At 37.8% G+C, this 125,478-nt stretch overlaps 2 protein-coding genes across 3 annotated transcripts; both read right to left on the bottom strand.

Moving 5' to 3' along the window:
• Positions 1-5,613: 5,613 nt before the first annotated feature.
• Positions 5,614-62,252, bottom strand: LOC141370180 (pregnancy zone protein-like). The gene is made up of 23 exons (XM_073878017.1): positions 62,149-62,252; positions 45,586-45,769; positions 44,682-44,774; positions 42,687-42,855; positions 42,169-42,253; positions 38,085-38,196; positions 37,387-37,494; positions 35,966-36,127; positions 34,373-34,600; positions 34,058-34,121; positions 29,793-29,929; positions 25,368-25,470; positions 18,147-18,332; positions 16,509-16,592; positions 15,862-16,038; positions 13,171-13,338; positions 11,701-11,924; positions 9,718-9,936; positions 9,434-9,561; positions 7,788-7,878; positions 7,037-7,105; positions 5,997-6,099; positions 5,614-5,633 (listed from the first exon to the last, which is right to left on the bottom strand). Exons 1-23 carry the CDS (start codon positions 62,250-62,252, stop codon positions 5,614-5,616), a joined length of 3,018 nt encoding a protein of 1,005 aa, XP_073734118.1.
• An 865-nt stretch (positions 62,253-63,117) lies between these two features.
• On the bottom strand, positions 63,118-108,777 carry LOC112830045 (pregnancy zone protein-like). 2 transcript variants are annotated; one of them, XM_073878002.1, is made up of 36 exons: positions 108,653-108,777; positions 106,273-106,456; positions 105,373-105,526; positions 105,162-105,214; positions 104,601-104,621; positions 103,978-104,146; positions 102,633-102,717; positions 100,428-100,551; positions 98,628-98,742; positions 96,998-97,107; positions 94,551-94,712; positions 93,713-93,940; positions 92,016-92,079; positions 88,186-88,328; positions 84,683-84,832; positions 81,738-81,902; positions 79,163-79,265; positions 76,199-76,334; positions 75,585-75,813; positions 74,955-75,081; positions 74,632-74,753; positions 74,367-74,418; positions 72,352-72,435; positions 71,378-71,554; positions 71,003-71,090; positions 70,209-70,365; positions 69,743-69,817; positions 69,276-69,453; positions 68,752-68,975; positions 67,646-67,864; positions 67,362-67,492; positions 66,897-66,987; positions 66,192-66,260; positions 65,732-65,834; positions 64,734-64,775; positions 63,118-64,102 (listed from the first exon to the last, which is right to left on the bottom strand). In XM_073878002.1, exons 1-36 carry the CDS (start codon positions 108,733-108,735, stop codon positions 64,080-64,082), a joined length of 4,440 nt encoding a protein of 1,479 aa, XP_073734103.1. In that variant the 5' UTR covers positions 108,736-108,777; the 3' UTR covers positions 63,118-64,079. The 2 variants fall into 2 exon arrangements, with proteins under 2 accessions (XP_073734103.1, XP_073734104.1); XM_073878003.1 differs by lacking the exons at positions 63,118-64,102; positions 64,734-64,775; positions 65,732-65,834; ... (2 more) ...; positions 67,362-67,492; positions 67,646-67,864 and having other exon boundaries at positions 68,792-68,973.
• Positions 108,778-125,478: the final 16,701 nt, after the last annotated feature.

Below are 125,478 nucleotides of genomic sequence, written 5' to 3'. Positions count from 1 at the left end.
ATATATAAAGAAGACGTGATATATATATATATCACGTCTTCTTTATCCATTCATCTGTTCTGTTGATGGACATCTGGGCCCTTTCCATAGTTTGGCTATTGTGGACATTGCTGCTATAAACATTGGGGTGCAGGTGCCCCTTCGGATCACTCCATTTGTATCTTTGAGGTAAATTCCTAGTAGTGTTATAGTAGCTCTGCTTTTAATTTTTTGAGGAACCTCCATGCTGTTTTCCAGAGTAGCTGCACCAACTTGCATTCCTACCAACAGTGCAAGAGGGTCCCCCTTTCTCTGAATCCTCACCAACACCTGTCGTTTTCTGACTTGTTAATTTGAGCCATTCTGACTGGTGTGAGGTGGTATCTCATCATGCTATTGATTTGTACTTCCCTGATGCCAAGTGATGTTGAGCACTTTGTCATGTGTCTGCTGGCCTTTTGGATGTCTTCTTTGCAGAAATGTCTGTTCATGTCTTCTGCCCATTTCTTGATGGATTATTTGTTCTTTGGGTGTTGAGTTTGATAAGTTCTTTATAAATTTTGGATAATAACCCTTTATCTGATATGTTATTTGCAGAAATCTTCTCCCATTCTGTCGGTTGTCTTTTGGTTTTGCCGACTGTTTCCTTTGCTGTGCAGAAGCTTTTTATCTTGATGAAGTCCCAATAGTTCATTTTTGCCTTTGTTTCCCTTGCCTTGGGAGATATGTTTAACAAGAATTTGCTGTGGCTGAGTTCGAAGGGATTGCTGCCTGTGTTTTCCTCTGGGATTTTGATGGATTCTGTCTCACATTTAGGTCTTCCATCCATTTTGAGTTTATCTTTGTGTTGGGTGTAAGAAAATGGTCCAGTTTCATTCTTCTACATGTGGCTGTCCATAAAAAGTTTCTTAAAAGAGTACATCTTATGTTAAATGTTCTTATCAAAAAAGAGGGAAGAAACTGATGATGGTTACCTTTATGGCATTGTATATGGTGATGGTTTCATAAGTATATGCTTATCTTCAAACTCTTCAAGATGTAGACATGAAATAAGTGTGGTTTTTTTGTATGTCAGTCATACCTCAAGAAAAATAACTACTTAGAAATAAAGGGAAGGAAGGAAGGAAAGCAAGAAGGAAGGAAGGAAGGAGGGAGGGAGGGAGGGAAGGAAGGAAGGAAGGCAGGAAGGAAGGAAGGAAGGGAATTGACTACTTTTTGCTATACCCTGAATTAGTCACAGTGGTTTCACAATAATGGTAAATAAGAATAAGAATTTTCAACTTTCGGGGTAAGAAAATAGAAGTGTTGGCATAGTTTTAAGAATACTTATTGCTGTAGCAGATATGAATTAGGAACCACAAACTGTGGCATTCAAGAAATATTTTTAACATTCTTTTTTTTATGTTGAATTAAATCCAATTCTGCTTCCATTCTTCCAAATTGCTGAGTGAGAATTAATCTTAGTTTTTATGAGAGCTTTTCTCACACTGGGATTTGTAAAGCAAAGTGGGAAGATTGTTTAGTGTTTGCTTGAAATGGCTACTCCTGATATGACCATGTCATTGTCCAACCCCTTAGCCACCTTGGAAGCCTGACTGCTTGGCTGCTTCTGTGCTAGATTTGGGCGTGAGAATGTTTGCTGACACTGAGAACTCTGTGGCTCAGAGTGGGCCTCATATAGCCATTTAACTCAGAGGCCTTGTCTTTTCTCTTGAGTGCAATGAGGGAGGGGACCGCAGATGTCCACTATCTTGGGTCACACAAACCTCCACCCAACTCCTGGTTTTGGATTCTCCCTGCCAACTGGGTTTCTACTCTTCCCTCCCTGAAAAACTTCTCCTTTTCTTCAGGAGCACCTAGAGTAAGTAATTTGCTCAGTAGTCAGGGCTTTCACAAAGATCTTTAAGTAACCTCTGCTTCTAACCTTGAAAATTCCAAAGGCAAAAGAACACAAGGGCCTGGCTACACTTTTGAAATAGGGAAGGGAAAAACAAGAGATTAGGATCAGCACAGATCACATTCTTCCCAAATCCTTCTTAGAAGTGAAAACAAAACACCAGTTGATGTTTCAATAAGTTATCCTTCCATGCTATTCAGGGAAGGAAGCTGGGAAACTTGAGAAATATTTTCCAAAGTATAGTTTCAGTTCAGGTATGTGCATATATACATATATATATATATATATATTTTTTTTTCTTTTTGAAAAAAGAGAAAGGAAGGGAGAACAGCCTAGTTATCATTTTGGTAATTTCCATTTTTACATATACATCTCCATAACCTCACATTATTGGCTAAAAACATGCAAAGACTTCTGGTGCTAGGCTCCCATGTTATGATTTTCTTATACAGGAGTGGATAAAACTACCTCCCCCTCAATATCTTCTTTGGTCTCTATTTGATGATGCCATTACTGCCCACACATATATTCTTCCTGCTTGTGCAAGCAAAATTATGATTCTAGAAATATGGAATTTTAATCCCAGGATTTAATAAAGAGCACTTAGCATTAAGAGACTTACCTCTTTTTCTGGGAGTAGTGAAATGTTGGGAAAATGTGTTAATCTCCATTTCTTACTTCTCCCATTCCTTATGTGAAAATGGATCAGCAATGCTTGACCTCATAAGAAAGGGATCAAAATTCATAGTGATAAAATAGCACTACCTGCATCATCTGAATGAAGGGATTAGTGCACAGTTTACTCTTTTCTCTTTGGAAAACCTAAGGTGAAATCAAAAAGTGGTCTGGATTAAGGAGAGGATTTCTTAGACTCCTGGCTGACCCGCTCTTCTCTCCTCCCTCTCGTTGTCCCATCTGATCCCTGTGATTGAGAAACCTCTTGTTTCTTACCAAATTCTCACACTCAAAAGACTGAGTCAAAAGACTCAGATCTTTTGGGTCATCTTTAAAGACTTCTAAATTTTCCATTTTGAAACACTGTGCCTTTGATTCTGAGGAAGGCCAAAGAGAATGGTTTCATACTGTTTCTTAGCTTTTTCTCAGGAACAGAGAATGAGATTTAATTTTTTGGCAATGCTACTTCATAGGAAATATTATATTCATCCACCAGGATGCACAGAATGTCTATTTCTCTTTGTGATGTTAGCAACCGTTGGTGTTCAAGACCTAGATACATTATTTCATTATGAGTTGCAAAATGGTTTAGATAAAATGAAGTATTTAGAAAAGTCTCTGAGGTTTTTAAACTACTATGCTAATATAAAATTACATCAATATTTGATTTTCTGAAGAAGAAGAAGGAGGAGGAGATGGAGGAAGAGGAGGGGAGGGGGGTGGGGGGATGGAGAAGAGAAGAAGGGGGGAGAAGGAGGAGCAAGGGCAAGTGCAGGTGGCAGAGAAGGGGGGGGGGAGGAGAAGACCCGCATGAGTTAAATATAAAAAGTGAATAGACAAAATTCCTCCTCAAAAATATTTGGGAGCTGAGAATTCTTTCACTTAAGGGGACAGCAACTGAAAGATAATTTGGCTTCTGAATCAAATGCAGGTCCATATCCCTCCTTTCCTCTTCCCAATCACCCATTTAAAGAATGTTGAAGACAGGAAGAAACCCACGGTAGGGCTGAAAATGAGAGGAGACATCATCAGATAGGAGTTCGGCACCATCACCCCCCACAGAACATTGATTTTAGCAGTTATGGATGAGAGTACCCTGGGGGAGTTGGAGAGACCAGTGGGGAAGTCCCAACACACTCTGTGGGGGGGGGGGAATCCAAGAAAAGATGCACTGAAGAGAGTAAGAGGAATATTTTTACTTTGCCTTCATCACCCTCCCCCAAGGTGGCACAGTTTGGTGCCAGGAGAGACCCCCATGGCCTATGATTTTTCCCATGGAGGGAAGTGAGAACATACTGAATGAGTGCCCCATTAAAGTTTGGCTTGGTCATGTGATTTGCTTTAGCCAAAAGAATACAAATGTAAGTTATATACTTTTCATTTTAGCCAAAGCTTTAAGAGCCCTTGCTTGATTCAGCAATTTCTCTTTCCCCTCTCCCATGAGAATAGTTTATCCTCATACAGTACTTTGAGGGAGGGTCTGTTATTCCCATTTCATTGTGAGGAATCTGAAGCAGAGAGGTTAAGCAACTGCCCTCCTCACTCAGTTGGTGAGGCATGGATAGAGTCTGAATTTGTCTCTAGGCAATCTGGCCCCTGCGTCTAAACTTTAACCACTGCACAATACTGCCTGTCTCCAACACATTCTTTTACTCCAATCATTTTAGTCTCTTGTGAAGTCCATTTTTGATTACTTAGCTTAGGGACAAAGACTAATATTTCCCGTTTCCTCTCAAAAAATATTTATGCCTTCCTAGTTACTAATCAATACTACTTACTTATTTCTCTCTAAGCAAAGGCTTCCTAGACCAATGGATGAGGTTTTTCTTGAGGTCTCTCAAAACTATTGTCAGTTTTTCCCTGTTTGACTTTAAATCTAATATCCACAGCTGAACTATAAGTAGATTTGTTACACATCTGTAGTCTTCACATTATTTAAAATAACATAACTCTTTATGTGAACATGTAATTAATATTTGATAAGTAAGTGACTGAACAAATGACAGCTTGACCAGAAACATATGTTTATTCAACATGCTTCTTTGAAGTCTATTTCACAGAGACAAGCAACTCCATTTCTGGGTGCCTGGGTGGCTCAGTTGGTTAAGCGACTGCCTTCGGCTCAGGTCATGATCCTGGAGTCCCGGAATCGAGTCCCGCATCGGGCTCCCTGCTCAGCGGGGAGTCTGCTTCTCCCTCTGACCCTCTTCCCTCTCGTGCTCTCTATCTCTCATTCTCTCTTTCTCTCAAATAAATAAATAAAATCTTTAAAAAAAAAAAGCAACTCCATTTCTTTTAAATAGAAGTACAAGACAGGGAATCCAGCAACACATGTAGCTTAAATATGGTCCTCAAACATTGCTGTGTTCTGCATCTATGGAGAAAAGAGAAACATAGGACGGTTGTAGGGTTTCCTCAGGAATATTCCCTCAGTTGAGCCTGGGCAACAGAGTGGGTTAGAACAGAGGTTGGCACACTTTTGCTGTGAGGCCACATGGTAAATATTTTGGATGTTGCAGGCCACGTGGCTTACATCATAGCTCCTCAGCTTTTGAAAGCAGCTATTGAAAATAATGTAATGAGCATGGATCTGCTCCAATAAAAACTTCATTTACAAAAATAGATGTTGGGCTAGACTTTGTCTGAAGGAAACAAATTAGCTGTGATGTAAAATGTTGCCTATTAGCGATAGCTATCCTACTAACGAACAAGCAAACAACGCTTATTGACTTTACTGATAATGGTGTGAATATCTGCAATTGGAGTCTACCTACAGACTAAGTGCTCTTCTCCACAGTTTTCTCTTTGTGTGAGAATGTGCCCAATGGACTGTCTTGGGTCTAAGAGGAGACTTGTAGAGAATTTTAAATTTAGAAGAAAGTTTAGGGAGTGTAGTTAATGTGGAATGATGGTGGTCCTGGCGTGTGACCGCTTAGCTACACCGCAGGGGGCGATGTACTCAGCAATGGCCAACTCATCTGAAAGGAGAGAGAGAAGAAAAAGATATCTATAAACTGGAGCCCATATTAAGTCTGTTCACTTTACTTTTGAAGAAAAGTACATCATATCAGGATTGTCAAAACTGCATAAATACACAAGTGTTGAACAGGATAGTTAAAATATCTATATTCTAACACTCATTTGTCATAAACTGCTTTTTCTTGTTACATTATCTTTTTATGTGTATTACATTCTCTATGTCTCTAAACTATTTGAGAGCAGGGGCCAAATATTATCTTTCTTTTTAAATTTCGAAGTTTCTGACTCCATAGATATGGATAAATTTGTTCTGTTCATAGTTTCTACACTATGTATCTCAGAGCAAAGACACAAATAGGTGTACTACTGACTGAATGGACTAAAACTAGGATCTACTGTAACAACAGAATCCATTTCTTATCTCTGGGTTGAGATTCTTTAGTTGCTTCAGTTTCCCTTGACTTACCTGTCTCATAGTAATCATAGACTTTAACGGTCGCTGGCTTGAGGTCTCTTACTGGGATGTCTTGCAGAACCATGAAGGAAAAGCTGAGTGTCTGATTTGTTACCTAAAAGGAAAAGTGGGAGTAATGAACAGGCTAGAAAACCTCCTTCTCTCTTCCTTGAGTAAATTATATTCTTTATGGTTCTCAGATTCTTATGCACTAGTGTGTTTTAGGTGAGCAAACATTTATGGATGACAAGATGGGTTTTACTTTTTTATTTTAAAAATATTTATTCATTTATTTTAGAGAGAGAGAGAGAGAGAGCGTGAGCAGGGGGAGGGGCAGAGGGAGAGAGAGAGTCCCAAGCAGACTCCCCACTGAGCCTGAAGCGCAGTGCAGGGCTGGATCTCACGACCCTGAGATCACGACCATATTGAGCCACCCAGGTGCCCCCAAGATCTGCTTTAAACAAAACTTTGGAAACACTTTACCATGAACAAAATTCCCCTGATTTTCTCCTAAACAACTGAGACAATCCATATTCTCTTGTAGTCTTCTGTATGAGATTAACTCTCTGGGCACATGTGAATGGTTTCTAAGATGCCAGAGACTTGGCTTTGTACCATTTATAATTATTAAACTAGTCTTTTTGTGTGCTTGGATAAATCACTCCCTTTGCTTTATAGTCAGATTTGAAGATATTCATGAGGTCTACATTTTATATTCTCTTATATAGTGATATATTAGAATGTTTACACTATCATTGATCAACCACCATGTGGTATATTTATTCTTTTGCGGGAGGTCTTTAAAATAACAGACACAATAAACCTTTTGTTCTATTTCATAGAAATACTCATTTTCCAATTTTAACATAATAAAAGAGAACAAAGGACTCCATGGATCTAAAAGGAGATTTTTATTCTCTTAGAATAAAGGAACTTTCTGGAAGGGTGCTGTTAATTACCACTTTCCTCATACTACTTATTTTCTAGTGAAGAGATTCACTTAAAAAGATCACTAGTGTGTATAGTGTCAGCCAAAATGTCAGAGCTCTTACCTGTTCCACATAAATGAGGACATGGTTATTGCTTACTTCTGTCCTGCTCACATGGCTGGATCTTTCAAGCTGAGGAAAATTAGAAAATTTAAAAAGTTAGAAAATGAGAGCAGATTGTAGTAAGGGACAAATGTCCAAATGATGTCGGGAGTAGGATTCCTATAAATCATTTTCATGGTTAAATAGCCAGGGTACATTAAAGATATAAAAGATGGGTGAGGGGGAAGAATCAGATTTGGATGCAGGCTTCAACACTGTCATGTCTTGGCTGTGAAAAAATCTTCTGGCTTTCTATGAATAGACAGTAGCCAGGTATTTTCAGATCAGTTTTTCCACCATGCTTCAGTATCCAGGTAACACATTAGACCCTCTGACATCTGCGATGATTCTAGTTCATACCGACTTTATCATTGCCAAATTTTTTAGAGCATATCAGCCAATTTCGTACTTAATCATAGTCTGTCTTTCTAGCATTGTTATAGTAAATAAAGTTTCATGCCTATGTGCTTTAAATCCCTAACTAGACTGTGGATGGCTCAAGGACAGGGACTCTTCTCGTGTTTCTCTAATATCATACAAGTCCCTCAGCTTAGAAACAAATAAGCAATTATTGAATTGAATTTTCTGGGTTTGGGAAAAATATTTCGTGAGGCAGGTTGCTATTGATAAGGCTTTGATATTGGTATGGTCTTAGTTAGAAGATACAGAGCATCCTTTTGTATAAGATCTATTAGGCTTAAAATACACCTACCATTTTTACTGTTGGTTTCAAGGGGATAAAACCAGACACCATCTTCACATCAACAATCACCATATTGGAGACAGAACAGCTCCCTGTGTAACTGTAGTGTCAAAAGAAAAAGGAGTAAGGGCTTTGTACGTGAAAGAAAGCCAGAGTCCCTCCTTTAAGACCTACCATAAATGTGCCTATCATCATGAAGTTTTCTATATAACATTATAACTCCTAGAAATCTCTGTTCCCTGGACAGGTATGACACTGATGTTTGGAACCCTGAATGTACATCAGATCTATGGCTTACTAAAATCATAGATGTTTAGGTCCCAATCCAAAACTATCAAATCAGAGTCTTTGAGAATGGAGCTTGGTAATCTGCATTCATTAACACATTGCCAATTTTTGGACACTCCATTTATACTATACATTTGTTATTTAGTAGGTATTACTTTTCTATTTTTAGTTAACTTGAATGTAGCATGTTTCCAGAGAGGCTCCAAAGTGTTGTGAGATCAGATAGACTCTTATGCTTTATACTTTGAATAAATTGATGTTTACTAATTAGGTTGGTTGTCTGAAACATGATTTGTTTTACAATATCAATATCATTAGTTGTAGATACATAGTATTATATGCTGCTATGTTTTCTTAGGATTCCTATAAGTTGTTTTTTTTTTTCTTTTATGAAAGATTTTATTTATTTATTTATTTTAGAGACGGACCACTCACGAGCAGGGGGCAGGGGTACAGAGGGAGAGAGAATCTGAAGCAGACTCTGTGCTGAGTGCGGAGCCTGACACAAGGCTAGATCTCACAACCGCAAGAGAACGACTTGAACCAAGTGTCGGACGCTCATCTGACTGAGCCACCCAGGTGCCCCAAATTCCTCTAAGTTTTTGATGGGTTATTATAGGGTAATTTCTATATTTTATATTTAATTTATACCTCTATTTAATATTAGCATTTGCTATTTATATATATGATTAGAAAAATAATAAAATAGAATTTAATTATTTTTAAATTATATAAAAATAGAAAAATTATTTAAATAAATAGAATTTAATTATTCAAAAAGGTAAGGAAGACTTAATTCAACCTAAAATAAAAGTCATTGTGGAAAGTAATTTATTCTTCAGCGTTGAGTTGAACAAAAATTAGTGTAAAAGTAGAAATTTATTAGAACATTTGAAGAGTCTACATTTTTTTATTTGAAAGTTTAAGACCAAACTTTGCTTTTAAATACTTTTAAAGGATTACTGAGGGGTGCCTGGATGGCTCAGTCATTAAGCATCAGCCTTCGGCTCAGGTCATGATCCCAGGATCCTGGGATCAAGCCCAGCATCGAGCTCCCTGCTCAGCGGGAAGCCTGCTTCTCCCTCTCTTACTCCCCCTGCTTGTGTTCCCTCTCTTGCTGTCTCCCTCTCTGTCAAAAAATAAATAAAAAAAATCTTAAAAAAATAAAGTGTTACTGAAACGTTAAGACAAAAAAATTGCTAGAGAAAAGAATCACTCTGTAATGATACAAGGCTAACTTCATTAGTAGATACATCAATTTTAAATTATATTCACCTAATAGCATAGGTTCCAAATATATTCTTAATTACTGAAGGTTCCAGGTAGCTTTTAGACTCAGCATTAGGTGATTCGGTCAGAGGTCTTACCTGAAACTCAGTGAGATCTGGAAGTTGGTGTGAACTTTGGGTCCATCACAAGTATGGGGTACAGTCTGTACTTTCAAGGCAAATGAGGAGTCCTCCTTCTCTGGAAGAATATTGTATTTCACGGATGTCTGTGGAACGGCAAGCACACCATCGGTATCTCTCCTTACCTGGGACTCTTCACTTTTCCATCATTCAACTTCTCCCGATTTGCCCTTCATTTGTCGAGGAAAGAGAGATCAGAGCTCCCCTTTCATTTGATAAGGTTAAAATTTCAAGAGTCTCACCTGAAGATACACACATCTGTCTCCTGTCACTGTTACGGAATATTCCCCAGGCAGCTCTGGCAATGAGACCTGATGCAGCAACAGGAGGTTGCTGTCATCCACTTGGAAATTTGTGACAAAGGCCTGTGAATTCTGGATGGTCACCTGGGCAGTTTTCTCAGTCCTGGTGAAGGTGGCTGTTCCATATCTGGATAAAGCCTGGAGAGCCACCACCGTGTCCTGGAAAAGACGAGTGGAGAACCCACCCCCACAGAGTAAGTTTTTGGTAGCAGGGATTTTCCCCCAAAGTCTGTGTTGGTTACCACAAGGGGAGGCTGGCTTTTTCCCCCTGAAGTATACACCTACTCATTGTTTTTCCTTTTTCTCTACCTTCAGGCATCATCAAAGTTATGCTCTTGTTTCTGCAAATGAAATACAAGATTATTGATGCCAGTTAGCCTTGCCATTTATTTTCCCTTATATTGATTTTGTCCTAAGGGATTATTCTCTCTATCCGGAAGTTGCTGCCCGCTCTTTCTTTCTTTCTTTTTTAAAAAAAAATTTATTGTTATGTTAATCACCATACATTACATCATTAGTTGTGGCCTGCGTTTTCTTATCAACAGTCCTCTTGACTGTCTTTAAAAAAATTGGGTTGAGGGGCGCCTGGGTGGCTCAGTCTTAAGCGTCTGCCTTCCGCTCAGGTCGTGATCCCAGGGTCCTGGGATCGAGCCCCGCATCGGGCTCCCTGCTCCACGGGAAGCCTGCTTCTCCCTCTCCCACTCCCTCTGCTTGTGTTCCTGCTTTAGCTGTCTCTCTCTGTCAAATAAATAAAATTAAAATAAAAAAATTGGGTTGAAAATTAGCAAGTTAGGAAAAAGAATGACTGGTGTTAATGTAGATAGAAGAGTGAGACAAATTGGTGATGAGTGGTGATATGAGACAGATGAACTTTCCCAACTCTCTTTTCCTCTTTTATTACAGCTTATTTTCATTCCCTGCACCTAATTTCTCTGAAAAAGAAGTTTTACTATGTCCATCCTAAATATTGAAAGAGGATTGTGGGAGCAAAAACCCAGATTCTCTGGATGTTTAACACAAAAGGAAAATTCCAAGAACTTCAACTTTGAAAAAAAATCAGTTTAAAGGGGAAGTCAGAAGGGAGTTCACAAGGCGGGTAGAAAGGATTGGAGAGCCTGAACAGGACTTCTCAATCATTCTATGAAGATCAACGTGAACTCCACTTGGTCCATTTTCCTTTTAATCGTACAATTTTCCGGCTCACCTTAGAGGATTTCTTGTTGGAAGGATCCTACAGATGTAGTCTGGAGCCTAGAACACTGATTCTTTTTTTTTTTTTTTAGATTTATTTTATTTATTTGAGGTGGGGGAGGGGCATAGGGAGAGGGAGAGAGAATCCCAAGCAGACGTCCAGCTAAGTGTGGAGCCCGATATGGGTCTCGATCTCACGACCCTGAGATCATGACCTGAGCTGAAATCAAGCGTCGGAGGCTCAGGTGACTAGGCCACCCAGGTGCCCCTAGAACACTGATTCTTAACTAAGGGCGATTTTGCCTTGTCTCAACTGGGAGCAAGGTGCTACTGGCATCTAGTGGGGAGAGAACAGGGGTGCTGCTAAATATCTTAAGGATCCAGGACAGCCCCTCACAACAGTGATTATCTGACCCAAAATGTCAAGAGCACTGATACTCAAAAACCCTAGAGTGTGGCCAATGACCAATGTGTATAAGCTTTAGAGAGGAATGATGTTTAGGGTAAGTAGCCAAATCGATAGATGTCAACATAGTGCTTAGGGAAAAGTGTTTTTGGGGAATGTCTTAGATCTCTTTACTTCATATTCCCACTGTCTTCAAATATCCCTCAATAACTCTCCCAAGACGTAATGGTCTCTTCTCTTTTCCTTGTTAACTGATGTGTTTTTCAAACTTTCCCATGTGCCTTGTGAATCTAGAGTCTTGAGAAGACTATTTGGGAAACACAGACCTGAGTGGAGGAGAAGCCCCCCTGGGAATTCTGTTGCTTTGTGATCCACTTCACGATGCGTGAGGCGGAAGTCAGCTCCTCTGAGGTCGGGGCAGGCTGGGCCGTGAGGTAAGCCAGGAGCACATAGGATGTCATTTCCACCTCAGCTGAGGGAGCCGGGGGTTGGTAAAAATGCCCCACTGGTGCCCTGGGTTTCTGATGTCGCTCCCAGTGGACTGAGTTATCTTAACGGGTGAGAAAAAGGAGAGAATCCTAATTATCAGTACATGATATGTGAATACACATTTGTATCATATGGAGCTGAAGATAGTACAGAGAAGTAATGTTCTCTCTGTCGTAAGCCCTGCAAATTCACTAACTCACATTTCCATGCTAAAGTTGGTTCAGTCCTGTGGGGATAAGTTGAAGAATGTTGTTGAAGGAGGAAGTATAGAGCATCTTTATCAGTTTTTCAAATATTATTTTAATTGAGTCAGGGGAAGAGAAAAGTGACAGAGAGAGTTCTCTGGAGAGATACTTCCTGGAAACTGAAGGATAAATTGGAATATAAAACCTACCTATTGATCTCAGAGGACTTTTGTGATAATCTCTGGCAAATAGAGATAAAACACTTTGGAAAAGTTATTTCACTTCCTTTAGTATGGTTTTTGGTTGTGCCTCTTTTCATCCAAGTAGGGAGACAGATATCATCTGAAGTATATATAAATTAAATTAGAGAGAGCATGGGGGGAAGGGCAGAGGGAGAGGGAGAATCTCAAGTGTCGGGAGCCATGAGCAACAAAGGGGTTAATCGGGTAGAGCAAAGGCTCCCTGATCCCTTTGAATCATGGCCACCTGGCTGCCCCCATACAAGAACATGTGGTACTGGCTAGCCCGAGTTGTATTTAGGCTAAGAAACCACAGTGTTATTGATAAGCCCTGAAAAATAGCGCACCAGGCCCTTTGAAGGCATGGGAAGAAACTATGCGCTTGAGGAATCTGGCCTTGAATCAGAAACACGGGACGGAGCCAGGAGAAGGGCAGGGAGGAACCTGTGGAACTTGTTTATGTCTTATTGTTATGTAACCTAAGCCTATATAAAGTGTGTGAGAAAGAATAAAGTCGTTGCTCGCGGCATCCCCGTGGGCAACCCTCCTGTTCCCATACTTTTATGTTTCATTCTCTTACCCTCACCCCTGTTCGACCTTGCACGCGGGCCGTGGCACTCAAGCCGACTCCCTGCTGAGTGGGGTGCCTGACATGGGGTTCGACCCCACAAACCTGAGCTGAAATCAAGAGTCACAAGCTTAACTGACTGAGCCACCCAGACACTCAAGAAGACATTTTTACAAGAGGCGTTCTGATTTCACAATATACGAGCTGGCTAAGGAATTCCAGATGAAGCTTGTTACTTTCATTGGAAATATAACCCTCCTCTTTTCATAGTATCAGTGTAAATGAAAGGGGAAATTTTTTACCATTTTCTCTCACCTTCTTCCACAGCTTCCTCATCAAGAGAGTTCAGTATTTCCCTCTTCTTATCTTGATTTCCCACTAGAGCCAAAGCATAGGCCAACAATGCCTTGGTGTAGCTATGGCTCCCACGTGTCCCCTCCTTTGCAGTGTTCCAAAGAATAGGGCATTGCGAATAACAGGGTGCTGCAAAGACAAAGAGGTAATGATGTCAGATTAGGGTAGGTAGAGGATGGAGCAAACCCTGAGTTGGATATTGTTCGACAGAAGTCATTCGTGGTTGTCAGCCAGCCAGGTAGACAGCCAGATAGCCACGATATTGAAATTGAAAAAAATATTTTAAATCTCTTAGCTTTATAGTTAAGTCTTTTTTTTTTTAAAGATTTATTTATTTTTATTTTGAGAGAGTGAGAATGAGAGAGAGAGAGAGAGTGTACATGAGAGGTGGGAGGGTTAGAGGGAGAAGCAGGCTCCTCGCTGAGCAGGGAGCCCAATGCGGGACTCGATCCTGGACCTGAGCCGAAGGCAGTCGCTTAACCAACTGAGCCACCCAGGCGTCCCTATAGTTAAGTCTTAAAAGAATAAGGCTAGTGAGCCTGTGGTTTTTGGATTAGTATAAGTTCCCTTTAGTGGATTAACCAAAGAGCTTATCTAGCTGAGAAATGTCTCAGCATTGAGCAAAAGGAAAGTTGAGACTTGGCTTGTAATAGGCGGTGTTACAGACATCAGGCCTGTAGGTTCCATGGTAGGAAATGGGATTGAGGTGAACTTTACAGTGACTGGAAGAGGAATCTCCAGAAGAGCAATAGTAATGTAGGCTGAGAGGGTCACTTCATCTTCTACTCCTCCCTGTTGGGGGGAGGGGAGAGAGAGAGAGAGAGAGGGAATTTTTATTAATTCTACTCTCAAATTTTAGTATATTCTCTACTGCCGTTTCATGGGGACCCTTCTCAGGATCTGTCTCTATTAAGCAAAATAACATCTTCATGCAAAGCACCATTTCTTCCGCCTCTATAATTTTCAGGTTTAATATTATATTCCTACCCTGTTGCCCTCTCACACTGCTGGACTTCATCTTTGCAATTTCTCTGTGCCTTTCTTCTCCCCTCACCTTTGGAGGAATGTTAGTATTAGTGTATCATGAGGTTCAGGATAAGTACTCAGAACACCTTACCTTAATGGCATTGTTGAGCAGTGAGCCAGAGCTCCTGAAACAGCCATTGTCCTTCTGCCTTTGGGAGAGCCCCGTGAGGGCTTGGGTGATGTGTGCTTCATCGATAAAAATGTAGGTTTGAGCCTGGGAAAAAGTCTTCAGTACAAAGGCCGTGAGCCTGAAGGGTGAAGAAGAGTGGGGTGCTGTTTTCTGTACAGCACCCTAACACTCTGTTTCACACACATAGACTCCTTTTCCCCCCAGTGCACCCTCATGAGAGTCAGTGAGCTATCACTAAGAGTTTGGAGACTTTTTCTGTGAACCTGGCAGCTTCCATATTCTTTTTGCTTAGCTACAACATGTTGTTAAATGCATTACCAATCGGTCCCTGCTTCCTAAAGCATTTCTGTGTCACTTTAGAGATTCAGGTGTCTCCTAGTGTTCTTGGGTTGTTACGATATTTGCTCTCACATTCTGGGCTTTCTGTATTTATTTCTTTTTCACAGGTTTCTTCTCTTCTCTTCTGCAGCTAATACTCTAATGAACTAACTACTTTGAATGTCTTGCTTCAGTAAATATTTCCCTCCACATCACCCAGCCCCTCCACCACTTTCTGGGTCATTGATTTCCACTTGTTTTCCTGTGTGGTCAGACTTATTCAAGACAGATAGATATATAGAGATAGATGAGCAGATGGACAGACAGGTAGATAGATGGGGTGGGTGGATGGACAGACGGATGGATGAAGAGACAGAAGACAGACAGATGGATAAACAGACACACATACACACACACACACACACACACACACACATGCGTGCGTCATCTAGTTAGAAGGTAGTAAAGTACACTTAGTTTTTCTAGCCCATTTCTAGCATCTCTCAGTGCTGAGAAAAAACTTAAGAGGGAAAATCACTAACTTACAATGGTCCCTTAGGAACATGAGAAAGAAAAGATGCTTGGTGTATTAAATGTAAAAAGATTCAACTTCCAAGTGTTCTCAGTTCTGCCATTTGTTAGTTGTTTATACCAGAGACGTTTATTTATCCACGCTGAATGTCATTTCCTCCTTTGTAAAAAGAAGTGAATAGCTCTCACTTGACAGGATTGTTTTAAGAATTAAATAGGCTACTATATGTACATGCTGTGAACTCATAGTTGAAACTCAGAATAGATTTTCTTTTCTTACCAAGTGTTACCTTGGTTCCTTCCATACTGTTCCCCGAAGGTGCTATAGGAACCATCTTGGTGTTTGTAGTTCAGCTGTCTCTGGTAACCCGGGATGAAAGGTTCGAGTAGTTCAAGCAGTGTTATAAAAAGGCAGGCCACCCATAGGTGCAGGCTGATGCATCCAGAAGCCACAGACATTGTATGGTCTCTTATCTAACATAGTTTTAGGAATATTATGGATATGTCACAACACAACATCCTATTAAATGGTGGGAAAATTGTCATTTTCACAAAAATCACCATCATTAGCTTAATATCTGGTAATATAATTCAGGTTTAATCGGGAAAAGTCTCAGAGTAACAAAGTAAACTTTTCTTTGACTCACCACTGGTAAGATAGCCAAGGGCCTTGGACTTGATCTCTGGAGTCAACTGTTGGGTTTCATTCAGATAGTTCAAGACATAGATGTTAGGAGCAAACAGGAGCATGTTTTGTTCTCCACAGCCATAGGGCATCTGGAGGAGATTCTGTATATTTTGCATAGCAGAACCTAGTATGTCACCTAGGGGATGTGAAAGATTAGATGTCAGAGTAATTTCAGCCCTTAAGTAGACCAACATTATTAAAAACAAATTATTTTCATATTTAGCGTCATAGACACCATCATTTAGGCAAGAGGAAATTTATATTTAGAGAGTGAGATTTCCAGAATTCTAATAGAAATAGATGCTATTAATAAGTTGAGATTTAAAACACAACTATTGGGTCACCTGGGTGGCTCAGTCAGTTGAGCATCTGACTCTTGGTTTCAGCTCAGGTCATGATCTCAGGGTTGTAAGCTGCGCATCAGGCTCCACGCTCAGCGGGGAGTCTGCTTGAAGATTCTCTCCCTCTGCCCCTCCCCCTACTCTCTCTCTCTCTCTCTCTCTCTCTGTCTCAAATAGAGAAATAAATCTTAAAGAAAACCCTATAGATTCAGATGTATGATGGCTGCTCTTTTGTCCCGAGCTTCCCAGGTGCAAGATGACTCACCCAAAACTGAGAAAGAGGCTCTGGCAGATTCTTTGACCACATTTGGTGGGAGCTTCAGGGATAACTGCTCAGATATTTCAGTACCTTTGGAAACAGACAACCCATATCAAAGTATGACATCTCTTATAGCAATACAATGTAGTGGTTGGGAGGGGGGCTTCAGAGCCACACTTACTAGCTCTGTACCTTGGACACATAACTTAACCTCCTCATAGTCTAACTTGCTCATGTGATGATTCAGTGGAAGAATGCATGTAAAACATGTGTGCATTACAATAGCCTCTGCAACATGGGAAGTCTCCATACATGTGAGCAGTTATTATTATGGTTATTATTATATTTAGCGGTATTATTCTGTCTCCTTCAGGAACCCTGGGTCTGAGGAATAAGGACTTTGGCTTATGATGAGATCACCTTTAATTGTCCAGCTCTTCTTGGCACAGAATGACTTCCAGAGTCCTTTCCCCTCTCACTTTACTATGTACTGGGTAGCTGTGCATGGTGGCTCTCTCTAAAAGAAGCCTGGGAACTGGTGGGGCATATAGTTCTTTGATCTGATTGTCTTCATTGTCTGATTTTATTGTTCTCTGATTTTATACTTTAAATTGGTCCTTCTCGAAAGACAAGAACAGTGTCATATACACTACAGATGTAGAACTAATACTAATGTGGCAATGTAACTTAAAAGCTACAGTTGTTTCTTAATGATATGATGGTTGGGTTTTTTTGCCATGAAACATTTTTTCAGTAAGATGAATATAAAGTGCCCCCCATTTCATCATCAACTATTTTAGAGAATATCACTGTCATTCAATCTTATTATGATTTTGCTGTCTTTCTACCTAGATTATGACACTCTAAGCTACTACATCCTTATTGGTTCATGAGCAGCCCCTGGGCTATGGAGGTAAAGGCTAAATGTGAACTGAGCAAGTATTAGTCTTGTCTGCACCCCTAAGCTACGTTTACCCACTCTCTTGGGCTCAGTGTCCTCTTGTGTAAAATGCATATAAAGAAATACTTATTGCTGTGCCAAATTTAAGGGAACATTCTAAAGATAAGGGGAGATAAAATGTAGGGACACGCATTGTAACTTGACATACATATCCCTGTGGGGCATTATTCTCACTATGATTATGAAGATGGACTCTTAACAGAAGTGCAAGTCATAGAGTTGAAAGTCTTTTCTTGTTCAATACCTTCAGGCTCAAGTGGAAAAAAAAATGGAGAAAAGGATAAACGTCCAGGTTTTTGAAGGACAACCGCAGATTCATTGCTTTGAAGGGTAGGGTTTACACTAAACAATCTTAACATCGTACTTATTATCAAATTACTATAAATCCATAAAACTCTGAAGAACCATGGAGACCAGCAGAGGAGAAAATGAGGGGTAATAAGGAAAGAGAATCAAAGGTACAAAGTGTGAGAAATAAATGAATCTTAGAAGAGACGAAGAAGTCAGGAAAAGGGACTAGCTCTGAAATAATTCATGAGAAAAAGTATTTATGATAAGCTAACAAGGTTAGCTAAAAAATTTACTACAATACTTTTAGGACAGGAAATTCCATTAGTCTTATCAGGTGGATTGTGTGGGTACAGTATTGATTATTCTTTGTTAGCTCAAGAATATGGCCATACTGTTTCTCACTATTACTATTGTTAGGGTCTCAGAAAAATACTGAAGTGGTCCAGACCGACTTACCTCCACCAACAGGATTTTGATGACTGTGTCTTTTCTCCCAATCTCCGGGACCTCAGCAACCTCATTTCCACATAGCTCTGGGGACTGCACTGCCTCTGCACCCACTGAGAAGTTCACATTCCCTGAAACAAAGAATGTAGAAAAAAAAATGTGCATCCATCTTGATATCAGTCCAAGCCATCCCTAATAGCTGAAAATGACTTTGTGCTCTGTATCACCTTGAAGGGCTGCACTTTGAACTTACTACTGGCTGGAATAGGAAATAAAGCTGGAAAAAACTCAAGGCTAGCGGACATTGAGTGATCAGTGCCCAAGTACAGTGACTGTGGGGCCCAGGTGCTGTGGGAGTACTGGGAGGAGACCACTGTGGGTAGAAATCAAAAGAAGAAAAAAAAACTAACCTTATGGAATTATATTTGTGTGAAACAAAAAAAGCGAATGTGATGTAAGTAGTGTTCAGATACCCACCACCCCTGTTGATTGGAGAACCTTTTGGGGGCATGTCACTCACCCAGAGTTTTAGGAGTTACCGTCCAAGACAGGGTTTGCCGCTCATTTGCACAGATGCAATATAGGATTCTTTTCCCTTCTCATTTTGGGATTGTAGGAAGGCTGGAGAAGCTTTCAGTTCCACACTGACCTATCATTTGCAAGGGAGGCAGAGGGAGAGAAATTATCAGAATACGGAGAGACAATGAATGCACAGAATTGGGGCCACATATGAGATGTTGCTCTAAATCGTGATTTGGAAAAATGATGTCATGTAAGCTCATTCATGCTTTGAGAAGTATGAGAATGGCAATTATATAAATCAAGGATGATTACTTACTAGGAGGATCTGGCCTTTGCAATAGGGTAAATTGGAGAAATCTACAGATGTGGAAGCAGTGGGTAGGAGGGAAAAGCAGCAATGGTATATTGCCCATGGGAGCACTACCTACTGGTTTCTGCTTGTTGGTTCCTACCTCTCATGTAGATTTTTTCCCTGACTCCCTTCTTTCTTACCTTTTCCCACTTCCTGCAACATTCATCACATGTCTACTATGTACAAAGCATAGCAAATTATGAAGAGTATGTAAGAAGTTCCTGACCTCGAAGATATTGTGTTATGAAGGGGATAATCTATGTGCAAAACTGTGACAAAGTTTACAAAGAAATATTTGCTGTAAAAGAAGTTACAAGCAGGGCGCCTGGGTGGCTCAGTCGGTTAAGCGACTGCCTTCGGCTCAGGTCATGATCCTGGAGTCCTAGGATTGAGTCCCGCATCGGGCTCCCTGCTCGGCAGGGAGTCTGCTTCTCCCTCTGACCCTACCCCCTCTCATGAGCTCTCTCTCTCATTCTTTCTCTCAAATGAATAAATAAAATCTTTAAAAAAAAAGTTACAAGCATATTGTGGGAGTTTAGAGATGGGAGACCTTGAAAAATGACACTCATGGGATTAATAAAACTGAGTTTTGTGTCAGCAGCAAGAATTTTCCTGGCAACAAGCCTATCCCATGGTAGAGGATGCTGTAAGATTCAGGAAATTTTTCAAAAATGCATGTGATTTTATTTATTCATTTGACAGAGAGAGAGAGAGAGAGAGAGAGAGAGCGCACAAGCAGGGGGAGCGGCAGAGAGAGAGGGAGAAGCAGGTTCTCCCCTGAGCAGAGAGCCCCACACAGGGCTCAATCCCAGGGCCCTGGGATCATGACCTGAGCCGAAGGCAGACGCTTAACCGGCCACCCAAATAATACAATATATGTTAAAAAAAAAGAAGAAGATAGCAGGAGGGGAAGAATGAAGGGGGCGGAAATCGGAAGGGGAGATGAACCATGAGAGATGATGGACTCCAAAAAACAAACTGAGGGTTCTAGAGGGGAGGGGGGTAGGGGGATGGGTTAGCCTGGTGATGGGTATTAAAGAGGGCATGTTCTGCATGGAGCACTGGGTGTTATACGCAAACAATGAATCATGGAACACTACATCAAAAACTAATGATGTAATGTATGGTGATTAACATACCAATAAAAAATTTTAAAAAATGCATGTGATTTGGAGATCCATGATTTCAGTACCTGTAGCTCAAATGTCATTGTGTTGCTTTTCTGATCATGTCCTGCTTGCTTAGCACAAACAGTGCTTGTGCATAATTCCCAGAATTATCCACAGTCTTGGGAACAGAATCAGTCGCTGAGGGACCGAAGAAGTCTTTGATTCTCTCCACCCTTTCAATCCACTCTCATTTTCCTTACCCGGATACATTTGGGAAGGTAGTTGAGGACAGTGGCCTTGAGTGTGAAGGCCTCTCCTCAGATCACAGAGCAGGGCATTGTGAGCTCCACAAAGAAGGGCTGGAAGGCTTGGAGGGAGGCGGGAAGAGAGAGACCAAGTCCAGTGTCATTGGACAGGCAGAGGGCCCCTGCCTTCCACTCCGTGATGGTATCAGGGACTGTAACTCCCACTTCGGCCACCCCTGAGGAGCTGGGGAAGATAGAGATGTGAGGAACAGAAAGTGAGCAGGTGAAACATCTCTTCTTAAGTGAGAATCAATATGTTCACGTGTGTACACTAGGTTATGTATTGGGAAACTGAGTTGGGAAAACAAAAGGTACTAAATGCTGCCTCTTTCCCTTATCAACATGTCTGTACCTTAAAGAAAAATATTTGAATGTAATTCAGTTTGGTCCTTAAACTCCCCTCACTGTTGTGTGATCTCATAAACCAGCATACTTAAGAATCATGATCCAAAAAGCAAACCATTACATTTACATAGCTTGATGTGTTTATGTGCATGTTCTAATCTTGTTTATGGAAGGCTCCCCCAATGGCATTAGGCAATCTAGCATTTGGATACTTTTAGTACCCATGTCTGTTTTCTGGCAGTCTCAGGAATAATTCTTTTAGAATTGCTCATCTCTGAGACAATTTTACTAATAAATGCAAATAATAAAAGCATTTTCTTAGGCCCATCCTGAAAGGATGAGAGGTTAGATGATTATTTAGAATTTCTCAGAAAGATTATCTTAGAGTTGAAAATGCTAGAGGACCCACGTTCACTCACCCACAGCCAATGGAGGAGAATGAAGGTACTTACTCCACCACTACCAAATCCCAGATCCAGGTCTCAGGGAAATAAGTCCGTACTGTTTTAGAGATTGGCTCTGGACTTTGCATATTATTTGCAGACATGATATTATATGAGTGAAATTGAGGAATATATGGACTTGCTCCTATACCTGCTATCAAAAATAAGGGAAAATTACAATCTAGTCAAAGAAAAGGCATCTATTCATTTCATGGTACAAGTGTGAGACTTAGAAGAGCAAAGTTTTAGTATTCCTGCTCAGATTGTCTCCTAAGAGTTGTAGAACTTTGGAAGTAACTTGTTGAGCCCTTATTCTTTGAGAAGACAGGAGTCTTCGTTAAAGGTAGAAATTCCATGTATCTTAGAGATAGCATAATTCTACATTGAGTGGAGGTTTGTAGGATGAGATAACTTGGAGATGCATTTATGGTTTGTGGGAGAAATAGTGAGTTCTCAAGGTCACAGAGTATTGTTTCCTCCATAAGAAGGGTTGAGCAGAATATGCCAAACTCTCTTTAGACAACATGGGTTCATTTGTTTAAGTTCCCAGGGGGGTGAACAGAATTTAATAATATCAACTCTTTGTACTGTACTGAAGCTTGTAAACTCATTGTTCTCTTGATAACAAGGCTAGAGCATTAGATTTTATTCTCTTTACTTCTTGGGAAGGAGAAATGAAAAATTCAAGATGCCAAAGAGAGACATTTCCATTTGGTATAGCGCTATAATGGAGGCAGAAATTATTTACAAAAGTGAGGGGGTAGAGAACTAAACATGAAGCCTTTCTGGTTCTATGTTGTACCTGAAATCATGCTTAATTAAATTTGAGTGAAGCTCTCCATCCAAGTACTCCATCTGATATTTCAGAATTGCCTTTGTGAAAGAATATTTATGAGGAAAAACATTGCCAGACATTTCCCCTCAATATCTCTCTCAACTGTAAAAAGCATCAATAGTAATTTCTTTAAATAAATATCATACATCTTCTTTCCCTCATGTCCTTCCAAGTGGTAGCCATCTCTATCTCTGCCTTACTCTTACCGTAAATGGATTATTAGTATTCAAGTTTATCTAAATGGATGATGCATCTAAATAAACTATTTTCTCTTTCCTGCTCCAGATGTCAAAGACCCTTCAACTTCTCCAGCTGTTGCAGTTAGCGAACAATGGCTTAATGTGTTATTTTAACTCTGTTTATTGGATGATGACAATATTTTCCTTATCGTCTCATTCTCAAGGTCAACTTGATTCTCTATTGATCCTTTCACAGTGTTTACGTTAAAATTCTATTTTTCCTTATGTCACAACTCATAAACTCTACTGAAATGCCTTTAGATTAATTTCCTAAGACAAAATATTACTGTTATTATTTTGCTTCTTTTTCCCATCTGATTTCATCAAAATGTGTTGATCCCTGGACACACCCACTTATATTTTATTTCACTGCTGATCACAAAATACTTTCTTCTGGACATTCTGTTCATAGCTGTTAAACGGCCACTCAATCTAGCTTTGTGATACTTGTATTCATTTTTGACCTTTGCTTCTTTCAAGCAAAAAGGTATAAAAGCTCAAAACTTAATTTCCTCCTAAATGTAGTATTTAGGTGATCTATATAAGAAACGTATTAGATCACTTTACCCACCCCTTCTGAAAATCTTTCCATCTCATGCAGAGTAAAATGTCAAATTCTTACAATGACCTACAAGGACCTATACAATTTGGCCTCAATTATTCCACTGATCTCACTCTCCCTTGATTCACTCTGTTCTGACCACAATGGTTTCCTTACTTTTAGAATGTTCCAGACAAGCTCTCACCTTAGAGCCTTTGAGAGACAGAATAGTGTAGAGGTTAAAAAACATGGATCTGGAGTCAAACAGCCAGATTTGAATCCATCCCCATTCCATATCTAAACTGGTTGTGGCATCTTAATGGGTTGAGTTACTAAGTCTTTCCAGGTTCAGCTTTTCCATTTAAAAAGTGGTGATAACCATAAAAAAGAAATGGACCGACTTATTTCACTTAGCATTATGCTCTCTAGCTCCATCCATGTTGTTGCAAATGGCAAGATTTCATTTTTTAAAAATATTTTATTTATTTATTTGCCAGAGAGAGAGAGAAAGAGAGAGAGAGTGTGTGAGAGCACAAGCAGGGGGAGCAGCAGGCAGAGGGAGAAGCAGGCCTCCTGCTGAGCAGGGAGCCCGATGCGGGACTCGATCCCAGGACCCTGGGATCATGACCTGAGCAGAAGGCAGATGCTTAACCAACTGAGCCACCCAGGCATCCCAAGATTTCATTTTTTTAAATGGATGAATAATATTCCAAGGCAGTCAGAGAAAGACAAATACCATATGATTTCACTCATATGTGAAATTTAAGAAACAAAACAAACAAGCAAAGGGAAAAAAAAAAGAGAGAGAGACAGACAAACCAAGAAACAGACTCTTAACTCTAGAGAACAAACTGATGGTTACCAGAGGGGAGGTGGTTGGGGAGATGGTTGAAATAAGTGATGGGGAGTAAGGAAGGCACTTGTTATGATGAGAACCAGATGATGTATGGAAGTGAGGAAATCACTAAATTCTACACCTGAAACTAATATAACACTGTATGTTAACTAACGAATTAAAACAAAAATTTCAAAGAAAGAAATGGAAATTATGAGGTCATGGAAATTTTAGTTAATGCTGTGGTGATAATCATTTTGCAATATATAAAAGTGCATCAAGGGGTGCCTAGGTGGCTCAGTGGTTAAGTGTCTGACTCTTGGTTTTGGCTCAGGCCATGATCTCAGGGTCATGAGACAGCCCTGTGTGGGCCTCAGCGCTCAGCAGGGAGTCTGCTTGAGATTCTCTCTCTCCCTCTCCCTCTGCCCCACCCTTCTAAAAAATAAGAGCATCAGATAAGCACACTGTACACCTTAAGCTTATATATGATATTATATGTCAGTTACATCTCAATAAAGCCATCTATATTCTATCTCCCTCTCACGGTCTTCTAAAACAGAGTAAGCCCTCTACAGGTATTTTCTATTATTGGTGTTGCTTTCTATGACTGAAATACTCTTCTTCCAGATAGTCTCTTATTTTGTTCTCTTCCTTCAAGTCTTTGCTCAAATTTCACTCTCTTGGTAGGATATTCATTGAACACCTTATTGAAACTTGCAACTCCTTTAGTCTCGATATTCCATTCTCTCTTTTAATTTTTCCCATAGCTTTTGTCATCTTTTAATAGACTATTTAATATACTTGCTTATTTTGTTTACATTCTTTCTGTGTCCATTAGGACATAAACCTAAGGTGAAGATTTTTGTTCTCAGTATTTGTTAGGTCCAGAAAATAGGTCAGTAAGTGTTCAGTGAATATTCATGGAACACATGCATGAATAATAACTCCAATTTTTATGACTTCTTGATTTTTGCAGTTTCAGGCCCTAATCATTTCTATCATTGTCTAACATGATTTTAATCCCTTTTTTAGATGAACCATTCTCTCTTTCTCTCTCTCTCTCTCGTGCTAGGGACATTATTAAAGTTTTATTCTCCATGTATATTGTTCTATGTCATCAAACCCTTTGAGGTTGTATGATGGCTTACCAAACAGACATGGGAATGGGTTTTATGTTACTTAAATTACTTTCAAGAACTTTCACAAAATATTCTAGTTTTTGTAGCTCTCCCATTGTATCATATACTTGATTCAGTTATATCTACCCATTTATTATTCATTATATCTATCTATTTCAATTTTCAGCTATTTATATCTATACATTTTATAAGCTTTTTTAGTTATATCATATGCCTTATTAAATTCCAGAAAATTTCCTTCTCCTCCTTCAAATTTTCATAGTTTAAACTTGACCTTCTTCCTTTGTAACTTAAAGTATCCGACTCAACTTTAAAACACTCTGGTCACTTCTGGCTATGCCGTTTACCAGCTAAATGATCTCAGCAAGAAACATCTTATCTGAATCTTGGTTTCTCTATGTATAAAATGGTTACACTATCTATCTCATTTTACCATTTTTTTTTTTTGCAAAGTGATATTGTTGGATGTAATACAAAATTGAAAGTAATTTGTTATTTTACCTGCCATCAGTGGTTGCCCTTCTCTTCCTACAGGTGGGTGGATCATTGAACATGACTGTGGTTTTCGGATTTTAGAGTTGGTGAACACCTTTAATCCCATACCCTGTAAAAATGGTGACTTAATAGGTTTGTAAACTTGATTAGACTATATGAAATATATTTTCCTTAATAATGTCCCTAAGTAACCCCAATAGCCTTAATGTTATATTAGTTTCATGGAGATACCCAAACTCAATAAATATAAATAAAGTGGTAAAATTACAAACTTTGTGGCTTATTAAGATTTTATTACTTATGGCCTTTTGCAAATAAACTAAATATAACAAAATTATTTCAACGAAATGTCAGAGGTTAGGTCTAGCCCTGGCTCTGACTTATCAACTGTCAGGCTAAACAATTCTAAACTATCTATATCTATATCTATATCTATATCTATATCTATATCTATATGTATGTATATATATAAAACTATATACAGTTTTACTAACATTAAAACATTCATAAACTGGTACATTAATAAGTAATAAGGACTTTACCTTTAAGAAGTCCAAGCCCAGGTCATAAAATGTATTGCAGCTTTAGCTTCTCTCTCAGATCACTTGCTCTGGAGGAAATCGCCTGCCATTTTGTGGGGACACCCAGGCAGCCCTATGGAAGAGTTGGTGGTGAGGAATTAAGGCCTCCTGACAATAACTATATGAGTAACACATCTCAGAAGTAGACTTCCAACCTCAGTCAAGTCTTCAGATGACTGAAGCCCTAGCTAACATGTTGACATGTGGACTGACATGAGAGATCACAAGCCAGTACCACCCAGATAAGTCACTTCGGAATTCCTAATCCACAGAAAGTGCATATGATAATAATTGTTTATTGTTTTAAACCACTAAGTTTGGGGAAGATTGTTATACAGCAGTAGATAACTAACCACAAAAACCCTTCAAACTTTATCTATTTACTTTGTTCTTGAGTAGGAGAACCAAATGGTCACATAAATTGAGCATGCATCCTCTATATTGGGTGAATGACTATTTTCCAGGTTATTGTCAAAGCAAGTGACTTAAAGATTTTTAAAATTTTAAGAACCCAAATCTCTGGTTATGTTCATAATCCTTTCTTACCTCTATAATATTCAAAGCTGTGTAGTGCAACTGAAGCAACTATTAAATTTATATAATGACACAAAATAGGATAGACATAAAAATATTGAAAAGTAGACTGAATTCCTTCAACACAAGCTGAAAAACAGCTTAGAACAGGCTACCATAAATACAGAGTATAAGAAAAAAATAAGCCATTCCTCCGGGTGCCTGGGTGGCTCAGTCGATTAAGCGTCCGACTCTTGATTTCATCTCAGGTCATGATCTCAGGGTCCTGAGATCAAGCCCTCTGTGGGGTTCTGTGCTCAGTGCTAAGTCTACTTGAAATTCTCTCCCTCTGCTCCTCCCCCTACTCCCTCTCTCAAATAAATAATCCAAAGAAAGCACCCAGGAGAAAATTCCCTACTTTTCAGGTTAACTTCCTCATGCCATCTTCTAATTCAAATAGAGAACTCTAGTCAGAGAAATATGTCTTTTATGTAATAATTATTATGCTATGAGGAGATATTTTGACCTGTCATAAAAGACAAGTTTGAGAAAAATTTTGATTATACCCTCCATTCTGAAGAATGTTAATTTTGATGACTGGAAACAGGATAGTGATTCTTGATATATTTATCTTACAGTTTTAAAATTTAATACATATCGGGCTCCTGGGTGGTGCGGTTGGTTAAACATCCTTCTCTTGGTTTTGGCTCAGGTTATGATCTCAGGATTGTGAGATAGAGCCCCATGCCGGGCTCAATGCTCAGCAGGGAGTCTGCCTGAGATTCTCTCTCTCTCTCCTTCTCCCTCTGCCCCTCCCAGTTGTGTGTGAGCATGCTCTCCCTCTCTCTTTCTCTCAAGATGAATAAACAAATCTTTAAAAAATATATAATACATATAAATGAATTTTGATAAGTAGATACTAGAACAAAACTAGAAGGAACTTCAATATTACTGATTTATCCTCCAATATTGATAAGTAATAATAACTCCCAAATAGGCAAGTTAATTAGTTGACCTGCTTGAACATTGATGCATAAGGCAATGAAAGCTATAAAATTTGCCAGTGATAACTTTTTGACAATGATCAAATTCTAATTTTTTTCTTGCATCATACTGAACATTTTCAAAATATTAGTAATCTAGCTTTAAATGGGTTGGAAAAGTTGTTTCTTGAAGTTTCCCTTCCTTCCGATAGTTTTCTCTTCAGAAACCCCATGTTTGAAAGTTCTTTCTCCTAATTCTAATTGTTAACCAAGTTTTCACCTTTTATTTTTCTGAGCCATATGTAATCTCTTATTATAGTTCCTTTAAAGTGACAGCTCTCTGGGGCGCCTGGGTGGCTCAGTCGTTAAGTGTCTGCCTTTGGCTCGGGTCATGATCCCAGGGTCCTGGGATTGAGCCCCGCGCCAGGCTCCCTGCTCCTCGGGAGGCCTGCTTCTCCCTCTCCCACTTCCCCTGCTTGTGTTCCCTCTCTCACTGTGTCTCTCTCTGTCAAATAAATAAATAAATATTAAAAAAAAATAAAATGACAGCTCTCTAAGGACAAGGACTATGATTGTTTACCACTATTTCCCCAGCTCCTAAAACAGACCCAGCACGTGGTGTGCCTGCAAGATGATGATGATGATGATGATGAAGAAAATAAAGATCAGCATGATACACCAAATATTACCACTATGAATTAATACAATTCTAGAAAAAAAAAGAAGAGATGTAAAATTTTAGTCTGTGACTCATCATTGCTGACAAAGATGTAGTAGGTCATTTTTTTTTAAGTTGAAAATAATTTGTGAATCACTTTCAATTTCATAGACCACAAGAACTCTAGAAATAAAAATAGATCTACTGGGAGGTACATGACTTATGCTTGTAAATATCAATTTTATAAAAAGCTAACTTATTCAATTGACCAAAAATGATTTTTTTAGGTATGATCCATATTATCTAATACTTTGGGAACTTAGTAATTCTTTTTTCTTTTTTCTTTATTTTTAAAAGATTTTCTTTATCTATTTGAGAGAGAGAGAGCAAAAGAGAGCCCAAACAGGGGGTAGGCCAAAGGGAAAGGGAGAAGCAGGCTCCCTGCTGAGCAAGGAGCTGGATTCCAGGCTCAATCCCAGGACCCTGGGATCATGATCTGAGCCGAAGGCAGACGCTTAACTGACTGAGCCACCCAGGTGCCCCATTTTTAATTCTTTTTTAAATAAGACCATCACATAAGTGGTGAATCTTAAAACACGTAGCTTTCATTAATATCATTGTAAAGCATGAGTGACAGATTTAGATTTGATTCTCTAGAGAAAAAGAAGTTATGTCAGAGAAGAGATCAAAGCTTGTGGGCAGTTTCAGAAGCTCAGCCTATGTCATTTACTTCTGGTAATCTTGCACAAATCTCTCAAACATTCTCTTAGTTTCCACATCTTAAAATGTGTCTGTTACTCCCTGGGATCTGGGGAGGATCACATGAGAAAATGTATGTGAGAAAACTCGAGAAATTATAAAAAATTAGACAATGGTGACTATATTTTACTCCCAAGAGGGGCTTCTCCTGCCTCCTGTCGCCTCCCGCCCCTCCAGTGGCCCCTCCTGACCCTGAGGCTGCCGGGAACTCACCGAATCCAATGGACAACTCAGCCTCGGGCCTCGCAAGCAGCACACTTTGGTCCACCGCAGGGAGGGCGCACAGGAGAAGCTGAAACTCTCAGGTGGGCGTGTGAGGCCGGGAGACTTGTGCTGGGCGGAAGCTCAAGTCCACCTGCGAGAATAGAAGGAAAAGTCAGCCAGCATGTCCTCTATCTTTGCGATCCTGCAGTCACCCACATGTCCTGAATCATCTTTACCTTAGCCTTATAGGACTGCCGGGGTGTCAAGTCAGGAACGTCTTTTCCCATCTTGCCTTTACTGTTGAAAAGGTTTATTCAATAGCTCCGTCTTATCCTCCAGGAACAACTGATACCTCATAAAGGATAAATAGCTTGTTTGATTTTTAGAAGCCTGTCTTTACCTCTGATCCATTATAAGGTGATTCTAGGTATTTGCATTTGTCCTTAAGGTTTTTGGAACTTCTGAGTCCTAGCATCGTACATACCTCATGCAATTGAATCAGTGGAGTTGGGCATCATGGACACAAGATTGAATTATGTTTTATGTGGTAGCAATTTGACATAGTTGAAAAAGTACTCTGCTAGGTGCCTGGAGATTTGGCTCTGCCATTAACTAGCTGGGAACCCTTGGACAACTCATTTAATTTTCTGGACCCGTTTTCTCTGAGGTAAATGGGTGATACTTATAGTACTATTTATTTGTGCTTTTGTGATTTTATGCTGAAGACTCTCACCTTGTTGGCTAGGCACTTTTCAATCTCAAAGCTCTCTGAATCTCCAATAACTTCTCCATCTGGTAAAACGGTAAAGACGAACAATTGAGCAATGGGAGCAATGTCCGACTCCACAGGGAAGGATAAGGAAAAACTGCCTTTTACGGGGACATGGAGAAAATGAGACAAGACGGCCATGGGTCAGAACACTGTTGTTAGATCTTAACCCAGTTGAGAACTGTGCCTACTCATTCAATGGCATAGGCTCTTTAATGTCATTCTAATTATTTGGTGAAATTAATTGGCTAATGTGTCCCTTTACAACTTCAATTCCAGAATAAGTAAAAATTCCTTACACTCAAGTCTGTGTCTGATTTCCACTTAACTAAGGTGGTAAACAACTTATGTCAGAATAGCTCAAAATTATTCTACATATGTATGTATACACAAAATATTTTATAAAGTCTGCTGGACTCAGTTAAAAATTGTAGAATAAGGAAGTTCTTATATATGTCATATATACAATGAGTATATATCTCATATATCTATATGACGAATGAAAACCATTTCACTTAGACTGCAGGCCAGAGGTGATTCTCAATTTAAATTCAGAGCTATAATTTATAAGATATAATCATAGGGTTCACTTTTTTTTTTTCAAATACGTCTTTTCTTATCGTGGTGAAAAAACACATAAAATTCACCATCTTAACCATTTTAAAGTGTATAGTTCAGTAGTGTTAAGTATATTCACGTTGTTGTGAAGCAGATCTCCAGAACTTTCTCATGTTGCAAATCTGAAACTATGCTCATTTAAAAACAACTCTTCTGTCTCCCGCCGCTGCCACACCCCGCCCTTGGGAATGACTAAAGCAGTGTCAGGGCATTCATATTTTTGTCCCATTGGAGGGATCAAGTTCAACTTAGGGCGCCTGGGTGGCTCAGTTGGTTAAGCGACTGCCTTCAGCTCAGGTCATGATCCTGGAGTCCTGGGATCGAGTCCCGCATCAGGCTCCCTGCTCAGCAGGGAGTCTGCTTCTCCCTCTGACCCTCCCCCCTCTCATGTGCTCTCTCTCTCTCTCTCTCATTCTCTCTCTCAAATAAATAAAATCTTTAGAAAAAAAAAAGTTCAACTTAGACCCCTAAAAGGAAATAAGTTTCTCTCTAATAGGAGGGTAGTTTAAATCCTTGTATTGCCATGTCTGGGAGTGAGCAATAGTAGTTCAGAATAGATTGAAGCATCATAAAAATAGAAAGAGAAGTCATGGCAGATTTTTTTTTTTCCCCAGAGAATATTGGAAGGAAAGTAACCTTTTAGTGATGAAATTTGTGAAGGTTTTGTCATTTAAAATCTGAATTCTGAATTTAAAACAGACTCAGAAATAGTTCTGAAATTAGTAATCTGTACCATGAGGTTAAAACTGCAGAATAGTATAAGAAAAGAACAAGATGAGCAAGCTATGAAAAGTTGAATTTAGACAAATTGTGAACAGAGTTGGTTCTTTTAACTAATAGAGTCGATTTTCCATACATCTTTATGAAGAACAAACTGGTAATTAATAACATAACTACAATGTGTGGTTAAAAGAGTTTTATTATAAATACTTGTGAATTCACTGAGTATATAAAGAAATTCTTTTCAATTATTGGCTGAGTTACTTGCATTACTTTTTTTGTGATGTCTACATGAAGTAAATAATGAATAAACTCTTCCTTATATTATTATGTAGAGATCCTTTTCCAAATGATGCACAAATTAAAATATCAGGAAAGAAAAATCAGATAAAGATATAATGTTTTAAGACATTCATCTATTTCTATAAAGGTGTTATATGTTCCATTATTGTAAGAAAATAGAAAAATAGGCTATATGATGCATTGAAGGGAAATAATGCACATGTGGGTCCATTCTCTATATCAAACTATCCCTATATAAATATTGGGATAAATGATATTCAAAGTTGGCAGCACTCTTTAACATTTAATTCAAACAACTGTTAATTTTTTTAAAGATTTTATTTATTTATTTGAGAGAGCGAGAATGAGAGAGAGAGAGAGAGAGCACATGAGAGAGGGGAGGGTCAGAGGGAGAAGCAGACTCCCCGCTGAGCAGGGAGCCCGATGCGGGACTCGATCCCGGGACTCCAGGATCATGACCTGAGCCAAAGGCAGTCGCTCAACCAACTGAGCCACCCAGGCGCCCCAACAATTGTTAATTTTTTATAAAAATTCTATGTATTCATTAGAGGGAGAGAGAGAGAGCCAAGCAGGGGGGAGAGGCAGAGGGAGGAGCAGACTCCCTGTTGGACTGGAAGCCAGAAGTGGGGCTTGATCCCAGGACCTGGAGATCATGACCTGAGCTGAAGGCAGACACTTAACCAAATGAGCCACCCAGGTGCCCCCACAACAGTTAATTGTTGAGAGTACTAATTAGTACTTTCTTTCAAATTAAACCTCCTCCCGAAAGGGGAACCCTCCTACACTGTTGGTGGGAATGAAAGCTGGTACAGGCAGGTAAGTGTCTGCCTTCGGCTCAGGTCATGATCTCCAGGTCCTGGGATCAAGCCCCATTTCTGGCTTCCAGCTCAGTGGGGAGTCTGCTTCTCCCTCTGCCTCTCCCCTCTGCTCGTGCTCTCTCTCTCTCTCAAATGAATAAATCAGTCTGGAGTTTCCTCAAAAAGTTGAAAATAGAGCTACCCTATGACCCAGCAATTGCACTACTGGGTATTTACCCCAAAGATACAAATGTAGTGATCTGAAGGTGCACATGCACCCTAACGTTTATAGCAGCAATGTCCACAATAGCCAAACTATGGAAAGAGCCCAGATGTCCATCAACAGATGAATGGATAAAGAAGATGTGGTATATATACACAATGGAATATTATGCAGCCATCAAAAATTGAAATCTTGCCATTTGCAATGATGTGGATGGAACTAGGGGGTATTATGTTAAGTGAAATAAGTCAATCAGAGAAAGACAAGTATCATATGATCTCACTGATATGAGGAATTTGAGAAACAAGACAGAAGATTATAGGGGAAGGGAGGGAAAAATGAAACAAGACAAAACCAGAGAGGGAGACAAACTATGAGAGACTCTTAATCTCAGGAAACAAACTGAGGGCTGCTGCAGTGGAGGGGGGTGGGAGGGATGGGGTGGCTGGGTGATGGACACTGGGGAGGGTATTTGCTATGGTGAGCGCTGTGATTTGTGTAAGACTGATGAATTCCAGACCTGTATCCCTGAAACAAATAATACATTATATGTTAATAAAAATAAATTAATTAAACCTCCTCCAGTATAGTTTCAATATGGAAAAACAAAAATATAACTGATGTTTTACTTTTCCAGCCTGAGAGAGAAAGGAACTATTAAAAAAAATCATGGGGCGCCTGGGTGGCTCAGTTAAGCGTCTGCCTTTGGCTCAGGTCATGATCCCAGAGTCCTGGGATCAAGTTCTGCTTAGGGCTCTTTGCTCTGCAGGGAGTCTGCTTCTCCCTCTGCCCCTCCTCCAACTCATTCTGTCAATTTCTCTCTCTCTCAAATAAATATATAAAATCTTTTTAAAAAAATCACAGCTATGGAACAAATCCCAACCGTTGTTAAGTTTAGCTCTGGGTCGAGGTGGAGTTTGGTGAAATATTTGCCTTAATTTCAGTTAATTACAAGAATGCTCATGGGTTCTTTTTCCAGGGATTTAAATCCTGACATGATTTAATTAAGATAGAAAATAATCCTCTTTCCTTTCCCCCAACTTATTCATGAAGTGCACTGAAAATCACGTGTGAGTTCACAGTTTCATGCCTGCAGTGCACACAGTAAGCATCCTCATTAATTGTTGAAGGAAGAGAGCATTTCCTGAGGGAAGAAAGCCTAGCCCAGAGCCCGGCATAGGAAAAAAAAAAACAGTCCATCATCTTTTTCCTCGCTGTTCTCCATGATACTTAACTCTCTTCTCTGCAATACTAAAATTAAAGATGACCACTTCACATTTATTGTTAGGGTTAAAAAACAGAAGGAAGCTTAGATTTTCAGAAGTTTCTAATTTAAATGTCAGATAGAAGAAACACACTGAAGTGAAAAAAGTGTGCCTTAGGAGGCCATCCAGTTTATCTGTTGACTGTGTTGAATAAAAAAAAAGTTAGAGTTCATAAGGAGAGCATCTTTTGTGTCCTTATTATAAAGGGATAATGGGAATAATATCCCATTTGTAAGCTGTCACTGACGTGTGAAGCTCGATGTGTTGGGAAGGATATGGGGGAGCAAATTTAAGGAAACTCACAGCCTCTTAGCTGTATAGGCACAACATGTGTCCCTGATCTGACGATGTTCCCCTTAGCCATGATCTGAAATGAAAAATCAACAAAAAAGCAACCTTTTTGAGCCTAACACACTTCTCAACATTTACTCCCCACATGACCTGCCTTGGATTCTTGAATCTCTGCTAGAGAGAAGGAACTGCATAAAAATGAAAGAATCAAGGGGAACATGGATGAGAAAGGAAGTTGGTGGGGCACCGGTGAACCACTTTTCCTGGCCCGTTAACCACTTTTGTCTACTGATAAACTCCAAATATATTTTGTGTCCTTATTCTTACCAGGTAATAAAAAATGAGCTCCTTAGGCTCCCCAATGGCCTTCCCATTGAGTATATAGTATGCCTTGATAATCTGAGTTTGGCCACAGGGCAGGGTACCAGCCATAGGTTCCAGGTGAACATAATTCCCATGTAAGGAGAAGGCATGCTTTGCAATGTGCTGAGCTGCCTGGTGTTCCTCTTGTAGCCATACAGAGTTAAAACACAAGTCAGGTTGCGTGTGGTAGGCCTGGTAAAACAGAAAAACAAAGAATCAATAACATCTTGAAATTCTTCACTTTAGCTTCCCATCAAAATGGAGAGTTAAAATTTTGTGTCTTCCCTTCTAACATACTAAGCATCGCCCTCATCCCTGTTGACCACCAAAGAAACAAATGATCACCTTCCCAAATTACAGTGATTAAAAGGAAATAATCTACCCATTAATCTCCTTTGCCCTGATTCTGCTAAATCATCACTGATTTATCTTTTCTTCTGTGACTCAAGGCCAGAGGAACAATGATGTCCCAGTGAGAGTGGTAAATAATCATAGTAAGCAGAAAAGGAAGTCTTTGGATAATAGAAGTCCCGTGTAAGTTGGTTGAATTAAAATTATGTTATATATATTAATGTAATATTTTATAACTATAAGGGCTTCAAAATTGTTTATAAATAATCCCAGCAAATTATCATCTATGCTTCTTGTCATTATTATGACTTGATTTTCAAGGCCTTGTAGTTTCTGGACCTTTAAGCCTTACCAATGGTGTTTAGCAGATAATGCCATTGATTTCCCCTGCAGTGGTTGCTCTTTAGCTATTTTACGGATACACTTGTTTTCTTTTTCTGGATTTACTAGGTTTATTTTGGGGACCTTTCTATTTGCTCTCATGATAAAGTTCCTGCTGTTTTTTTTATTACTGTTTTTAAGTATATCATACTAATAATTTACAGCTCTGTTTATCATTATAGAGTTTCAAATATAGGGACACTCCACTTCTCTTTTCAATCTTAAGGAAGAACAGGTATCTATTACTTGGAAAACATTAAGCATCATTCCATATTTTAAATTGAATTAACATGTGAACTTTGGGAAATGGAAAAAATTTAAATGCTGTTTATCTAAGTTGGAATCAATAAATCATTGTCTTTCACCAATTCTTTGTTTGAAACTACAAGCATAAAATCTTTTTGGTTGTAGAAATCTTTTGATCATCATCATTAGGCAAATATATTAAGTGTGTGTGGGGTTCTGATCACTCTTCAAATTATCTGAGTGGACATAGAAAAACAACATAAAACAAATTACATGAATTACTTACCCATTGAAGAATTGATATGGTGCAGAACCAAATCCTATAAGATTTTTTTTGCATAATACATAACATTTTAAAGATAATGCTAATGAATTGATCAGACACTTTGACAGTATCTCTTCTACCATTTTTTGTTGTTTTTAATTAAATTTTTAATTCCTAAGTTTATCCTTAAGTTGGACAGCTTCTTATTTCTCTCTCTCAAATACAATATGTGTGCTTCTTCACTTCTGAATAAATGATTGTTATACTAAAGTTTCTCTTTGTCCTCAGGTTTTTTTTTTTTCTTTCATACTTACCATGACAGAAATTTTGTTAGCCAAAACATTAGTAGTATTGATTGAAAACTGAACAAGACCCTGGTCATTGGTAGTTGCACTGTAAAGATAATTTGCTTCATTTGCAGAGATAAAGACAAGTTTATTGGGGATGGGCACATCTTTCCCATCCACCAGAAGCACCTAAAGAAGAAAAGAATTTGATAAGTTATGTGGATAATATTCAGAGAAGACAGAACTCATGGAAACAAATTCTTTTGCTACCATAACTGAAAGAAAAGCAAAAGCAAATCCAGAAAACAACCCTTCTATATTGACTACAAAATTTTTTTTTTTCCTATTTGTATCCTCATGTCTTTCACCTTTTCTTTTTTTTTTTTTTTGGCTCCTCAGGTATTTTGCATCTCCTGAAAAAAACCACATAAGCTGTCCCACAAAAAGTGTTTCTTTTTGAGAAAAATTATAAGTAATTTTAAAGAAATAATTATGGAATGGATAAATAATTACAAATACTTATAAAAGGGGTAAAATTATTAGTTAAAAATAAAATGTATACCTTTTTAAAAAATTTTATTATGTTATGTTAGTTACCATACAGTACATCATTAGTTTTTGATGTAGTGTTCCATGATTCATTGTTTGCATATAACATCCAGTGCTCCATGCAATACGTGCCCAAGTATGAAAATAATTTAATAATAGTGGCCATAAAATGTACACAATTATAGTTCCTATGTCAGAAATAAAACTACACATATCCAGTCTAGACATATGGGAAGGAAAAGAAAAAAGAGAGAGAGGGAAACAAACCATAAGACAAGTCTTAATGATAGAGAACAAACTGAGGGTTGATGGAGGGTAGAGGGTGGGGGATGGGCTAGATGGGTGATGGGTTTAAGGAGGGCACTCGTGATGAGCACTGAGAGTTATATGAACAAAATTCTACTCCTGAAACCAATATTACACTATATGTTAATTAACTAAAATTTAAATAAAAAATTGAAAAAGAAAAAAATAAAAAAACCACTTATTTATTTCTAAATAGAACAGCAGGTATAAAGGAGGATACTGGTAGCCATAAATTGAGAATCATTTGTGAGAAATTCCCTTAAAATTCTGAAGCTGGCTGGATATCGGTGGAAATATATTTATTGTCAAATGGATGGTAGAAAGGTTTGACATAATAATTAACTCATATCACGTTAAGCATCTTCATTAGCTATATGTTCTAAAAAAATAATACCTCTGGTTCTCAAAATACTGTAGTATGTGATTGCACATTTTATCAGTGATACTTACAAAGGAAAGTAGTTTTGCTTGGCTTCATGGTTTGGGTCATATTAATTAACTGATATCATTAACTAGTTGTAGGCTACATCACTGTGCCCTGAAGATAGGTACAACTGGGTACTTCATTACTTGTGAATTGCAGTATACTCTACCTGTCCAAGGAAGGGGATTCCTTGTCTAAAGTGTGAATCCACTTTCACAAACTTGAGTCTGGTTACAATGTTTGTGATTTCACTGGTCCCATTTCCAGTAAATACTGTCTAAAAATATGTAGAGAAGAGTAAGTACTCTTGGAAGTTACTAGTACCAAAATTCATTTCCTTCCACTTTCCTATGACCCTTATTTTGTTATGGAAAACAAAGGATTTTTATCGTTTCACCCCCTATATTAATTTAGAGTTCAAACCTGTTCCCTCTTCTCTGATCTTGGCTTCCACTTTAAGTTGGTTTTCATAACCCATATTTTTAATCTGGAGTACATTTGATTTTACTTCTTGGGTGATGCAGCCATTGCTGTTGAGCTGAGAGAAATAAAAAAAATTGATAAATGCCATACTGATTAAGACCAATAGTCACCAAATCTATTATTTTCCTTCCGATGCCAACACAACTTCTTTGGGTTAAACATGTTAACTGACCTTCAGGAATTTAATATTCATGTGTTTAAATTCCCTAAGGGTTAGACATCAAAATGAGAATTTTATTGACCAGGAGTAGAAATTATTTTTCCTTTTTGGTGGTAAATATTTTGGGATAAGCTTACTCCAATGTCCTCTTTCCATTGAGTAAAATGGGGTAGCTCAATGGTTGACAACAATGATAGCCTCTAGAGAGAAAACTGTAAACTAACCTGTTGACTGAATTTTTCACAGAACTCTGGCTTCTCACAATAAGTGGGATGAAATAATTTTCTGCACATGCTTACAGTTGCAAGTCCTGGGACAGGTTTCCCGTAGGTGTATCTGTCACATAAGAAATACATCAGGAATTGAAGAAAGGTTTCTACATTTTCCACCACCAACCCACCACAGGTCAAACAATTACTCTCTGTAGTTCCTTGCACTTCTTTATCATTTTGGGCTCATAGCAATTGAAATATGCCTGGAAAACATCTTTATCAAGAGGTACTACTCATTAAAACATTTGAAATTTTGCTGCAATGTACAATCAAGTTTCCTTCAGGATTTAAAAAATTTCTTCCTTTTAGCCTATTTATTTTTTTTTTATCATTCTTTTTATTCTGTCATTGTAAAATCAAAACTTGTTGCTTATACCAAATGAGAAAACTTAGGTAATTAATAGAACACAAATAAATAAATAATAGAAATAACAAACCCAACATAACATGCATACACACACACACACACACACACACACACACACAGATGGAGAGGGAGAAAGAGCCCTGATAAAACCTAACAAACATGAGGCTTATAAAAAAAAATTGTGTGTGTGTGAACTCTATATTTCTATTAGTTTTCCCTTAATAAAAATGGAATAATTAGTAATCGGTTTGCTTTGGGCATTAGTTTTCTTTCCTATTTGTAAATGTCTCAAATATCACTTCAAATAAAAAATGTAATCAAGAGCAACTTATTCTGAAACCCCTTTTCAAGATACAGATATCAGTCCAGGATGCTGTTAAATTAAACAAATAATTCCTTGGTCATGACTCCAAGACAGAATTGAGGCAGAGGTCCAGATGCTTTGATGCTTCCAGTGTATAATGTTCAGATGGGCATATGTTTGTTTTTTTCTTTTACCATGCATGCTCCCTCTGTTACTGATGATTTGTAGGAAATGAGTTTTAATTCTCAAGGTTGAAATGAACTGTAAGAATTGTTTGCAATTGCAAAAGATTAAAGAAGAAAGGAACACTACAAGACAGAAAAAATTTCAAAAATAACATTAGTAAGTCCTTCACTATTAATTACTTTAAATGTAAACAGATTAAATTATCCAATAAAAACAAAGGGGACAAATGGATAAAAATACAAGATCCAACTATATGCTATATACAAGAGACACACTTTATATTTAAAGGCACATATAGCTTTTTATCTTGATGAAGTCCCAAAAGTTCATTTTTGCTTTTGTTTCACTAGCTTTTGGAGATGAATCTTGAAAGAAGTTGCTGTGGCTGATGTCAAAGAGGTTATTGCCTATGGTCTCCTCTAGGATTTTGATGGATTCCTGTCTCACACTGAGGTCTTTCATCCATTTTGAGTTTATCTTTGTGTATGATGTTAGAGAATGGTCGAGTTTCATTCTTCTGCATGTGGCTGTCCAATTTTCCCAGCACCATTTATTGAAGACACTGTCTTTTTTCCATTGGCTATTCTTTCCTGCTTTGTTGAAGATTATTTGACCATAGAGGGGAGGGTCCATATCTGGGCTCTCTATTCTGTTCCATTGGTCTATATGTCTCTTTTTGTGCCAGTACCATGCTGTCTTGGTGATCACTGCTTTGTAATATAGCTTGAAATCGGGCAACGTAATGCCCCCAGCTTTGTTTTTCTTTTTCAACACTTCCTTGGTGATTTAGGGTCTTTTCTGATTCCATACAAATTATAGGATTGTTTGTTCCAGCACTTTGAAAAATGTCATTGGAATTTTGATCGGGATGGCATTGAAGGTATAGATTGCTCTGGATAGCATAGACACTTTAACAATGTTTATTCTTCTGATCCATTAGTATGGAATATTTTTCCATCTTTTTGTGTCTTCTTCAATTTCTTTCATGAGTGTTCTGTAGTTCCTAGAGTATAGATCCTTTACCTCTTCGGTTAGGTTTATTCCAAGGTATTTTATGGTTTTTGGTGCTATTGCAAATGGAATCATTTCTCTAATTTCTCTTTCTACAGTTGCATTGTTAGTGTATAAGAAAGCAACTGATTTGGGTACAGCATAAGGAATATAGTCAAAGACACTGTAATTGTGTTATATGGTGACAGATGGTAGCTACACTTAGACTGAGCACAGCATAACATATAAACTTGTTGAATCCCTATGTTGTACACCTGAAACTAATGTCACATTATGTGTCACCTATACTTAAATAAAAAGGAACGTATACCAAAAAATAAGTCACCCAAGTCAGAAAAGAAGTAAAACTATCACTATTTGCATAAGACATAATATTATATATAATATTATATATAGAAACCCCTCTAGTGACTTCGCACACACACAAAAAACTGTTAGAACTAATAAACCAATTCCATAAAGTTGCAGGATAAAAAATCAACATACAAACCCAGCTGTGTTTCTGTACACTAACAATGAACTATATGAAAAAGAAATGAAGAAAACAATCCTATGTACAATAACAAAAAAAGGAATAAAAGACTTAGTAATACACTTAGCCAAGGAGGTGTACGCTGAAAACTACAAAACATCAATGAAAGAAAGTAGTCACAAATAAATGGAAAGACACCCTATGTTCGTGAATTGGAAGACAATATTAAGATATCCATACTACCCAAAGCAATCTCCAGATTCAGTGCAATCCCTATCAAAATCCTAATGGCATTCTTTACAGGAATAGAAAAAATAATCTTAAAATTCATATGGAACAACAAAGGACACTAAATACTCAAAACAATCTTGAGAAAAAAGGAAAAGCTGGAGGCATCACACTTCCTGGTTTATACAATATGGCCCTGGCATGAAGATGGATATGTAGATCTATGGAACAAAGCCCAGAAAGAAATTCATTTATATATATTGTCTTTGACAAGGGTGCCAAGAATACACTGTGAGGAAAGGATAGTATCTTCAACAAAAGTGTTGGGAAAACTGGGTATCTATACGCAAAAGAATGAAATTAAACCTTTATATTACACCATACACAAAAATTGACTCAAAATAGATTAAAGACTTAAATGTAAGACATGAAATTATAAAATTTCTATCAAAAATATAGGGGGAAAGCTTTATGATACTGGTCATTATGCATTTTGATGATGGAAATGTAAAATGGTGCAGACGCTATGAAAAACAGCATGGAGGTTTCTCAAAAAATTAAAAATAGAGATTATTTCGGGTTTTAAAAATCTGTTCTTACACTGCACCAAGAGGATCTATGATCTATCTATGCACAATACTCCAGGTATCCTCGTAAAATTGGCCAGAGGAGAAATTAAAATCAATCAATTCAATGTACCATTAGGAAGTAGTCAGGCAAATCCAGCAAGTGGGACATTTGCAGGCCAACTGACCTATGCTCTTTAATAAGTTAACATCACGGGGAGAAAAGGAGGCTAAAGACTTTTAAAACTTTAAGATATTTATGGATTCCCATGGCTTGTTAAAAAATACTGGAGAAAAAAATTGGAAGGGGGGAGAATAAATGGAACAAAATTGGCAAAATTTCAAAATTTTTGTCATGGTTGATGGGTACATGGATTTTCATTTTACTATTTTGTTAACTTTTGCACTCAATTGAAAATTTCCATTGTAGAGAGTTGGAAAAAAAGGGTACATGTGAGTCATGATAATCAAAAGCAATGAGTAAACAGCATTTTTAGGGAACTTGAGTCTAAAATAAGAATTAGTATTGGAAAATTACTTTTAATTTTGTAAAGTGTCATAATGGCATCATGACTATGTAGGAAAATGTCAGTAATTTTTAGAGGTACATAGTACTGCATCGAGGGTAAAATGTCATGGTCTTTGTAATTTATCCTGAAATGTTAAAGCAAAAAAAAAAAAATGTAGCAAATATAGAAAGATGTCAATTGTTAAAATCACAATTATGGGTGTCCTCTATTCCTTTGTATATTTGAAAATTTTAATAATAAGCAATTGAAATAGGTCATTGAAATAATATTTTTAATTCTGTGGAAAATTAATTTATGATTATGTACCTAGCCAAATAATGACTCAAAATTGAGGCAAAACATGAAATTTCAGACAAAAGTAATTTAACTCACATCCCACATACTGATACGTTCACTTTTTCATCCAGGATACTGATTATCTTTGGCACCTGAACTTTGACCTCAAACTTGGGAAGCACTGTTGATAGAGAAAATGGAAACAGGGAGGCTGGTGAACATTTAATGGAAATACAAATATTTCATGTTTATAACTTTTCCCAAAATAATACCCTGAAAAGCTAGATCCATTTTTCAAGTGCCAGCTTTAAGATGATAAGTTTTAACAATTCACACAAAATTTAATTGCCTTTGTGATCACAGCAGATCTCAATGACACTAACAAAGGATGATGGCTCCACTGAAATAAGAATTCTAATACTCAGCAAAGTGTAACTTGCTACTGAAAATCAAGCTCTTGTGAGCTTCTGGAGCACAGAATTGTGATGACTCTACAAACAGCCCAAACTGATTCTAATCCAAGTTCAACATACCAATGGGAGATTCAGAAAGTCTAAGTGAGTGCACGGTGTGAAACAAAAAGTTATGTCCTTTTCATGTCTCAGAAGCCATACCAAATTCTTCTACAGTGAAGGGCTGCTCTATCCTTTCGCCCAATTCCTTCTGTACCACCACCTTGTAAGAACCCTGAATGGGCTCAGACGAGAGGGGAAAGGCCAGCTGTTGGAGGCCACTCTCCAACCTGGGACTCTGCCATTGTGCAACTCGATTTCTTTTTGGGTCCTAGAGGTAAACAAGGAACATGGGGAATAATTATGTAGCCATGATAGTCCTTGAACCAAACAAATGATTTTGGGGTTGGTAACTGGTTCTTGCTTTCAGAAGAGATAAACACAGAAGAAAGATAAAACAGAATAAACCTGATATCTGGGAGTAGGAAATTTTAGATCTGAAAGGTTTTTTTTTTTTAATAGTAATTCATCTGTAAGGACTATCAGAACTTCTAACCTTAAATGTGCTGATTTCCCTATGTAAGGCTCTTTCTGTTGCTTACCTCAAGGTATACCAGTGGAATCTATATGAAAAAAGGAAAGAAGAGATGTGATTAGAGTTTCCCCAAAGGCTGTGATTTCAGACTTATGATCCAATAGTTTACTCAGGAAAAGTAGAATCTGTAGTAAGACATAACAAAATTTAACCCGAAACGTTAAAGAACTAGAATTACTTAGGGAAACCGGTAAATAGTTCTAAGAAAAGCATAAATATTTCCACAATAATCATTGTGTTGCCATTTCCCTGAAAAATATTATTGGTGAATAAGTTTTATTAACGTTTACTAATTTATTAATATTATTTACCACTAGTATGTAGGTACTGAAGTCTTCTTAATAAAGAATATGACTATACTCTTTACTTGCATATATTAGGAAGTGGATATTTTTTTTAAAAGATTTATTTATTTATTTATTTGACAGAGAGAGAGACAGCGAGAGAGGGAACACCAGCAGGGGGAGTGGGAGAGGGAGAAGCAGGCTTCCCGCTGAGCAGGGAGCCCGATGTGGGGCTCGATCCCAGGACCCTGGGACCATGACCCCAGCCGAAGGCAGACGCTTAACTGACTGAGCTACCCAGGCGCCCCAGAAAATGGATATTAATAGAGTGATATGTTATTATAATTTAGACCAAATAGGAATAGAGTTGTGAGAATGATTTGGTTAATAATTAACCAAGAATATTTTTTCTAATTTAAAAATTACATTTTTAAAGTAGCTTTATTTCTTTGCCTTGTTAAATGCTAGTTAGAGGAAGGGACACTCAATCAGCAAAAACAAAATCTTTGTATATAATATATATTTTATATTATATCTATGTTATATTATATATTAATATATATCATAGAATATATGTATATAAAATATACATATATGTATTTATTACCATATTACAATTTTTCTACCATATAGATAGATGGATAGATATATTCAGAATCAACGAAACTCTTCATGGTTTAATTAATCATAAACTCCTCGGAAGTATGGGTATGGATAGCTCCTAACTTTTTTATTGTGTCTCTTCATGTTTAATGTATTGTGCTCACAGCAATAAATCTAGCTATTGTCGAATGATTGCTTACTGTTATAAGAGAAATAGCTTCCCCATCTCTCACCCTGCAATTATGCCTTACATAAGACTCTAGATCTGTGGTGCTGCTGGAGCCCAGGTTCCAAAAGGAATGTTTTCCATCTTCTTGCTTTTCCTGGACCTTCCTGCTCCCACTAGGGTGAGTCCTCCCACCCCCCACCAAAATCAAAACTCTTGAGATACCTACCAGTATCTCATCCACAGAGACAATACGGAATTTTACTGAAAAAGAGATTCCTTGGTAAGACTCAGACATGATAAAGCAGGGAATGTGTGTGCTAAGTCAGGAAGCTAAGAGATGGGGATTTTGCAAGTTTACTCTGCAAAACCTGCTGAAGGGTGCCCTCTCCTTCTCAGTGCTGCCCCCACTGAGGGAAATAGAGGAATTTCCCGACATACCTGTCTGTCCTGGTTTATAGATGGGTTTGTCTGTCTGGACAAAGACCAGACTTTTGAGTATTCTTTACCAGCACCGTGTTCTTCTTCCTAAAGTCTTGTGTTGGTCCCTTTATCTGGACAGTACGGAATGCCACCTCTGGAGAGGACGAAATCCTTGGGAGCTAAGGAACAAAGAACACTGCTGAGGGGCCACACAGTCTTCTCCCCCCACCCCAGTCTTTCATCCATTACTGTTTTCTATCTCTCTCTCAGCTTCACAAAGGGCTAGGTAAGTATAAATATTTCTCCAGATATGAGCGAAGATAATAATGTTAGACATAGGAGAAATATATCAGTGACAGCAACCATCAGTGGGACCCAAATCTCCATATAGCTTACCTGGAACTCTAGTTCTTAAATCATTCTCCTTTTAACAGAGTATATATATATGTAATATATATATAGTGAAGGAATGGAAAGAAGTCTCTCTGTAAAAACGTGGGAGAATATGATAGCTGAGTATCCCAAGCTAGGCAACCTCAAAGAAGTGCTGGATGTTTGCTTTGAGTATCTTGCACCATTTACACATTCAGAGCACAAAGACACCTAACATCTCACCACAGGAGAAAAATTCTGCTACATGCTGTCCTACCATGAGATTTTTGTATAATCTCTTTCTAGGCACTGTCCTACTGTGGCCTGAAAGAGATGGTTACATATCAAAGATAGAAAATCTCTAGCTCATGTGTTTTCTATGGCTCATAGGATTTTTTTTTAAAGAACTTAAATTGGATTTTAGCACATAGCGAAATATTTCTCTCCTATGTTGGTGGAAAATCCATGCTTTGTTCCTTCATAGCTGAAAACCCACTCTCTTTAGTACTTTATGAAGTCCTCACTAACACTAAAGTCGTTCTTTGGGATTCAACACCAGTTCCCCATCACCATGACTCAATATAATGTATCAAACAAGGACGGGCAGATAGTACTCACAGTGAAGGAGATGCAGTGGACTAAGTCCTTCTCCACCACCAGGTCAGTGAAAAGGCTCTGGTTTCCCCCGAGGGACTCCAAGGAAGCACTTACAGTCACTGTCTCATTCAGGTAGCTCAGAAGGAGGCAGCCCTTCTCAGGGATCCCAGTGTACAACAGGGAGGGGACAAGCACCACATATTGCCTGGGAAGAGAAGAAGGCTAAATCAGAGAAAAATGGAGGATAGCAAGTATTTTCAACCATAAATGTGCTTTTCATAACAATATGTATTTCTTGCTACATTTGGTTCTACAGCAAATGTCAATGGACTAAGAACATTAAGATGGAAGTTCTATCACTGCCCGGGCTAAGAATTATATTTTTTACTCCTGAGTAGTGCCTCACCCACACAGTCAGTCTGCTGGAAGTTGGCTTCGAGGCTGTTAACAATTTTATAGGCATTCTTTGTGTTACAGAGCATTAATATCTGACTTCCTGAATATATATCCATAAATGTGCACATATATAATAAATTGCTGGTGATTATTCACTTTATAAAAAGATTTACATTAAAATCTGTCTAAATAAACATCACTGGTACATGGACACCACAATTGACTTTATATAAATTCAACTGAAAAAACTTCAGTGAACATATATCCATTACATAAAATAACTCATATCTATATTGTAAAATAATTTTCTTTATAACAGCAACACTGAAAACAATATATTTGCTGTTTCTCTAAGGTTTCTCAGATATGCCTTGGCCAAAATCAATGATTTTTTTTAACAACAAGTTTTTATTTCTGTCAATAATTTGCAAGCACACACAAGTACACAGTGCATTTGATTAACATTCTCCTTCATTCTTACCCTCTTGAGGTAAGCAATATTAATATTAATACTTCTATGTTCAAAAATATATGCTTGTGTCTATACGGGTGGATAAATTATCTTCACTTACTAAAAAAACAAGTTCACATAAAATATGTTATTTTGCAGAGTCATTTTTATGCTAATTATTGAGTATATTTAATTATTCAGAGTACGGACAATCTTTTGTGTGAGTTCACTTTCTTTCTTCCTTCCTTCCTTCCTTCCTTTCTTTCTTTCTAAGATTTTAGCTTTAAGTAATCTCTGCACCCAATGTGGGACTTGAACTTACCACCCCAAGATCAAAAGTTACATGCTCTACCAACTGAGCCAGCCAGGTGCCCCTGTGAGTTTACCTTCTTGAGTTGGTTGATAAGTTTCCTTTATCTATTACGTTCTCACATATCCAACTCCCCAACCCCCACATATTTCCAGACAGAATTCTACCCATTCTTTGGGAACCGTCCCCAGTGACACCTTTGACCCAAAAACTTTCCTGAAGCAGTCAACTCATAATCTCTCCATACTCTGAATCCCTATGGGCTTAAAGAGAATGAATGTTTCCTACATATTTACTACTTGCAAGGAATTGTGTTAAGCAGTCTCTGTATTAATCCTCCTAGCAATCCGGTACGATACATACATCATATTCTTCATGTTCATGACAGCTAAAAAAAGAGGTCCTCGCCAGTCCCCAAATTCGAATATACAACAGTAAGATGAAATCCCTGCCTACTCACTAAATCAGTAGATGATACATAAAATGTGACTCCTCAAAACTTTAACGATTCAATAGCTGCAGGTTTGTCATTTGTTTATAGAGTTAATTTACAATTAAGAAAAAGAGAGCTCTTATTATCTTATATTGTTTTACTATCCCTTCCCTTCTACTTCCAACATGGGCTCTTACACTTAAAAAAAAGCAGGCAATTTGACCCATGAAAAACTATTTTATTACTTTTCAAATTTAATAGGTATGAGACTAGGAGAAGAGAGTAACAGAGACAGTTTAGTTGTGGAAACTGGAAGTCAAGTTTGGTTCTCTCATTCTCCAAGTGGTCTGCTCCAGCCCATTCATCATGTTGTATGTGTTTTAAGTTGTTCCTTAGCAAAACTATATGCCATGAATCTTTAGATCTACCCTTCAGAAATTAAAATCTCAGGTTTTTAAATTGCATAAATGCTAAGGTTTTGTTCTAAAGCAGAGAAGCTCAGAGCCGTTAAGTAATCTACCCATAATCATTCAGATAGTACCTCTTATTTAATCCCTTTCTGGCATCTGGATATTTTTTATCTGAATCATCTACTCTTTCAAAAATATGGTAAGTGATAAAAATTATCATTTTTTACCTCCCCATCCATACTTTTTTCCCTCTAGTTCTTTGATCTTCATCAGTGTCTTATAATTTTATTCAATATACTATTTTTATTCTTATTAGTTATAAGTGTAATTGACATCATAATTTAAAAGTTAATTCCATATATATTAGATATTTCAAACAGTTATTTCATAAAGGTTTGGTTAGTATCATTTAATAGATATTGAAATTGGAACCCATCAAGGTTGAGTAATTTGCTCAAGATTTCGTCTGTAAGTGAGCAGCTAAACTATTAAAATATTACTTAACCATGGATGTTTGCGTTTTATTTTTTTATTTTTTTTTAAAGATTTTATTTATTTATTCGACAGAGAGAGACACAGCGAGAGAGGGAACACAAGCAGGGGGAGTGGGAGGAGGAGAAGCAGGCTTCCCGCCGAGCAGGGAGCCGGATGCGGGGCTCGATCCCAGGACCCTGGTCATGGGACCATGACCTGAGCCGGAGGCAGACGCTTAATGACTGAGCCACCCAGGTGCCCCGGATGTTTGCATTTTAAATATTTGCTTTTGTAGGAGTGACTAAATTTTGCAAATATTAAACAAATGACTCTTAATTTCTCTTTTTCATGTTCCCCTCCCACCTCCATTTCTCTGAAGACAAAGGAGGACAGTTACTGGGTCTTTTGGGCAATATATCTCATTTATCACATCAAGGGCTAATAATGCTGGAGGGATAGGGGATGTTTTCTGCATAGTGAGAAGATACCTCTTCTGTTCATGACAACTAGGCTATGAAGTTTATTGTTCTTTATCAAATGTTGGATGCGATGTAAAGTAATAAGTTTTCAGTGGACAGAATGATCGAATGTTGTGTTGAACTGAAAACACAGACTGCTTAACATTTCCAACCCCAATGAATGCCACTTGCTTCATCCATTCAGCCTTTACTCAGAAATCTGAGCAGCCCCTACATATTTCCAGATGCTCTCTGGGTGGAATGCAGTGGGAGTTGCTACCATTCACAGTTGTACATGAGATAGAGGAATGATGGCAGAAAAATGTACCCCTACTGATTACTGGGAAATTGTGCATTGAAGAAATTTGAAGAAGAAAGGAAAGCGAGTTGGTCATTCTGATTTCTGCTTCCTGCACTCTGTCCTGGAGAGGGCCACTTGTATTAAGTGGATTAAGCTAACACAAAGAGAAAAGGATCCTTTGATCCCTCTGCACATTTAGGACTCTGGAGGCTGCGCGTATCAATCTGCAATGTAGCTACATTCAAGGCGGGAGTGCACAGTGGGTAGGGGTCTGAACTACAAAGGGGAAAGGTGACTCTGCAATACAGTTGGTATTGGAATAGTTGCAGGATTGGAGGCAGGATGCCATAGCATGTTGGGGGCTCTATAGGATAAAAAAGAGCTGAGGTGAATTGGAGTCAGCCAGAGAGGGCTTCTGGGACTGTTGGTCAAGGGACCCAGCTGAGACAAAGCAGATGGCTGAAGATTCAAATGATGAAGGCTGGCAGGTAAGAAGAAGCCAGATTAACAATGGCCAAGGAAGACGACCAGTCTCAGACCAAAGACTCTGAGCCTTCTTCTCCACCAGGAAGGAATGGAGATCACAACCTTCTAGATCCTCTCTTGGGGAGGAACTGGGGAGAGGTGGAAGAGAAATCTTACGATTATTGGATTTCACCAACTTTACAACTGAATAGTTTTCAATTACTCCCTGCCCCCCTGCCCAACTGGCCCGTTACTGGGGTCTCTTGCTGAAGACTCAGTCAGTTATCGAAAAACAAAGGAGCTATATTTCTATATGTGTGATCTACAGTATGAATTAAACTGCACCCCACTATGCACTCTATTTTTATAGTCAATGCTCTCCATCCTAAAGAAAGATTCCGTGAAGGTGGGATTGAGGTTTCAGTGTCTAATCAAATCACGCCTTCTAGTGACTACTTATTCTTTTATAATTATGATGATGCAATGAAAAAAAAGTGAAAAGTGTAGAAGAAAGTGAAAGAAAAAACTTATGATTCATCTCTTAAGATTGGAAGGTACCTTAAGAAATGCGAAGGGTAGCATTTAATGGGAAAGTCAAAGCAAAGATATAAAGAAGAGACGGAGATGAGCACAGACTCTTGAGGAGGGGACTTTAAGAGAGACTTACGGTTCTGCAGGGGCTGAAGCATCGGTAGAAAGCAGGACAAGAAGTAGCATGAAACATGAATGAGGAAGTCTGCCTTTCTCCATAGTGAGGGACAGATCTCAGCCACTGTATTGTGCCCAACTCCCTGCCTTCAGCCTGGTCCCTGAGACGTCTTAAATTTACCAGGTTTTATGTGGCTGCTATTTGCAAACAAGCTCCACCCCAAGACCTCCAAATGGAGCTCAGAGTTGGGCAAAGCTTCCCTGAAAGGTTCATTGCTCTCAGTGATTGCCTCATTACCCTCAAGGCTAACCTCTGAGAAGCTCTGAGGCATTTCCAGAGGATAAAATTCACATTTTAATTAGAATGAACTTTCTTTTACTTTGATAGCAAAGCTCCTGGTGAATGGCTCCGTATAAGAGATTCATCCATGTTATTATGTATAGATTAAATCAGTTGTATTTTGTTACAGTATCACACTTCTTGGTCATCATCAACCACATTTTGTATGTCCACTCTCCCAGTGATAGAATCAAGATTGCCTCCGCCTCCCTGATACCACAAACAATGCTTTGATAAATATTTTTTAACATGTTTCCTTAGACACATACACAGAGTTGGGATTCTGGATCTGAGGCACGTACTTAACTGACTAAATACTGCCAGATTACTCTCCCAGAATGGTTGTAACACACTATGATTCCACCCGTTAGTGCATGTCCTCAAATTTCTGCCGGCAGCTGGTCTTTACATTTTGCCAAACAAATGGGTATGAAGTGATATTATATCATTGTTTCAATTTGTATCTATCTCACTATCAATGACTTCAAGGCTTTTTTTTAATATGCCTTTAGTTTGTAAATTGCTTGTTCATTTCCTTTTCTCATTTTTTTAAAAAGATTTTATTTATTTATCTGACAGAGAGAGAGACAGCGAGAGAGGGAACACAAGCAGGGGGAGTGAGAGAGGGAGAAGCAGGCTTCCCGCGGAGCAGGGAGCCTGATGCGGGGCTCGATCCCAGGACCCTGGGATCGCGACCCGAGCCGAAGGCAGATGCTTCACGACTGAGCCACCCAGGCGCCCCCCTTTTCTCATTTTTTAAAATTGTAGTTGCTATCCTAGTCTTGTTGATTTTCTGGAACTTTTTTGTATAAACCTAGATACAGTTCCTCATCAGTTTTAGACATTATAAATATTTTCTTTCATTATCTCATCTATAACTCTGTCCATAGTATCCTTTATTTCTCAATGTCGCACTGATAAACTTCAACTTCTTTTCCTTGTCATTTATGCTTTTGCAGTTTGCTTTAAGATATTTCTTCCCAGCCCAAATTTGATTCTTCTGTTAATTTTATAGTTTGGCCTTTTATAAGTGTATCAGCAAACTATCTGTATTCTAACTTTGCATGTAGTTTTCTTTACAGATCCAAGTTTTGTGTTTTTTTTTTTTAACTTTATTTTTCTTAGCCCCTTCCACTAACAATCTTTTTAAACCCCCTTGATATGTGGTGCCACTTCTATGGTCTGTTAAAGTCTCATATATACATCGATCCATCTCTGAACTCTTTATTTCCTGGCAGTGGTCTTTTGTACATTCTTGCACCGGTATCCTTCCCGGGCCGTCCTTCCCTCCTGCATACATGTAATTTGAGCTTATTCATTTCATTGTACAGGTGTTTGATATTCTTGTTGTGTTTTCCTCTGCAACATCTGTCATTTGCTGAGAGGGATAGTTAATATTTATTTTGCATTGTAATTTATTTCCACTTTTGTTTGTATAATTTTAATGACTATGTATTGACAGTGGGCATCTCTTCCTGCTTCATATTTCTTTTAAAATATATAATGTCCCTCACAGTACCTTCTGATTTTATTTTTCCTTAAATTTAATTTTGATAGATATAAAATTGCCACTGGGGGGGAGTTTTTCTTTGGTTCATATTTATTGCTTTATCTCATCCCAAGCTATATCTCATTGCAAATTTTCTTTTTTCAAACTTTTTCTTTAAGTGTAGAGAACACATCGCTAGATTTTTTCCTTTTTTATCAGCAGGTTTAACAGTTCCTACTCATTTGGTAAGTTTAATGCATTTGCAATTATTGTAATTTCTGAAAGTTTTATTCATCTGATTTAAAATATATGCATTCTGTTTTGTCTTATGATTGTTGCTTTAACCTAAGACATACTCATGTTTATTTATTCCTGTGATAGCTTAGACTTTCCACATCTTCCATCTAATAAGGCAGGTACTTCAGAAATTTCTTATATACGTTTAGTCTCTCCTACATCTATGCCCCTTCCCATATACTTTTTTTTTTTTTTTTTAAGTAATGAGTTATTGAGGTTTGTGCCGGTTACCAATTCAATACCTTCCAAATCTATCCTTCATTGGCTATTTTACCTTGTGGAGCTGGTGTCTATGAATTTTTATCCTTTGCCAGGATGTTAAGCTTTTCTAATAAAGAGTTCTAGAGGAACATTGGAGAAGGAACAAATTTCTCTTCTTGGTTCTAATGTGCTCCTCTAGGTAGTCTCTTTCAGCAGATATGGATTCCACAGTCCTGGGCTCCTCTGGTGCCTGATTCCTGCAGTTTGCATGATCTGTTCAGCACCTGTCTTCAGCAGTGCGTGTGCTTCTGCACTGCTAGGCTTCTGTGGTGCCGAAGAGCTAGCAGCACTTGGCAACTTCTTGGGGATGATTTTCCCCAACACCTTCTGAGGTGCTTCCCAGCAAGAGTGCCACCAGCCCAGCACCTTCCTTTGTCACCTGATTTCAAAGCCTGAGTGAACTTCTTTATCATCCAGTGAGCCAGGGTTGCTCCCTCTCCAACAAAGTTCAGTACTCAGCATTGAGGAGTTCTTTCTTTGCATGTACTTCAGATCTGTCTTTTCCTTGGTGCACTATTTCAGCTGGTGGATAGTGCCTGCTCCATAGTCCTGCTATTCTTATATTTTTTAGAGTTCTTTTTATTCTGTATCAAATAATCTCTCATGGGAGACGCTAACCTCAGTCGGTTAAGCGTCTGCCTTAGGCTCAGGTTGTGATTTATTTTTTCATAAATAAATAAATAAATAAATAAATAAATAGTCTCTCATTATCCCAGTCTCCTGTTTTTGTTTATAATACTTTATATTAAACTTCCCTCTTCAAATTACAATGTGGTTTTGATGCCCTGACTGTACCTTGCCTGATACAAAGTTATACTTTCGCAAATTTCTTTGATATTAGACATTTTATTTAAAGAAATCCATAAATAGCACTAATACTTTAAACCATCCTTGCTTTCATATATTTTATAGCATACCCTGGATTATTTCTCTTTTTTGTTTGCAAAGTTTCTCTTGAATGGTTTTCAGCATAGGGCTCTTGTCTAGCAAAACTTCTGAGGCTGTGTATACATGCAAATAATTTTTATGCTCTCACATTTGAGTCATGATTTCCTTGGACATAAAATTCTCTATTATTTATTTTATTTATTTATTTTTTGGATATAAAATTCCTGATGTGAAGTGTTTCCTTAGTTCCTTAAACTATTTTTCCATTGTATTCTTGTATCCAGTCTTTGTCTCTGGAATCATTTAGAATTTTTCCTTATCTTATAAATTTTAAAAGTTTAGTATATGTTCAGGTTTGTGGTGTTTTTTTCCATCTCTTTTATGTAGTTAGTTATATTTTTTTGATTCTGGGAAATTTATTTCCATTATTTCTTCATATTTTTTCCCTTTTCACTTTTACTTTCATCTCACCTGGGAAGTCTAAGATGTAGATGTTCACATTTTTACTTCAATCTTTCATATTACTTAGTTTTCCATTTGCATTTTCTATGTATTTATTTCAACTGTTCTGCTGCTTTTTTGCAAAATTCCTCAACTTCATCTTTAAGCTCATATTTTGTTCAATTATATACATCAGAATATTAATCTCATAAATATCAAATATTGTGTATTCATATCTAATATTCCCACTTTTTTGTGTTATGATTTCTAGTTTTTAATTTATATTTTGTATACCTTTTATTATCTATTTTAAAATATTAGGATTATTTTATATTATGTTTATTCTGATAATTCTTCTTCAGGTAATATATGTTGATCAGTTTGCTGTGTTTCTTTTATAGGACTTGAGCAGCCAACATTTGTTTTGTTATTTTGGTCTGTGAGCCCATTATTAATGGGATACTTTGTCCAATAATATATGTGGGGGAAGAGCCAAAGATCAGATCCTTGTCTGTGATCCTGCTAGTGACTTTGAAGTGTGGAGAGAGAAAGAGTCCAGGGAGGAAATCCCCAGTCACCAAAGACCACTGGTGACCACACTTACTTGCTACATTTTTATATCTTTAGGAGACAGTTGTGAAAAGAGATCGTCTCCAGAGCTTGGAGGGTTGGAAGAGGGACAGAATGGAAAAACGAAAGTCTGAGGCAGCTGATTATTCCACATCAGGTTTCATCTACTCTTCATACTTGCAGAGGTTTTCGGTTAATAAGATTTTACTCTAGGCTTTTGCTGCTGATTTCTGTGAAGGGATAATAATTGTCCCAAACCAGCTTGAAGCAAAACCAACTGCAGAACTTAAATAACTTTCTTTCAATTTACCAAGTCAGCCATTTCCCAAATTCCTTTCTCTTTGACTACCAACTCCCCTGACACTTCTTCATTAGCTCCAGATGGCCTTCATTTCCTCCAGTTTTTTTTTCTAATATTTTGTTGGTTCCTAAAACTTCTGTTTCTTTCTTGCTTATGTTATTTCTCCAGGGTTATCTGGAAGAAGGAAGAAACAGTCTGCTAATTTTCCATTTTTTCGGAAATAAGTGTTGACTCTATTCTGTGCTTTTTGTTTTTTTTTTTAACTTGTTTTTGATATTTTGCATAACTTTTTAATTCGCTTGCATTATGAGTAATTTCCTCAGATCTTAATACAAATTTGTTAATTCTCATTTTATCTCTGTCGGATCTACTGCTTAAAGCATTAGATTTCTAATTTCTTTGTTTCTTTTGTCACCTGGTTTTTTTTTTTTTTTTTTTGTTACCTGGTTTCAAAGCCTTAGTGAACTTCTCTATAATCCAGTGAGCCAGGGTTGCTCTCTCACCAACAAAATTCAGTACTCAGCATTGATTTCTTTCTTTCTTTTTTAAGTAGGCTCCATGCTCAGCCCAAAACTCAACGTGGGGCCTGAATTTAGAACCCTGAGATTAAGACCTGAGCTGAAATCAAGAGTCAGACACTTAACCAGCTGAGCCACCCAGGTGCCCCTGATTTCTTTTTTTATTTCAATGAATCAATTTTTTATTTCTTGAATTATTTGTAGTTGGTCTTTTTTCAAATTAACCACATTTTCCTTGCTTTATGCTTTCTGTTCCTTGTTTTTACAACTCCAGACTTTGAAAAGTTGTAAAAGGGATATGGGTGGCTGCAGAAAATTGTCTTTATATGTGTTCTTGAGAACTTTATTAGCCTGCTAAGATGCTAGATACAGGAGACACTTCTCAATGATCTCTCTTCCAGTTGTTTTTCTGGATATAAGGTTAAAAGTTATAATTATGAATAAGGTGAGACTATAGTGGGAACAGAAAAACATAATTGTGCAAAATAATGGAATGAGTGTCTGTTTTTCCAAGGGAAAAAAGAAAATATTTTTGTTTTAAAATGACTGGTTCTTTCATAATGTGAAATAGAACAGTGAAAGAGAAAACCTGAATGAATGTAGAACAAGGTCTGCAGGAAAGGATTTTTTTCCCCTCTTCATTTGTAACACTGAATCTAGAAAGAAGCATTACAACTTTTCCCATAGCTGGGGTAACATTTTTGGGAGTAATTTTTTTATTTAGATGTAACTCACATAACGCAAAAGTCCATTTTCAAGCGTACAATTAAGTGACTTTAGTATATATCATGGTGTTATGCAATCATTACCATTGTCTAATTGTTAAATATTCCGTTATTCCCAAAAGAAATGTACCTGCTCCCAATTTTTTCCTCCTCAATTTCTGACAAACTTTAATCTATTTTCTGTCTCTATGGATTTGTCTGGTTGGACATTTCATATAAATAAATGGAATAATACCTTATGTGGTCGTTTGTGTCTGACTTCTTTCACTTAGCACAGTATTTTCAAGATTCATCCCAGCTGCTGCCTGTATCAGTACTTTACTGTTTTTTTTTTAAGATTTTATTTATTTATTTGAGAGAGAGAGACAGAGAGCATGAGAGAGTGAGCACTAGTGGGGTGGGGGAGGGCAGGCATAAGGAGAAGGAGAAGCAGACTCCTGAGAAGCAGGGAGCCTGATGTGGGGCTCAATCCCAGGACTCTGTGACTTGAGCCAAAGGCAGACACTTAACCAACAGAGCCACCTGGGCACCCCAGTACTTTACTTTTTTATATGGATGAAGGATATTCCATTGCATGGATGTACCATATTTTATTTATTATTCAGTTGATAAGACATTTGGGTTGTTTCCACTGTTTGGCTATTATGAATAATGCTGCCATGAATAGTTGTGTAAAAGTTTTTGTGTGAACATATGTTTTCAATTCTCTTTGGTGTGTAAGTTGGAGTAGAATTGTTGGATCACATTGGAACTCTATGTTTACCATTTTGGGGAACTGCCAAAGTGTTTTCCAAACAGCTGCAGCTTTTCACATTGCTGCATTCCATAAATGAGTGTTCTCTTTTCTCCACATCCTTGCCAACACCTGTCATCCTCTGTTTTGTTGTTGTTGTTTGTTTTATTATCCCCATCCTACTGGGTGTGAAGAGGTGTCTCATTGTGGTTTTGATTTGCATTTCCTTAATAACTAACGATGTTGAGCATATTTTCATGGGCTTATTGACTTTGCATATCTTCTTTAGAGACGTTTCTATTCAATTCCTTTACCATATTTTAATTTGCTTTGCTTATGGTTGAGTTGTAAGAGGTTTTTATGTGTTGTGGATCCTAGATCAAATTTTGAAAATAGTTTTAAAATAGGGAAATGTGAGTCTTTCTTCTTTGTTCTTCTTTTTCAATACGGTTTTGGCTAATTTGGGTTCCTTGCATCTCCAAATGAATTTCAGGATCAACTTGTCCATTTTTGAAAGAAAAGTACTGGTAATTTCGGTTGAGATTGTACTGAATCTATCGCACTGATCACTTTGGGGGATATTGCCATCTTAATAATATCAATAATATTAGTACACTAAAATTTATATATTTCATTACTGTAATGTAATATATTTTATATTAATATATGTCTTTCAATCCATGAATATTTGATATTTTGGAGTTCCTTACTCTACCATTTTTGCTGATGTTACTCTTGGCTCAATTTTGATGGGTTTATTAATTTTAAAAAACTTATAAAACTTTTACACAAGATGTTATATTAATGCAAAATTAAAATTAGGCTTTCTCTGTTAATGATATGTTGGTCTTAGAAATTAAATTGTGGTTATTTACTTGGAATATAGTAGGTATGATTATAAATATTGTGTTTTTAAAGAACATAAGAGAAGTTCTTTTTTCTTTTTATCCTATATCTAACCCTCAATTTAGTAGGTTTTGCTCTCAACAGTGGCTGAGATTTTTACTTAAAATCTGTTGTCATGTGTCCAGATAGCAACTATTCAGTGTTGCACTAGAATATTTTTCTCTGCTTTGTGTTGACTTTAAAATCATGTTATCTTCATTATGTTAACTTTAAAATATTTTCACTTTAAGTAATAGGTAACAAAGTATTGTTTTCCCTTTTAACCTAGTTACCAGGTATAATTGGGCTACTTTCTTTTGCTTTCCTTGATGGAATCCTGAATTTAAAAGTAATGATAAAGTCAGGATATTTTTCATTATATTTATTAATTAGCTCATCAGTGTTGTAAGACCTAGTTGGGACAAATGACTAAATTGGAAGATATAGTCAGCCTTCCCTAGGTTAAATTTGCACAGGCAAAATGTCAATATAAATATTTCAGAAATTGTACCTTTTATGTGAAGACACTGGAGATTTGTCAATGTCTTCACTGTTCATAGCATGTTCTCACTTTTTTTTAAAATTTATTTATTTGAGAGAGAGAAAGAGAGAGAGCACAAGTGGAAGGGGCAGAAGGGAAAGAGAATCTCAAGTGGACTCTGAGTGCAGAGCCTGATGCAGGGCTCAATCTCATGACTCTGAGATCACAACCTGAGCCGAAACCAAGAGTTGGATGCTTAACTGACTGGGCCACCCAGGCACTCCTATTGTCACTTCTATGAAAACATTGATCAAACCCTTGTGAAATTGCTATGTGCAGTATGCCTATAGAGTAATTTGTCCTCCTTCACTGTGATGTTATTGGTTATTGTTATAAATTAACTAATTTCACTATCACGCAGGTGTCTACATTTTTTCTTTTCTTTTTTTTTTTTTGGTTTGGGGGGTGCAGGGGGAAAGGGAGAGAGAATCTCAAGCAGGCTCCATGCCCAGCGTGAGCACCATACAGGGCTGGATCTCACAAACCTGAGATCATGACCTGAGCTGAAATCAAGAGTTGGACGCTTCGCTTAACCAACTGAGCCACCAAGATGACCCAGGTGTTTACTTCTTGATTCTTGCTGAACGCTTCTGGGAAGTCCTGTATTAGATGCTATGAACATCGATACCTCAAAGAACAGACTCTTGGATTCAGGTTTCTGAGCTGTTTTCCCTTAGACAACTTTTAGGCTGGGCTAATGGATCAGTCAAGATATCCAGGACTGTTTTTAGTTTAGAAGCAAATATAGCAAGAATGCTTGACCTAAGATAAAGCAGAATAAGAATTACTAGGATTGAATAAACCAAGGAGGGAAATTAAAATGTGGTTACCTATTTGAAATATGGTTAAGTATTATTTTAAATAATGTGTTTTTAACAAATATAGGAAAAGTTTTTTTCTTTCTTTTTACATTATATCTAACCCCTAATTTAGTAGATTTTGTTTCTGTGGATGAAAACAAAACACTTAAAAATGATATCTGATTCCCACTGATTTCAAACACATACTTTCACTGAATTTTTACACTGCATGGCAAATATTGCATGGTTTAATAAGAATCTGTTTTCTTTTAACGTGGATATAATTGGACAGGTTGATTGTGTAATCAAGGCTTACTCAGAACAATAATATTTGAAGATAATTCTCATTTATCATCGAGCATATTAAGGTTACTATTGAGAAATATCAGTGGAGTCAATGTCTATAAAGTTTCCTCATGAAATTGACCTGGTACCTGACTTATAGGGCCTCAGTCTCACAAGTATAAATAAGATCGTTTCTGTGCAAGCTAAGGACCCTGGATTTTGGGGAACTTTTAGATGAGAAACATTCATCTAACTTTGTGGGTACTATAGGTGAAATGGTAAGTCATAGAGGGTCTGAAAAGTCTGAACCAAGATTCCTTACGAAAGCTGCTGGACAGAAGTTAATTATGTGGCCTTGTTAGTTGCTTAATACTGAAGGCTCAAGATTTACAGACAAAATCAAAGGGACCTACCTAGCTAATTAACCCTCCTAGCACTTATGAAAACAATTCGTACAGACCTAATGAGACTGCCCCTTCTCTTTTTTAAAATCAAGAATAATCTTTGGAGAGGGGAGACCATCAGAAAAATGACCAGAAACTCAGCAATAAGGCAAAAATGAGGAGTAGCACATTCTTGCAATACAACTTGGGGTCAAGGGCCACTTAAAGATTTTCAAGGGGAACACACTTCGTTCATTACATTGTTTACTACAAATGAAAAGTTCCAGACCCAGTGAGGTTACTTGTGGATTTTTGTCAGATAAACATGCAAATAATTTCTGTCCAGTGGAACAGATAACCCCAAGGATGTTATGGCATATTTTACATTATTTAGTTTTATACACAATCCACCCGTCTTATCTTAACAGTTTTTGTTAAATTGTCTCTAAATATCCTAGCCTTTTGGATGTTCTTTGAAGTGGTTATAACATCTTACTGGTTGCTTAATTAATAGGCTAAATAAAATCTTTCACATGTGTTTATTTTATGTTTTCTTGATAATATAATTTATATATATATGAATATATATTTTCTTTTTGAAAATTATACTTTGATGAGTAATTAGTTAAAATAAGAGATACCATGTTAATAATATTCATCTATGCGTCCTAGTATAAATTATAAAACCTTTTATAGAAAAGGTGCTGTTTTATTTTACACAAATTGGCAAAGGCATTCTCTTTTATTTTCAATCTTATCTTTTTTTACGCCTGGTATCAAGAAGCAACTTAATTTTATATTCAGCTGCTTGGTGTCTTTGGGAGAGAAATTTTGGGACGAGTGATATCCAAGTGTACTGAGGATGAAAGTCTTTGTGTGGCTTATATATTAACACAGTTTGGGTAATCAAAGATCATTTACTGAACATGACAAGTTTCATTTTGTCAGATTAAGTACACATTAGATCTTGGCACAGATTTTCTTAGGCCAAACTTTGTTCGACAATAACTTGAATCCTTGCACACCTTTTGCACTTAGTGGCTTGAGTATTCTTTATTTTAATATTATCTCATTAATTCTGGTTCCTAAATTTTATAAGACAAATGCCTGAGAATATTAAGTGAAAAGCATAAAGATATTTTGTGCACTATTTCTATTTAAATAACAGTGACTCCTTTATATTTTCAAAATCTCTAAGAAGAAAGGTCTGCAACAATACTTCTACTTTGTATTAAGCACTGATCAAATAGTCCTTGAGGGAGCATACCAGCACAGATTAAAATATACAAATCAGCATTTTCACCCAAATGTGCCTTGAAGTTCAGCAATCTTAATGGCTCATGGATTTATTTATTTTTATTATGAATCATTTTATTTTCCTTATGGCCACAGGAGAAATATACAAGAAAATTCTCCTGGAGAACTTTAATAGCAAGAAGAGATTCATCTGTTTTGAGATAAGCTATAAACATGGTAGAAGGCTAGATGTGAAAAACTAGACCCCATATCTCATTTTATTTTTTGTTTGTTTTAAGTTACGGAACAAGATATTTTATTTTTGAACTGTGTGGGAATATATAAAACAAAAAGAAAATTTCTTGGTTTCTCTTTCCACCACTCAATCATTTGGAACATGCTCATTTATTTGTTCTGATTTATTTTATTTTTTAAAGATTTTTATTATTCATTTATTCGAGAGAGAGAGAGAGAGCGCGAGCATGAGTGGGGGGATGGGCAGAGAGAGAGAGAGACTCAAGGAGAACCTACCCTGATGGTGGAGCCTGATATATGACTCGATCCCAGGACCCTGAGATTATGACCTGAACCAAAGTCAGACGCTTAAATGACTGAGCCACCCAGGTGCCCGTCTTTCTTCTGATTTAAAAGACAGATAAGAATGAACGAAGTAAACTGGGCCAGTAATGAAAATATATTATTTTAATTGGATATTACAGTAGTTTCCTATGACTGACTGGCTTAAAACAGTGGAAATTTAGTCTCTCCTAGTTTTAAAGGCTGGAAGTCACAAATAAGGTGTGGACAGGGCCACGCACCCTCCAAGTGCTATACCAGGCAACCTCTTGGCTGCCTTTCTCTTTGCTTGGTGTTCCTGTCTCTGCTTCCATCATCACATGACCTTTACTCTGTGTTTTCTCTGATGTTGTCTTCCCGGTGTGCATGCTTGTCTCTGTATATCTTCACCTTTTCTTATGGAACAACAGAAATACTGGATCGAGGGTCCATCCTACTCCAGGATGATCTCATCTTAACTTACATCTCAAGTACATCTGCAAAGACCCTATTTCCACGTAAGGTCACATTCACAGGTGCCAGGGATTGGGACTTCAACATATCTTTTCGGGGGGCACAATTCAACCCACAACAGAGATAATGTGTATTTACCCTTTTGATGATTGCTGACAGCCAATTTTGCAAGACAGAGGCAATAATCTTCCTGTTAGAGCTCAGTGAACGTATAAAAGGTTAAACGAGTTTTGCTTGAAGTGTTAATAAATAACCAAAATTCCTTTTCCTCCTCATTTATTTGACTTTGGAAAAGTATGAAATTCTTTTCCATAAAATATTTGTGAAGTATTAAGCAATTCAACTCAGGATTGAGTAAAATGGCCTTTCTAGCTAATTTTCTTTTTTTTTCTATATTCTTTTTTTTTTTTTAGTTTTTAGAGGTAGAATTTACTGATTCATCAGTTGCATAAAACACCCAGTGCTCATTACTTCAAGTGTCCTCCTTAATGCCAATTACTCCATCCCCCCACCCACCTCTCCTCCAACAACACTTCTAGCTCATTTTCGTTACAGGTGTTCTCCTGGAGAACTTTAACAGCAAGAAGAGATTCATCTGTTTTGAGATAAGCTATAAACATGGTTTATAGTGGTCCTCCTTTGTGTTCCTCCATTTCTCCTCTACCTATCTACCTTTGGGAATATGTTCATTTGGGCAGTGACCCATTCAGTCACTCTTTTGTTTCACTGAAGGCCTGCAATAGTCACGGCACTGTGTTGAGAGAACAGGCTGCAGGCAAGATACAGGTTTGGTTTTCAAAGAGGGTCTGAGTCATAGATAAAAGGAAAATAATTTTTTAAAGTGTAGAATTGTATAAGTGTGGAAGAGGGACAAGTGTGCTCAACCATTTGATGAAGCATGATGGAGAGAGCTGAGCTTTGCACAAAGGGCCTGTGTATTTGGAGATCAGCAAAAACTTCCTCTTCCCTTTGCCTAGAAGGTGTCCTCTTATAATGCAAATCTGAAATATTCTCTTGCTTCAAATCTTGCAATGGTTTCTATCAACAAATGAAAAATATTGTTGTAGTCTTTCATTATCTTGTAATCTGATCCTTGCACATATCGTTTGTCTCTAGATGCACATTGTTTTATGCTTTCGACTTATCATGCTATATATATTCATGAAGTTAATCTTCAATTTTAACTTTGTAGTTCAGTCCAAATTCAGAAAGTAAATCAAATTTAGAATTCACTTCTTGTGACTTGAATAAATGAAGATAAACTGTGTCTGAATAGGGAAGGCTTAATATTGTAAAAATGTTGGCATTCATAATCATTATAAATTGATAAATAGTCAGTGCAGCACGACATAGTACCCAGTGTGATTATGGGGATAATTAACTTGACAAAGGATTTCGAAGTTTTACCTGGAGAAAATAATAAACAGTATTGCAAAAAAAAAAAAAAGATGAAAACAGAAAAATGAGAGAAACCAGCCATAGTAGTTATTTATTTTTTTAAAGATTTTATTTATTTATTTGGGAGGGAGAAAGAGAGAGCAAGCATGAGTGGGGGTGGGGGAGGGGCAGAGGGAGAGGGAGAAGCAGACTCCCCATTGAGCAGGGTGCCCAGTGCTGGGCTCTATCCCAGGACCCCGTGATCATGACCTGAGCAGAAGGCAGCTGCTTGACCGACTGAGTTGCCCAGATGCCCCACCATAGTCATTATTAAAACATTTTATTAAGCCACAGAAATGCAAAAATTTTACTTGTAATGAAACATACAGGGTTTTATCACCCCAAATATCTCTCTAAACCAAGCCCTTATAGTCATTCCAATCCCCCCTTGCCCTACCATCTCTAATCCCTGGAAACCACTAATTTTTCCCCATTTCTATAATTCTCTCATTTCATGACTGTTAGATAAAAGGAATCATATAGTATGATCTCTTGAAATTGGCTTTATTTTCACCAAGCATAATGTTCTTGAGATCCATTCAAATTTTTGTGTAGATCAATAGTTTGCTCCTTTTTATTGCTGAGTAGTATTCCACGGCATGAATGTACCACAGTTAGTATAACCATTCGCCTATTAATGGACATTTTGGTTGTTTCCAATATTTGGAAACATTGCTTTCTTTTGTCTACCTTCCTGTGGGTTACTTGAACACTTTTTGGAATTCCATTTTGATTTATCTGTAGTGTTTTTAGCTCAGGTTTTCATACAGCTTTTATAGTGTTTGTAAAACTACTGTAGGGAATAGACATATACTTCAGAAGGGAAATCTAATACTGATACAGAACAAAAGAAATGGTAGAAGTGTATGTGTCATAAATTTATTCAACATCAAATTTTATATATTTCCAATTCCTGTCCCCTCTTTCTCCCACTATCTTCCCTCTCCTGATGAGTCTTTGTCCTTCGTTCCTGGAGAAGATCATCTGATGAGGTCCACAAGTTTCCATTTTCAAGCAGTTCTGTGTTCAGATTCTAAACAGTAGAATAAAAGATAGGAAAATTAAGGAAATTCTGTCATCGACTAAAGGAATAATGTTTTGTATTTCAATCATAAATATTTGAACTTAATAAATTTTAATTATTTTTAATGATAGGGCTGTTCTTTTTTGTTTCCTATTTTAGAATGGAGAACTGAAGGTCTCACAAGTGTTATATTGTCAAAAATGAACATTGTTGACTGGTATAAAGGAAAATCTTGTAGATCACATCTCTCATGCTGTGCTGTATGGAAAACTACAGGGAAAGGTTTCCTGACCTTAACTAGTATAAGTTTAGAAATATCCTAAAAAGGTCACAGGTGATAAATATATCACCACTGGGTATAGAATATAAACTAAATATTAGATGATTTAGTTTTTATATGTGGTAAATTCTTGGATTTGTCTGCAAACAAGTCACCCCAGACCCAGTACTTATACTTTACTTGCATTTTTTTTTCTACCGAGAAATTCTATAATACATTTGAAATAGTTTAAGTTCCTAAATGATACACCATGGTCTTTGTAATATGATAAGGATGTACTCAAGAAGCAACCATATATGGACAACTGATGTTTATTTATTTTCTTTATGTTGGCATTAGACTTCGCTGTTTATACCTTACCAGCACTGCAGGGATCCCTGTATTCTTCAATAGTGAATTCCTCTGAAACCAAAATGATAAAACAGAAAGAGTGAAGACATTCAGTAATAAGCATATGGGCAGTTAATTGTAAATAAACTGTGTAAGCTAGGAAAAAAAGTATAAAGACAGTTATGGAGCCAATGGAAACGAATGACTTCTGTACTAAACCATGCAGGACTAGTGGAGGGGGCAGTAAGAGAAAACTGGGCTTGGATACAGAAGTCAGGGGCAGGTTTCACAGATGGAAGGTTGTCTATGGGATACTGTATGGCCCTCTTCACAGCTGTGTTCTCTTTATTGGAGTTTAACTTCCTCTCTGAACCGTTGCTCATTCCAAGAAAGAGTAGTTTTAACACTACCAGCATGTTATGATGCCGGTAAATTTCTAGTTCCAAGTCATGAGCAAATGGAAGAATTTCCTGATATATTACAGAGTTTCCCAAATTTTGTGAGACTACTCAAGGCACGAGTCAACAATGGATCAAATTTGGGGCACCTGGGGAGCTCAGTCAGTTAAGCATCTGTCTTCCACTCAGGTCCCCCCAGCCGGCTCCCTGCTCAGCGGGGAGTCTGCTTCTCCCTTTCCCTCTGCCCCTCCTCCCAGATCATGCTCTCTCTCATGCATGCTCTGTCTCTCTCAAATAAATAAAATATTTTTAAAAATGGATCAAATTTTAGGTGTCATATCACAAGTCAGTACTGAGGTGTTTTTTAGTTATTGCTATTCTACTTATATTTCTGGAATATTTCACTCCAGAACAAACAACTTTATAGGAGAATTTAGAAAGAACTGATCCCCTTATTGCTTAATAAGAATGGTTCAAGACTAGTTTAGGGGGCACATGATTATCCAATGACCGTAAACTCACTTTTTCTTCTGGTGAAAGACTGTGGGATTTTGTTTGAGTTAAGGTGACCCTTTACCAGGTTAGCCAGGTTTTTCCTTTCAAAACTCAGCATGTCTGAATCCCACTCACCTGTTTCGTAATAATCATAGGCTTTTACAGTAGCTGGTTTTAAATTGTCAACTTGGATGTCTTGTTCCACTGAGAAGGAGAAACTCAGAGTTTGATTGGTTAGCTGGAGAGACAGAAAAACTGAATTGGAATCAAAGATTAACCTTAGTTTCTAGTTACCGTCCTCTCTTCCTATGAGATTATCAAACCTTACGGTTATGCTATCCATCTGTATCAAAACCTATGGAAAGAATGGGACATTTTGAGAATTGCATAATACACTCAATGGCAGATACAAGAAGGACAAAAGAGATGATTCTATGGACAAATGTAATAAATCGAGCCTTGTTGACCAATCCAGGCTTCATTTCCCTCTACGGCTGTTTTCTTCTCCTTCACTTGTGTGTGCAAAACATTATCCAGAATCTGGATTGATGTGTCCACTACTCCAGTAGTTTCCAGCAGAGTCACAGAATCTTACCTCTTCAAAGTAAATCAGGACATGGTTGGTGCTCACTTCAGTCCTTTGAATCTGAGGCTTTTCTTGGAGCTGTTGACCAAGAGTATAAGCCAGACATATGGGATGAGGAAATTCCAGGCTAAGAGCACTTTTCAGGTACTTATGATCTAACTGGCTCTTCAGAAACACCCAAACTGCTAATTGTGATTTCTTTGAGAAAAATAGTAATATTTATTAAACCCTTTCTCTATTATCTGTCATCTCTATCATCTATTTATACCTATGTATCTCTGTATCTCTCTATCATCTATCTACTCTATCTCTAACATATACATTTTTGTGATATATGAGAGAGAATTACCCTTTCCATATAAAAAGAAAAAAGGAAGAATATCACATTTATCATATGTATGTGCATATATGAATTATATATTTTTATATTATACATATGTATATATATATATTTCCCTTTTAAAAATATATGATAATTCAATACCTCTCCACATACCTAATGTCTCAAGGGCTGCTGGAGCATTATTAACCATGTCTATGACTTACGTCTTACACTGGAGACCACATAATGGTGACACCCACTATTAAAATGATGGAAATACTCTAGAGAAGTAAGTGTGAGGGAGTAAACCTTTTGAAAACCCAATAAAATTGACAAGCATAAATGTCAGGATTTATCACGACTTTGCTATCTGTAAAGGATTTAGGCTTTACCTTTCTCACGGATGATTTCGTAGGTATGAAGCCTGATACCATCTTCACGTCAACAATGACCATGTTGGAGCTTGGTCGTTCCCCGGTGTAACTATGAAGGCAAAGCACACGGACAAGGCATTCAAACAAAATTCTCTGGAGTTCATTCAAGACAGAAATTCCCCCTTCTCTATTATTTCTGGTGTTCCCTATCCTTAACTACCACTCAGCTTCCCTATCTATTCTATTTGTTTCTGCTATGCTTATTTGGAAAACCCATCATTATGAACTCACACTCTGCAGGTATGGCAACATCATATGCTCAACGTTAAGGCTTTTCGGTACGAGTGAAGAAAATTTTCTCGTTAGTAAATATTGCAAGAATTCCATATTCATATTGTGTGACTTGAGACAATGGAATTCCCCCGCAAAAGAAAATCAATTGCTCCATATTCTATAAAAGGTCTTACCAACAAAAGGATTTACCTAATGTTGATGTGAATCTGGAATTTCCTGTGAGCATGTACTCCATCACAATTCTTGGGGAGAGTATCAACCTTCAGAGTGAAGGGGACTTTCCCTTCTTTCTTGGGCAGGATGTTATATCTCAAGGATGTCTGAAACAAATGGGAAAAAAAATCCTTTATCATTGCACTCAAATAGTCTGTCTCTCTTTAGCGCACATTTCCTTTTCCATTTGGAGATTCATATCCAATTCTTGAGGCTTTTTCTCCTCATTTGTAGCATCCCCTAAACCCTGGAAGTCTCACCTGGAGATACACACATCCTGACCCTGACACGGTCGTGCTGTACTCCCCTGGAATCTCTGGCAACCCGACCTCCTGCAGCAACAGGCGATTGGCATCGTGGACTTGGAATTCTTCAAAGAACTTCTCTGAAGACTTGACAGTGACTACAGTTGCTTTCTCCCTTTTACTGAAAGTTGCTGCTCCATATTTGGACAGGGCTTGGAGAGCTACCACAGTATCCTGAAAAAAGATGGGGCAGAAATCACAGGAGTGCAGGTAACAAAATCATACTGGATGTAAATCATATCAATACTACTCTCTCTCAGAGTTATTTCATGACAAACACTAGACCCGTTATTAACATAAGCTATTCTATGGACTTTAGGGGGACATAAAAAAATTTCCCCATTCAAGTAGTTTACACTATACCTATGGAAATTAGACCCACACATTGACAGAGAGCAAAGGCTATTTCAATAATTTAGAAATTTGTATAATAATTTTTGTTGTAAACATTCAGAGAAAGGAGAAGAAGGCAAAGCTAGATTAGTAAGAGAAGACTTCCTCATGAGAAGGTGAGTAAGAAGACTTACTTGAAGAAGGTACCATGAAGAAGAAATAAAATTATGTATGAATCACGAGAAAGGTTTATATAGACAGAAAGAGAGGCATCAGGGACTACCAGGGTGGGAAATATTATGTGGAGACATAGAAAAAGGAGAGAGCCAATTCCAGAAAAAGTGAAGGGATTAGCTTAATTAGATGGCAATATTTGTGTTTACTGGGAGAGAGTAAATATTTTGAATAACATTATTAGATAATTTTAGTCTTTGGATAAAAAAAGATTTACTTTATCAGGGAAGTAATTTTATGAAATATTGCTTTAGGAAGACTGATTTATTTTCCATTTGGGGGTCGACTAAGGAAAGAAGATATGAGAGACTGTACAGAGGATTTTATTCAATAATGAATATATAAAATAAAGAGGCTGGAACCTTTCTGGTGATGGAGGAATGGAGAAAGTATGAATTAGAAATATTGTCCGATTATTCAACTCCTAGAATATGGTTGTGTCTATACATGTATTAACATATTTATTTTTCTTCCTAGAGGCTCTCTCCACAGACCTGAGTGGAGGAGAAGCCCCCATTGGGGTTTTGTTGCTTGATGATCCATTTCACAATACGTGAGGCCACAGACAGGTCTTCTGAAGATGGGGCTGGCCAAGCAGTAAGATAGGCAAGGAGCAAGTACGAAGTCATCTCCACTTCAACAGAAGGAGCCCGGGGTTGATAACAGAATGTCGTAACGTCTTCAACTTTCCCAGGACGCTGCCAGTGGATTGAGTCCTCTTTGAAATAGAACAGAATGTGATCTTAAACTTAAAGAATGATCTTAATTAATTAATTAATTAATTTTTAAAGATTTTATTTATTTAATTGCGAGCGAGAGAGAGAGAGACCATGAGCAGGGGGGAACGGGTAGAGGGAGAAGCAGACTCCCCGTTGAGCAGGGAGCCCGATGGGGGCTTGACCCCAGGACCTTGAGATCATAATCCAAGCGAAGGCAGACGCTTAACCAACTGAACCCCCCAGGCGCCTGTCAATCACTGGTGATTTGGGGGGTAAATTGTGCAGTAAGCAGCCCTTACCTTCTTTCACAGCGTCTTTGTCCAACGATTCAAGAAGCTCACTTCGCTTGGCCTGCTTTCCTGCTAGGGCAAAGGCATAGGCCAATAATGCCTTCGTATAGACAAGACTTCCTTGGGCCTCTGAGATGGATCCCCAGGCATTTTCCAGGCAGAACAGAGCATTGCGGACAACAGGGTGCTATAAGGCAGATGAAAAGAGACCTTTAGATAGCAGAAGCAGGCTAATGAATTGTCCACAGGCTAACACCAGATTAAAGGGCACAGTGTGTCATGTAACATCATGGGTTCTGACCGGAGAATAATTTCCTCTGCAGCTTCCAAAGGGATCTGGTCTTTTATGGTCTAGTGAAATATACCAAAACTAAATAACATGAAAACCACAACCCATTTTCCTCAGAGAGTCATAGTTTCATGATTTGTATTCCTTATATTTGTGAGGGAGATACAGGGACTGTGCTGGTACGTACAGTGACAGGTAGTGGCACCTCCAGCAGAGAAATGGTGATGTAGGCAGAGAGCGTCAGTTCATCATCTACCCCACCCTGTAAAGATCAGAGGCAGAGATGCTCAAACACTCCAATATTCATTAGCAAGAGCTGGCTCATTCTACTTATCCCCCTGCACACTCTTCACTAGAAAGCATCTTTTCTCGTGCAATATTATTGATTTTTCCCCCTTTCCCCTCTACCCTCAAATTCTCGGATCTGTCCCAAGTCATTTCCCCTCACTTTTAGTAATATATTGGGGGTTTTTTTTTTGCACAGTATTTTATAATTCACTAAAAAACTGCTAATTTATTGTCAGATTTCAGAAGCTTTAGAGAGTACCATCCTTCCTCAAAGCTATGTTACCAAGATGTGAGGAATCAGCAGGAGGGTCTTTGCTCCTACATGTCACTATTTTCAGGGACCAGAACAAAACGAATGGCACTACCCTAATAGCATTGTTTAGCAGTGATCCGGAGCGCTGGAAACAACCATTTTCCTTCTGTCTCTGTGCGAGCCAGGTGAGGGCACTGGTGATGTGTGACATCTCCACAAAAATGTGCGACCGGGCTTGAGCAAAGGACTTGAGCACAAATGCAGTGAGCCTGCCCAGCAAAGGAGAGACAGACATGAGGACCATCTCACACTGAAAGCTCACTTTGGGCAACTGCACTCAGACATTGGTCTTTGCCACCTGGGGGAGGAAACCGTTGGGGAGAATTGGTGGGGAGATGCCACTTGCACGCTAAATATTCTTGTTTGTTCATCAAATATCTGAATTCCCTTTTTAAATCTCAACTTTATTGGTTTCTCCCGAATTGATGCTTTTCACTTTTTTTTTTCTCACGAAATGTTTGCTGGAGGCTCTGAACCTTTCCATCACCCACACTGCCATTTCCTGAATGATTTTAATAACATCACAGTCTCTTTCTGTCTTTTCCCTCTTCCTTTCCCTTAATGCACAGTACAGAAGCTTCTCCTACTACCATCTCACATGAAAACACTTTCTGCCTTATATTTCCATTGGGGGGCTCTTTATTTTACTGCTATTTACTGTGCTATCACAGATGGCCTGTGTTCATACACGAAATGGTGAGATCACACGGTAGTGATGACAGACATATGGATTTTTAGAGGATAATTTCATTTCCATGAAAGAACTCCAGGTATCAGAGAATAATTATTTCCAGAATTGCAGAATAGAATGGATCTATAGCAAGCATGCGGAAATAATGATCTTACCAAGTGTTTCCCTGACTTCTGCCATTATGATCCCCAAAGGTGCTGTATGAACCATCACTGTGCTTATAATTCAACTGCCTTTGGTACCCTGAAGAAGAAATATTCATAGATTTATGAAATAGCAGAGACGTTGGAGAATAAATCAGTTTTTTCCTCAAAACTTGGATAGGAATCATAGGAAAACTACTGTTTTATTAAGATGTCTCCAAGGCTTGATAATGCCATTGAATTTTCTGGTAGTAGAGGGGGACATTTCATTGGTTGTCACAGCAACAGTGATTATTAAATCTTAACCAAAAGGATGCTGATTTGAGTTCACTGAGAGAGATATTTAGGAAACCAATTAAGATTTCTCCTTTTGGGATTATTGCTCACCACTGATGAGGTAGCTGATGGCTTTGGACTTGATAGTCTCTGTCAGCTGTCGTGTCTCATTCAGATAGTTCAGAACATAGATGTTAGGGACAAAAAGGACCATATTTTGCTCTCCACAACCATACGGCATCTGGAGAAGATTATGAAGATTTTGCACTGCAGAGCCTAATATGTCACCTGGGGAATGAAAGACATTAAAAAAATCAGAGGAAGGGTGCCTGGGTGGCTCAGTCATTCAAGCGTCTAACTCTTGGTTTCTGCTTAGGTCATGATCTATCTCATGGGTCATGGGATCGAGCCCCGTGTTGGGCTCTGCGCTCAGCAGGGAGTCTGCTTAAGGATTCTCTCCCTCTGCCTCTGCTCCTCCCTCTACTCGCTAGCGCGGGGCGCTTTCTCTCTCTCTCTCTCCGCCTCTTTCTCTCTCTCTCTCTCAAATAAATAAACAAATCCTTAAAAAAAACCAAAAAACCGGGGGAACTCAGAGCTGGTTTCTGTTGAGATAGGAAGATAGATTACTAGCTAAACGAGAGATCAAATCATGTACGGAGGGAAGGACAAGAAAGCATAAGAGCTGAAGAAAAACAAGAAATAGAAAGGATAGAGAAAAGCGGGACAAAGAAAGTCAATGATTCCAGGTTGGGAAAAACAATGGCCGGGCACATCTTTTCTGATGAACCGCTTGTCTGCTAAAAACCGTTTTCAAATCTATTAAGAAGCATCACCACCTAGTCAGTCTCTGAAGATGAGGGCACAGAGAAGTGACCCTTCTTACTCTTTCGAGTATGTCCAGGTATAATAAGTAGCACAACATCTATTCAACCCCCTTTCTGACCAATATACAACGCGATTCTTAGCTTAGCGCTCTTTCTCTCAATCCGATGCCTACAGCCAGTCTTCATTAACCGTGGGTGGTGAGGCTGCGTGCACTAGAGTAATGAGACGGACAGCTGCTTGCCTTGGGCTGGCCGACTCACCCAAAACCGAACATGTCGCCCTGGCAGATCCTTCAACCACATCTGAAGGAACTTTTAGTGACAACTTTTCAGATACACCAGTTTCTAATGAAAGAACACAAATATATATAAGGGAAGGGAAAAAATGAGAGAAATATTCTGTTTTTTTGAAATTTTTCCTTTTGATCAAATTCTAGCCTGTCATGTCTCTTGATCATTCTATAATTTTTTCGGTGCAATCTGCGTTTCTCCTAAAGTCATGATTCATCTCACAGTGAAGTTCATATTAATATGTTTGTGCTTAATTTTTACAGATTTCCTTATAAGCATATACCTTATGTTATGCTTATTTCTTTCCCTTCCTTGTTTATGTTAATACTTATTATTAGTGTTTTTTGAAAATAACATTCATGTCATAAATATGTGTTAAGTGTGTGCTATATGCCAAGTTCTGTTTTAAGTGCAATGATAAAACAATTTTCAAAAAAATTTCCTGACTTCCCAGAGTTTTCACTTTAATGGGAGTAAAAAGATAACAAATAAATATTTAGTATGATAGATGCTAATAAGTTCTATAGAGAAAATTAAAGCAGAGTGTTTATATGGGTGAGCTAGTCAGACAAAGCAAATCAGAAAGTGTAGGGTGTGGGAAGCAGTTTCCCCTCTTTGATAAAACAAAATCATAGGTGACTAGAGACTTTACGTATGTCAAGGAGTAAGATTTATAGATATCTGGGGGAAGAGACTTCCAGGAAGAAGGAACAAAAAGTGAAGAGATTTCAGAGATTAGAGCATGGTGGCTGTGTTGCAAGACCAATCTAGGAGTCCAGTGTGGGCAGAGGAGGGTGAGTAAGGGAGAGAGTAATAGGATATGAAGTCATGGCGGTAGCGAGGGTTTGGAGGGGACATTGGAGACATAGGCTTTAACTTTCAGGGATATGGGAAACTCTAGGAAGATCTGAACAGAAGAGGCACATGATCTGAAATGTGCTTTACATGATTCCTCTTGCTGTAGGGGATCAAGGAAAGATGACCAGGAGACCCGTTAGGAGGTTATTGAGAAGATCCAAGAAAGAAAAGACTAGAGTAGAAGTGGACATGGTGAGAAGTGGGAAGATTCTGGATATAATGTGAAGGTGGCACCAACTAGATTTGAAAGTAGATTGGGTGTGGGGTATAAGAGAAAGAACATAGTAAAGGATGACTCCAAAGTTTTTATTTCAAGCAAGTAAAAAAACAGAATTTCCATCATCTGAGATGGAGAAAATTGTAGGAGGAGTGGGTTTGTGGGGACCAGCAGAAGAGCAGTTTTGAACATGCTAGTTTGAGATGCCTATTAGCCTACAGGCCTGTAAGTGGAGATGATTATGGGCAACTGAATACACGAGTTTGAGTTAAGAAAGCAGTGTGGACCCAAGTTGTATATTTTGTGGTCTCCAGTACAAAGTTGTTATTCGAGTTCTGTGACTAAATGAGATTATCAAGGGATGCTTCTAGAGAGGAGAGATCTGCACACTGAGCATTGTCCTCAAGATGATTCTAGATGGTGCAGAGTTGAGTATTTTAATGGTAATTTTTATATGATTATATTAATGGTATTAGTAAAATATTGGTTTCCTATACATGTTAGTGAACCTGAAGTTCTTCTTCAAGTAACTTATACAAGTAAATTAAACTTGAGTACCTTTAAACTATTAATTGAATAATAAATAGTACTATTGCCACATAAATATTTTAATACTTCAAAAATTGTTTCGGAAGAAGTTTGAAAAACACAGGGGTATTGGAAAGAATCCTATTCTATGGTCATCAGCTTTAGTTCTCATTATTAGCCAGGAGCTTTTAGGTAAGTCTTTTAACTTCTACAAGCCTTCATCAGGAAAAGACTGTTCTGAATCAAATATCGTTAGATTTGCACATGGGAGAGTACACTCTTTTTTTTTTCCCAGAGGAAAACATACCACGAAGAGCATTCTAAAATTATATACTTTGGCAAGTGGCTTAACATGCGAATTTTGTCTATTTTTGACACTTACCTGATGCACAGAGGAGTGTGTTGAAAGTTTCTTCCTTTTCTATTCCTTCAGGCTTTATATTGAAAAAAAGTGAAAAAGGAAGGTCATACTGAATGTATAGGAAAAAAAATCTATCACTTTAAAGCAGAGCGAAAACGTTAGTAAGAAGCTGAGTTGTAGATGCATCTGTATTTTGTGGAGTGAAATGTCACTGTCACAGACATATTATATAATGCTATATAGTATAATAAGGGCTCTGAGACTCAGAGAAAGTTTATCGGCATACCTCAACTAATAAGGGCTTGATTACGGTATCCTTCTGTCCAAGTGCTGGGACTCTTGGCACCTTGTTGCCACACAATTCCTGAGACTGCAGGGCTTCCACAGTAGCTGTGAAATTCACCTTTCCTGGGGAATAAGATTCTTAATGAGTTGAACAGTGACTCTATATTGCATGGTTTGTCTTTTCAAGTATCTCCTATACTGCATATAATTTTCTGTCAATGCATCATTGTTGAAGGAGGAGGAAAAAGAACGTATCTGGATCAGAGCGGAAAGCACATCATTACAACATAGGAAGCAGGATTTGTCAACAACTTTACCACTTACCCAGTGACTTTGGGGTCACAGACCAGGACATAGTTTTCTGCCTATTTGCACAGACACAGGGAGTTTCTTCATTCTTTTTCGCTAGGTCCGCTGACTTGTCAGGAAAGGCTTCCAGCTGCCAGCTGACCTGTCCCCCATACCCACGCACAGGTTTGAGAAAGAACACAGGTAGAGGGGCAATGACGGGGCAAGGAGCTTCATGGGACAATGGGAACTAATTGAGAGGCTTTGAGAAATTGTTCAAACAAGGTAAATCCTGTCGAACACTTTGTAGTTTAATGTTGCCAATAGGGAACTGAAAAACCGACAAGAATTGAGATATTCCCAGGGTTTAGGCTTGTGCCAACACAACAAAGAGATGTTTCCTTTAGTCAGAGTGAAAAAATAATCAGGTGGAAATGATGTCTGAATTTAGGAATACGCAGAAAAAATAAAGCCCCAAATGAATATAACCTTACCACCTTGGACCAGTCAGGGAGCTTTTGCTCTTAGCAACTATTCCATCCCCAAATTAGGCTACATCATTCTTCAGCTATGATTTGCTGGGAGATTACCTAGGAGACCTGGATATTAAATGGCAACTGTGTGTCTCCCTTCCACTTTTGCTCACTCCCAGAGAAGTGCCCTTACCCGAATGCAATGGGACAAATAGTTGAACACGGTGGCTTTGAGCGTAAAGGCTTCTCCTCGCACCACAGAGTAGGGGAGAGTGAGTTCCAGGAAGAAGGGCTGGAACACTTGAAGAGAGATGACGGGAGAGAGACCCAGCCCTGTCGACCCGGACAAGCAGAGTGCGCTGGCCTTCCACTCCGTGATGGTGTCAGGGACATTCACTGCCAACTCATTTCTACCTGATGAACTAGAGAAAGGAATAAGAGGAAGCCTTTGTGAGTCAATCTTTTTTTTAGCACGGACCCAAGTTGATTGTGGAGCATGCTAACCTAGTAACCCAGTAGAGTCAATACTAAACCTGATCCTAGATTCGGCACTCCTGGCAAAGTCTCCGAAAGGTTTTCCTTTCCTTTTAGGGGCAAGGGTAGTTTCCCACTTGGCATGATTTTAGATATCTCAGGACCAAATTAGAAAAAAAAAATTGCATTGTTGAGCTATGAGATCAATGAACTATGAACCTAAATGTTTACCAGAAAGAAGGTGAGCAGAACCCCAAGGCTCAGGAACGCCAGAATCATGGAGGATGAGTCACATCTTTTCCTAAATGAAATCCTGGGCAACACACAACTTACTCGAGTGGCACCAAGTCCCAGATCCAGGTCTCAGGGAAGTACTTCCGGACTGTCTCTTTCACTTCCACGGCTGGAAGATTCTCTCTGGGGAACATTGGATAAACTGGTCCTGCAATACCACGTGCTAGAGGAAAGACTGTGGCAGAACCATATGAAGGGCCCAATGTAAACCTCATTTTTATCATGAATGTCTAGTTGCCTAGTTCTCAAGTAGAATAAGGTATTTGCTCAGGGAATGTTTATTATTGGAACAGCTCAATCTACCAGCTTGTGACCTAGTTCATTTATCTATTTGTCCTCTAGGAAAGCTAATCCTATTGGTTCTTCAAAGAGTCTGGAGGTAAATGTACTTTCCTCTGGACATGAAAGCAAATATAGCTCTCTAGAAGCTGATTATTCAGGGGGTAACAGGAAGAATAAAGAGTAATTTAATATACCAAATACTCCTTTTATGTTGGAAGGATGATCACGTGTTCTCCATTTGCAGTGAGAATCAAACAAGAAGGATGAATAGGAGCTACAGCAAGAGGGTTTCAGAAATGCTTTTTTATTTTACAGTGACTGAGATACAGACAGAAACTCTAGGATATAGTAAAGTATGTGTTACAGACAGCAGAGACTCAGTAAAGGACAGAAAATGACCTTCAGATTGAAGTTCAAAGAAGAAGAAATGAACTTCAGAAAGAAGTCCAAAGAAGACTTCACCAAAGTAGACTTTTAGATGATCATTGAAGGATGAGAAACAGAGGAGAATGGAAGAGGCGTTTGATGGAAATGGCTCTATTAATACACACTCAGAGGTCAGAAGGGATGCTCCACAGGGAAAATGGAGCAGGATGTCTATTTTAGGGCTCTGTTGAGTAAATCGTAGATGTAATTATATAATAAAACTCCATGAAGATTAGGACAAATAAATTAGATCTGTTAAGGTAGGAGTTAGACTGATTTTAAAAAAAAAGTGATACTTTAGAGATCAGAAGATAGGGAGCACAGGTATAAATACATAAGTAGAAATGTGACATATATATATTTTACATATATATAAAATAATATCATAGGACATGCTTTTTTAAAACCTTAAGGACGGTAATTCTATGAATTCTGGAAATAGCGACCATCTATGAGAAATAAGTGACATGATAAAAGCCATGTTCAAGCATGATAATGCCTTTCACAGTATCCAGGACAGATTGAAGTGGAGAAAGACTGGAGGCAAGAAAGGTAAATTAGGGTGGTTTTTAAGTCATTTCCTTATGAAATAATGAGGCACAAGACTAAGGTGGAAATGAAAAGGAAAGGATGGATAGGTGACAAATACAAATGCAAAATTTGCAGAGAGCCTTACAGAATATGTGGGATAAGAATGCAATGATGGGGGTCCCTGGGTGGCACAATCGGTTAAGCATCCAACTCTTGGTTATCATTCTGCTCAGGATGTGATCTCAGGGTCGCGAGATGGAGCTGTGTTGGGCTCCATGCTCAGTGGGGAGTCTGCTTCTCCCTCTCCCGCTGCCCCTCCCCCTGCTTGCGCGGGACACCTCTCTCTCTCTTGCAAATAAATAAATCTTTTTTTAAAAAAGGAATGTAATGATGGTACTCTGTTTTCAGGTTTTCTGGGTCATTCTATGAACATGTTTTCTCTTAGAATTGGAAAGAAAATACACCCTTGGTATTAAGAGGGATATGAAAATAATGCAATAGTGCTTTTCAAGTATTTTTTTGAAAAACATACTATTCATGGAATCATAATTCTGTTTTCTTCTTTTATAGTCACACATATGCTCAGTAACTTTGATGTTGTCACTTTGATTTTAGATCGGAAGAAATTGAACCTTTGAAAGTTTGAGTGAGTCTGTGAATTTTCAAAGTTCCATATGTCCTACCATGCAGGAATGTGATGAGAACAGGTCCCTTTGCTCTTAGCACAGTACTCTTTTTTCTGTACACAGAATTTTGTTTTTCTTTCTCTCTTTTTTTTTTGTACACAGAGTTTTCTTTCTGTTGAGGGAATATTCTCAGTTACTCCTCTGTTGCCAACTAGAACTTTATTCTTTGTCTTTTAGGTAAATAATTTCTACTGTATTAAAGTATTTCTACTGTATTAAAGTATGTGTTTATTTTTAAGAAACACTTTATGTTAACACATTTCTTTTTAGGAAGTAGGATTAGTAGATATTCAGACATGCAGTGAGAAATTTCTCTAGGCCTGACAGCAATCGTAAAAAATACTCAGAATCTTTTCAACTTTCCCTCCTTTCCAGGTATACTTGAAACACACTAGGAGACTAGTAGTATATCTGCTAAAAGTTGGATTATTCTATCAAATATAGAAAATCACTTTGATTTTTATAAAAGAATATGACACAGATAATAAATGTCCGTATGATTCTTCGTATTTCTCAGCCTCCCTTGCAGTAAGGGCAGATGTGATATATGCCTTTTCCACAGCTGACCAAAAAAGGTCATGTGCGAACCAACTCCTTTCCCATGGTAATGACCTTCAGTGCCACACTGGAGATGGAGTCACAAGGTGGAAGCAGAATGGGTATCCCCGACTCACTGGTAACGAGCTGCTCCGGACAGCTACTGGACTCAAAAGCAGTTTTGTGTGAGCCAAAATAAAACTGTCATACGCTTAGTCACTGAGATGTGGGGGTTTGTTACTGCGGTATAGTCTGTCTTATCCTGACCAATGTAGCTGTTGAAACCACCCTGGATAAGGAGGATTTGAAATAGCAAGATCATTGAAGTCTAGGACAAAATGACAGTCAATTTTGATTTCAGAGAGAGAGAGAGAGAGAGAAAAGAAAGAAACAATGATTTCTTTAAAAATCCCATTTTTGGGGGGAGGGGGAGATGTTGTTTGGAGAAAACTTACCAAGAAGTTGCTCCACAGTCACAACATTTATATGCAGAAAAACATCATTTTTTTTCCTATTATACTAGCAGGAAAATAAATCTCACCGTTACTTCCCGAATAGGCCATAGGCATTCCTGGACGTGGCAGAAGCAGCTGACAATGCGGCTTGTGGACTTTTGAGTTGGTAAAAATATTTAATCCTGCAGACTGGACGAAAAAGAACTATGAAAGCGTACTGGCAATCCAATCTTGAGAGTGGAATATTGCCTTACATTTGGACTATAGGGGCCAAGGGCAGGCTGCCCCCAAATGTCCCACATGGCATATTGATTATTTTGCGTTGAAGTTATTCGGGAGACAGCTGGTGCAAGAACACTCAGTGCCTCCTCTGGCCCCCTCACAGCAGGAAACATATCTCCCACATGAGAGGTACCCTCCTGGTACTAAGAACGAAAAAAAAATCCTTATCACCAGAGATAGAAACTTTAAAGCCAAGAAAGCTGTAGATAAGAAAGCTTAAATAAATAAAATCTTAAAAAAAAAAGAAAGCTGTAGAAACAAGCCCTGTTATTTTTGTTTTCTAATCTATGACTTCAACCCAAATTCCACTTAGAATCCTAAAGCTCCCAAACATCTGTTTTCCTTATCCTGTCAATTTCTCCTAAATTCATTGTGTCATTGTTTAAAATGTATAAGAACCAGGAGCTTGTTCATTTCTTTAGGTCTTGGTTTCATTATTGGGCCTTCCTGCACACATAATGAAACTACTTTTTTCTCCAGTTAGTCTGTTTCATGTAAATTAATTCTTGGTTCAGCCCGAAGACCCTGAAGGAGGGTAGAGGAAAAATTTTTCCTCCCCTACATTATCACACTTTCATTATTATTATGGACAGAGCTCATAGGACCCTTGTGAAAATTCCACACAATAGGGAACAGAGCTATTTTATAAATAGGAAAACAGATTCACAGAAAGTCCAGTTCATCCAGTTAGTGAAGAGAAGTTAGGATCAGAACTCATGTCTTCTGATTCCTATTTCTGAATTTTGTGTGCTATAAGCTGATGCCCCTTTATATTTTGCATCCAAGAAACTAAATATTTTACACTAGGATGTTTATCTTCCCTTTCTTTTCTCCCCCCAAACAAATATAACGCGTACGTGTGTGTGTGTGTGCGTGTGTGTGTGTGTGTGTGTGTGTATCTCATGGCTTTACTGTACAGAGTAATTTGTTTCTTTTCATTTGAAATTATAGGGTTGCATATTGGAGATTTTTCTTCACGGTCTTAGTAAAATTGGCTTTGTTCATGTTTTATTGGAAAATATGCCTTTCCCTGAATCTCTATACTCAGTTCAGCTCTTTCATAATTTATTCTTACCTCCTCTCTTCCTTGTTTTATGTATCTTGAATCTCTGCATCCAAAACAGACATGCAGATGCCTACACTATAGCCTGATTCCTACAGCCCACCTGGTTCCAACTGTTTTTTTCTTCAATACTAGTCACAGGTAAATACTACTTGCTGTCTTATCTCAGAGTACTGGGAAATTGTGGGATACTTGGGCACCGTTTTGAGTGGCAGGACACTGTCTGTAGTGGCATGATATGGAATAGGGAGAAAGACATCAGAAATACATGCTTAAAGATTAAACAATTAGCCAGTAAACCTAAAAAGTCCTCTACCTATCCCTACCACCAACTGATCGATGATTCTGGAGGCTCCAGAAGAGGGAGATTTAAATTGCTGTCTGCCACGCGGCTACAGAATGACATGTTTTCCTCAAAGTATAAAGAGAGTGGTTAGTCCTTCCGGTGGTGATAAGATTTAATCTCACAATCCAGATAAACTCTCCTTGCATAACACTGCCTCATTACAGTTAATCTCAAAGATAAACATTTTATCTAATATACCCGTAATGCTAGTGTGACTACCCAAGTTTTGTAAATCTTTTCTTCCTGAAAGGCTACTTCCAAGTTTTCCAGAAATTTTGCTGTACTGAAGATGATGAAAGTATTATACTTTTGTATTCAGTCATTTATTCATTCAATACGGATTTATTGTGCAGAAGGCTGCTTGCTATAAGGCTGCTGATAAGGTATTCACTTTCCAAGGATAGCAGAGGTACTATGGAAAATGTTTGGTTATTCTCACATACTAGAATCTCTGACAGAGGCTGAGAGGAGGATATGACAGTAGTAAACGGCTTTGGGATCAACTTGGTTAAGGTTGTGGGCTCTAGGGGCGCCTGGGTGGCTCAGTTGTTAAGCGTCTGCCTTCGGCTTGGGTCATGATCCCAGGGTCCTGGGATCAAGCCCCGCATCGGGCTCCCTGCTCTGCGGGAAGCCTGCTTCTCCCTCTGCCTGCCACTCCCCCTGCTTGTGTTCCCTCTCTCGCTGTGTCTCTCTCTGTCAAATAAATAAATAAAATCTTTTAAAAAAACAAAAGGTTGTGGGCTCTAAAAGTACACCCTTTGTTCTTTAAAGAGCCAGATAAATTGGTGATTGAATATCTGTATGTATACAAAGTTCTCCATTCCTCTGAGGGTTCAGTATTTCTCTGTTAATCTTAGCTTTGTTTTAGGGGGCACAAGATCAGATTCTAGAGCTTAGAAATCCACTTGTTCTCCATTTTAATAAAGACTTAAAACTCGGTTTTGGTTATATTTTCAGGACGCTGAATTACCTCAAAAATACTGTAAACATCTTCATCATCCAGGATCTGTTTTGGTGTGTAAACGATTCCATTGTGAATTATGTCTTCTGCAATGATACATTGCTCATCATCTTTGGTCAGGGGACCTCCATATCCAACGCTAGAGACACTCTTTACTGGTAGCAAGTCATAGACCTACAAAATTGAGAGAACAAAGGGAAAACTCTTGTTTTGTTTTTTAGTTTTATTTTAAGTGTGATAATGTTCAATTGGAGATTTAAAAGATCGTGGGGCTTATTTAATACTCCCATGCCAACACTATAAAAAGGAACACAGACAATCATGGGGAGATAATGAAAGTCATGGATCCTAATCCTCTTGTTGTACAAGAGAAATGAATACATAGAGAAATCTGATTAATTGACCAATGTCTCAGAGCCCATTTTGGTTGAGTAAGAATTAAACTGAAGTCTCCCGTGTCCTAGCCCAAATGCATTTTTTTAAAAGGAAGCCGAGGGGCTTCTGGGTGGCTCAGGTCATGATCATCTCAGGGTCGTGAGATCAAGCCCCTCATCGGGCTCCATGTTCGGGGAGTCTGCTTGAGTTTCTCCCTCTCCCTCTGTTCCCCTCCCCTACTTGCATGTGCACTCTCTCTCAAATAAGTAAATAAGACTGTAAAAAGAAAGGAAGCAGGGCGCCTGGGTGGCTCAGTCGTTAGGCGTCTGCCTTCGGCTCGGGTCATGGTCCCAGGGTCCTGGGATCGAGCCCCGCATCGGGCTCCCTGCTCAGCGGGAAGCCTGCTTCTCCCTCTCCCACTCCCCCTGCTTGTGTTCCTGCTCTCACTGTCTCTCTCTGTCAAATAAATAAATAAAACCTTTAAAAAAACAGTTTAAAAAAAAAAAGGAAGCAGAAAATGTGAACAGTAGAGAAGTGTGATGAGAGAACAAAGCCATTCATAATCCCATCACTCAGAAATAATCACTGTAAATTCTTGATTCATTTCTTTTCCCAGTTTATAAAATGATTAAGTTGTTTTTAACTCTTACTGTTTGGTTTGTTTGTCTTAGTCTACTGTTTCAGGACCAACTTTAGCTTGAGAAAAAACTAGGTGCACAGGCAACCGAGAAATAAACCAACTGCAGTTCACTTTTTGCCCAGAGCCTAGTGTCGGGCCACCTGCTCAGTCACATAGTACCCAGGCCATGAAGCAAACACTGGCCTCCGTGCGGACCTCCAATTCTGGCTGCGTTCAGCTCTTATCTATGCTACTCCAATAACCTACTAACCGTTTCTGTTCTTTCATCCTTGCTCTCATCCTCTCAGCAGCAAACAACATCTTCTTAACAGAGAAATCTGAATTGTCACTCTGCTGTTTAAAACTCTTCAGGTCTGGGATGCCTGCTTGGCTCGGTGGTTAAGTGTCTGCCCTGTGATCAGGTCATGATCTCAGGGGCCTGGGATGGAGCTGTGACCTGGGCTCCCTGCTCAGCGGGGAGTCTGCTTCTCCCTTTCCCTGCCCTGCCCCCACTCGTGCTCTCTCTCTCTCTCTCTCAAATAAATAAATAAAATCTTAAACAAAACAAAACAAAACAAAAATTCTTGAGATTTACCACAGCATTTACCGTCAACTCCAAATTCCGCTCCAGGCTAACAAAGCTCGTCACAATCTTCCTTACTTTCCATTTTACTCATAGCCTCTACTATCCTTCGCTCCCCACCCCCCACTACATATTAGGCCATTACCTTTTCCCTTTAGAGCACTCCAGTCTTAGTCTGACCTCAAGACTTACAGGCACGCTGCTCTCATTCTTTTTCATGCCTCCCCCTAGCCCTTTGTTTCCTGACCCTCTAAGAGGACACTCCTAATCACTATTTCAAAAAATGTCCAACTCGTTTTTTCTGTATGTCAACATTTTTTTTGTTCCTTTCATTATACTTAGCAAAATTTGGAACTATTGGGGCGCCTGGGTGGCTCAGTTGGTTGGGCGACTGCCTTCGGCTCAGGTCATGATCCCAGGGTCCTGGGATCGAGCCCCGCATCGGGCTCCCTGCTCGGCGGGAAGCCTGCTTCTCCCTCTCCCACTCCCCCTGCTTGTGTTCCCTCTCTCTCTGTCTCTCTCTCTGTCAATTAAATAAATAAAATCTTTAAAAAAAAATTTGGAACTATTACATGTTTATTTGTTTCTGTTGCTTGTTTGTTTATTTTAATACCAAATAAGACTGTAAGTCTAAGATGGTAAAAAAACCACATCTGATTGTTCACCAATAGAACTCCTGTTCCCAGAGCAGGCTCCAGCCTCTAGTCAAGATGCAGTGAACATTTGTTAGATAAATAAAGGGATGATGAAAGTAAACTACAGGGCTTTTTGGAACGTGCTTCGTTACAAGGGGCATCTCTAAAGGACAAGTTTGAATGGAAACTCTCTTTTGTCCATACTTCAAACCAGTGAGTAAGTGCCTAGATTTTAGGGAAAGCTTAAAAATCAGGCATTTCACAAACTATCTTGAAACGTGGTGCATTAAAGGTGACATCAAATGAGAAATTTGATTCCAATTCCACCCTTAAGATATATTTTTGGCCTGTTCTTTTTGTAGTGGCTTGATCTATCCAACTATGTTTTCTTCATTCTTAAAATTAAGGTAATAATACCCACCTTAAAGAATTATTCCTCATGTATTCAATGTGTTGAACATCTTTTATGCAGGAGGTACCGTGCTAGGCAGGGAATGTGGCGGGGCAGCCATGTTGCTCCCTCACTGAGAATGTATTATAACAGAGAATGAAGCGAGGTGAGACCTGTGAAGCCCTTTGTGCCAGGTCTTTTGTGGAACTGAACCTAATTCCATCTCATACATAACTTACTACGCTATGCCTGACACTCGGAAGAATGTGTCCTCAGTTGCAACCTCCAGTTTCTCAAGCTGGTCTTCCCATTTGTGCATTTTCTGATATGCGAGGCTGAAAGGGGACTCACCGACTGAGGGGAGAGCTCAGCTTCAGGCTTCATCAGCAGAACACTCTGGTCTACGGCACGGAGGGCACAGAGGGAGTGAGGAGTGGCCGTGACCTCCAGGTTGTTGTGTGAGGCTGGCAGGCTCTGGGCTTCGGAGAAACTCAAATTTACCTGTAAAGAAGATATGATTATGGCATTCAATTTACTAAGTATTACTACCTCAACACTCTCTTCTACCCCAGGTTAGGACTAGTTCTTTCTACACTTGGCTTCTCTTCATCCGTTTTAGACCAGGCTTAAGAGGTGCATACACCTCGGCACTACTGGTTAACTATCTCTGGAATAACTTAGACATGTGTTCCCAGTTAACTCAGGTTTCCTGCTCCTTCTATAACTGGTGAAATGTAAATTGGTGTTGGTCACATTGAAACAGAATCCTGAATGGGAATAAGAACACACATGCTAACAAAGACACATACCTTGTTGTGGTTGACCTATCTCTGTGCAGTGGTTTTGCGGTGAATGTGTAGTTTGCATGGTGCTATGAAAAATCATGCGCTACCTCTGAGACCAGCCACCTGAAGTCTCCTCCAGGTGGCAGTCTTAGTCATCTGACATTCTAAAGGGGTGTGGTACTGTTGATCGCGATCGGGGATTTATTGGATCATTAAAAAAATTGAACATCTAATATACATCCTGAGAGTTAAACGGTTGAGAAAATTCAAAGAACTGTGAATAAAGCATAAGAACTACAAAATAATGGAAAATTGTGCCTAATTTTTTCAGAGATTTGATTCTGCTTTGGCCAGAAGAAACTCACTGATAAGTGAAACTATCAGTTCCCTATGTTTATGTAAACATTTCCTGAGTAGAATCTGAGTTTTATTTTATATTCAAAATATAAAATAAAACAAAATCATTTAAAATCTAGATACTGTAGTAGCATCAGGTAACTTTCTAGGTTCTTGAACTGCAAGTTGATTTGGATTGGAATGAAATGTCAGTAGGTTTAGTGAAATAATATTTGGCTTGGATTGCTGAAATTAACTATGATAACCCTGCTATGTGATCTGTGAATTAATGTAACGGTTGGATTCATGTATCATGAAACCTATATGAAAAATATTAATTGATTTATCCTTAAATGAAATAATATTCATCTCTAGGTACACCTGGGTGGCTCAGTCGGTTATGCATCTGATTCTTGGTTTCAGCTCAGGTCATGATCTCATGGGTCATGAGATTGAGCCCTGCACTCAGCAGGGAGACTGCTTGAAGATTCTCTCCCTCTGCCCCTCCCTTCACTTGTGCTCCCTCCCTCTCTCTCTCAAAATACATAAATAAATCTTTAAAAAAATGAAGTAATATTCATCTCCAGAGTTCAATATATTATGAAAACACTGCTTATGGAGAATTCTGTTTTAAGCATGTTTGTTTTTATTTTTAGAAAATTTAAGTTTATTAAAATATGTTTGTGACTGCCTATTTCAAATGAACACATGAAATATTTGGGATATAATCAACTGAAAATACTATTAATCAAGAAGTGGCTATGTTGGAAAATGTAAAATGTTTTATTGATAAGAAAACAAAAGAGAATTTTAAGACATACTTTGAGAGTCTTCACTTAACCATATTAATCAATGTTATCCTTAATAAATAATCATATCCAGTCAAGAATGACAGGCAATTTAAACTCTTACATTATATTTAACATGTATCCTAAATCTACTATTTTTAAGATAAGAAAGAGGGATATGAATTTTGAATAGAAAATGTTTTTTCTCTATCCCTATGAAAATTGAAGAAAATAAAGTATATTATTGATTTGAGGGAACACACATCTCCAACTGACCTGGATCTTCCCCTCACATTCTCAGTCTGTTCTTCACTCTGTTCATCAACCTGTCAGGTTGTCTACCTTCTAGGGTCCTCAATTTGTAACTTTAATAACTCTCTTTTCTAACTTTTAGTGGTAAATAAAAATAGTCAACTTTCTTCTAAATACTTTTATTTTTTCATAGCTTATCTCTACTTTTTTTTTTTTTTGAGAGAGACAGAGAGAGAGAGAACGCACCCACGACCCTGAGATCATGACCCAAGTTGAAACCAAGAGTCAGACGATTAACAGACTGAGCCACCCAGGCGCCCCAGCTTATCTCTACTTCTTCTTTTTTTTTAAATATTTTATTTATATATTTGACAGAGAGAGACACAGTGAGAGAGGGAACACAAGCAGGGGGGAGTGGGAGAGGGAGAAGCAGGCTTCCCGCCAAGCAGGGATGTGGGGCTTGATCCCAGGACCCTGGGATCATGACCTGAGCCAAAGGCTCAGATTAACGACTGAGCCACCCGGGCGCCCCTTATCTCTACTTCTGATGAGTAAGTTACAAGATATTTAACATGAAGAGGTTGAGAATAATGTCCAGGGGCTTTTGATTCTATGTGGAGTTTTCTGGTGTTACTCAGGAGTTGTCACATGCTTTGTACCAGAGAGAAAACACGGCTCGAATGAGCAAACTGTGCCGAAAGCGATTAGCATAACATGGCCATTCCAAGGTTTAACAAACAACTAGCTACCACGATTAACAGGAAGGGCATGGAAGTTGGAGACAGGAATTTCTCCAAGATTCACAAGTACTACACAGAACATTCAAACCGAACAGAAACTATGCTCTTGGACACCTTCCTAGCATTCTTTAGGAAGATGAAATTAAAAATTAAATCAGCATCCATTGTGAATTTTTCTCGGATCATTACTTATGTGGATCATTATATATTTAAAAAAGGATAATCTAATATAGTTTTCATTGCAGAAATGTTCACTTGCTATAAATGCAGTTTTAATCTCCCAAAAACTCATGTTAAAGAGTCTTTCTAGGTATATTTTTAAAAAGATATGTGAAGTTGGTGAATGTCATCTGATTGTTAATGTTAAAATTACAGCACAAAATTCTCTTGGGATAAAGCTTATTTATATTTCAGTAGGCTTCTTAATACAAGTATGTATTCTTTGGAAATTTTAAGTATGTTAGATTTTTCCGCTATGGTCATTATCAGGGGGCCCAGGCTATGTTTCTCAACATGGGGCACATACATATACCTCTGTTCTGTATTATCAGAATTTAACTCACAGTGAGTTACTGGCTTCTGCAACAGCACATGGACATGTGTCAAGGGGGTACGATCGGGTAAAACTGATCCTTGTGAAGCATCATTTTTAATTGAAAACTTAGGGAACAAAACACTGCAGAATTAGAACAATTTAAGCTTTCTAATAGAGCAGATTTTGGATTCCACATGAATTTTAAGATAAGACAAGAAATTTTTAAAACATTGTGTTTATGGCCACCTGCTTTGGACTTCTTCACTAGCCCTCTCAGGCAGGGTATGGCATCTCTGTCAGCCTTTGGAGGATGTTTTAGGAGCCCTATGCAGCAGTTTTTAAAATGGACATAATATCCTTCTTTTTCATACCTCCAAAGGGGAGATGAATAAAAAAACTGCTTACACAAAAGACCCACCTTATTGGCAAAACAGTTTTCAATCTCGAGTTTCTTAGTATCGGCGACAATTTCTCCACTGGGTAAAATAGCATAAACCAGCAACCGGGCAGCAGGAACGATGTCTGAGTCCACTCGAAAGGAGAAGGAAAATACCCCTTTCACTGGAGAATAAAGAAAGTCCAAGGTAATTGGTTAAGAAGAGGGAAGAGTTCTCAACTTTAGAAAGAAGAGGCTCTCCAATTATTTAACTTACTCACATTTGGAGCACACTAAAGTAAGAGAAGACTTGCATTTGTACCATTGTGCACGTACACCTACATGCTGAACCAATGACAGTTTTTCCTAAAGATGTAGGATTCATTGTTCACTTCCTTTGCTTAAGTAGAGAAAAACATTTAATGCACATTTTGGTTTTAAAATTAAAAAAAAAGATTTCTTAAGAAAAAAAGAGACGGCACCTGGGTGGCTCAGTTGGTTAAGTGACTGCCTTCGGCTCAGGTCACGATCCTGGAGTCCCAGGATCGAGTCCCACATCAGGCTCCCTGCTCAGTAGGGAGTCTGCTTCTTCCTCCGGCCCTCCCCCCTTTCATGTGCTCTCTCTCTCTCTCATTCTCTCTCCCTCAAATAAATAAATAAAATCTTAAAGAAAAAGAAAGAAAAAAGTCAAGAGAGAAGAACTTCTAGACATCTTTAGTTATCTCTATTTATGATCCAAAACAACATGAGGATAATTCAAAGAATGCAACACAGTCTTTACTTCAGGCCATTTTCAATACCGCAGAGATACAAGTACAAATAATCACATACAAAACAGGGTGTGTCTCTGATTTTTATCAGACAATTCCTTGTATTTATCTTAGTGGTTTCTTTCCGTGTGCATACATAGTGCTTATAGGATAGACCCACTTAATTTTCTCATAAATGTTCTAAGTTCCTTATAGCATAAAATGCTTTAAAAATTGTAGCCGTCCTGTATCTATAGAAAATTTGAGGACAGCTTGTGGTGAAAACACACAGAAACCACAGGGTCAAAATAAATTTGACACTTCTGACTTACGTCATTCAGCATAATACCCTCTAAATCCATCTGCATTGTCGCAAATAGCAAGATTCCATTCTTTTCTTTATGGCTGAGTAGTATAGCATAGAGAATACAGTCAATAATATTGTAATAATGTTGTATGGTGATAGATGGTGACTAAACTTATCATGGTGAGCACTGAGTAATGTACAGAATTGTCGAATCAATATATTGTACACCTGAAACTAATATAACATTGTGTTAATTATACTTCCATAAAAAACTTGAAATGATAATACTAAAACCATATAAAAATCACATAAAAAGCATAACACCTTGAGGGCATCTTGAGGGCATGGACCATATTTTATTAATGTTTTTATCCAAAAGACTTATTATAGAGATACATGAAAACAGGAAGATATATTATCTTCAAATTTAGTTCTCTTCAAGGATAGTTCAAATATATAAACCTCAAATAAAGTTTAGCTATCACAAATTGTAAACAAAGAGATATCCTATCCTTCATTTATAGATCAGTTTAAAAATATTTATTGTGTACCCACTGTGTGCCAAGGACTAATGGAAAAAAATGAGGTTTCAAAGATAAAAGACAAACACATTTTAATCTTTGTAGCATGTTATTCTTCATTTTTTTCCCTGGATATTCTGAACTGTTTTGGGTAAATGAGCTTTTTGATCTCTCTAAATATGCTCTGTCAATAAAAAATTTTTATTTTATTTTTATTTTGTTTTAGTAAAATGTTAGCCTGTAATTATTCAAGTGAATAGAAAAAAGGGAAGCTACTTAGGAGATTTAGACTGGGGACATGTAACAAATAAATAGACCAAATGTATTCATCTTTTTGTAACAGACCCTTTTATTGAAAAGCCAATTATTCTTTCATCAAAGTATGATCTAAGATACAGAAATGCTGTGAACCAACTTGACTTAAGTTGGTTCACAGTATTTGAGAGAAAAAAACCCAGGAACTTGTGGAAGTACTTACTGTCTCCTTGTTCAGTGGACACTCCACTTAAGAGCAAAAGAATAGAAATGCTAACATTTACCAAGGTAGATCATATTTCAGGCCATAAAATTGTGTCTCAATAAATTTATTTTTTTAATTTTTAAAAGATTTTGTTTATTTATTTATTTATTTATTTATTTATTTATTTAGAGCATGCATGAGCAGGGGAATTGTGGTGGGGGAGAGAATCTCAAGCCGACTTTGCACTGAGTGTGGAGCTGACTTGGACCTTGGTCTCATGACCCTGAGATTATGACCTGAGCTGAAATCAGGAGTCAGGCACTTAACTGACTGGGCCACCCAGGTACCCCATGTCTCAGTAAATTTAAAAGATATGATTGCAATGGCATTAAATTAGAAATCAATAAGAAAAATTTCTGAAAAATATCTCAATACTTAGAAATTAAATAACATTTATTTTATGAACCCCTATAGTCCAAAGTAGACACTCAAAGGGAAATTTAAAAATGTTTTGAACTGAACATAAATGAAAATGTCATTTGCAAATACTTGTAAGATGCAGAGAAAGCAGTTATCTTGAGACCTAATGTTGTTTGTTTAGCCGCTTTCAAGATTTCTTGGGACTAATCACTCTTTGTCATCCTAGAAAGGATTACACCCAAGGCCCCACCAGTATCTAATTTAGATAATTGAGATGATGATATTTGGGCCTTTTGAGCTGATGAAACTTACATGAGATTTTGGACTTGATTTAATGCTATAAAGGACCGAGGCTCTTAGGGTTGTTGGAACGGGGTGAATGCATTTTGCATGTGGGATGGATGTGAATCTCTGGGGCCAGATGGCAGTTTGTGATATGTAGACTAACATCCCCTCAAGGGAGATAGCATAATCTCAAAAACTTATATATGTGATATGTTATATAGCAAAAGGGACTTTGCAAATGTGATTAAGTCAAGGACCTTGAGATGGGAAGATTATTCTGGGTTATCCAAGTGAGCCCAATATAATCACAGTGATCTTTAAAGTGGGGGCAGAAATGCAAGAGAGAGGTTTGAAGATGATGTACTTCTGGAGTTGAAGACAGAAACTGAGGAATGCAGGAGGTCCGTAAGCAAGGAAACAGATAATTAATTCCCTAGAGCTCCAGAAGGCATGCAGTCCTGCTGACACCCTGATATTAGCCCAGGGAGAGCCTGACCTACAGAACTAAGCTGATAAGTTTGCATGGTTTTAAGCCAGAAAGTGGGTGGCAATCTATTATAGTGGCAATAGGAAACGAATACAAAGACCTACATGGTCAGATTTCTCTTTGGTGATTTTCTGCGCTTTCAAATTATTTTATGCGTTTTAAAACATTTAATTATAAAATGAGTATATTTTACCTTAGGAATAAAATTTAAAATTTAGAAATGCTATAAAATGAAGAAAAAATACTAAGTGGGCTAAAATGAACCTACTATGCCATCTTTTATATTAGCTTCCTTATCTTCGGTTGATGGAAGAAGGTTTGTGATCATCATCTCTATAAAAAGTACATGTAAAATGTAAGATGTGAAATTGGGACACCTGGGTGGCTCAGTCGGTTAAGTGTCTGCCTTTGGCTCAGGTCATGATCCTGGGGTCCTGGGATCGAGTCCCGCATTGGGCTCCTTGCTCAGCAGGGAGCCTGCTTCTCCCTCTGCTTGTGCTCTCTCTCTCTCTCTCTCTGACAAATGAATAAATAAAAAATCTTTAAAAAAAAATGTAAGATGTGAAAATAACTCCATCTTGCTACAATGTTCAGGATTTGAGTATTTGAGAGAAAAAACCCAGGAACTCCTGGAAGTACTTACTGTCTCCTTGTTCAATGGACAAAACATGGCTTCCCGATTGGGAGATGCTTCCTCTTGCTTTGATCTGAAGAGGGAAATATATCCGTTATCATTTTAAAGGGCACCTCCTAAAATACGTAACATATTATGTAAAATACTTATGTAAACATATTTAAAATATATAAATAAATTATCTCACTACTCCAATCCAAAAGTTTCGAATACTCAAGTTCTCTTTCAGTGTTTTCCTACATGTATAGTGACATACCTTAAATAACAGGTATAGAAGTTTTGCAGTGTTTTAATATTTTACTTAATGTTTGCTATTTATCTTGACTATTAACTTCAAGCTTACATGTTCTTTCAATAAATATTTTAAACATACACAAAGCAATATACAGTAAAGGCAGATATAAAATATATGTTGGTATTCTCTATTGTTAAAAAACTAAATGTATTGATATTCTCTATGTACCAGGCATTGAACTAAATAATTTGGTTTTCAGATTTGATTTAATATGCACAATATTCCCATGAAATAGGTGTAAATACCATCCCTAGTATTCAGGGAAGATGATTGATATTTGTCTTTACAAATGAAATTATATTAATAGTCCAGGGTCACATAATTAGGAAGCAATAAAACTAAGATTCTAACTTACTGTCAATTTTTTTACTTTTTCAAAGAATTTTAAAAAATATTATTTATAGTTAATGTTCCTATATAGAATTTCCTACACATAAATTTTTCTTCTTAAAATGACTTACTTGAGTAACTACCAATTTTGGATCATATTTTTAGTCTTGGGACACAAATAGGTTTATTGGTCTCAAAAGTATCATACCAATTTATAATATGCCTGTCAGTGTCCTTTTCTCCTGCAATTGTTCTAGTCATGAACTTTGTAAACTATTTAGAAGCTTTATAGGTGTAAAGTGCTACTGCTTTATTGTTTTTTTTTTTCACTTCTCCAATTAAAATCAAAATTGAATATCTTCCAGAAGATTGTTTATACTTTTTTTTTTTAAAGTAGGCACCATGTGCAAAATGATCCCAACACGGGGCTTGAACTCATAACCCTGAAATCAAGACATGATCTGAGATCAATCAAGATTCGGATGCTTAATCACCAACTGAGCCACCCAGGTGCCCCAATGTTTATAATTTTTATTTCCTGTTGATTAAGTTCTTGGTTTCTTATACTTTGCTTATTTTTCTATTGAGTTCTAAGGAAAACATTCTTTTTGACTAGCAAGGCATTTTTCTTAGGTTTTTTTTCCTCTCATTCAATAATTTTCCATTGGAAATCATTAACACTAAACGTTTCAGTAGAGAGCAGAGCATACATAAGAAAATAAAGCATTAATAACTTTATTAGGAAACAACCTTTCTTTTCTTTTTTTTAAAGATTTTATTTGTTTATTTGACAGAGAGAGACACAGCCAGAGACGGAACACAAGCAGGGGAAGTGGGAGAAGAAGAAGCAACCTTCCGGCAGAGCAGGGAGCCTGATGTGGGGCTCCATCCCAGGACCCTGGGATCATGACCTGAGCCGAAGGCAGACGCTTAACGACTGAGGCACCCAGGCGCCCCAGGAAACAACTTCTCTTCAAGAAAAAAGGGTTTTCACTGATATCTTACGAAGAGCATTACTTAGGAACTCAATCTTTTTGGGGTCTACACAGTTAGGAAGAGCTACAGTGGTTTCCATTCTTACCAAATAATAGAAAGTTAATTCTTTTTCGTCCTTCAGAATCTGTCCATTCAGGATGTAATGTGCCCGGATATCCTGGATTTGTCCACAGGTCATGGTACCACCAACAAGTTCAAGGTAAACATAACTCTTGCTTGGGGAGAAAATATGCTTTACAGTGTGCTGTGCTTGTGCATGAAATTCTTCAAGCCACCAGTTATCAAAACAGAGGTTATTCTCTTTGTAAGTGACCTAGTGGAAAGATTAAAAGTCTTAAAAATGCTATTTGTTAATGTACGTTATGTATATATTTGTCACTCTAAGAGTCGTTTACTGAAGATTTTACGTGAACCATGCTTATTTGGTTCCATCAGTCTGCTTTCCCAAGTAAAGCATAATCTGTGAGTGACTTTTCCTTAAGCTTAGGGTTGTCCTATTCTGATTTAGTAGATAATATTCACTCACAGTCAGGATCAATTACTTTTTCTTAATACCCTTATGCCTATAAACTGCATAAAGATATTTAAATTTTTTATGGAAAACAATAGCAGTATGCCAAAGAAACCAAACAAAATCTAATCTGTAATGAAATTGTAAAAATATTGAATTTTACAAGGGAATTTCAAGATGATCTAATAAGTGTCTCCTGAAACTAGACCATGCTGTAAATGGAGTCTATCTAAAGTAAAAGTTTTCTGGCAAATAATATTTTCTTATAATTTAGGTCTCCGAATGGCTTAATTTCTATTTTACTCTTAATTGTAATTTCTTTTCTCCCTAGAATTTACATGCTTCCTGTATATCCTCAAATTATGTGGCCTCAGCAATCTCTTTGTAGTCCCAGATGCCCCTTCCCACTTACCGTAACTGTAAAGAGAGAAGATGTGAAGTTGGTGGTATCAATGGAAATGTTCACCAGACCGTGCTCATTTGTGGTAAGGCTGGAACGGTATGCAGTTACATCTACCCTGATGACTACAGTTTTATTGGGGATTGGTTGATCCTTCTCATCAACTAGAATAACCTAGAAGTGTGGAAGTGATAGCTGGTGTTACATAGCAATGACATCTTCCACCCTCTGTTGTGTTCACCTCTTGACCTTGGGGCCGCTGTCATTTACTGAAGATCTTAGAATCAATCTGAAAATAAGATTTGTTTTCTGGGCTCTAAACTATTTTTCTTTTTGACATTTCTATTTAGATATTCTGTGAGCCCAAAACCATTGAGAATATCCGAAAAATGGACTCATAATATCACCCTTTCCGACTCTTCATCCCCAGTGTTCTCTATCTCAGTATATGGTGCTTTTATCCATCCCATAGGTTATGCAACAATATCAAGGGCCTTTTAAAAAATCATCTTCTCTTTTGCTGACTAATGCTAACCCATGGCCAAGTGCTATCTCTTACTCTGTTAAACACATTTTATTTACTTCTCCTATTCCAGGTAAACCTGTTTAAGGTGAAATAATTATCAAGAGGTTTACAATGGAGCTGGGAGGCCCTTAAGGAGATGGGTCTTATGACCTCCTCACCGGAGGACCCATGAACTTTTGAACTGGGCCAAACTCAGCCCAAACCTCTGCAACCTGCTACAGAAGGTTTTGCTCAGGGATAGCCTTAGCAACCAATTATATTCAGCCAAGATTAGTTTTCTGCCACCAACACCAATCAAAATTCCTTATGAATAGCACATAAAAAAATTCTCCTTTGTCTTTAAAAACCTTTGATATTTGTGTTCAGGGACAGGGGGCACTATTTGAACTGCTGCCCAAATCCATGTTTCCCAAATTGTAATTCTGAGGCCCCAAATAAATGCTTTGTTTTTATATTAGCTCCTCTTTTCTCAGCTGACAAAAACACATTGTTTTTTTCCCCATCTGGTTTCCAATAGTTTTTTATTTAATCTTACACAGTTCACCCTCTTGCTACTTCATGCTTACTTCAAACCACTCTCTCTACAGCCTGAGCTCAACTGATCATGTTATTCTCCTTAAAACCTTCAGTAACTTCTCAGTCCAAAATTCTGAACATAACCTAAAAGGCCCTCAAGATCTGTTCTGGCTTACCTATAACTATCCAGCCAACCCAGTTAGTTATATCTTCTACCTCAGTCAGTCACACTCTTAGTTCTCTGCTCTTTAAAAGCTCTTTCACATTTAGGGCCTTGGCCATTCTCCCCTCTTCCTTAAATTTCTGACTAAGTCATATTCATCTTTAAGTCCTTAGTTTTCAGGGTGCCTGGGTGGCTCAGTCGTTAAGTGTCTGCCTTCGGCTCAGGTCATGGTCCCAGGGTCCTGGGATTGAGCCCCACATCGGGCTCCCTGCTTGGCGGGAAGCCTGCTTCTCCGTCTCCCACTCCCCCTGCTTGTGTTCCCTCTCTCGCTGTGTCTCTCTCTGTCAAGTAAATAAATAAAATCTTAAAAAAAAAAAAAGTCCTTAGTTTTCTCACATTCTTCTCTTGGTCCGAAATGGCCCTGCCCAATCATATCTATACATTTATTAATTTCTTGCCAATTTGATACAAAATGTGGCAACAAATGAAGAAAATATAAAATTCATAATGTCATCAACTGTGAAATACTTAGGAATTTCACAGCTAATAAAGAAATTGACTATCATCTGCCAATTGCCTATCAACTGTCAATCACTTAACAACTGTCAACTCAAAGATTAGTTACTAAAAAAGAAAACTCAAAATGCCTAGAAACCTTATATCTCTTATATGACAGAAAATTGATAGTTAACTAAATTGGATATCAGTCTGAAAACTTACCAATATTATTACCAATATTCAGCTTTGAAGCCGAAAAAAACCTTTTATTTATTTTTATTTATTTATTTATTTATTTTTTAAAATTTTTATTTATTTATTTGACAGAGAGAGAACACAAGCAGGGGGAGTGGGAGAGGGAGAAGCAGGCTTCCCGCAGAGCAGGGAGCCCGATGCGGGACTCGATCCCAGGACCTTGGGATCATGACCTGAGCCAAAGACAGACACTTAACAAGTGAGCCACCCAGGCACCCCTGAAAAAAAAACCTTTTAAAAACAAGGAAATAAAAGAGTATGCAGCCAAACTACACAGGAAAAATGTATTATAGAGGTATGTTAGGAAGTTAGCTAATAAAAGTGTGCTTTATTTTTCTGAATGTGATGGTATTTGCCTTTTTAAGTTTGTCATTTGCTGTAAATTTCCTCATTCTAAATAAATATTTATTTTTGTAATCAAGTGTACTTTTGTGGTACAAAAATTCATTTTCTTAAAGTCCACATCCCCCAAATTATGATTCTATTGAGAAGATATTTTACCTGCCCCAAAAAAGGGAGACCATGCCTATAATGTGTATCCGCTTTTGTAAATTTCAGTTTGCTTAAGGTATTTGTGATTTCACATGATCCATGCCCAGTTAATTCCAACTCTGAAAAAGAAATAAGTGAAGTTGAATTGTTCTTTAGATTCAACTCACCTCCCGCCTCCAACCCAGTTTCACTCCATCATGACAAAGTACTATCCCTATTCTATTTTTTATCCTTTCCAGAATTTTTCACACTTAGAAAATACAAGCAACTTGACATTAGTTTCACCTTCATACAAAAATTATTGTACCTAATTCCCCAATTCCTCTGGTTTCACAAGTATCTTACCGGTTCCATCTATGTTCTTAAGTTCTTCCCATCTCCTCTGTGATCTTGCTCCATTTTTGTTTGTCTCTCTCAGATCCGTCCCCTCTCCCCATGACTTTTTGCATACACCATGATTCTTCACATTGGCCTCAAAATATGCTTAAATGTCTTTCACAAACTACTTCCACAGCAAGACCCTTCTTTTGACTGTATGGCCCTTCCAGTATAGCCAAAGCCTGGTGCCTTTCCATTCAGTGAAGTGTAATCTGTGTTGTGGCTTCATCATCTAAAGCTTTATTGTTTTCCCTTATCCCTATGACTTCTAATTTTATTATGCTGGTTTATTTGACACTATGTCCTAAATGTAGTTGTTTCTGTGCTTGGGACTTTCCTTGTCTGTCTCTAGCCCCTATTTAGCAATGCTGAGTTTGCTTTCAGAATAATGGCACTTATAGATACAATTGGAATCATTCCAGATTTACATTTCTGGTCTTGATTTTGCTCTGGTTTTCTTTTAAAATTATTTTTAAAGCAGAATGAGTCAACTTCTATCTTGAAATTCCAGATTACAGTTAATTGTCTTTGACACATTCTCATCACCATAGTTCTTTCTCATCTACTCCTTATTTTTGTTAATGGCATTTCCATTTCCTAGGTCCCAGATCTGATATCTTTGGAGCAATTTTGAATAGTAATCTGTTGTATCACATGTAACAAATTGTTTCATCTAGCCTGTCCTCTTTATGTCTGCTAGAATTATATTTTCAAAATATCAATTTATTTAGAACATTCTCCTTAAATCTATCTGCCGTATTCCAAGGTTTTTAATAATAAAGTCTAATCTTTTTAGCATACAATTTACTTTTTTACACACCTTAGCCTCAATTTACATTTTTAGATTATTTTGAGACCAAACACATTTGTTTTATGCCAATCATGCATTCCCAGTCCATCATGAGCTTTCAAAATATTAGTCATTCTATATAAATCAGCTCACATGCTACTTTATAAACTTTCTTTGTCTCTATACAAGAATTAATTCTCTCTCTTCATACTCATTTGGACTTTAGTTTTTACATTTCTGGTGGAAATTTTGTTATGGTTATAAATATATACGTATGACCATATATACATATACACATATACATACATATATGCAATTTCTCTTTAGATTTCTAGATCCTTGACACTAGGGACCGTGTTATTTTCATAGTCCCCTGAAACTACAAAGCGTTTCACATGGAATGGATGTTTGATAAATGCTTAACATATTGTTGACTTAATGAATTAATAAATATTTGAAAATAACATGAACCTGTTCCATCCTCTTTGACTTTGGCTTCCACTTGTATGCTCATGTTATATCCCTTCTGTCTCAGTTGGAATACCTTAGTCTTCACGAGTTGTGTGAAACAGCCTTCACTGTCTGCCTGAAGAGAAAGAAGGAGAGTTCCTGGGTCCTCTGGTTTGCTGTCAAAAAAGTCAGTTATCAATCTGTGAAAGTTTTTCGGTGGCCAAAGGAAAGTTTACAAATATTCTGACCATCTTTTAGGGGTTGATCCTTTCCCAAGCCAAAAATGACATCAAATTTCTTCCCAAGCCAAAAATGATATCAAATGTCATCATTAATCGTTGAGTTACTCATTGCCAACCTCTGCCTTCCTCCTTCTCTTCTGAAAGCCTAGCCTGTTTCTGCCAAATTAAAGGTCCTAGTTTCAAAATGTGCCGTCGTACTCTCTCTGCATACATTGTTTGTTCCTCAAGTGATAACATTCTTTTTCTCCCATTCTTATCTTGGCCAACAGTTACTGCTCTTCTAAACGCAACTCAGATACAACATCTCCTCTGTGACCACCTTCATCTACACATCGACTAAGAATTATATTTTCTAACTGTATTTCCCCATGCCTAGGACATTAATAAAAACATATATATTTATTGAATAGATGAATCATTATAGTAATTACATTTCCAAACTAAACATTGGGACCCACATCTTAAGAAAGATTTGTTTTCATTTTTTTACTTATTTACATGAAAATATGTATTGCATAATAAAATTTAATCATATTTAATTTACTTATATTTACTTATAATTTACGTAATCATTTTTTAATTTACTCACTGGAAAATAAAAATTAATTCCTGTGTCCCTGATATATTAAAGTTTTGGCAACCTAATTTCTCTCATGTTTATCTTTCTTATTGATATTTATTTTGACATTCATCATCATATTCATCACCCTTGCTTTCCATTCATTAGCTCTCTGCAACTTTTTTTTTTCTTTTAGAGACGGAGTGCATGCATGCATGTATGGGGGAGGAGGGTAGCGAGAGAGGAAGAGGGAGGGGGAGAGAGAGAGAATCTTATGCAGACTCCACACCCAGCACAGTGCCCAAAGTGGGGCTCGATTCCACCACCCCAAGATCATGACCGGACCTGAAACCAAGAGTCGGATGCTTAACTGAACCACGCAGGCGCCCCTCTCTAAGGCTTTGAGAACTTTCTTTTCCGTACCTTTACAGTGCCCACTCGCTGCCACTGGGCTTTTATGTTACCTTTTTATGCTGGTTTCATATTCTTCCATATGAGGTTTAGATTCCATAACAAGTCATTTGATTCTCCCACTAGCCAAATTCTTTTTTTTTTTTTTTTTTTTTACGTAACCTCTTCACCCAACGTGGGGCTGGAACTCATGACCCTGAATTCAAGAGTCGCAAGCTCTACCAGCTGAGCCAGCCAAGTGCCCCCTCCCACTAACCAAATTCTTAACATCTGCCACATTCTTTTTCTATTATCTGTTTGATAAAGGCCAACTTTGGATACTTCCACATTATTTTATGCCTTTATACCTGGCATGCTGATTGCTCTCAGAAGGAAATTACAAAACTGGCCAAATAAATACCACTATAAATTCATGAACCCAACTCTCAAGTGGGCTCCTAACATTGCCAGGCAATCTTAACAATGTTTCCCTTATTCCACACGACTCTCTGTTGAACTATTTTTACCATACAGTATTGTATTCTTTTGTATTATATTCTTTCTTGCATTAAAATCCATGAGAAAACAAGATCTGGTGTTAGTGTCCTGGGGAGAATGGTTTCCATATACCTGTTGACTGAATTCTTCACAGGTATTTTGTGAATGTCTTCCATGGCAGGCATAACGCTGTTGTGAGTATTTTCTGCATACATTAATTGTCACCAGACCAGAGACAGGCTTTCCATATGTGTATCTATAACGATAAAGCAGTTATACAAAAGGATATTTGAGATAAACAACTCAGATATTTTTCACCTGATTTGATCCATTCATATATCCATCTTGTTCATATAGCAGACATACTTCCTTCCATACCATTTGTACTTTAGAAACACTTATTCTGAAACTATGTCTTAATTATCTAAGTGGACCTACGTCTACAACTCTAAGAGAAAATACTTACTGAATCATTTTGAAACACCTCTAAATGAAAAATTACCAACGTAGTTTTTCTCAGATCTTTCCTCACTTTCAGTTGAGGTTTTACCATAAGACTGTCTTATTTCCTTCTTTCCCTGCCGTCAGGTTATCTAGGTTATAATTCCAGCTTTGACAATACCTAAGTTGTTTTAGGGAAAAATTTAAGGATATGTAGACAGGGTATTTCTAGGTCTTCCCTAATTCATATGTATTTTAAGAGGATAAATGAGAACTTAAATGGGAATTTAAATATACTAGCTACATATCATATAACATATCTGTTATATATGAACAGTATCATAATGACTTAGTCTGATTCTGCCAAATTTGATGGAAGGATATGCTATGGTATGGTCTGAATATTTGCATCCCCCCAAATTTTTATGTGGAAATCCTAAACCCCAAGGATGGTAGTATTAGGGGATGAAGTCTTTGGGAGGTGCTTAGATAATGCAGGTGGAGCCCCCATGAATGTGATTGGTGCCTTTATAAAAGAGGCTCCAGAGAGATCCTTTGCCCCTTCCACCATATGAGGGCATGGCAAGAAGGCACCAGCTATGAACCAGAGAGAACCTTCACCAGAACATGACCATGCTGGCACCTTGATCTTGGATTTCTCAGCCTCTCGAACTATGAGCAACAAACTACCCACTCCGTGGTATTTTGTCATCGCAGACTGAGTGAAGTAAGACAAGATGTGAAGCCAAACGTAGTCTGTTGTTTCTCAGAGTATGCTTAATGGACCACCTACATTGAAATTACCTGAGATATGTATTGAGATTCAGAGTCCTGAATCTTTCCTTAGATTTATGATTGGAATCTTTAGACGTGGGGACCAAGGAATGTACATTTTAATTAATCACTTCCATAGATTCTGATGTTCACCTAAGTTTGAGACCTATTGCTTTGGTCCAAATTGTGAGGTAGATGAGGTTTGACTTCGATGACCCTGACCCTTTTTAAAGTTTTTTGTTTCCTCCTAATTTCTAGAAGTGCTGATAAAGCTATAAATTATTTACTAAATCTCACTTTGTTGAATGTTATCTTTAAATGTCACTCAAAGGGCTCTTCCTTCTGAAGGAAAAATCTAAACATCAAACTGGTGAGAAAGATGAAAATATGATCCTCATACTATTTTCAAAAGCAAGAGGTAAAGTGTCTCTCCTCAGTGTATGTGGAGAATGTTCTACTGAACTAAAAGGCAATCAGGGAAGAAATAACTATGACACAGCTTTTAAATTCTACATTATATAGCTATATATCTATTTAAGAAGGTCTGTTTTCCCCCCCCAATTTTCCATAGTTTAAGAAATTGGGAGCAATAAAAAAATGGGGATCATAGGATACAAAATAACACAGAGGTTATGAACATGAGCATGAACTTGAGCTGGATGTCCTGTGTTCAGTTTGGCACAGTCTCTGCCATGTACAATGTTTCATGAAGCTAGATTTTTTTTTTTAATTGCAGAAGCAATATAGGATAGTGGCAAAGAGTTCAGGGTCTGGAGCCAGACTGTTAGACTTAAATTCTAGTCTCCCATTTACTATATGTAGAAACTTGAACAAGTTTTCCATCCCCCACGTGTTATAGTCTCCTCATTTGCAAACTAAGGATAACTATTCCCATCTCACAAGGCACTTAAAACATTATCTGGCACATTTTAAGTGTTCAGTAAATGCTTTTATTGGTAGAAGTAAAAGTGTCTTATGCTGCCACCCCTGTTCCCTAGGTGGAGCTCAGGCATGTTGGAGAGAAAGTCATTCTCTAATTAAAATACTTTGAAGTCTGATAACGATTACTTGCAATGCACATAGAGTAGGGAGATAGAAATGGGATGAAAAAATGTAACTCACAGGGCACAGACGGATACCGTAAATTCTTCCTCTAGAAAACCAATAGTCTTGGGCATTTTCACTTGGACCTCAAATTTGGGCAAGACTGTTGTTAACAGAAGGAAGAAAGAGGTGAAGGTGGGTGGGCAGGATATCTTGCCAGTATTAGTAATGACTATTACAGAACCTTATAACATAGGATCACATGAAATGATTTCAATTACATTAAGATGCAGCAGGGCCTCTACTGACTACAGAGATGTGTTTATGACTATGGGTATTTGTACCAGGTAAACTTGGTTACGCTGGCCCTACATTTCCTAGAATCTTCTTTGAATTTGGTCAAGACTTAAAGATGGGAGGAAAGCAGCATCAGTAGTCTCTGAAGATCATCATGGTTAGATGTGGTGACAGGTACAGAGAGGCGAGGAAATTCCAATTTGTCCTTATTCTTCCCATGTCCAGTTCTTCCCAACTTCTTGTCCTGCTGACTAATAGAGGCCTGAGACCCACCACCAGACGCTTGATTACAGAAATACTGAAGTGGTAGAAAAGAAGACGTACAGATACATACAGTCTTCCATAAATTCTTCTAGGAAGTTTCCCTGTGCGTCCACTTTGGCGTCTGAAGTTACCCCTTGAAGGTGCTAAGTTATTCATCCCCCCCAATGCTTCAGAACTGCTTAGTAATTTCCTCTGATCCACCAGCTGCCCCCTGCTGAACGCTTACCTTCCCATCCTCTCTCACAGTTGTGTAAGGCTAGCTGTTCCTGTAATATATCCCTGTTCTATAATCTTCATGGTAGTCCAGGTGAATTTGGGGAATGATATTTTTGTGATAAGTCTCTTCATCCATGGCATGATATACTTAATTTACACAAGAAAATCCACATGATTGATAACTAGTAAGATGGCTTCAATGTCTCACCACTTTGATTAGAGTAGTCTAGGTGTAGGTCATAGACAGCCAGGAGGTACCTTCAGTTATAAGATACAGATCAACAGATGCATGCAGATATTTGTTGTATTGGTTAACAATTTCTGTTTGAATAGGGTAATGGACCTATTAAAATCTCTCTTACCTCTTACTGGCTCTGTGATTTTTGGTAAATTACTAACTGTTCTAGTATTGATGTACTCATTTATAAAATGGAGACAATATAGTATCTGCCTCAGATGGTTGATAAGAGGATTAAATGAGATAGTGCATGAAAAACGCTTAGTGAATATTTGGGTAAATAAAAAAAAAACTTGCTAATTTCCAGCTACCATATACTAGATTTTTGCTCGTACCTATGTGTAAAAACTCTTAAACTCTTAAATACTCTAATGTCATAAACGTCTTGGACACAGGCAGAATTCTTACCATATTCATTCACTTCAAAGGGGTGCTCTATTTTTTCCCCTGACTCCTTCCGCAGATTGACCTTATAAGTACCCAGAGTGGGCTCCACTGAGAGTGGGAAGGAGAGCTGGCTGAGTCCTCCTTGCAATCTGAGACTTTGCCATTGGAAAATTCGGTTCCTCTTGGGATTCTATAGGTAAAAACATTATGGGTTCACAGAAACAACTGAAATATATAATTTGAGTAGAGGGACAGCTTTTAGGGAGGGCACTTTGGGAGTTGGGTAAGAGATGGTTGGTAAATTGACACAGAAGGCACTGAGCAAAGTCTTCTAGGAATTCTACACTGAGGAAAGGGCAGCAAGGTTACCAGCTATGAGATATTACAGCTCACGATACTTCTCTTTGAAATTATGCATATCTATTTTGGTCAGAAATACTGGAAGAGTCGTGAACTTGTATCATCTCAGGGGATTTTATTCCTTCATGTACGTCTTATCCACTCTCCAAAGGATTGAAGATAGACAGGGAAAACTGTTTAGTTTTGGTGAAGTGCTAGTGGGGAGGGGGGAGGTGGCAAGGGGCATTGGCACATAACTTGTAGTAAGTCCTCATCTCGACTGAGACGCATGAGATATTACCTACCTCAATATAAACCACTGGGAACTGGAAGGAAAAAAAAATAGTATGAGTATGGGATAGAGGTTAGAAAAAGAAAGCCATGACATCAGCACTGATAAACTATCTGGTTCAGAGGAAGTGAGTGTATATTTCTTGTCCAAACAAGGAAATGTGCCCCAGTTTGGTTCACGGCACTGTACATGTTTAGTTTGGGACATACATCTCTTGAGAAGTCATGACTTTACTTTTATGAAATACTGTACAATTGAGGAAATTTATGCTAAGGTAAAAAGGGCCAAATAAGAAGTGTATTTTGCGGATGGAATTTGTCTCTGAGAAAGTCTCCATTTCTCTAAGGGAGAAATCAAGTGCACTTATTTTCTTTTGTTCAATAAAAATTACTGGATCTTTAAAAGGATAATTTCAACTGAATATTTTATTTTAATAATGCAGTTGGTGAACTGATTTCCCTGTTCTCCAGCTGTGGTACTCTTATGAGATCATATTGGTCTCAGGTTCTCCAAAAGAATGGGCTTGACATTTTTGCCTGTTTCCCCCAAACTCATCCGCTGTAGTGAGACTTACCGTTTCATTCAAAGGGTGAAAATTGACATCCACAGAGACAACGCGGAATCTCACTGAAACAGAGATTTTTCCCTTGAAACCGTCCAGTGGGAATCGGGGGGTAAATAACACAGATAATGACATGCCTGGATTTTCATGACTGCAGAATAAAGTAATAGAGAACCACACACCCACCCCTTAAAGTTGCTCTTGCTGATTTGGTTCCTGATACCTGTTTGTCCTGGTTTGTAGATGGGTTTGTCTGTTTGGACAAAGATGAGGCTGTCGACTTTTGTGATGTGCACTCTTTTCCTCTTTATGAACTGCTGGGTTGGCCCCTTCACCTCCACAGTAATCAACCCTGAGGAAGATGGTAACTCCGGAAGCTGTAAAACAGAAAAGAGCTGAAAAATCTGCGCAGACCCACTTCTGAATGTCTCAGCCTTTATGACTTTCTTATTTCTCTGGTTAGTCCTGGTGAATGAGTAAGGACTAAGTCGAGAATTATGTCCCTGGATTTATAGATTCTTATGCTTAATGTAACATGACAGTAATGCTTTGTTGATTTAAAGGGAAAATGTCACTGCAATAGAAGGAACTAGTTCTTCAAACTGTCATGAGGGTGAAGGAAATAACATGCTTTCATTTCCACAGCAATATGATGGTATTAAAATAATTATCAAATGTTATTTTCCAATGGTCAACATCAACATTCTGCGTTATCATTGGTAGTAAGCCCTGTGATTAACTATTTAATTCCTTATGTAATAAAAAGTTACAAGGACAAGACATTAACCGACGACCACTTGTGAGATCTTAAATAAGTCACTTAAATTTATGAGATTCAGTGTTTTTATGGGTAATGGCATGAACTTTATTTCCCTCACAAGTTTAAGAGCAAGCAAAATCTTTCCCATAACTACTATTACGTTTTGCATATTGCACTGGAATTGTTTGTAAATATTATGAAAGCATAGTCAGTAGAACTTCACTTTTGGAATCTAATTTGAAAGTCACTTTGTGCCTCTCAGTTTTTTCACTATGCTTTTTTATTGTCGTGTGTCCAGACACAGGCATCAGCTAATATGCTCTTCCTCTAACGAGCTTCCATATCCCGAGGAGCCATACTGACAGTGAACGGGCTGCAGTAGAAGGAGTTCTTCTCTGTCACCAGGTCTGTGAGGAGGGTTCTGATCTGCATTCCATAATGCAGAATTATGTTCAGTGTCACCGTCTCATTCAGGTGATTAAGCATGACACAAGCCTTCTCAGGGACCCCAGTGTACAGCTCTGATGGGACCAGCACCAGATACTGCCTGTGGAGAAGAAGCTTCTGGATTAATCATGGAGAAGTTAAAAAGACGTCATTATTGTGGCTGTTTTCTAGATCATCTTTTCTGTAATCACCAATCATAGAACAGAGCCAGATTTCAGCAAGAGGGTAGAGGAATGTATTCTTCAAAGCCTAATCCAAAAGATTTTACAAACTCAGAAACCTCCAACAAGTTAAACATTAATATGCTTCTCTTGTGTTGTGGGGATATTCACTCTCACAATATTTGTAAAACTATTCATAAGCTATGGATAAGCAATCCATGAGTCATTAGGTATTTTGGATAGAAATTATTTTCAGGGGCGCCTGGGTGGCTCAGTCGGTTAAGCATCTGCCTTTGGCTCAGGTCTGATCTTGGAGTCCTGGGATCAAACCCCACATCAGGCTCCCTGCTCAGCTCGGAGTCTGCTTCTCCCTCTCCCTCTCCCCCTCCCCATCTCTTTTGTGCTCTCTCTCTCTCCCTCTTCCTCAAATGAATAAAGTCTTTTTTAAAAAAGGAAATTACTTTCAAAATTAGAAATGGATCAACATGGGATATTGTTCAGCCTTAACAAAAGGAAATCTTATCATTTGCAACAACATGGATGGGCTTTGAGGTCATTATAAGAGAAATACGTTAGAGAAAGATAATATTGCATGCTGTCACTTATATGTAGAATCTTTAAAAAAAAATCAAATTCATAGAAACAGAGAATAGAATAGTGGCTGCCAGGGGCTGGGGTGGAGGGGTGTTGAAGGAAATAGGGAGAGGTTGGTAAAAGTGTACAAACTTTCATTTATAATAAGATGAAGTCTGGGGATATAATGTATGACATGGTGACTATAGTTGATAGCTCTGCATTGTAAAAATGAGATTTGCTGGAAGTAGAATTTAAATGTTTTCACAAAAAAAAAGAAGAAGAAGAAGAGTAAATACGCATGAGATGGATGTGTTAATTCACCTAATGGGAGGAATCCTTCCATTATATATGTATGTGAAACCATCACGTGGTACACTTGAAATATTTTGTAATTTTATTTGTCAATTTAAAGCTGAAAAAACTTTTTTTTTTTAAGCAACAACACAATGTGATTAACCAATTGATTATCACGGAAAGTGTTAAGAACCTATCTACAGGTGGTCTTGGGTTTCATGTGGATGACATGAATTTCCTTATTCCAGGACACTAAAGTGATAGCAATTAATAGAAAAGGAGGAGTTGAATTGCTTTGCAGTATTATTTCAGAAGCAATTTTAGCTCTTTTCTCTCTTTCATTCTGTTGGAAACCAAGCCAAACCATGCAACGCTAATCACCAAATATATTACCATGTCCACCCAGAAGAAAACATCCCTTTCTTGTTGTTCTTTACCCATCATTTACAACCACTCAAACGTGCTGTACTATGCAATGCTCTGGTTGCCCAGGACTCTCTCTCTTTCTGGAGTGTCCTTGTCTATCTGCATACATTCTATTTACTTCAATAAGACTGGTCTCAAAAAAAAAAAAAACAACTTTCTCTCTGCAGACTTAGATGATGTCCCTTCTCTTATCTCCCTTAAAGGTTCCAGGAGGAGGGAGGTTTTCTATGTGGGCATTCTCACAGAATCCTGCAATGCTTACAGCTTTTGCACTGTATTCCTTTCTCTGTGCACTATCTCCTCCTATTTTCCATACTGTGAGGTATTGAGGGCAGGGTCCACATTTTGTTAATCTGTATATTCCCAAGATCTAATGCCAGCCTCTACAGGTTTGTTGAAGAATTGAGTGATCTGACACACAAATCCTGGCTTGTCTGAAAGTCATGCATCCATCCTGGAGATCCCTGACTGAGGGAAAATACAGCCACTAAGTCATTTCACAGTGGACGAGACACTGCAGCCCTTTTCATGAGACAATAAGAAATGTATCCTTTTTTTTCCTTTTTGGCAGGAATTCTATATTATTATTTAATGAATGTTGTATAATTCTGTATTCTTATTTGGTGAAATTTTCATAAATGTTACCACCCTATGTCTCTGTGTTTTCTAGACCTGTTTCCTTTCCGCATGAGCCATAACAATTTACTGACCTTTCCAAACCCCTTGAACAGCAGATAATTTCATAGGAAATCAGAAAATAAATAAGAGAGACATATCAAGAAGCAGATAACACAATGGAAAAGAGAAGGACAATAGAATTTTCTGAAAATGTTGCTTACGGTTTTGAAGCAGTGGAAGCATCTCTGGGAAGAAGCAGGAAAAATAGAATCAAGACTGGATTGGGCAGTTGATTTCCCCTCATGGTGTGGAGAGAAAGAGGAAATAATAGGAATCTGAGTCCTTGATTCCTTGAACTCTGTTCTTGTTCCAGAACCACTGGTTTTTATTTTACCTGATGGGCAGTGAAAGTAAACTGCTAACCATTTATTTTTGTAACATATTAACTACTTCCAGTTTAAAAAAATCAATTCCAGATTATTTCTACGACCATCAGTATTCTTTGATCCACTTCTTCAAATTTTCTAAGTCTTTGAAAAATAGGACTTTTAGGCTACACTGGCTCTGATCATTAATCAGTACCTTAAATATTTTTAAGAAGAAACAAAATAAATTATATGACTTGATGAAATCAGTTAATATTCTTGACTTTCATTTTCTTTTTTTAAAAGAGCTATTAATGTAAATACATATCCCAAATCGGTTCTTAGTAGTCTGGGGAGCATCACATATTCCCCTCAGCTTCATCCTATATGGTTCTTTAATGAAACAAAGAAGTGGAATTTATCACAGGATTTTAAACAAAATATATCTGAAGACAGTCTCTCCCTTGTTTAGTGGCTTAACATTTGCATTTTATAGCTCTCTTTATGTTTGTTTGTTTATAAAGAAAATGATAGTTCATTTGGATACAACCCATGTAATATATATTATTTCTTAGTTCATTGAACATCTAGAATAAAAGCCAATTAATCCATTTTATTCCCTAAAGAAATGACCTTTATTTGATGAACATTCTTATTTAATTCTACTTTGAGCAATATAAAAATATTTTATCAGGGCTCCTAGGTGGCTCAGTCGGTTAATTGTCTGCCTTCGGCACCTGCCTTTGACTCAGGTCATGATCTTGGGGTCCTGGAATCAAGTCCCATGTTGGGCTCCTTGCTCAGTGGGGAGTCTGCTTCTCCCTCTCCCTCTGCTGCTCCCCCCGCTTGTGCTCTCTCTCTCTCTGTCAAATAAATAAATAAAATCTTAAAAAAAATGTTCTCAATAGTGATTCACCATCTTATTTGCTTTCCAAGGGAGACTGGGGTGTTAGAATCTATTTTCATGGAATCCTGAAAATAAGAAAGATCCACACTGTTACATTAATTTAACTAGGACCCCACAAATAAAGTGTGCATATTTTGAATAGAGAATCTGTTTAAACTCTAAAATAGGATGTGATGAGAAACAGACATTTCTATAGATGAAGTATATTTTGTTTTTGACATACTTTTATTTTTTTTTAAAGATCTATTTATTTGAGAGTGAGAGAGCATGAGTGAGGGGAGGGGCAGAGGGAGAGAGAGAATTTTAAGCAGGTTCCACACCCAGCTCTGAGCTGGAGGCGGGGCTCAATCTCACGACCTTAAGATCATGATCTTAAGGATCATGATCTTAAATGATCAAGATCATTTCACCTGAGTGAAATGAAGAGTCCCATGCCTAACCAACGGAGCCATCCAGGTGCCCTTTTGACTACATTTTTGTAAATGACCTGAGAGAGTGAGAAGTGATGATAATGTACGTGGCCACCTTTTGGAACTGTATGTAAAACTATAGGTATGTAAAATATTTAAATTCTAAGAAAGATAATAAACTGGGTGACATAAAGCCAAGTCAAATAGAGTAAGTTATAATAAAGCATTGTCCTGGCCCTTAGTAGTTGGCAAATGTTTGCTGAGTGAATATAACTCTTCTGTTTGATTTTGGGTCCTTCCCTCCCTAGAATCTTTATGTTCTTTTCTCTCCTGCTGAATTCCCCAGTGCTCTCCCCCTCCACTCCTGCACTGCCATAAATAATACTTACTCTCCACCCACTTAATGTGGGATTAATTTGCTTATAACAAGTAATAAATGACTTATAAGAGGTCCTAGGCATAATTAAACTTAGATGTGCAACAAACCTATATTTTGGCTAAATGACTAATAACTAAAAATAAAAATCCATCTTTGGATGAAGCAAAAATCATCATTGTAACTTGTACTCCGGGAATGGAAGAATAAATTGGGTGTCATCAACTTTATCGTTTTGATTTTTCATTGCAAATTTTATTAGGTACATTTAAAATATATATTATGTGGCATCAATAATACTTTTCTCAGCATTCTCAACTAAGACTTTTATACTCTTTGGTCTTTGATCTTTTTTCTTATATTCCCTAAAAGAATTTTATTAAACATGTAACTCCTCACACTTCTTTAACTTAAATTTTTCATCACGTGCAAGATGATAAAAAAATGTATTATAAATACTGCTATTTTAAAAATAAAACTGTAATATCACTTTTTAAACATATGCAATGAAATGTACATACCGTTAGTCATTTACTGCCTACCATCAGCCATTTGTTGGATCTTCTTGTTGCTAGTTGGAAATTTTACATCATTCCTGTTTCTTCTTGATCTTGTTATTTCCATTCTAATTTCCCACATAATTTTATCCTGGTGTTTTATTCTTCAATATATTTTAATGAACACCTTATCAATCATTTCTGTAACTAAAGATAATCAAAATCATTAAAAAAAGTTTTTGTACCTATAGGTCCTGAGTAGTAATGTAATTTTTCTGGATTGAATTATCATTACAAGTGTTGTCAGTATATTACTTATCAAGACCATACATATCTACTACAGTCTTAATAAACAGGAAACACAAGAGATAAAATTTTGTTTGAAAATGATTTCTTAATGAAATAAATTGTACATTTCATCCATCTGGTTTCCGCAGTCAGATTTTGTACCCTTGAATGAATATTACTTATCGCTCTATTAAGGCAAGTTTCCACTATCAATTTACTTTCTATTTTTCCTATTCTGTTTATATTCTAGAATATTCTTGTTCTGTTTCCTATAAGTGTAAGCACCAAGAAATCCTGTTCACATAAAGAGAGTGAAATGAGAGAGGTTCTGTTAGAACAATAACATTTAAGGATTTAGGCCTCTCAGTTATAAGCCAAAGGTTACATTATCATCATCATTAAATATAATTGTAGTTATATAATTATAATTATCAGCTAAAAAAAAAATGGCCTCCTTAATTTTGTTGAAAGCAAAGCACTGGAAACTAGGTCAATTGCAGAAGAGTTTGGAACTCAGTCATTAGAATCAATCTCATTCTCAGTTTCTAGGAAGTACACAAAAAAAACTTACCAGCACTTATAAATGGGTACTGATTGTTACTTTCTTACTTAAAGACACCTAATACACTTAAGAAATTTTGGAAAATTAAAATATTATTAACTCAGTTACAGTTTTGTAAATAAAAAACCTCATAAAATTCTTTAACTTATTTTCTAAACCATGACTTATACATTTAGCTGATTAAATTTCCAGTTCTCATTGTCAAAATAATTAATTTCTGATAGGACAAGTAAGGCTTCATTTTTTATTTGAATAAATCCATAAATACACATCCTTATGATAATTGCTTGACTTCTAAATTCTAAGGTAAGGTAGAGTCTTGCTCAGTATTTGTTACTTAGAGGCAGGAGGACATTTCTGCTTCAAGATTTCTTCCCATGCTCTCTGCTTTATTCTTATGGAACTCTCAGGGGCAATAGATACTGACAAGGGCTGGGGAAAAGAGGTGGGGCTTTAAATGAAAATTGTCATTATTTCTGCCACCCACCCTTACCATATGTATGAGTACAGAAAATTAAAAAATTAGCCCAAATTACCCATTTATAATGTCATATATTTTTAATTCCAGGAATGTGTTTAGGACAGATGGATGAATTAGGCCAATAATGGGCTTTGATGTCTTAAGGAAGTTTTTACAAATAGCAATTTTTTTAAAAAGATTTTATTTATTTATTTGAGAGAGAGAGAGAGAGAGAGAGACAGAGCACAAGCAGAGGGAGCTGCAGGCAGAAGGAGAAACAGGCTCCTTGCTGAGCAAGAAGCCCAATGCGGGACTTGATCCCAGGCTCCTGGGGTCATGACCTGAGTGGAAGGCAGATGCTTAACTGAGTGAGCCACCCAGGTGTCCCGAAAATATCAATTTTTTGAATTGTCTTTTTGGAAGAGACTGGCAAGAAGTTTTCCACTCCAAGATAGGTCCAAAATACATATATAACTGTAAGTGAATATTCATCTATTAAAATAGACCCACAAATTACGCCTTGATTATATTAGCAACATTATGATAGTGATTTTATGTAATTATTACCTACAAAGATCATAGGATTATTGATTATACAAAATTTCAGGGGTCCTCAGAAATGATGTTGAAATAGGTTGAGGCCAAAGCTGAACCTGAATGGCAGATTTTAGCCAAATGTCAAAGTCAGAGATCAATGTCACAGCATTCCAATTTTTAATGGTAGGTAGCCACTAAACTCACACGAGTGAATAGTAATGAAATTCCAGTCATCAGTTTAATAGACACTCAATAAATATTTGTGGAATGAAGTAATAAATAAAATAATTTGATATCATTTCCTGGCTAAAATAATGTTCACATAAGCCAGAAAAGTATCTGGAAAAGAAGAAATCTGAAATCCAGTGTGGGCATATTTTTTTTTTAAAGATTTTATTTGGGGCACCTGGGGCTCAGTCAGTTAAGCATCTGCCTTTGGCTCAGGTCCTGATCCTGGGGTCCTGGGATGGAGCCCTGCAGCGGCCTCCCTGCTCAGCGGGGAGCTCATGTTCTCTCTCTCTCACACTGTCTCTTTCAAATAAAATCTTTTTTAAAAAAGATCTTATTTATTTATTTGACAGAGAGAGAGAGGAAGCAGGGGGAGGAGCAGAGAAAGAGGAACAAAAAGACTTCATGCTGAGCGCAGAGCCCGATGCAGGGCTCAATCTCATGACCCGAGATCATGACCTGAGTGGAAATCAAGAGTCGGACACTTAACCGACTGAGCCACTCAGGTGCCCCGGGAATATTTTACCTGGACTTAAGTTTGGACAACACAGGGGTTAACAGAATGGACTCACTTGTCAAACTGCCTGGAATGAAATCCCAGGCTCCTTACTTATTGTGTCAACTTGGGCAAATTACACAACCTCTCGGTGCTTCTGCTTCTCCATCTGTAAAATTGGCTTAATAATAATAATAATAATAATTCCTGAATGATCGGATTACATTAATTAACATATGTAAATTATTGCTGTTATTTACTGCTACAAGAAAAAGAGAACAAAAACTAAGTTATGGCTCTAATAATAGCATTAAATATTTACATAAAGAAGGACTAGAGTAAGTAAACATGAAAAGAATTGACTTTGTATCATTGATAATGCTGATGTGTTAATTATATAACAAATTATTTTTTGAAAATTCTTAAGATAAATCTATTAAAAAAAGCTCTATGAAAGACATCATTACCTTTGGACATATTTCTAAACCAATGTTATTTCCAGAGAAAGATGTGTTTACAGAGCATTGAGCAACTGTGAGTGGGTGAGAATGAGTGTCCTTGCCACCCTAGTGTATGTGGAATGGGGGGTAGAATTAGAAGTATTGCCAAGTGTAGAATAAAATTGAAACTCATATTAACACACATGGGCCATTCATAGCAATGTTTTTAATGAATAAAGAAGCAGGAATCCTGGCAGTGATAATTTATCCTCTATAATAACTTGCTGATTTTCAGTATATATTTTTTCTTCCTGTGAATACTTGGCCTGATAGAGAGCAGGCTGGAAAATTTGGAGCTTAAAGGACACATTTTCATACATCAAGGATTTCCAGGCACAGTTTTTTTTTTTTTTTAATTCAAGTTAGTTAACATATCTAGTAATATTGGTTTCAGGAGTAGAATTTAGTGATTCATCACTCACAATAACACCCAGTCCAGGCACAGATTTTGAGAAGTAAGACAAATGATAAAAAGAATACAAGGAATGTGTTTTTTTTTAGGGGGGCGATCTTATTAGAAAGACTTATGTTTAATATCACCATGCTGATTCAGAGATCAGGCCCGTGGGTTTGTCAACTGAGTTGTGATTCCTTATTTAGACTGCAGTCATATTTTCCTCATGGACATCATTAAACATTGCCCCGATAGCAAAATAATGTTCTATGCAGCTTGATTTTCTTCCTCTGAGTCTTCATTGGAAATTTTGTTCAGGAGAATGACATTTTCCATGCCTGCACAACCCTCCCCCACATTCCTGTGATCCCCAGTCTTCACACCCCCAACCTGCTGCTCCTACCTTGTCTGCTTTAGCCATACTGAACTTGCTTTCCTCCAGGATCTAGGAACCTTCCTATCTTAAAGACTTTGTGCTTTTTGTTCCCTTTTCTGTATTTCTTTTCTCTCAGATGTTGACATAGCTCACTTCCTCACCTTATACCTTTGCTTATCTGTCAACTTCTCAATGAGAAGCAAATGTCATGTCTCAGGGACACATTATTCTTCATTTATTTATTCAACAGATAATTATTTAATGCTTGCAGTTACTAACAGAGCAGGGGAGATCGGTAGTGGCGCAAGATAGGGAGGTAGACTACAATTTTAAATGCTGTCGTCAGCATAATGTTGACCATTTTCTGCCATATTATATAATGCCTTACTTATTATATTTATTGTTTATTGCCTGGCACCTCTCACTGGAATATAAATTGATTTTGTTTTGTTGGTCACTATTCCTTGTGAATGAGAACTTACATCCAGTAAGCATTCAATCATTGTTTGTTGAGTTAATGAATGAAGAATCATGTGCCCATGAGAGATGACACTTGTTTTTTCTCACTTATAAAATACATAAACATTATAAAGGAATAAATTGGATTTAAACGTATAAATAAATAAATGAATATATTTAGCATAGAACAATAACATTTCAGGAGAACGGGTTAAGATTTACCTACTGTATTGTCGAGTTAGCCTTTTTGCAAGAAGTTATATACAAGATTCAGTTACATAACTTTTATCAGCAGAACACAAGACTTTCTTTCCTTTTTGTTAATGACATGGGTAAAAATACATAGCTAGTACATGGAAATATGTTTTTAAATGGCTAAGATATTAGCTAAATGTGAGAAAGATAGAAATGTAGTTCTGGTTCACAATCTTCTAGTTTATTATTGTTTCTGATGGTAGAATATTTCTACATAATTATATTTTTGAGGTGGTATTAAAATAAGCATAGAGCTCCATTTTGAGTCCAGGTAGCTTATTCCATAGCCAGTGAATGACCGGAGAGTCAAAAGTCAGAGGTCAGTTTCAGTGGTAAACAGGTGTATATTTTCATGATTGATTTTGTGATAAAATGGTAGTGTATAGCAATAATTAAGAGTAACATAACAATCTCTGAGGCCTGATTTTTGTCAAGTGAAAATGTGAGTCTGAGAGATGCTATTCTGCAATTTTCTGAGAAGACAAGAAACCTACATTTTTAAGGAACTACTCAGAAAAAAATGTTTATTGTTTTGAGGGAATGATGCTCTGTGTTGAAAATCTGAGAGGGGGCCTTTACTTCCCCAGATCTCATAAGACAGCTCCAAGCTAGAGGAAAGAGGGAGAGATGTTGGGAGAAAAAGGAGTTAGGGCATGGCCCTAGGTGCCTCCTCCAACGACTGGGCTGGACTCAAGAGTCGGGCAACTACGTCAGCAAGTGCCCCTCCTTCGGGCAAGGAAAATCCAGGGATGGAGTAATTGTTCCTTAAGTTTTGATGTAAGACTTTTGAGAACAGCAAGGCTGCTGAAGCTCTTCATGCCAGGAGGCAGGGCAGGGACCACTGGATGGAAGATCGTCCCCTCTCCACCCTCCATTTTCTATACACACCACGTGTCCTTGGGGGCTCCCAAGTAGTGTACGGGATTTCCAGATTTTTCACAGATTCTTTTTATTTTAGAGACAGAGAAAGAGAGAGAGGTTGGGGAGGGGTAGAAAGAATCTTAGGCAGGCTCCACAGCTAGCACACAGCTCCACATGGGGCTCAATCTCATGACCCTGAGATCATGACTGAACCGAAATCAAGAGTCAGATGCTTAAACTAGTGAACCACCCAGGTGCCCTGATTTTTCAGATTCTTGTGGGGATTTACTGGACTCAAGATTTTTTTTTTTTAAGATTTTATTTATTTATTTGAGAGAGAGAGAAAGAGCAAGTGAGAGAGAAAGAGAAAGGGCGAGAGAGAGGGAACATGAGCAGCAGGAAGGGGCAGAAGAAGAGGGAGAAGCAGCCTCCCTGCTGAGCAGGGAGTCCGATGTGGGGCTCAGTCCCAGGACCCTGGATCATGATCTGAGCTGAAGGCAGATGCTTAACCTACCGAGCCACCCAGGCGCCCCTGGACTCAAGATTTTGAGGCAATACAATGTTGCAAAGTTTTAAGTTTAAAATAAATTCCAGAAGAGTTTTTTATGCATTTCATTTCACATCTTGCCCAAGTAATCAATCCAACATTATCATTATTGTTATTATTATTTCTCATCAAATCAGAAGCAGAAAGAAGGAATTCTATTTGCCAAAAATGTGGAGTAGCAGACTTCTGAAATTTCTCTTAATTATCTGTTGGCAAATCAATTGACAAATTTATTATAAGAATTGGGGAGAACAGTCCCCCAGAGGCTATTGGAAGCAAGCTGATTACTATTAATGATTAGATCTGGAGTTTATATTTAGGATTTCTCTGTAATTGGTAATTACAGAGAATTACAGGTAATTGTATATTTAAGATTTTTCTGTAAATTGCAAGCTCTCTCTCCTATTATGCAGTAATACCTCTTCAGGATTTAATCATCACTGAGTGATTGTATGTTAGATATTATGTTTTTTATATTTCATTTGTTCTCTTGGAAGAATTGGACTATCTATGGAGTGGCCACTGCTGTGCGAGTATTGTGGGATGGTGGTGGAGATTTTGGGTTATAAATCGTTTGAATTACTCATTTCAAATTTTTAGCATTGGGATTGAGAAAGGGGAAGCTACAAGTCAGATAACAGAGTGGCTATTAAAGAAATTGGAACTTCATCAAGGCTGTGAGAAAAGTCCAGAAACGGAAACAGTTGTACCTTTAGAATAATGCTTTCTAATGCAAAACATAGATAATTCCATGAAAAGATAAAGTACATAAAAGACATGGTTAAAACAGTGTAATAAACTATTAAAATAGTGAACAAGTTGGGGCACCTGGGTGGCACAGTTGGTTGAACATCTGACTCTTGGTTTAGGCTCAGGTTGTGATCTTGGGGGGCCTGAGATCGAGCCCAGCAGGGAGTCTGCTTGGGATTTTCTCTCTCTCTTTCTCTCAAAACAGTCAATCAATCTTGAAAAAAAATAAGTTAAAAATGAAAACTGAAAAAGATAAAAATAAATATATGCTAAAGAAAAAAGTGAAATATGAAAAATAAGATAAAGTAGTAAAAAGGAGAAAGAAGTTGTCAACTGGATAAAGAGTTAAACTGGGGCAAGCTCTAAATTGTGCAAAAAAGGTGAATTTATTTGGGAATAGCAAAGGAATTGCAATTAGGGGCATATAAACTGTAACAATCTCCAGGTGGATATGTTGAGGGTTTGGGGTAGGCTGTATTTATGGGCAGGGAATGTGAAGAGGGAAGTGTTCACTTAGAGGCTGTTAAAATCAAACACAGAGAACAGCTTTGAAAATTCCCCAAGCAGACAAAACCAGTCCAATTATACTTATAAACCTCAAATCAGCTTTTTGTGAGGTCAAACTGACTTGGTCATTGTTCATGTCTCTGGAGGCCATAGGCAAAAATTTCCCCAAGATTCATGTGAGGGAACCCCTGACCAATTTCCTATCATTTAAGAAAACTCCAACATTGGGGCACCTGGGTGGCTCAGTCGGTTAAGCATCTGCCTTCAGCTCAGGTCATGATCTCAGGGTCCTGGGATCGACCCCCACATCGGCCTCCTTGCTCAGCGGGGCTGCTTCTCCATCTGCCTGCTGCTCTTCCTGCTTCTGCTCTCTCTCTCTCTCTCAAATAAATAAATAAAATCTTCAAAAAAAAAAAGAAAATTCCAATATTATCAGTTTTCTGTAAATCGGGCATTTATGGGAAATCAGTCTCTTTTTCAGTCCTTACATTTTTCCTCCCTTTTTCCTTGTTGACTTTTGCCTGAGATTTTCCATTTTAAATTGAAATTCTTTCACATGCCCCCCCTTTTTCCCCACATTTTTCACATTTCTCCCTTTGATCAAGATCTTTCAAAGAAAACAATGCTGTCATTCAGGGGTTGTTAATTTTTGTCAAAGGCATAGTTCTTTATAGATTGTATTGTATGTTCCATGGAGCTGAGAAGAGTTGTCCTCAGGTGTCTTTTTCCACAAAGTTGGAAGCCCATCCTCATGTATCTTGTCCTACAGAGGAGGGACATGGTATGGAATTCACTGGCCTTATTTGAACAAAATGGTTGAAAATGAAGAATCTCAGTTATATCCCTCTAAGAGGGATGGTTTATTCTCCATGGTCAGTTGAGTTTCAGGAAAAGCCTTTGAAAGGAAAAGAATTTTATTTTGTACCTACATTTGGGAAGAAGACATTTGCTTACTAACACAGAACAATAGAAATTTAATAAAACAATTAATCTGATGACCAAAAGCCCAATGATCACTATTGATTAAAACATACTTCTCAGCCAATTTCCCCAATTGCTTATGTCTAATAGGTCAAAACTATCCCAAGTTCCAGGAGTTTGGCCAACTTTTGCTAGCAGCTTGATATTGTCTTTTATTATTTTTAGTTCTTGTGTTATTTTTCCTCAAATTGCTGACATAAAAACAATATTCTTTTCCAAGTAGGGCACAGGTGCCCCCCTGCTAAGCAGTAAGCAGATTTAGGGTTCTGCAGTTTTGTAGCACTATTTCTGTAAGGCTATCTATTTGGGCTTGTGGATATTCAAAAGCTCAAACAGAAGCATTGACAGTGGTAGACATGACTACAGAAAGATTGCAGATTGCTTTTTCAAGGTCTGCTACTGCAATCCAAGCTAAAAAGTCTCTGGAGAAAACATGTTCCAAACCCTTTCTATAGGGTTATTTGTAGACAGCCACTCAAAATTATTTTATTTATATTATATTATATTATATTATATTATATTATAATTATATTAATTATTTCCAGTTCTGATGTGTCCTTTTAAGTTGATAGAAGAAAGACCCTAGATTATGTATATAAGCAGTAGAGGAGAGAGTGTTTCTAATTTTGGCATCAGGGGTGAGGGCAATGATCCCACAATGTCCCTTCCAATAAAGGGAAAGCATAAAATATACACTTTTTTTTTTTTTCACATAAAAAGAAATACCCGGGGCACCTGGGTGGCTCAGTTGGTTAAGCGTCTGCCTTCAGCTCAGGTCATGATCTCAGGGTCCTGGGATCCAGCCCCAAGTTGGGCTCCCTGCTTGGCGGGGAGTCTGCTTCTCCCTCTCCCTCTGCCCCTTCCCCTGCTTCTGCTCTCTCTCTCTTGCTTACTCATTCTCTTTCTCTCTCGACAAATCTCTATCAAATAAATAATAAATAAAATCTTAAAAAAAAAGAAATACCCAATGTATTCTAAAGATAAAGCATAGTTGGGTTCTTTGCCCAGAATCTTTTTCCTGAAATGAAAGAGGGGATATCATAATCAGAAATATAATCATTTATATTGAACACATGAAATCTGGTTTACTAGCATTATGTGAATGATTATGTGAACATCTTAAATTTTCTATAGACCTGAAGAAACAAATGAATTGATTTGGTATAGTAAGATTTTGGTGGAGGTCTGGATATCTAGGGAAAAAGCAAGTTGAATTAAGTTTCCCTCATGTTCATCTAGGTCATATAAAATAATATAGTTACAGATATTTAGTGGGACAAATCCTGGAGTTTTTCCATTTTCATCATAGTTTTCAAAACAAAGATTTTGAATACAAGTCCAGACCTGAGTGATCCTTTATGAGTAAAGGATACCCAATGGAAACCATAATATTTGGCACCAGTCTTCTATAAAGAGGACATGTATGGTTTCAAAGGTACCACAGGAAAATCCTTTATCTTTATTAGATAGGTTTCACCATCCTTCTAAAAACAGTAGCCAGGCCACAATTCAGGTTCATCACGAGCATTATTTGCTCTGGCACAAAGCCAATAAGCAATAAGGTGGCAGAATCAGAGTTCCTATAAGGTGGGGATAAAATGATGTGTTAAAGCTAAAGTAAAGAATGGTAGAAAAACTAGAGAAAGATCAATTGAAGGCCTGAATGACATGATTTAAGTAAACATAGAGTAATTTACTTATTTTTATTTTTTTATTTTTAATTTGTTTATGTTATGTTAATCACCATACATTACATCATTAGGTTTCGATGTAGTGTTCTATGATTCATTGTTTGTGCAAAACACCCAGTGCTCCATACAGTACGTGCCCTCTTTAATACCCATCACCAGGCTAATCCATCCCCCCTCCCCTCTAGAACCCTCAGTTTGTTTCTCAGAGTCCATAGTCTCAAATTGTTCGTTTCCCCCACCAATTCCCCCCCCTTCATTTTTCCCTTCCTACTATCTTCTTCTTTGTTTTAAAAATTTTTATTGTTAGGTTAATCACCATACATTACATCATTAATTTTTGATGTAGTGTTCCATAATTCATTGTTTGTGCATAACACCCAGTGCTCTGTGCAGAGCATACTCTCTTTAATATCCATCACCAGGCTAACCCATCCTCCCACCCCCTCCCCTCTAGAACCCTCAGTTTGCTTTTCGGAGTCTGTTGTCCCTCATGGTTCATCTCCCCCTCCGATTTCCCCCCTCATTCTTCCCCTTCTGCTACCTTTTTTTTAAAATTTTTTCTTAACATATGTTGAATTATTTGTTTCAGAGGTACAGATCTGTGATTCAACAGTTTTGCACAATTCACAGCACTCGCCATAGCACATACCCTCCCCAATGTCTATCATCCAGCCACCCCATCCATCCCACACTCCCCAACTCCAGCAACCCTCAGTTCATTTCCTGAGATTAAGAATTCCTCATATCAGTGAGGTCATATGATACATGCCTTTCTCTGATTGACTTATTTCACTCAGCATAACACCCTCTAGTTCCATCCATGTCGTTGCAAATGGCAAGATCTCATTCCTTTTGATGGTTGCATAATATTCCATTGTGTATATATACATATATATATACCACCTTTTCTTTATCCATTCATCTGTCGATGGACATCTTGGCTCTTTCCACAGTATGGCTATTGTGGACATTGCTGCTATACACATCGGGGTACACGTACCCCTTCGGATCCCTACATTTGTATCTTGGGGTAAATACCCAGTAGTGTAATTGCTGGATCATATGGTAGCTCTATTTTCAACTTTTTGAGGAACCTCTATACTGTTTTCCAGAGTGGTTGCACCAGCTTCCATTTCCACCAACAGTGTAGGAGGGTTCCCCTTTCTCCGCATCCCCGCCAACATCTGTCATTTCCTGACTTGTTAATTTTAGCCATTCTGACTGGTGTGAAGGTGGTATCTCACTGAGGTTTTGATTTGGATTTCCCTGATGCCGAGCGATGTTGAGCACTTTTTCATGTGTCTGTTGGCCATTTGGATGTCTTCTTTGGAAAAATGTCTGTTCATGTCTGCTGCCCATTTCTTTTTTTTTTAAAGATTTTATTTATTTATTTGACAGAGAGAGACACAGTGAGAGAGGGAACACAAGCAGGAGGAGTGGGAGAGGGAGAAGCGAAGCAGGCTTCCCGCGGAGCAGGGAGCCCGATGTGGGGCTCGATCCCAAGACCCTGGGATCATGACCTGAGCCGAAGGCAGACGCTTAACGACTGAGCCACCCAGGCGCCCCTGCTGCCCATTTCTTGATTGGATTATTTGTTCTTTGGGTATTGAGTTTGATAAATTCTTTATAGATTTTGGATACTAGCCCTTTATCTGATATGTCATTTGCAAATATTTTCTCCCATTCTGTCAGTTGTCTTTTGGTTTTGTGGACTGTTTCTTTTGCTGTGCAAAGCTTTTTATCTTGATGAAATCCCAATAGTTCATTTTTGCCCTTGCTTCCCTTGCCTTTGGTGATGTTTCTAGGAAGAGGTTGCTGCGGCTAAGGTCGAAGAGGTTGCTGCCTGTGTTCTCCTTTAGGATTTTGATGGACTCCTGTCTCACGTTTAGGTCTTTCAACCATTTGGAGTCTATTTTTGTGTGTGGTGTAAGGAAATGGTCCAGTTTCATTCTTCTGCATGTGGCTGTCCAATTTTCCCAACACCATTTGTTGAAGAGACTGTCTTTTTTCCATTGGACATTCTTTCCTGCTTTGTCAAAGATGAGTTGACCATAGAGTTGAGGGTCCATTTCTGGGCTCTCGATTCTGTTCCATTGATCTATGTGTCTGTTTTTGTGCCAGTACCATACTGTCTTGATGATGACAGCTTTGTAATAGAGCTGGAAGTCCGGAATTGTGATGCTGCCAGCTTTGCTTTTCTTTTTCAAGATTCCTCTGGCTATTCGGGGTGTCTTCTGGTTCCATACAAATTTTAGGATTATTTGTTCCATTTCTTTGAAAAAAGTGGATGGTATTTTGATGGGGATTGCATTGAATGTGTAGATTGCTCTAGGTAGCATTGACATCTTTACAATGTTTGTTCTTCCAATCCGTGAGCACGGAACATTTTTCCATTTCTTTGTGTCTTCTTCAATTTCTTTCATGAGTATTTTATAGTTTTCTGAGTACAGATCCTTTGCCTCTTTGGTTAGATTTATTCCTAGGTATCTTATGGTTTTGGGTGCAATTGTAAATGGGATCGACTCCTTGATTTGTCTCTCTTCTCTCTTGTTGTTGGTGTATAGGAATGCCACTGATTTCTGTGCATTGATTTTATATCCTGCCACTTTACTGAATTCCTCTATGAGTTCTAGCAGTTTTGGGGTGGAGTCTTTTGGGTTTTCCACATACAGTATCATATCATCTGCAAAGAGTGAGAGTTTGACTTCCTCTTTGCCGATTTGGATGCCTTTGATTTCTTTTTGTTGTCTAATTGCTGTGGCTAGGACTTCTAATACTATGTTGAATAGCAGTGGTGATAGTGGACAGCCCTGCCGCGTTCCCGACCTTAGGGGAAAAGCTCTCAGCTTTTCCCCATTGAGAATGATATTCGCTGTAGGTTTTTCATAGATGGCTTTTATGATATTGAGGTATGTACCCTCTATCCCTATTCTCTGAAGAGTTTTGATCAAGAAAGGATGCTGTACTTTGTCAAATGCTTTTTCTGCATCTATGGAGAGGCTCATATGATTCTTGTTCTTTCTTTTGTTAATGTATTGTATCACGTTGATTGATTTGCAGATGTTGAACCAACCTTGCAGCCCAGGGATAAATCCCACCTGGTCATGGTGAATAATCCTTTTAATGTACTGTTGGATCCTATTGGCTAGTATTTTGGTGAGAATTTTTGCATCCATGTTCATCAAGGATATTGGTCTGTATGGGGTCTTTGTCTGGTTTGGGGATCAAGGTAATGGTGGCCTCATAAAATGAGTTTGGAAGTTTTCCTTCCATTTCTATTTTTTGGAACAGTTTCAGGAGAATAGGTATTAATTCTTCTTGAAATGTCTGATAGAATTCCCCTGGGAAGCCATCTGGCCCTGGGCTTTTGTTTGTTGGGAGATTTTTGATGACTGCTTCAATTTCCTTAGTGGTTATAGGTCTGTTCAGGTGTTCTATTTCTTCCTGGTTCACTTTTGGTAGTTGATACATCTCTAGGAATGCACCCATTTCTTCCAGGTTATCTAATTTGCTGGCATAGAGTTGCTCATAATATGTTCTTATAATTGTTTGTATTTCCTTGGTGTTGGTTGTGATCTCTCCTCTTTCATTCAGGATTTTGTTGATTTGGGTCATTTCTCTTTTCTTTTTGATAAGTCTGGCCAGGGGTTTATCAATCTTGTTAATTCTTTCAAAGAACCAGCTCCTAGTTTTGTTGATCTGTTCTACTGTTCTTTTGGTTTCTACTTCATTGATTTCTGCTCTGATCTTGATTATTTCTCTTCTCCTGCTGGGTTTAGGCTTTATTTGCTGTTCTTTCTCCAGCTCCTTTAGGTGTAGGGTTAGGTTGTGTATTTGAGACCTTTCTTGTTTCTTGAGAAAGGCTTGGATTGCTATATACTTTCCTCTCAGGACTGCCTTTGCTGTATCCCAAAGACTTTGAACAGTTGTGTTTTCATTTTCATTGGTTTCCATGAATTTTTTTAATTCTTCTTTAATTTCCTGGTTGACCCATTCATTCTTTAGTAGGATGCTTTTTAGCCTCCATGTATTTCAGTTCTTTCCAACTTTCCTCTTGTGATTGAATTCTAGTTTCAAAGCATTGTGGTCTGAAAATATGCAGGGAATGATCCCAGTCTTTTGGTACCCGTTGAGACCTGATTTGTGACCTAGGATGTGATCATTTCTGGAGAATGTTCCATGGGCCCTAGAGAAGATTGTGTATTCTGTTGCTTTGGGATGGAATGTTCTGAATATGTTTGTGAAGTCCATTTGGTCCAGTGTGTCATTTAAAGTCTGTATTTCCTTGTTGATCTTTTGCTTAGATGATCTGTCCATTTCAGTCAGGGGGGTGTTAAAGTCCCCCACTATTATTGTATTGTTGTCAATGTGTTTTTTTGCTTTTGTTATTAACTGGCTTATATAATTGGCTGCTCCCATGTTAGGGGCATAGATATTTACAATTGTTAGATCTTCTTGTTGGATAGACCCTTCAAGTAGGATATAGTGTCCTTCCTCATCTCTTATTACAATCTTTGGTTTAAAATCTAATTTGTCTGATATAAGGATTGCCACCCCAGCTTTCTTTTGGTGTCCATTAGCATGGTAAATGGTTTTCCAC

Source organism: Callorhinus ursinus, unplaced genomic scaffold (genome assembly GCF_003265705.2).
Source record: "Callorhinus ursinus isolate GAN/ISIS: 27379988/994484 unplaced genomic scaffold, GSC_fseal_2.0 scaffold27, whole genome shotgun sequence".
NCBI classification, from domain to species: domain Eukaryota; kingdom Metazoa; phylum Chordata; class Mammalia; order Carnivora; family Otariidae; genus Callorhinus; species Callorhinus ursinus.
Note: the sequence above shows the minus strand (reverse complement) of the source record. Positions and strands in the feature narration are given on the sequence as shown.

Bases quoted from the DNA above. Each gene is read 5' to 3' on its own strand.
- LOC141370180 (XM_073878017.1), bottom strand. From the start codon at position 62,252: ATGTTTATAGCTTATCTCAAAACAGATGAATCTCTTCTTGCTGTTAAA. The intron at 38,197-42,168 runs GTGAGTTAAATT...CTTATGTGACAG, and splicing joins AACGTATCAGTATGTGGGAT to ATACACCTACGGGAAACCTG. The intron at 34,122-34,372 runs GTAAGAATAAGG...TTTTCATTTCAG, and splicing joins AGCTCATTTTTTATTACCTG to ATCATGGCTAAGGGGAACAT.
- LOC112830045 (XM_073878002.1), bottom strand. From the start codon at position 108,735: ATGAGGGGAAATCAACTGCCCAATCCAGTCTTGATTCTATTTTTCCTG. The intron at 84,833-88,185 runs GTGGGTCTTTTG...TCTTCTTTACAG, and splicing joins AAAACTGTTTTGCCAATAAG to GTAAATTTGAGTTTCTCCGA. The intron at 79,266-81,737 runs GTAATTCAGCGT...TTTTTCGTCCAG, and splicing joins ATGTTTACAGTATTTTTGAG to TCTGCAGGATTAAATATTTT.